At 42.4% G+C, this 133117-nt stretch overlaps 11 protein-coding genes across 21 annotated transcripts; 4 read left to right on the top strand and 7 right to left on the bottom strand.

The window, feature by feature from the left end:
* Positions 1-19527: 19527 nt before the first annotated feature.
* On the bottom strand, positions 19528-25220 carry il2rb (interleukin 2 receptor, beta). 7 transcript variants are annotated; one of them, XM_035770858.2, is made up of 10 exons: positions 25115-25220; positions 23608-23693; positions 23332-23449; positions 23123-23207; positions 22777-22870; positions 22344-22480; positions 21830-22055; positions 21526-21628; positions 21180-21252; positions 19528-20568 (listed from the first exon to the last, which is right to left on the bottom strand). In XM_035770858.2, exons 2-10 carry the CDS (start codon positions 23675-23677, stop codon positions 19864-19866), a joined length of 1611 nt encoding a protein of 536 aa, XP_035626751.1. In that variant the 5' UTR covers positions 23678-23693; positions 25115-25220; the 3' UTR covers positions 19528-19863. The 7 variants fall into 7 exon arrangements, with proteins under 7 accessions (XP_035626751.1, XP_035626755.1, XP_035626750.1 ...); XM_035770862.2 differs by having other exon boundaries at positions 23360-23449; positions 25115-25194; XM_035770857.2 differs by lacking the exon at positions 25115-25220 and adding an exon at positions 24706-25108.
* An 8726-nt stretch (positions 25221-33946) lies between these two features.
* On the bottom strand, positions 33947-36502 carry LOC118384754 (testis-expressed protein 33). 2 transcript variants are annotated; one of them, XM_035771493.2, is made up of 5 exons: positions 36143-36260; positions 35579-35634; positions 35308-35440; positions 35027-35137; positions 33947-34748 (listed from the first exon to the last, which is right to left on the bottom strand). In XM_035771493.2, exons 2-5 carry the CDS (start codon positions 35624-35626, stop codon positions 34669-34671), a joined length of 372 nt encoding a protein of 123 aa, XP_035627386.1. In that variant the 5' UTR covers positions 35627-35634; positions 36143-36260; the 3' UTR covers positions 33947-34668. The 2 variants fall into 2 exon arrangements, with proteins under 2 accessions (XP_035627386.1, XP_035627385.1); XM_035771492.2 differs by lacking the exon at positions 36143-36260 and adding an exon at positions 36367-36502 and having other exon boundaries at positions 33961-34748.
* Positions 36503-36756: 254 nt separating this feature from the next.
* On the bottom strand, positions 36757-41925 carry LOC118384377 (SUMO-conjugating enzyme UBC9-like). The gene is made up of 7 exons (XM_035770856.2): positions 41769-41925; positions 39670-39755; positions 39486-39569; positions 39178-39250; positions 38101-38210; positions 37749-37828; positions 36757-37553 (listed from the first exon to the last, which is right to left on the bottom strand). The coding sequence occupies exons 2-7, from the start codon at positions 39733-39735 to the stop codon at positions 37490-37492; spliced, it is 477 nt and encodes a 158-aa protein (XP_035626749.1). The 5' UTR covers positions 39736-39755; positions 41769-41925; the 3' UTR covers positions 36757-37489.
* Positions 41926-46041: 4116 nt separating this feature from the next.
* LOC127929983 (3-mercaptopyruvate sulfurtransferase-like) lies at positions 46042-48146 on the bottom strand. Its single transcript, XM_052518574.1, has 2 exons — positions 47184-48146; positions 46042-46973 (listed from the first exon to the last, which is right to left on the bottom strand). The coding sequence occupies exons 1-2, from the start codon at positions 47770-47772 to the stop codon at positions 46672-46674; spliced, it is 891 nt and encodes a 296-aa protein (XP_052374534.1). The 5' UTR covers positions 47773-48146; the 3' UTR covers positions 46042-46671.
* Positions 48147-59208: 11062 nt separating this feature from the next.
* Positions 59209-75738, bottom strand: LOC118384375 (uncharacterized). Its single transcript, XM_035770854.2, has 5 exons — positions 75535-75738; positions 73517-73986; positions 72975-73373; positions 68025-72669; positions 59209-59378 (listed from the first exon to the last, which is right to left on the bottom strand). The coding sequence occupies exons 2-4, from the start codon at positions 73961-73963 to the stop codon at positions 68731-68733; spliced, it is 4785 nt and encodes a 1594-aa protein (XP_035626747.1). The 5' UTR covers positions 73964-73986; positions 75535-75738; the 3' UTR covers positions 59209-59378; positions 68025-68730.
* On the bottom strand, positions 62300-64056 carry LOC118384376 (3-mercaptopyruvate sulfurtransferase-like). The gene is made up of 2 exons (XM_035770855.2): positions 63433-64056; positions 62300-63225 (listed from the first exon to the last, which is right to left on the bottom strand). Exons 1-2 carry the CDS (start codon positions 64019-64021, stop codon positions 62924-62926), a joined length of 891 nt encoding a protein of 296 aa, XP_035626748.2. The 5' UTR covers positions 64022-64056; the 3' UTR covers positions 62300-62923.
* Positions 75739-79867: 4129 nt separating the features above from the next.
* Positions 79868-80458, top strand: LOC127929982 (MIEF1 upstream open reading frame protein-like). 2 transcript variants are annotated; one of them, XM_052518573.1, is made up of 2 exons: positions 79868-80080; positions 80320-80458. In XM_052518573.1, exon 1 carries the CDS (start codon positions 79868-79870, stop codon positions 80078-80080), a length of 213 nt encoding a protein of 70 aa, XP_052374533.1. In that variant the 3' UTR covers positions 80320-80458. The 2 variants fall into 2 exon arrangements, with proteins under 2 accessions (XP_052374533.1, XP_052374532.1); XM_052518572.1 differs by having other exon boundaries at positions 80316-80458.
* Positions 80321-88931, top strand: LOC118384374 (mitochondrial dynamics protein MID51). Its single transcript, XM_035770853.2, has 4 exons — positions 80321-80467; positions 80705-80885; positions 84109-84371; positions 84543-88931. The coding sequence occupies exons 1-4, from the start codon at positions 80321-80323 to the stop codon at positions 85368-85370; spliced, it is 1419 nt and encodes a 472-aa protein (XP_035626746.1). The 3' UTR covers positions 85371-88931.
* Positions 88932-90473: 1542 nt separating this feature from the next.
* LOC118384373 (cathepsin D-like) lies at positions 90474-98934 on the bottom strand. The gene is made up of 9 exons (XM_035770846.1): positions 98578-98934; positions 97964-98144; positions 97528-97651; positions 93557-93675; positions 93113-93312; positions 92278-92400; positions 91850-91994; positions 91537-91635; positions 90474-91327 (listed from the first exon to the last, which is right to left on the bottom strand). Exons 1-9 carry the CDS (start codon positions 98667-98669, stop codon positions 91166-91168), a joined length of 1245 nt encoding a protein of 414 aa, XP_035626739.1. The 5' UTR covers positions 98670-98934; the 3' UTR covers positions 90474-91165.
* A 15257-nt stretch (positions 98935-114191) lies between these two features.
* LOC118384371 (uncharacterized) lies at positions 114192-122595 on the top strand. 2 transcript variants are annotated; one of them, XM_035770843.2, is made up of 11 exons: positions 114192-114421; positions 115358-115471; positions 116592-116765; positions 116874-117014; positions 117094-117201; positions 117300-117437; positions 118745-118954; positions 119070-119165; positions 119397-119436; positions 121057-121111; positions 121266-122595. In XM_035770843.2, the coding sequence occupies exons 1-11, from the start codon at positions 114413-114415 to the stop codon at positions 122005-122007; spliced, it is 1827 nt and encodes a 608-aa protein (XP_035626736.1). In that variant the 5' UTR covers positions 114192-114412; the 3' UTR covers positions 122008-122595. The 2 variants fall into 2 exon arrangements, with proteins under 2 accessions (XP_035626736.1, XP_035626734.1); XM_035770841.2 differs by having other exon boundaries at positions 114193-114421; positions 119394-119436.
* Positions 122596-123376: 781 nt separating this feature from the next.
* LOC118384372 (cyclic AMP-dependent transcription factor ATF-4-like) lies at positions 123377-126379 on the top strand. 2 transcript variants are annotated; one of them, XM_035770845.2, is made up of 3 exons: positions 123377-123585; positions 124416-124829; positions 125031-126379. In XM_035770845.2, the coding sequence occupies exons 2-3, from the start codon at positions 124526-124528 to the stop codon at positions 125999-126001; spliced, it is 1275 nt and encodes a 424-aa protein (XP_035626738.1). In that variant the 5' UTR covers positions 123377-123585; positions 124416-124525; the 3' UTR covers positions 126002-126379. The 2 variants fall into 2 exon arrangements, with proteins under 2 accessions (XP_035626738.1, XP_035626737.1); XM_035770844.2 differs by having other exon boundaries at positions 123379-123585; positions 125028-126379.
* Positions 126380-133117: the final 6738 nt, after the last annotated feature.

Below are 133117 nucleotides of genomic sequence, written 5' to 3'. Positions count from 1 at the left end.
CAGTTGGAAACCGTAGTCTGGCTTTTTTATGGCGGTTTTAGAGCAGTGGCTTCTTCCTTGCTAAGCGGCCTTTCAGGTTATGTTGATATACTGTTTTACTGTGGATATAGATACTTCTGTACCGGAATCATCCAGCATCATCACAAGGTCCTTTGCTGTTATTCTGGGATTGATTTGCACTTTTCGCACCAAAGTACTTTCACCTCTAGGAGCCAGAAGGCGTCTCCTTCCTGAGTGGTATGATAGCTGCGTGGTCCCATGGTGTTTAGACTTGCGTACTATTGTTTGTACAGATGGTAACTTCAGGCGTTTCGAAATTGCTCCCAAGGATGAACCAGACTTGTGGAGGTCTACGATATTTTTTCTGAGGTATTGGCTAATTTCTTTAGATTTTCCCATGATGTCAAGCAAAGATGCACTGAGTTTTAAGGTCGGCCTTGAAATACATCCACAGGTACACATCCAATTGACTCAAATTATGTTAATTATCAGAAGCTTCTAAAGCTATGAGATCATTTTCTGGAATTGTATTAGCTGTTTAAAGGCACTGTCAACTTAGTGTATGTAAACTTATGACCCATTGGAATTGTGATACAGTGAATTATAAGTGAAATAATCTGTCTGTATGTAATGCCTTGACCATAGAGAGCCTTTTATTCTCTATGTTGGTTAGGTCGGGGTGTGACTAGGATGGGTTATCTAGGTTGTTGTATGACTATGTTGGCCTGGTAAGGTTCCGAATCAGAGGCAGCTGTTTATCGTTGTCTCTGATTGGGGATCATATTTAGGCAGCCATTTCCCCCACTGTGTTTTGTGGGATCTTGTTTTTGTGTAGTTGCCTGGGAGCACTGCATTTGCTACACGTTTCATTTTCTCTTTATTGTTTTGTGAGTTTCCTTTATTAAACATGTGGAACCAAAATCACGCTGCACGTTGGTCTGAGTATATTTCCAGTTCGTACGACGATCTTGACACTGTAAACAATTGTTGGAAAAATCAATTGTGTCATGCACAAAGTAAATGTCCTTACCGACTTGCCAAAACTATAGTTTGTCAACAGGAAATTTGTGGAGTGGTTGACAAATGAGTTTTAATGACTCCAACCTAAGTGTATGTAAACTTCCGACTTCAACTGTAGGTAGTTGGATGGTCTATTTACAGATGGGCTCTGTACAGCTGCAGCGGTCGGTAAGCTGCTTTGACAGCTGATGCTTAATGTTAGTGAGGGAGATATAAGTCTCCAACTTCAGTGATTTTTGCAAATCATTCCAATCATTGGCAGCAGAGAACTGGAAGGAAAGGCCAAAAGAGGTGTTGGCTTTGGGGAGGACCATTGAAAGATACCTGCTGGAGTGCGTGCTATGGGTGGGTGTTACTATGGTGACCAGTGAGCTTAGATAAGGCGGAGCTTTACTAAGCAAAGACTTATAGATGACCTGGAGCCAGTGGGTTTGGTGACGAATATGTAGCGAGGACCAGCCAACGAAAGCATACAGGTCGCAGTTGTGGGTAGTATATAGGGCTTTGGTGAGGCACTGTGAGCAAGTTCATTAGAAAGTGCATTGATGATGTCGTTGCCATAGCAACGATTTAAAACATTCCCAAACCAGAAACCATGGATTGATGGCAGCATTCGTGTGAAACTAATAGTGAAACTAAACCACTGCTTTTAACCAGGGAATGGTGACCGGAAACATGACCGAATACAAACAGTATAGCTATTCCCTCCGCAAGGCAATCAAACAAGCTAAGCGTCAGTATAAAGACAAAGTAGAGTCACAATTCAACGGCTCAGACACAAGAGGTATGTGGCAGGGTCTACAGTCAATCACGGATTACAAGAAGAAAACCAGCCCCGTCACGGACCAGGATGTCTTGCTCCCAGGCAGACTAAATAACTTTTTTGCCCGCTTTGAGGACAATACAGTGCCACTGACACGGCCCGCAACCAAAACCTGTGGACTCTCCTTCACTGCAGCCGACGCGAGGAAAACATTTAACGTGTTAACCCTCGCAAGGCTGCAGGCCCAGACTGCATCCCCTGCCGCGTCCTCAGAGCATGCGCAGACCAGCTGGCTGGTGTGTTTACGGACATATTAAATCAATCCCTATCCCAGTCTGCTGTTCCCACATGCTTCAAGAGGGCCACCATTGTCCCTGTTCCCAAGAAAGCTAAGGTAACTGAGCTAAACGACTACCGCCCAGTAGCACTCACTTCCGTCATCATGAAGTGCTTTGAGAGACTAGTCAAGGACATCACCTCCACCCTACCTGACACCCTAGACCCACTCCAATTTGCTTACCGCCCAAATAGGTCCACAGACGATGCAATCTCAACCACACTGCACACTGCCCTAACCCATCTGGGCAAGAGGAATACCTATGTGATAATGCTGTTCATCGACTACAGCACAGCATTTAACACCACAGTACCCTCCAAACCCTGGGTCTTGACCCCGCCCAGCGCAACTGGGTACTGGACTCCCTGACGGGCCGCCCCCCAGGTGGTGAGGGAAAAGTAACAACATCTCCACCCCGCTGATCCTCAACACTGGAGCCCCACAAGGGTGCGTTCTGAGCCCTCTCCTGTACTCCCTGTTCACCCATGACTGCGTCTATGCCGTTCTGTACCATCACTCATTCATCTATCTTTATGTACATATTCTTTATCCCTTTACACTTGTGTGTATAAGGTAGTAGTTTTTGAATTGTTAGGTTAGATTACTCGTTGGTTATTACTGCATTGTCGGAACTAGAAGCAAAAGCATTTCGCTACACTCGCATTAACATCTGCTAACCATGTGTATGTGACAAATACATTTGATTTGATTTGATTTTAGACTGCATCTAATTTGCTGAGTAGAGTGTTGGAGGCTATTTTGTAAATGACATTTCCGAAGTCAAGGATATGTTTTGCAGCATGAGTGATGGATGCTTTGTTGCAAAATAGGAAGCCAATTCTACATTTCATTTTGGATTGGAGATGCTTAATACAAGTCTGGAAGGAGAGTGTACAGTCTAGCCAGACACCTAGGTATTTAGGTGTCCACATATTCTAAGTCAGAACCTTCCAGTATAGTGATGCTAGTCGGGTGGGCGGATGTGGGCAGCGATCGGTTGAAGAGCATGCGTTTAGTTTTACAAGCATTTAAGAGCAGTTTGAGGTCACAGAAGGAGTGTTGTATGGCATTGAAGCTTGTTTGGAGGTTTGTTAACACAGTGTCCAAATGTAACGGATGTGAAATGACTAGCTAGTTAGCAGTGGTGCGCGCTAACAGCGTTTCAATCGGTGACGTCACTTACTCTGAGACCTTTAAGCCGTGGCTTTTGTGGAGCGATGGGTAACGATGCTTCGAGGGTGACTGTTGACATGTGAAGAGCGTCCCTGGTTCGCGCCCGGGTCGGGGCGAGGCGACGGACTAAAGTCTATACTGTTACATTGATGCTGTTGACCTGGATCACTGGTTGCTGCGGAAAAGGAGGAGATCAAAAGGGGGGTGAGTGTAACAGATGTGAAATGGCTAGTTAGTTAGCGGTGGTGTGCGCTAATAGCGTTTCAATCGGTGACGTCACTTTCTCTGAGACCTTGAAGTAGTGGTTCCCCTTGCTCTGCAAGGGCCGAGGCTTTTGTGGAGCGATGGGTAACGATGCTTTGTGGGTGTCAGTTGTTGTTGTGTGCAGAGGGTCCCTGGTTCGAGCCTGGGTATGGGCGAGGGAACGTACTAAAGTTATACTGTTACAAAAAGAAGGACCAGATGTATACAGAATGGTGTCGTCTGCGTAGAGGTGGATCAGAGAATCACCCGCAGCAAGAGCGACATCATTGATACATACAGAGAAAAGAGTCAGCCCGAGAATTGAACCCTGTGGTTCAATTCTGAACTCTATCTGAGAAGTAAACTCTATCTGAAAAGTAGTTAGTTAACCAGGCGAGGCAGTTAGTAGAGAAACCAAGGCTGTTCAGTCTGCCGATAAGAATACGGTGATTGACAGAGTCGAAAGCCTTCGCCAGGTCGATAAAGACAGCTGCACAGTACTGTCTTTTATCAATGGCGGTTATGATATCGTTTAGGACCTTGAGCGTGGTTGAGGTGCACCCGTGACCAGCTCGGAAACCGGAAAAGGTACATAGCGGAGAAGGTACGGTGGGATTCGAAATGGTCGGTAATCTGTTTGTTAACTTGGCTTTCGAAGACTTTAGAAAGGCAGGGCAGGATGGATATAGGTCTGTAATAGTTTGGGTCTAGAGTGTCTCACCCTTCGAAGAGGTGGATGACCGCAGCCACTTTCCAATCTTTAGGAATCTCAGACGATACGAAAGAGAGGTTGAACAGACTAGTAATAGGGGTTGCAACAATGGCTGCTGGTAATTTTACGAAGAGAGGGTCCAGACTGTCTAGCCCAGCTGATTTGCAGTGATCAAGATTTTGCAGCTCTTACAGATCATCAGCTGTCTGGATTTGGGTGAAAAAGAAGCAGGTGGGACTTGGGCCAGTTGTTGCGGGGGGTGTAGAGCTGTTGGCCTGGGTTGGGGTAGCCAGGTTGAAAGCATTGCCAGCCATAGAGAAATTCTTCTTGAAATTCTCGATTATCGTGGATTTATCGGTGACCGTGTTGCCTAGCCTTAGTGCAGTGGGCAGCTGGGAAGAGGTGCTCTCAGGCCAGGTCGGTTAGAAAGTCCTGCTCGCAGAAGTGTTTTAGGGAGAGCTTGACAGTGATGAGTTGTGGTTGTTTGACCGCAGACCCATAACGGACACAGGCAATGAGGCAGTGATCGCTGAGATCCTGGTTGAAAACAGCAGAGGTGTATTTAGAGGGCAAGTTGGTCAGGATAATATCTATGAGAGTGCCCATGTTTACGGATATAGGGTTGTACCTGGTAGGTTCCTTTATAATTTGTGTAAGATTGTGGGCATCTAGTTTAGATTGTAGGGCGGCCGGGGTGTTAAGCATATCCCAGTTTAGGTCACCTAACAGTACGAACTCTCATTTTAATACATTTTTTATTTATTTCACCTTTATTTAACCAGGTAGACCAGTTGAGAACAAGTTCTCATTTACAACTGTGACCATCATTCACCGACTATCTAAAGTATTTTATGCGGGAGGTTCACTAATTAGCGGAGGAGGTGGGACCACCGCCTCGGATAGCTTGCACATTATTGGAAACATTTAGAGGAAAAAATGTCCTTTTTCTTTTTTTCAAAGTTTGGGTTTAGAATTTGTTGGAAGCAGCAAAGACAATTTTTATCTATTAATAGCCGCTAATGAACCATCAGTACTGTATCAGTATTGTGGGACTTGGACGTGAATGAATTTTGCAAAAGCAAATTGATTAATCAATGATAATATTTAATCATACCTGGATAATCTGGGAATTAAAATGTATAATAGTTAAAAGTTCCTTCCAAGTTGCCATAATCAGCTTGTGCTGTATTCTGGCTGGTCTAGTCGATATTCACCAATCCAGCGTGGTGATCGTCACCTCCACGTTGAAATTCACCCTTCTAAACGTTAGGACAGCTGTCCTCACATTTCTGGAACTAAATGTTAATGATCGTTATGGGTGCTTTTGTACTGGGGAGGAGAAGGGGTGGAGAAGGGGTGTGTTTCATCCATCTAACCGATGTCTGTGCTCCCATGGGTGGGGTTAATGATTGAGCAATTCTCTCATTTAGAAGCTAAAATCACATTTTATATTCTCACAAATAGTTTCATGTTTAATCACATACATTTTGTAACATTTTGATGTAAATCTGATAACTTTAATGCGTAGACTTTCAAAGATGGGGGGTGTTTTGACCCTCACCCAACAGGGCAAAGTCATGACACTGGTTATCCATATTGCCTCAAATAGAAGTGCTTCCATATGTTTCCTCCCTCTCATTTAGGCTAGTTTGTATCTTGGTTACGATTACAGTGTCGTCGACCCTTTCCTCCGGGCTCTGGTTCTAATCCACACAAATAAAGAGGACAGACACACTCGACTTGGCCCCACATCCTCTGAATCCAGGGTGGACCTGTTCCAAGACAAGCTCAGCATTTGTAGAATTACTGTATGCTGGTTAAGTTTTTTCATTTCCCTCTCTCTCCCTCGGTCTCTCTCTCTTTCTCATTGTAGCTTCATCAACCATTTGGGTGGGCGGGCGGGCGGGCGGGCGGGCAGGCGGGCAGGCGGGCAGGCGGGCAGGCGGGCAGGCGGGCAGGCAGGCAGGGAGGCAGGGAGGCAGGCAGGCAGGCGATCCTCAAACAGACAGAGACTCAAACGAGACAAAACCACCCAGGTACCAGAGTCTTATACAAGTGCAATGTTGGGACTTTGTCTGAGGACAATATGTGAATATTAATGGAGAATTCAATGGAGAATTCTTCCTGAATTCATACGGTATACATGGAAAATGCCACCAATTCTACAGAAAAAAAAGGTCGTAAGACAACTTGTATGGTGGCCAAGTTCAAAGTGACCTGCTTTCGAGATTGATGTGGGAGTCTTATTTCGTTAGACATTCAGTAGTCTTGTATCTCTAATCATTTGATAACCTGATACAACCTCTTGTCTTATCATTCTTCTTAGTTATAGAGAAGTCGTAGCATAATACACGGGAGTATGAAAACTTTTCGTGAGCAGCTGAAAAGATCAGGGAATCCATTGTAGATTTACCAGCAGTGTGTACTCTTCGAAGATGTCATACCATTTAGGCTCTGTGAAGTTGGCTTGTCATAACAGCCTTACTGTTATGGTTACAAAACTATAGGGCTCCTCCCATTCTAGTCTTTGGAGTTTAAAGGGGCACTATGTGGTTCAAACAATAACAAAACGGTTCACCCTGACACTGTTTATGTACAGTTGAAGTCAGAAGTTTACATACACCTTAGCCAAATATATTTAAACTCAGTTTTTCACAATTTTTGACATTTAATCCAAGTAAAAATTCCCTGTCTTAGGTCAGTTAAGATCACCACATTATTTTAAGAATGTGAAATGTCAGAATAATAGCAGAGAGAATCATTTATTTCAGCTTTTATTTCTTTCATCACATTCACTGTGGGTCTGAAGTTTTACATACACTCAATTAGTACTTGGTAGCATTACCTTTAAATTGTTTAAATTGGGTTAAACATTTTGGGTAGCCTTCCACAAGCTTCCCACAATAAGTTGGGTGAATTTTGTCCCATTCCTCCTGACAGGGCTGGTGTAACTGAGTCAAGTTTGTAGGCCTCCTTGCTCGCACACACTTTTTCAGTTCTTTTTCAGTTCAGTTCATTTTCTATAGGATTGAGATCAGGGCTTTGTGATGGCCACTCCAATACCTTGACTTCGTTGTTCTTAAGCCATTTTTCCACAACTTTGGAAGTATGCTTGGGGTCATTGTCCATTTGGAAGACCCATTTGCGACCAAGCTTTAACTTCCTGACTGATGTCTTGACATGTTGCTTCAATATAACCTAAGTGTATGTAAACTTCCGACTTCAACTGTAAATCGCTGAGGGATGGGGCTGGAGAAATGTAACCACTATAAAATTCATAGACAAAGCTATGGATGCAAGGACTGACAATCCATGAGATCAAAATTATGGTTTTAACCATATTCAGTGTTTCTTTACAATTACGTTTTTTACAAACATTGGAGAAGAACAAGCATATATTTGGGGTTTTGGTGGGGTAAGACACAGTTGAGCTACGCTCATACGATATTTATAAGTTATATTCTTCAAGAAGCAATGGGTATATATCATTAATCTAAAGGTCAAAAAATCTATGTAACAACTGCAGAATGCCCTTTTAAGGTAAGCCAATCATTGTTTTAGGTCTGTTATTGTTTCCTTGGCTGTACATTACAAGGCAGAGGATTTATTCTATTGCCACCTGGTGGTAAAAAGCTGACCCCACACTAAAACGGTTTAAAATTCCGTTTTTCCTGTGTTTCGTATCACAATTAACACTGTAAAAGTGTGAAAAATGTATTGGTGTTATTTCCTGATATTTACTGGTTGAAAAAACAATTTGCGCAGAACCTCTACTCGGAGCCAGGTTTTCCTGTGTCTAGCCTTCTCAATGTCAAGCCTGTACTTTGTTTTTGTAACCACGGTTAAATAACATTTGATTTGGATTTGATTTGAATAGTTTGTCATGGTATACTGTCGATTTAGGGCCAGATAGCATTACATTTTGCTTTGTGCTTCTGTTTGCGTTTCACCATAGGTAATGTAGTTTATTTTTGTCTGTGTTGTAATTTGGTTTATTCTGATTGATTTGATGTTTGGGTCCTGAGGCTTCAGTGTGTTTGTAGAAAAGGTTTGTGAACTCAGCCCCAGGACCAGCTAGACGAGGGGACTTTTCTTTGCTTCGTAATGATATGAGAGGGGGTCACTGTATTTTAGATGTTTCAAAAACTGAATTGCTCTTTTTTTACTTTTTATTATTAGTGGATATTGGCCTAATTCTGCCCTGCATGCATTGTTTGTAGTTTTCTTCTGGGCATGTACGAGAATCTTACAGAACTCTGTAAGGTTTCAATGGGGGTGTTTATCCCATTGGTCGAAATCTTGTTTTGCAAGTGGACCCAACACCTCGCTGCCATAAAGTTCAATTGGTTCAATGACATATTCAATTAGCTTTAGACACATTTTAATAGGTATTTTAATAGGTATTTAAAATGTGGGATTAGGTATTTCAATTTGAATTCATTTTTTAATGGTGTAGAATGCCCTGCATGCTTTTCTCTCAGTTCATTCACTGACCCCCCACCCCAAGCTCAAATGCATTTTTCTTGTCATCATAGCAGGTAAAAACAGCACCAGAGCAGAAGACAAAACGTTTTACGTGCCCCCAACCGATTGTTTTTTTGTTGTTTATCTGCGTTGTTTGTAACTTATTTTATTACTATTTTTGTACATAATGTTGCCGCTACCGTCTCTTATGACCAAAAATAACTTCTAGACATCAGGACTGCGATTATTCACCACAGACTAGCAGCATCGTTTTTCTTCTTTCACGACTCTGACGAGCCCGAGGCGCAGGATATATGGCTCCCTCGGGAACAGGCCCTGACCCCAGTGATCTGTGGGAAGAGGAGGCGGAGAAAGAGAGGCCGGAGGGCGGGCTGCCTTCTGAGGAGAGGAGGCGATTGAATGAACCCCCACTATCCTCAATTCTGCTAGCAAACATGCAATCTTTGGACAATAGAATGGACGAGTTATTGGGAAGACGAAACTCGCAACAGGACATTAGAAACTGAAACATCTGAAACATGCTTCTGAAACGTGCCAAACTGAGCCGTGGCTGAACGACGACAATATCAACACACAGCTGGCTGGTTATATGATGTACAGGCAGGATAGAACAGCGGCATCTGGTAAGACAAGGGGCGGCGGTTTATGTGTTTTTGTAAACAACAGCTGGTGCGCGATATCTAAGGAAGTCTCAAGCTTTGCACGTGTCAGAGTCGTGTGTGTGTATAGGTGGCAGGGAAGTCAGGCGCAGGAGAGTCAAACGGAGTGTAAATTGAGTCTTTTAATATAAGTCCACTTAACATGCTCCAAACACTAAATGCGTACATACATAAACGGACATGGGTACGAGGACCCGTCGCGCACCTATACAACATAAAACAACACTTGACATAAAACAATCTCTGACAAAGACATGAGGGGAAACAGAGGGTTAAATACACAACAGGTAATGAATGGGATTGAAAACAGGTGTGTGGGAAGGCAAGACAAAACCAATGGAAAATGAAAAATGGATCAATGATGGCTAGAAGGCCGGTGACGTCGACCGCCGAGCACCGCCTGAACAAGGAGAGGCAACGACTTCGGAAGAAGTCGTGACAGCACGGCTCAGGTAGAGTTTCTCACGATAAGCTGCAGACCACATTACCTACCGAGAGAGTTTTCATCTATATTCTTTGCAGCTGTTCATATACCACCACAGTCAGAGGCTGGCACTAAGATAGCATTGAATGAGCTGTATTCCTCCATAAGAAAACGCACTCCCAGAGGCGGTGCTCCTAGTAGCCAGGGACTTTAATGCAGGGAAACTTGAATCAGTTTTACCTAATTTCTATCAACATGTTAAATGTGCAAACAGAGGGAAAATAACTCTGAACCACCTATACTCCACACACAGAGATGCATACAAAGATCTCCTGATTCCAGATTCCAAGCAAAAATTAAAGCAGGAAGCACCAGTGACTAGATCAATAAAAAAGTGTTCAGATAAAGCAGATGCTAAGCTACAGGACTGTTTTGCTAGCAAAGACTGGAATATGTTCCAGGATTCCTCCAAAGGCATGGGGGAGCAAACCACATCTGTCATTCGCTTCATCAACAAGTGCATTGATGACATCATCCCCACAGTGACTGTACGTACATACATACCCAAACCAGAAACCATGGATACAGGCAGCATCCGCACTGAGCTAAAGGCTAGAGCTGCGGCTTTCAAGGTTGCGGGACTCTATCCCGGAAGCTTATAGGAAATCCTGTTTTGCCCTCCGACGAACCACCAAACAGGCAAAGCATCAATACAAGACTAAGATTGAGTCTTACTACACCGGCTCTGATGCTAGTCAGATGTGGCAGGGCCTACAAACCATTACAGACTACAAAGAGAAGCACAGCTGAGATTTGCCCAGTGACACGAGCCTACCGGACTACCTAAACTACTTCTACGCTTGCTTCGAGGCAAATAACACTGAAACATGCATGAGAGCACCAGCTGTACCGGAAGACTGTACAATCACGCTCTCCGCAGTCGATGTGATTAAGACCTTTAGACAGGTCAACATTCACAAGATTACCAGGACGTGTACTGCGGGTACTGCGGGCATGCGCTGAACATTTACATTTACATTTAAGTCATTTAGCAGACGCTCTTATCCAGAGTGACTTACAAATTGGTGCATTCACCTTATGACATCCAGTGGAACAGCCACTTTACAATAGTGCATCTAAATATTTTAAGGGGGGTGAGAAGGATTACTTTATCCTATCCTAGGTATTCCTTAAAGAGGTGGGGTTTCAGGTGTCTCCGGAAGGTGGTGATTGACTCCGCTGTCCTGGCGTCGTGAGGGAGTTTGTTCCACCATTGGGGAGCCAGAGCAGCGAACAGTTTTGACTGGGCTGAGCGGGAACTGTACTTCCTCAGTGGTAGGGAGGCGAGCAGGCCAGAGGTGGATGAACGCAGTGCCCTTGTTTGGGTGTAGGGCCTGATCAGAGCCTGGAGGTACTGAGGTACCGTTCCCCTCACAGCTCCGTAGGCAAGCACCATGGTCTTGTAGCGGATGCGAGCTTCAACTGGAAGCCAGTGGAGAGAGCAACTAGCAAGTGTCTTCATTGACATTTTCAACCTCTCTCTGTCTGAGTCTGTAATACCAACATGTTTTAAGCAGACCACCATCGTGCTTGTGCCCAAGAACACTACGGTAACCTGCCTAAATGACTACCGACCCATAGCACTCACGTCTGTAGCCATGAAGTGCTTTGAAAGGCTGGTCATGGCTCACAACACCATCAACCCTAAAAACCCAAGACCCACTCCAATATGCATACCGCCCCAACAGATCCACAGATGATGCATTCTCTATTGCACTCCACACTGCCCTTTCCCACCTGGACAAAAGGAACACCTATGTGAGAATGCTATTCATTGACTACAGCTCAGCGTTCAACACCATAGTGCCATCAAAGCTCGTCAATAAGCTAAGGACCCTTGGACTAAACACCTCCCTTTGCAACTGGATCCTGGACTTCCTGACGGGCCGCCCCCAGGTAGTAAGGGTAGGTAACAACACATCCGCCACACTGATCCTCAACACAGGGGCCCCTCAGGGGTGCGTGCTCACCCCCCCTCAGTGTACGTTTATCACAGTTGTGTGTGTCTAATGGCAGGGTATTTAAGAAGCATTTTGGAGAGACTGTTTGAAGAGAGACTGAATGGGTTTTTAGATATAACCACTAAGGTCATTTAAAACTAATGATTTGGGATTTCCATGTTCCCAGAGACAAGACATCTTAAAGGGGTACACTCACATATGGACTATTAGGAGTTGTATTTTCTGAGTTTTAATTAAGCAAGTGATTTTTATTTTATTTTATTTTTTGAAGACAAAGGGTTCTTTAATATGTCTAATATGGTATGACTTATGACCTCCATTGTAACTTTCCTTTGTGGTCTGATCAGCCTCATTGGAAAGCCATTTGGATGGAGAATCTAGGGTCATTTGTAATACTGGTATTAAGGTAATTTAATACAAAAAGGCAGTGACATTTACATTATAGTGTCAATATATTTTCTCTGATGAATGTGGTGTGAAAATTAGCTAGGATAAGTTTTAATGATGGTAGACTCATGTTCAGTATTTGGGACATATTTTGAGCCAACAGGGCAGGGAAGAAATTGAGATATTTGTGTTTGGTTTTAACACCTGTGTACAGGAGTGCCAGTGTACCTGTATAATGGAGGATGGTGTCCGTATGGGAGATTACATGATAACCAATTTGGGACAGTTCTGGGATTGGAGAAGAGGGTATCCTTATAGCATAGGGGATCCCACAAAAGTGGATAGGTTTTCCATGATATGGGGGAAACCTGGGAGCACTGTTGAACTGTTTTCTATTAAGGTGCTGCCAAAACCCCAGAGGTCCCATACGAACCAGAGCCAGACACACTCCTCTACCACCCCTGGACCGAACCTGCCACCCACCACCACTGTGTCAAATCTCATTCAGGTAATTAACGTTAGAGACTATTCAGCTATTGATCAATTAGGCACTGAGACTGGTTTTGATGGTAGTGACCATTTGTGGCTGTCCTATATGAGGTATACGGATAAGAACCTGAAAAGAAAGGACTGCATTATACGTGGTCATGCTAGACCTGTTCTGGCTACATCCCCATTTGCTATAGGAGAAGGAGAGGGATGGTTGTGTATTCTGAGAGGTTTTTACCAGGTTCAGCCCAATTGAACTCTCTGTTCCTCTTTGAGCCTTGTGTTTCCTACAGTATCTCCTCATCGGGCCCCTAAGTGTATGGGGGCAACTACAGTTGCATCACGGGTACATGTAATGGCATAGACTATGGGAGGTTGCCTGAAGCTGATTGCAGTAGTAACATAACCATTAATGCTACTTTTGGCCAGTTGCAGACCTAAACCAAACTAGTGGTCTGGCTGATGTGTGGTGGATCTGTGGACCCAAAAGAGTACTGATACCCATTCTTAGAGGAGACTGGCAAGGTACGTGTACTCTGACCAGTTTGATAATTCCACTGACCATTGTTAATGTTACTGCTGAACAGCTGTTGGGTTCTGTATCCAGGGGACCTGAAAACATTCCATCCCATGGGAGACATAGACGTAGTGCTCCATGGACGGAGGATGTAGTTGACATACACACTAATCTGTTGGGGGTGCCTGTTGGGGTTCCTCATGAATTTCAGGCATTGGATAGGAACGATGGACTCTGGCACTTACCTTACTTACCTATTATGGGTCCAGCCATAGTGGATGCAAGACAGACTGCATGGATTAATTATATCTACTATAATCAACAGCGTTTTATGAATTACTCCCGTGATGCACTCACTGGTATGTCTGAACAGCTTGAGGCCACATCTAGGGTTGCCAGACAGAATAGACTTGCTTTAGATATGCTTCCTGCCAGTCAGGGGGGTGTCTGCAAGATGTTCGGTGAACAATGTTGCACATATATTCCTAATAACACCAGTCCAGATGGTAGTATATCTAAGGCCCTTAGTGGGCTTGATGCACTATCTTCTGAGATGAGGACCATGGCGGGGGTGGAAGAGTCTGGACTGTTCTCTTGGTTGGGAGCCTGGTTTGGTAAGTACACTGGTATGGTGGTTACTGGATTTCTGACCCTAATTCTTGTATTTTTATTATTGATGAGTTGTGCTGCTTGCATCATACCATGTTTTAAGAAGTCTGTTACAGATGTGGTGAAGGCTTCAGGCATGATTCCTTTGCTTGATGCTCCAGTTGGAGATGCTCATACTGAATCAAGCTTTCAGGGGATGATGGGACTGACTGAGGATGACCCATGGTATGCTGTGGGTGAGGTAATAATAATATATATGCCATTTAGCAGACGCTTTTATCCAAAGCGACTTACAGTCATGTGTGCATACATTCTACGTATGGGTGGTCCCGGGGATCGAACCCACTACCCTGGTGTTACAAGCGCCATGCTCTACCAACTGAGCTACAGAAGGACCATAATAAATATTACACCACCACAGTTCCTTCTTTTACATTTTTGTTTTATGATACATTTTCTTTCCAGTATGTTTGTTCTCCCTGTTGTGAAGGTTTGGAGTCCCTGGGTGGCTTGTTGCCCACCTGGTGCAGGATAGGAGTAGCTGAGAGGACCAGATGGTTTATAATAATGCTTTGCTCTGCTTTACTCTGTTTTCCATGACCAAAGTTTTATCCTACATCTTACATGTCAATAAACAGTAAAGTCTTATCCTGTTTTTGTCAAAAGGGGGAGACAAAAGCATCACTTGTTGATTTTTATTTTTTCTTGGATGATTTTTGTTTTCTGTTTTTCTGTTAAAAAAATATATAATAATAATAATATTTATGTTTTATTAATAATAAACTTTTTATTATTTTCATGAAATGCTATTAACATATTACTAAAGGATAAATAAAGGAAAACGTCCCTAGTGGACGGAACAGATATGACAGCTGGTTACACAAAGGAAAGTGGGTTGGGTTTGAGTGAAAGAGCGTGAAGACTTGAGGAACAAAGGGAGAAGCCATGCTATCGTAAATACAGTATCTTATGCATTCTAAATTACCACCCATTTGGAAAAGGAAAATGCAATAAATATTTACTCTGAGCTGCGCTTCAATATGGTGGTGGTAGATGGAAGGCCGTGTTGCCCAACAGAGTCCTTTGTCCTTTGAAGAGTGTCTCTGTTGGTGAACGGGGTACATTGTAGTGTCGTCGTTGTATGGTAGATGGGATACTCTGTCCGTCCTTTCCTAGCCCATGTTTACAGCTGCTGTTGCTCACTTAACGGCTAGGATGTCTCATTTCTTTAGTGAATAAGAGTTCAAAGTTCATACTATTCACAACCAAAGCTCACGCTGAGGTTGGCTTAGTTCTGTAGTTGACATGTTAGTCCTTTTCAACGTATGGACCGTCGTCCTATCGTCCTCGGAACAGGAGGTTACATTTTAATCAAGGGCTTATATAGTGGAGGGAGAGAAGGGTGTGTTTCATAGTTTATAACCCATGTCTCTTCACAGGGGCAGGCCACTGATTGAGCAGAGCCCTAACCTTATGAAAACTCAAATCTCTCATTTGGAAGCTAAAATTACATTACTTTTCACAAATAATTGTATATTTACCATTTGAATTGCACAACAATTCCATGTGAATATGATAACTATAATGTGTAGACTTTCCCAGATACAGTTTAGGTCGAATGGAACCGAATGGACATCATATTCATTAAGTACCAACGCATATTTTCAACTGGTTCTATTACCGAAATATGGTTCCGTTCCCTCCACTTGTTTGATGTTCCCAGACTCTCTATGTTTAACAAAAGCTATTCAAGAGTCCCTCTGTAGAGTCAAGAGAGAGAGAAGAGAGAAAGGTATTTATGGGGGGTTCATAAACCTTACTCACAGGCCAACATCATGACACCAGCCATCCTGGTCATAGACTGTTCTCTTTGCTACCACACGGCACCAGAGCGCCAAGTCTAGGTCCAAGACGCTTCTAAACAGGTTCTACTCCCAAGCCATAAGACTCCTGAACATCTGGTCAAATGGCTACCCAGACTATTCGCATTGCCCTCTTCTCCTCTCCACACCACTGCCACTCTCTGTTGTCATCTATAAAAAGTCACTTTAATTAACTCTACCTACATGTACATACTATACTACCTCCACTAACCGGTGCCCCCGCACATTGACTCTGTACCTTTAATTACTTGTTACTTTTATCTCTTATGCTTATCCATATTTTTTGAAACTACACTGTCTGTTACGGGCTCGTAAGTAAGTGTTTCACTGTAAGGTCTACAACACCTGTTGTATTCGGCGCATGTAACTAATCAAATTTGATTTGATAATGACTTGTAACAAGTAAAACAACTTTTTCAAGAGAGGGAAAGTCAGCGGTGGGGAACGTGGTGTCACAGATAAATGTCCGACCACATACTAATACACAAACTCACAACACACCTGACAGGACATGTTTACACACACAAATGCACAAACGGATCTAATTTCACACCCCAGCATTCATAAGCCACAACCACCCTCAAATCTGTTACACAAATACACTTTGAAATCAGAACACCTCCCCCACACAACTCACAGGCCCACGCACACAAAAACATGCACACATACACACACAAACATATACAGTTGAAGTCGAAAGTTTTACATACACTTAGGTTCGAGTTGTTAAAACTCGTTTTTCAACCACTCCACCAATTTCTTTTTAACAAAATATCGTTTTGGCAAGTCGGTTTAGGACATCTACATGGTGCATGACACAAGTCATTTTTCCAACAAATGTTTACAGACAGATTATTTCACTGTATCACAATTCCAGTTGGTCAGAAGTTTACATACACTAAGTTGACAGTGCCTTTAAACAGCTTGGAAAATTCCAGAAAATGATCTCATGGCTTTAGAAGCTTCTGGTAGGCTAATTGACATCATTAGAGTCAATTGGAGGTGTACCTGTGGATGTATTTCAAGGCCTACCTTCAAACTCAGTGCCTCAAAATAAATCAGCCAAGACCTCATATAAATAATTGTAGACCTCCACAAGTCTGGTTCATCCTTGTGAGCAATTTCTAAACGCCTGAAGGAACCACGTTCATCTGTACAAACAATAAGTATAAGTATAAATAAGTATAAATAAAGCAAATATAAACATCTTGGGACCAGGCAGCGTCATACCGCTCAGGAAGGAGACGCGTTATGTCTCCTAGAGATGGACGTAATTTGGTGCGAAAAGTGCAAATCAATCCCAGAACAACAGCAAAGAACCTTGTGAAGATGTTGGAGGAAACAGGTACAACATTATCTATATCCACAGTAAAACAAGTCCTATATCGACATAACCTGAAAGGCAGCTCAGCAAGGAAGAAGCTACTGCTCCAAAACCGCCATAAAAAAGTCAGACTACGGTTTGCAACTGCACATGGGGACATAGGTCATACTTTCTGGAGAAATATCCTCTAGTCTGATGATACAAAAATAGAACTGTTTGTCCATAATGAGCATTGTTATGTTTGGAGGAAAAAGGGGGGGCTTGCAAGCTGAAGAACACCATCCCAACCGTGAAGCATGGGAGTGGCAGCATCATGTTGTGGGGGTGCTTTGCTGCAGGAGGGATTCATGCACTTCACAAAATAGATGGAGTCTTGAGGAAGGAAAATTATGTGAATATATTGAAGCAAGACATCAGTCAGGAAGTTAAAGCTTGGTCGCAAATGGGTCTTCCAAATGTGGAAAAATGGCTTAAGGACAACAAAGTCAAGAGTGGCCATCACAAAGAGCTGACCTCAATCCTATAGAACATTTGTGGGCAGAACTGAAAAAGTGTGTGCGAGCAAGGAGGCCTACAAACCTGACTCAGTTACACCAGCTCTGTCAGGAGGAATGGGCCGAAATGCTCGCAACTTACTGTGGGAAGCTTGTGGACGGCTACCCGAAACGTTTGACCCAAGTTAAACAATTTAAATGCTACCAAATACTAATTGAGTGTATGTAAACTGCTGACCCACTGGGAATGTGATGAAAGAAATAAAAGCTGAAATAAATCATTCTCTCAACAATTATTCTGACATTTCACATTCTTAAAATAAAGTGGTGATCCTAACTGACCTAAGACAGTGCATTTTTTGCTAGGATTAAATATCAGTAATTGTGAAAAACTGAGTTTAAATTAATTTGGTTAAGGTGTATGTAAACTGAGTTTAACTGTACATCCACACCAGTGGAGGCTCCTCAGAAGAGGAAGGGGTGGACCATCCATTAAATGATAAAACAGTTCAAAAGCTTATTTTTTTAAATAAAACTATACTAAATATATTCACGTCACCAAATAATTCATTCAAACCCACTGTTGCAATGAAGGTCTACAATAGCCTCAACAGCACCCTGTAGGGTAGCACCATGGTGTAGACGGAGGACCACTAGATTCCATCCTCCTCTGGGTAATGATAGCTAACACAGTTCCATACAGGTTTTGCATCCCACAACTTTCAAACGAGGCTACGATAAAAACTAATGGGACTGTAGCAACTGTGTTGGCATCAAAATCTGGGGTGTAAACTACTTTTCTATTCCAGCTTTAATTGACATGGTAATAGAGCAAATGTATTTGAGAAAAGTTGAAAAAACTGACCCTTCCTTCCAAAATGGAGGAGAAAGTGTGTTTTTCCAGTTTCACTTACTTAGCTAGCAAATGCAGCTAGCTAGTTTAGCACTCAAACAAGATGCAAGCTCTGACTATTCAACACAATATTGGAACACTTCCAATTCAAGGTAAGCTTTTAGTTTTACAAATGTATTGCCACCGGGGCACGTTCTAAACTGCTTACGAACTGAACACTAACTTTACTGCATGACTGTAGCAGGTTTACTAACACATTGGTCCTTCTGTAGCTCAGTTGGTAGAGCATGGCTTGTAACGCCAGGGTAGTGGGTTCGATTCCCGGGACCACCCATACGTAGAATGTATGCACACATGACTGTAAGTCGCTTTGGATAAAAGCGTCCACTAAATGGCATATATTATTTATTATATATTACATTAGAAGGTTCTATTAGCTATGTTGACTGACTTTACTTTAGCTAATATGGTGACAATGATGTAGGCTGTGTGTAGCGGGTATGATATTGTCCATCTTGGAAAGGTTTTTTCACATGGTCACATGCAGCTGATGTGTTGTACATTGAAGTCCAAAAGCGAGGGGAAAAGGTGAGAGTAGGAGAGTGCATATTGACAATAAGGAATACAACGTGGCTGCTATGAAAGTGAACTGCGTTTACACGTGATCAAGGGTGTATTCATTCCACCGTTTCTGTTTTTAAAAAATGATTGAACGGAAAAGAGATTAAAAAAAATACCCAAATTTGTACATTAGAAACTCTCAATGACTACACCCTATATCCGCTAGATGCAGGGAAGTGTGCAAGACGGTATTGAATGTGTCGCTGTCTTCTCTTTCATTTTTCTCTCAACCTGTGTGCACCTACATTGGCTGTAACAACCTCATGATGGGTATAGAGAAATGTTGAGTATCACGTAGTAGCATAAACCTATCGATGTTACATTGAACTGGGTGAAATGTATATGAATGACAGTCATCCAATATGCTGTAATAGAAATATGGACATGCTCATAATTTTTTTTTTTTTTTTTTTTAAATGGTCTTCCCTCATCTGAAACGGAACCGACCGCCACTGATGCACACACACACAGCAGGACCACTTTTCCAATATCTAAGGCCACAAACACAGGAAGTTTAAGGCTGACCCACTTCTCTTCTGTCAGAGGTTTTATTCAGGTCTTCATACAAACAAGCTGTCAGTGAACACATTTAAAGACAAAAACAACTAGCAGCACTAACTATCTGAGATAAAGTAACAATGCATTGGCAAACCAGCTGCCTCAATAGTAGTACAAGTAATATACAAAATGTATATAAAATACAAATAAGCTACATATTTAGAACTCTACAATACTTTCCATGTAAAAAAAATATTGGTTTGTACCTGCATTATCAGCCTTGTCATAGTTTGCACAAAGAATCAGTTCAACAGCTATACTAAAATGCAAATTGAGTGAAAAATGGATTGTTCAAATAGACTTGTTGCTGTAGGTATTCTGCAGCTCTTTAATGGTCAAATAGCCAATACAACTGGGTTCCACTGTCATTGAGGAGGATCTGCCTAGAGCAGCCTCTACTGGCCAGGCATTGTAACTGCCGCTAGACGCCATGGCAGAGTTTGACTCAGGATTATGAATGGGGATTTGGGGGAGACTCAGGGGATGGTGAGGGCCTGGGGGGATCCGAGCAGGCAGGGAGACTGGTAAGACAAGAGGGGCAACTGGAACCACATTCCTCTCCTTATCCTTCTTTCCTTCCTCTTCCACCTGGTCCTCCCCCTCTACGCTCTCCATGCCGAAACCAGAGTCTGGGCTCAGGGGCTGGCTCTGCAGCCGACCGAGACGCTCCAGGCGCTCATAGGAGGAGGATGTGGTGGAGAGAGAGCTGTGGTCCCCCTGGTAGGTGAAGTAGACGGGGCAAGACTCGATGAAGAGGCTGCTGGGGTATTTGGTGTAGAAGTAGCCGATGTTGGAGAAGCAGGAGGACTGGCCGCTGCTGTTCCAGCCATCAGAGGGAGTGTTGGGGTCAGAGTGTAGGAGAAAGGCCGCAGTGGTGGAGCTGGTGGAATCGGTGACGTCCCAGACTTCTGTTCCAGAAACCTCCGCAGGGGAGATGTCCTCGCAGGGCTGGGCAGTGATGAAGGACTCTGGAGCAAACAAGGGGCTCAGCCATTTCTGCATGGGGAGGGCCAGAGACACACGTCAGTATCCGCCTCTCTGTACAGTGTCACAGATATTGGTGAAATTGAAAGTTATGCTTATACTTAGGCAAAATGACAAAGGATAAATATGTTACTGCATCTACACTGGCAAGTATCAAGTTTTGAAAGTTGCTGCAAGATCAGTGTGTGGTTGTTCGTACGTCTAAAATGAGGGCATGTGTGAGTTTATTGGTGTGTTATTGTGTGCATGTGGTAGAGAGAGTGTGTATGTCTGCATCTAACTTAATGCAAGGAATTCAAAGCAACAGAAACCACACCAAGGGGCCTGTGCTCATGACTAATGTTTCCCTTTGGTTTTTACTGTGGCTGGGCACTATCCTTTTACCGGCAACTAAAGAGGCTGTTCCAAACTGTAAGCATTAAATGTAAGTAGTAAGTCAAGTTAAATAAGGACATAAATGCGGATATATCCACTCAACCAGGTTCCAGAATATTATAGTCGGCCGTCCACTAGGTTTTCATATCAAGAAAACATTCACGCCAGTGAATAACGCCACATACACAGAATTTTATGGGTTCAAGAGGTTTCAAGTTTAGCAGGAAGTTGGAGTATTTTCCAGGTACCTGAAAGTTTCCACCGTGGACAGAGTTAAGTGGCTGGAAGTACTTGGCGGGATCAGGCACATACTGGTGTTTCCTATAGTGCACCAAAACAACATGGATTTTAATAAGCCATTTTGAGTCTGTCCCAGAATTAACTTGACACTACATACCCAAACAGACCTAAGGTCCTGAACGCAAAATCTGCTTCGTATTGGATTATGTAACCAATGATAAAAATCAAGCCCCCGTCATCAACACGGCACAAGACCAAATTAACTCACTGAGCCAAAGGTTGTAGGTCTCACTCCTGATCTGACCCAACAATACATACATGTACGCATATAATCCACCTTAACACATTACTCACCTATTGTTTGTATGAGTTTTGTAGAAGACCAGCAACATGACAACGATGAGCGTGAAAAACGCACCACTCAACACCAGCCACAAAGTTAGGTCCAGGGACTCCACTGAAACACCAGAGAACAGGAGCACGGTTGGAATGTAGGTCTCAGAAATGCATCTGGATTCATTTAATGAAATTAACATGGGTCATTAACAGAATTTTTGAGACCAGCAAATTAGTTTTATTCCTATATGGGCCGCATGAGCTTCACCATGCACCGACTGTCAGTTTCTCTGGATAGGATAGAGTCTTCTGCATGACTGACCATATAGTAGATGTAAGGTTTTAGTTCGTGGCATGGCATCAAATGTACCAAAGGTTGGCGAGACCTCGTCCTCTGATGTCCAGGAGGCAGTGGTGCTCCACTCACTCCAGTGGCTAGAGGGGGGTTGGGTCGGCTTGACTCTCAACCTGATGTGATGAATCCCACTCTCCTCCACATCCAGCTCTATCCACTGTTCATGCTTTAGTCTGGTCAAACTCTGGGCCTCCTGACAGAGAGACCGGTAAACAAAAATAAACATAATCACTACAAATCTACAAGACTCTCAAACTATTTAGGCTGAAATCCAGATTTGAGATGAGTGTGTAACTCAAATGTACATGCTTTGATGTCTATGGAAGCGAAGATTCCGCCAACAATCACAGCTAAATACTCAGGCGCCGGTATTAGGCATGACTACCCACTAATTAGATTCACTATAACTCATTCATCAGGAATACTGCGTGTTCAGCCAATACCACACACTTTCACACCAAATAGTTTGTCTCTCACTCACCCCCCATAGCTGGTCTTCCCTCTTCACCTTGACCTGGAACTCATATTCATGGATCTTCATAGATAGCGGACTACCAGCACTCCAGGTGACATTCGTCCCATTGACGATGACCGGACTACCAGGAGGATGCATCTTAACTGTGAGGAAACAGAGGGAGATGTCACAGTCATCTAATACCATGAAGTGGAAATATAGAGGCGGTTTGGTGAACTACAGTCAGGTGATGGGTGATCTTGTCTGAGACCTGTCATTTAGCAGATGCTTTCCAAAGCAACGTTTACATTGATAGTGGCACATAGATTCAGTATTGAATATGTACCCATGCAAGAATCTAACTCCCAAATGAACCAGTGAAGAAGAACGGCTATTTAGTGAGAGGCTACTCTCGCAGGTACACTAGACAAAAGAGAACACTGAAAAAGTGGACACTCACTGTGGTGGATAGGTTTGTATCTTATGAGCTTTGCCGCCTCAGACCCGTCACACTCCACCTTAATGCTGGGGAGGTGCTCGGCTGAACTGAAATACTGTAGAGAAACACAGTCAGAAAGCAGATGGCATGTTTATTAAAGTAACAACTCCTTGCATCTGTTCTACATGTGTGAAAATTCTCATTTTCACAAGCAGTTATTAAAAATATACTTCACATTATATATTTAGTTAATTTTGAAAAATAAAATAGGAATCGACAGTGATAGAAAACAATGAAATTGATATGTACAATAACGATTATGGAGAATTACATACTGTATATCATTCTGATATCAGGAAAAACTTACATGGCCCTCAAAGACAATACTGCAGCCTCTGAGAGAATGACCTTGCACCGGCCTATCCAAGGGTTTGAGATCGCAACTACTATTGCTATACAAAACAAAATAAATGAAAAGTAAAATATTACACAGGGATGCATTTATACCTCAAAACACAATGCCGTCATTTCCTGTATTGCAGTAATAATAAAGACAGACAAAAAAATATTCCTTACAAAAGATTGTTAAAGTTCTCTTTTGTACCGAGGAGCTGGCAGGCCACGTCTGGATCTACTGCCGAGCTGTTCCACACACATGTGATGTTGTTGATGTAGTCATTCACACAAAACAGTCCTTGGAGGGAAAGACAGCAAAGGCAAACCAAAAATATTATTGCTGTGCGTTCTATTCAATCAATAAATTGTGTTTCTCCACATGGTGCAAGTACTGTTTGTTTTTCACAGATCTTATCTGAATGGGTAGGCTGAGATTAACATGTAGTCACTAGTTACCTTGGAGGTTGTGAGTGAAGCCTGGTGGGACAGAGAGCAGGAACAGCAGGTGAAGCATGGACCACATCATTACCGCCAGTGTCTAACTGGAAAACAAAAGACGGCATAGATTAAGAAACTGTCACTTACAGAGTGTTGGCCATTACCACCACTGCTTAAATGTAAAACAAAGATGAAGAGGCTGTTATAACAGAGCATTGGAACACTAGAAACATTTAGACAGTACAAATCTTAACAGTTGCATAGAACAGCAGCAAATACATGACACTGGTAAGGGAAGTCCTGACTTGATTGTATTCAACATTAAAATCTTTCCGTCACAGGCCCAATACCATTATTACCCACTGTCATCCCCTTTGACAGCAGTACATGAAGAGTTTAAGTAGGCACTTAAAGGCAGCAGTGGAAAACTCCTCTTGAATCCATATCTGTACAGAATACACATTCATCCAGAGACTGCTGAATACTGCATGACCTAATGTTAAACTCTCAATGAGAAAACCTTTTGTACCCTTGTCTCCCCTGAATAGGCTGATGTTCAAGTTTGTTTGCACCAATAGACTGCTAAAAAAAACTAGGCAGTCTAAACACTATCCTCTTGAGTGCTTGTTAGATTCACCAGGTTGGCCTAGATGTAAAGAACGTGTGTTATATATATATATATATACACACACACACACGTTTTGATGTACACACACGTTTTGATGTATACACACAATTGATGTATTGTCACACGCCAGAAATGTGCAGTGAAATGTGTTGTTTTACAGGGTCAGCCATAGTAATACCAAGCAAATTAGGGTTAAGTGCCTTGCTCAATGACACATCAACAGATTTTTCACCTTGTTGGCTTGGGTATTCAAACTAGCGACCTTCATGGTGGTTCAACACTCTAACCGCTAGGCTACCTACCGCCCTAAGGATTCGTTTTAAATTACAATGATGCGGCTGACACCTATATGATAACAAGAATGATACAGGGATACTCAATGTTTTTTTTGTTTTTTAAAAATAAAATTTAAATCTAAGTTGAATCTTACAAAAAGTAAGTGCTCATGCACATGCAAACAAATTGGTATTCTACCTCGTCAGACTTACCCTCTTAGTCAGGGTCGAAGTGTCAGCACAGTCCTCATTCTGTTCTCCTACTTTCTTTGCTCTGTTTTTACTATTTGACTTTTGCAGATGCTCTCTCTGTGTCCTTAGTCTCAGATAGGTCTGTCTGTCTGTCCCTTTGTGACCGTCTCGCTCTGTGCCTCTAGCGCTCTCTCACTCTGTCTGTCTCTCTCTCTCTCTGTCTCTCTCACTCTGTCTGTCTGTCTGTCTGTCTGTCTCTCTCTCTCTCGTTCGTTCTTTCTTTCCCTCTCGATTGAAGTGCCCAATGACATTTCATGGTGACACACGTAACCACAACCTCTCGCTAAGGCTGACATTTGCCTGTGTCTTGCAGGAAGCCACACAAAACCCTGAAGATTAAAAAAAAAAAAAAAAAAAAACATATAATTACCATTCTCTACAACAGTGTTTATCAACCCTGGTCCTGGGGACCCAAAGGGGTGTCCATTTTAGTTGTAGCCCTAGCCCCCACACACCTGATTCAAATTAAAGGCTTGATGATGAGTTGATTAGTTCAATTAAGTGCATTAGTGCCTGGTCCAAAACAAAAATGTGGTAGCCCTTCCTAGGACCAGGATTGAGAAACACTTCTCTACCACTCATACTCTACAAGCAAAGCCATTAGGCCCCTGAGACCCTTTATGTGTTAAGGTAAAAATAGTGAATACACCGCATCCTGTTTCAGTCGAGCACCAGTAAAGTAGGCTAGAACAGAGACGCACGTTCACACTGAAATGTCAGGTGGTTTCACAAATAGCAGCACCAGATTGGCAGAGTAACGCCTAGATCACACCTACAGCATCATTGCATTTTGGTACAACAGAAGTCCATTCATTTCCAATGGAACGCTACATTTGCCTTGTAACATTGTGAACTTTTGTTGCACACATATCCAGATGATGCTGTGTCCCAATTTGCGCACTGACTCTGTCGGTGTGATCAAGGCGTAAGGTGAATACAATACAATTAGACGTGTGTTAAAATATACAAAGGTTTTCCAATATACTGTAGATCCCTCATGAAAGCAAGTCAGGTCACGAAAAGGTTTCAAGCCAGTAGTAAATGGATAGTGGAGTCAAAAGATCCTTGTGAAAGTCAATCAAATGCAGAAGTAGAAATGGCAATAGAAAGATGAACTGAGTTAGATTGACAATGCAAAGGTCATCGGACATCTCATTTTGTAGCCATAGACAGACCCGCTTTTTCCTCATAGATGGGAGTCTTTTTTTGTCTGTGGTGTCATGCAGCACGATACCCATTTCCTCCATTGTTGGATTTCTATCACATACTTACATATTATGTGACATACAAAACAACATAAGCAAAAGGTACATAGCTATTTTATGTCACACGGTTACATTAAATGCTTTGTATCAATCAATGTAGTGGAATGAATTTGTTTTGAAAATGAAAATGATCTATGATCATAGAAACCGATGGAAACCTACTTGTTACAACATTACAAAATGCATGCTGTAGTAGATGCTTAGCACACTGAGATGAGCAGGTCCTGTGAAGTGTATCTGCATATCTTAACTCATGCTTTATCTTTTGGTACAAGAGGGCATTGTAGAAACACTCTTTATGTGAACGGTGAGAAACAAAGTATTCAACAAACAAAGTGAAGTTCAGGCTTATGTCGCAACAACAGCCTGTTTGTTCACAGAACGCGAGTGAATGCGTTGGTTTGGCCATGATGGCACTTTTGACACCCCCAGATATATGGGTTCTGGCTGAGTACTTTTCACTCTGCAGCATAGGTAAAGAGAGGCTTGCAGAAGAGAGGCGGGGGTGGTGTAGGTGACACACACAACGCTTGTTGAAAGGTCAGAGTCCGCTTTGTGGCAGGAAGTTGGCGCTAGGCCTCAATGTTATGTGTAATTTGTGTACAGAGGCAATAAGAAAAACAATCTCCATCTGTAGACCACAGGGGGGGGACTGTGGTGTACGATGGGAGGAGGTGAGAACAACGTTTTGTAAAGAGAAGGTGTGCTAATCATATCACAACACCTCTGAAGTTTGCTAACTATAGGCCTTTTTGAGGTCTTGCTCGAAAAGTCGGGTGTTAAGGTGCAACATGTTATTTTTCAGACTGTTGTCCACCAGATACAATGAAGCACCACATGCAAACTATTATTACCTCATGAACACGATAGTGTTCTCCGTTTTGCTCTAGGGTGCCCACAAGACTCGTCAGAAGATAGCCCGATACCAGTTTAAAAAAAGCACCCCCCCAAAAAAGGTTAAATATGGGCAAAAAAGATATGTAATAATTTCCTGATCTTTCTTAGATCTCTCAGATATAGGACAAACACACTTACTTTTGATGTATTTTTCAACTATGTATTTGTCCATGTGCTATGTTGTCCATTTGTCCATCTGTTAATTGCATTATCAATGGGATATTAGCAGTAAGGACAAATTCAATGTTTCGTCAAATAATAAGAAATTCAATAAAAAGATACCCAAAGGGCCATAACATTCTAAATCAAATAGCTAAATGACCATTGGTATGACCATCTTAAAACAATTCCATATGTTAGCTTAGTAGAAAGTGTTTGGTAATTACTATAAGTGGGGCCCAGATTCTATCATTCTAATCAGATTGAAATCATATCCTAAACTCCACAATAAGTCTCATTTGGTGTTCAAACATTTAATTTTAGAAATATTATATAATTGGTAGCCTAATTGGTTTTCTATTTTTAGAATAGAGTGAAAAGTTACGGCTGGGCTAAGACTTTTAATTCAAAGCCACATAATGAAAGTGCTTGTGACACCCACACTTATTGAAAATAAGATACTTTTGTATATATAGTGTATGTGGACACCCCTTCAAATGAGTGGATTCGGCTATTTCAGCCACACCCATTGCTGACAGCTGTATAAAATCAAGCACACAGCTATGCAATCTCCATCTTCAAAGGGGGAGACACTCTAGACCCAAACTATTGCAGATATACACTGCTCAAAAAAATAAAGGGAACACTTAAACATCACAATGTAACTCCAAGTCAATGACACTTCTGTGAAATCAAACTGTCCACTTAGGAAGCAACACTGATTGACAAATTTCACATGCTGTTGTGCAAATGGAATAGACAACAGGTGGAAATTATAGGCAATTAGCAAGACACCCCCAATAAAGGAGTGGTTCTGCAGGTGGTGACCACAGACCACTTCTCAGTTCCTATGCTTCCCGGCTGATGTTTTGGTCACTTTTGAATGCTGGCGGTGCTTTCACTCTAGTAGTAGCATGAGACGGAGTCTACAACCCACACAAGTGGCTCAGGTAGTGCAGCTCATCCAGGATGGCACATCAATGCGAGCTGTGGCAAGAAGGTTTGCTGTGTCTGTCAGCGTAGTGTCCAGAGCATGGAGGCGCTACCAGGAGACAGGCCAGTACATCAGGCGACGTGGAGGAGGCCGTAGGAAGGCAACAACCCAGCAGCAGGACAGCTACCTCTGTCTTTGTGCAAGGAGGAGCGTTGCCAGAGCCCTGCAAAATGCCCTCCAGCAGGTCCCAAATGTGCATGTGTCTGCTCAAACGGTCAGAAACAGACTCCATGAGGGTGGTATGAGGGCCCGACATCGACAGGTGGGGGTTGTGCTTACAGCCCAACACCGTGCAGGACGTTTGGCATTTGCCAGAGAACACCAAGATTGGCAAATTCGCCACTGGCGCCCTGTGCTCTTCACAGATGAAAGCAGGTTCACACTGAGCACATGTGACAGACGTGACAGAGTCTGGAGACGCCGTGGAGAACGTTCTGCTGCCTGCAACATCCTCCAGCATGACCGGTTTGGCAGTGGGTCAGTCATGGTGTGGGGTGGCATTTCTTTGGGGGGCCGCACAGCCCTTCATGTGCTCGCCAGAGGTAGCCTGACTGCCATTAGGTACCGAGATGAGACCATTTGCTGGTGCGGTTGGCCCTGGGTTCCTCCTAATGCAAGACAATACTAGACCTCATGTGGCTGGAGTGTGTCAGCAGTTCCTGCAAGAGGAAGGCATTGATGCTATGGACTGGCCTGCCCGTTCCCCAGACCTGAATCATGTCTCGCTCCATCCACCAATGCCACGTTGCACCTCAGACTGTCCAGGAGTTGGCGGATGCTTTAGTCCAGGTCTGGGAGGAGATCCCTCAGGAGACCATCCGCCACCTCATCAGGAGCATGCCCAGGCGTTGTAGGGAGGTCATACAGGCACGTGGAGGCCACACACACTACTGAGCCTAATTTTGACTTGTTTTAAGGACATTACATCAAAGTTGGATCAGCCTGTAGTGTGGTTTTACACTTTAATTTTGAGTGACTCCAAATCCAGACCTCCATGGGTTGATAAATTTGATTTCCATTGATAATTTTTGTGTGATTTTGTTGTCAGCACATTCAACTATGTAAAGAAAAAAGTATTTAATAAGAATATTTCATTCATTCAGATCGAGGATGCGTTATTTTAGTGTTCCCTTTATTTTTTGAGCAGTGTATATCTATCCTACCCTGCCTTTCTAAAGTCTTCGAAAGCCAAGTTAACAAACAGATCACCAACCATTTTGAATCCCACCGTACCTTCTCCGCTATGCAATCTGATTTCCAAGCTGGTCATGGGTGCACCTCAGCCAAGCTTAAGGTCCTAAACGATATCATAACCGCCATCGATAAAAGACAATACTGTGCAGCAGTCTTCATCGACCTGGCCAAGGCTTTCGACTGTCAATCACCACATTCTTATCGGCAGACTCAACAGCCTTGGTTTCTCAGATAGTGTTCAGTGTGTCAAATCGGAGGGCCTGTTGTCCAGATCTCTGGCAGTCTCTATGGGGGTACCACAGGGTTCAATTCTCGGGCCGACTATTTTCTCTGTATATATACAGTGCCTTGCGAAAGTATTCGGCCCCCTTGAACTTTGCGACCTATTGCCACATTTCAGGCTTCAAACATAAAGATATAAAACTGTATTTTTTTGTGAAGAATCAACAACAAGTGGGACACAATCATGAAGTGGAACGACATTTATTGGATATTTCAAACTTTTTTAACAAATCAAAAACTGAAAAATTGGGCGTGCAAAATTATTCAGCCCCCTTAAGTTAATACTTTGTAGCGCCACCTTTTGCTGCGATTACAGCTGTAAGTCGCTTGGGGTATGTCTCTATCAGTTTTGCACATCGAGAGACTGAATTTTTTTCCCATTCCTCCTTGCAAAACAGCTCGAGCTCAGTGAGGTTGGATGGAGAGCATTTGTGAACAGCAGTTTTCAGTTCTTTCCACAGATTCTCGATTGGATTCAGGTCTGGACTTTGACTTGGCCATTCTAACACCTGGATATGTTTATTTTTGAACCATTCCATTGTAGATTTTGCTTTATGTTTTGGATCATTGTCTTGTTGGAAGACAAATCTCCATCCCAGTCTCAGGTCTTTTGCAGACTCCATCAGGTTTTCTTCCAGAATGGTCCTGTATTTGGCTCCATCTATCTTCCCATCAATTTTAACCATCTTCCCTGTCCCTTCTGAAGAAAAGCAGGCCCGAACCATGATGCTGCCACCACCATGTGTGACAGTGGGGGTGGTGTGTTCAGGGTGATGAGCTGTGTTGCTTTTACGCCAAACATAACGTTTTGCATTGTTGCCAAAAAGTTCAATTTTGGTTTCATCTGACCAAAGCACATTCTTCCACATGTTTGGTGTGTCTCCCAGGTGGCTTGTGGCAAACTTTAAACAACACTTTTTATGGGTATCTTTAAGAAATGGCTTTCTTCTTGCCACTCTTCCATAAAGGCCAGATTTGTGCAATATACAACTGATTGTTGTCCTATGGACAGAGTCTCCCACCTCAGCTGTAGATCTCTGCAGTTCATCCAGAGTGATCATGGGCCTCTTGGCTGCATCTCTGATCAGTCTTCTCCTTGTATGAGCTGAAAGTTTAGAGGGACGGCCAGATCTTGGTAGATTTGCAGTGGTCTGATACTCCTTCCATTTCAATATTATCGCTTGCACAGTGCTCCTTGGGATGTTTAAAGCTTGGGAAATATTTTTGTATCCAAATCTGGCTTTAAACTTCTTCACAACAGTATCTCGGACCTGCCTGGTGTGTTCCTTGTTCTTCATGATGCCCTCTGCGCTTTTAACGGACCTCTGAGACTATCACAGTGCAGGTGTATTTATACGGAGACTTGATTGCACGCCCAATTTTTCAGTTTTTGATTTGTTAAAAAAGTTTGAAATATCCAATAAATGTCGTTCCACTTCATGATTGTGTCCCACTTGTTGTTGATTCTTCACAAAAAAATACAGTTTTATATCTTTATGTTTGAAGCCTGAAATGTGGAAAAAGGTCGCAAAGTTCAAGGGGGCCGAATACTTTCACAAGGCACTGTATATCAATGATGTCGCTCTTGCTGCTGGTGATTCTCTGATCCACCTCTACGCAGACGACACCATTCTGTATACCTCTGGCCCTTCTTTGGACAATGTGTTAACAAACCTCCAGACGAGCTTCAATGCCATACAACACGCCTTCTGTGGCCTGCAACTACTCTTAAACGCAAGTAAAACTAAATGCATCCTCTTCAACCGATCGCTGCCCGCACCCATCTAGCATCAGTACTCTGGACGGTTCTGACTTAGAATATGTGGACAACTATAAATACCTAGGCGTCTGGTTAAACTGTAAACTCTCCTTCCAGACTCGCATTAAGCCTCTCCAATCCAAAATTAAATCTAAAATCGGAGCATCCTTCACTCATGCTGCCAAACACACCCTCGTAATACTGACTATCCTACCGATCCTTGGCTTCGGTGATGTCATTTACAAAATAGCCTTCAACACTCTACTCAGCAAATTGGATGCAGTCTATCACAGTGCCATCCGTTTTGTCACCAAAGCCTGATATACTACCCACCACTGCGACCTGTATGCTCTTGTTGGCTGGCCCACGCTTCATATTCGTCGCCAAACCCACTGGCTCCAGGTCAACTATAAGTCTTTGCAAGGTAAAGCCCCACCACATCTCAGCTCACTGATCACCATAGCAGCACCCTCCCCTAGCACGTGCTCCAGCAGGTATATTTCACTGGTCATTCCCAAAGCCAACTCCTCATTTGGACACCCTTCCTTCCAGTTCTCTGCTGCCAATGACTGAAACTAATTTCAAAAATCACTGAAGCTGGAGTATATCTCCCTCACTAACTTTAAGCATCAGCTGTCAGGGCAGCTTACTGATTGCACCTGTACACAGCCCATCTGTAAATAGCCCACCCAACTACCTCATCCCCATATTGTTATTTTTTGCTCATTTGCACCCCAGTATCTCTACTTGCACGTTCATCTTCTGCACATCTATCACTCCAGTGTTAACGTTAAATTGTAATTATTTTGTCACTATGGTGTATTTATTGCCTTACCTCCATAATCTTACTACATTTGCACACACTGTATATAGATTTTTGTATTGTGTTATTGACTGTACGTTTCTATATCACATGTAACTTTGTTCTTTGTGTCGCACTGCTTTGCTTTATCTTGGCCAGGTCGCAGTTGCACCATAGTACCCTCAAAGCTCATCACTAAGCTAAGGATCCTGGGACTAAACACCTCCCTCTGAAACTGGATCCTGCACTTCCTGACGGGCCACCCCCAGGTGGTGAGGGTAGGTAGCAACACATCTGCCACGCTGATCCTCACGACTGGAGCTCCCCAGGGGTGCGTGCTCAGTTCCCTCCTGTACTCCCTGTTCACCCACGACTGCAAGGCCAGGCACGACTCCAACACCATCATTAAGTTTGCAGACGACACAACAGTGGTAGGACTGATCACCAACAACAATGAGACAGCCTATAGGGAGGAGGTCAGAGACCTGGCCGGGTGGTGCCAGAATAACAACCTCAACGTAACCAAGACTAAGGAGATGATTGTGGATTACAGGAAAAGGAGGACAGAGCACACCCCTATTCTCATCGACGGGGCTGTAGTGGAGCAGGTTGAGAGCTTCAAGTTCCTTGGTGTCCGCATCACCAACAAACTAGAATGGTCCAAACACACCAAGACCGTTGTGAAGAGGACACGACAAAGCCTATTCCCCCTCAGGAAACTAAAAAGATTTGGCATGGGTACTGAGATCCTCAAAAGGTTCTACAGCTGCAACATCGAGAGCATTCTGACTGGTTGCATCACTGCCTGGTACGGCAATTGCTCGGTCCCCGACCGCAAGGCACTACAGAGGGTAGTGTGTACAGCACAGTACATCACTGGAGCAAAGCTGCCTGCCATCCAGGACCTCTACACGAGGCAGAGTCAGAGGAAGGCCCTAAAAATTGTCAAAGACCCCAGCCACACCAGTCATAGACTGTTCTCTCTACCACTGCATGGTAAGCGGTCACTGCATGGTAAGCGGTACCGGAGTGCCAAGTCTAGGACAAAAAGGCTTCTCAACAGTTTTTACCCCCAAGCCATAAGACTGCTGAACAGGTAATCAAATGGCTACCCGGAATATCTGCATCTGTTAATCATATATGCATAGTCACTTTAACCATATCTACATGTACATACTTTCTCAATCAGCCTGACTAACCGGTATTTGTGTGTAGCCTCGCTACTGATTTTCACTGTCTTTTTACTGTTGTTTTTATTTCTTTACTTACCTATTGTTTACCTAATACCTTTTTTGCACTATTGATTAGAGCCTGTAAGTAAGCATTTCACTGTAAGGTCTACACACCTGTTGTATTCGGCGCACGTGACAAATAAACTAAATAAATAATGAATTTGGAATTTCCCTAATATGACACCACAGTCAAGAAATATGTAAGAGTAACATGACGCACAAAACCCCCCACTAAATGTCAGCAGGAGAAAGGGGAACATGATCTTTTGAGATGAATTATTAACAACATCTCAGTATTCCTTCCACTCGGCTCAGTATGACAGTTTATGTCTTATTGTTGGGTGAGTAAAGTGAATCAGTATAACTTCAAAAAACACCTTTTATCCTCTAAAGCCCCAGTATGGATAGTCTCTATAGCCTCTAGACTGAACACGACAACAAAGATAGAGATGAGGTTCTGACAAAAAGACAGTTTCTGTGGTTTTTCGTTGAAACCACGTCAGTGATGCTGCCATTTTGAATTAGTCTGCTACTTCTTCATGGTAAAAAGACATCCGAGACAAAAATCCCCTCCAACCGTTGTCATCCTTTGAGCATTTTCATTCTTTTCTGTTTCATTCATTCCATCAGTTCATATTCTTGTCATTTCAGCAACTTAATTGATAATAAGGTCAAGGGTTTACAGCTACTTACATGTACATTTGAGACTTGTGCACAGATTAAGTAAACATTTTCTTCAATATTACTTCAAAAAGTACTTGAAAAATACTTCAAAACAGCTACTACAACTTTCCAACCTAAAAATAACATTGGTTGATGTGGTAACCACCTAATTGTGGTTTATGTCATCTTCTTCTGTTGGTAAAACTGAATTGACATTTTACCGTTTCATCTGAATATCGATAGAAACTGGATTAGATTACTGGTTTAACCATATAATCACTTTCAGTGGGTTTCAGTACTATGAGTAGATTTTTTGATGACAGCTATGAATACATCCCCTCAGAAGTAAATGAGCCCTACAATACACAGAACATCAGGTGAAGGTGAAGGATGCTGTTCTGCTTTTATTGCGGCAAAAGAGAGATCATGAACTTGTGTCTACATACAAATGGTTGTTTTAGCATGGGTTGTTTTTTTTAACGTTTTGAGAGTTTGTGGCAATGGTTGTGTGTGTGTGTACGTGTATGTGCAAGTGTGTGCATGCGTACGTGACCTAGTGTACCAGAAAGGGTTTGTAAGGGCTTGCATGTAGATATGTGTAAAAAGAGGTGTAAATTATGTGGAAGGTGCATGGGTGCTGCGGTGAGAGGGTGTGAAATGGCCACTGCATCATGGCCTCATTTAGACCCTTTGTTCTCCATTGCCTTTAGCGTCTTGTTCAACTTCTGATTCACAATGTTTCTTTCCGTCCATTTCACTATGAAAGAACCAATACAAGGAAGGAGAATAAAAAGGGAGTTTTGGTATAAGTGGATGTAGCAAAGATAGGTCGTCATATCATTGGTAGTAGTAATCAAATAAGTGGTGTTTATTTTTAACGTATTAGCTTTTTATCTAGCTATTATCTAACTTATTATCAAAGCATTTTATGAATAATGTAGCACTATTTGTATTCATAGTACTAATAGGAGCGGTAGTAGTAGTGGTAGTAATAGTTTATATAGCAATAAGTGGTATTAGCAGCAGGTCACCCACCCATGTCATCAGTCCTGCGGCCGTACCAACACTGGGGGTCTGTAGGAGGGGCAGGCAAGGGGTGAACAATGTATGAGTCTATTACCAGGGACTTCCACACCAGAGGAGCTCCTGGGAAGAATAGAATAGAAACATGGACAGGAAAAGAAAAGAACATGAGCATTAGATAGAGGAACAGTAATCCTTGACTGTATATGTCACAGATAATTCTGTCACAGATAATTCACTTTGGTATCATACTGAATCAGGGATGCCCAACAGTGACCTGGTGCAACACTGACCTGGAAATATGTTGGTGCGCAGACAGTGTCCCAGGCTGTGGTAGGAGCAGTGGGGAGGGACGAAGGCTGACTCTGTGTCAGTATAGTGAGGCAGAAAGAGAGAAGGAACCTCGGGGCATGCTAAAACTCTCACCTTCAACACACAAACACATGCAGACACACACAGTTGCAAAAACATAGCTGAGAGCTCTGTAGTGTACATAGGTTGTTGTGGAATACCAAGTTTTGGTATTTAAACTGAATTATTCCATCCCTCTCCTACGCTACTGACCTGCGGCATGTCTCCAACTGTTGTCTCCGACTGGCCGGTGGAGGTCATTGCCTTGACTAACAAACAAGAGGCGAAGAGGATTCTAGGTCATGTAAGCAGAGAACTGAACTAAAGAATGCACTGCCTGACCACAAATGTTCTTGTTGTTGGTACAGTCCTGTAGGTTTCCCATGTCAACATGCACTGTCCAGTGTTCCATCAAAAGATGCAGCATTATAAGATCCTTTATAATAAATCTGATGCACAAACATTTGGGAAACCATGAGTCATAAATCAACATCTGCTAATAGAGATTCAAAATAAACTTTTCTCGATTTATAGTAACTGTTTGACAGAGTATTGGCTTTCAAAAGGACTATATGCCACTGAAAAGGTTAATTTAAACCCAACAGAGAATTATATTGTGCTGCCCTCCCGCGGATAAGATTACTTCTGCACAGTTGACAGGTGCGTCTACTTTCAAAAAAGATAATGTATACAATACAGTAACGCTGAAGGACTAGGCCTTATGTTACAGTGTGTCCGCATTAGCGGTCAAATGAAATAGTATTAATACAATCTTACCCTCATTAGGACATAGCCTAAACCAAAGCTCAAACTGAACCAAACCGGAAAAATGTGACAACCTTATTTTCCTGACATGACATACATTGTAGCTTGGACAGGTGGGCTACGAAAACAATCGTTGGCGCGTTTAATTATCACGTGCCAGGTGCATGGAATATAATTCCCGAAAGTGAAAATTACATTTTACATTATTTTATTAAAGTTAGCCTAAATATACTTACATCTGTGCTACGATTCAGAGCCTCAGTCACGGTGTATTTTTGCGATCCTGCAGCTAACTTTACCTCAATAAATTAGAGTTCTGAACACCACTCATCGTCCAATCAGCGTGAAGAGTAACACGTTATCTGGATAACGATGTCACAATTATACTAAAAGAAGCGTAAGACGCTCCGATACAGTAGAACGCATTACGTGAATTTGAACTCCATATTCAGAGCTAAAGGTCATTCAGTTATTCAATATACCACCACAGGGAAATAAAGTGTATACCTTAATCCCTCATAACAGTTCAAATAAAGTCTACCTACTAAATATTAATATTCTGTACATTTACCACACACAGACAAAAAAATTCAACTATCAAAGAAAAAAGGAGAAAGGACAAACAGTTTTGTATTTCCCATTCAATTAACTTTATTTCACAATTCTTACATTTAAAATGTGTTCATTACTTTTTAATACCACACACAAATATCAACTTGCTAAAACAATAGAAAAAAACATAAGATCCATATGGACCTACATATTTATATTATGTACATACACTCAAGTCTTTGGAGGTAAACCTCTTCAGCTCTCTATGCAGCACACTCTCAGCTCTGACATCCATCTTATTAAAGAGACATCCCAATAAAAATCTACAATTAAATTCAATGTGATCAGACATTTCAAAAAATAAGGCTCACTTATGTTTGGGTGATTTTCTGTCTGCATTTTGGGGGGTAATTTATTTAAGTACAGATTGTTTCAAAATGATGCATCAGACACTACAATTCAAAATGATTTGTTATTAAATAAGTGATATTTGATAAGACTAAATATCAGGCAAAGTTGCTTCCTGATTTACAGATCACAAATGCAAATGGCGTCTTATTAAATAAAATGAAAGTGTTTTAGGCATGTGATTTAAGCATGCTTTAGAAGTGAACTTGGCAAAAAGAAATTTGGACAAAAATAATCATTTTTTTGTTTTGTTTTAAAATGGCTCTCATGTAGGCTACATTACATTTTTCTCATGTGAAGAAGAACATATCAAATTGTAGATTGATCATTGGATTGGTCCTCTAAGTGCTGCTTGCTGTTCAGTACCCAGGTGTTGTATCAGGCTTCTCAGGCTGAGCTTTATGTGGGGGCAAACTTCTTGGCCTGCGCCCTCACCCTCTTCTCATAGTCCATTCTGTTCTGACTAAAAGAGGAAACAAAGGGGGATTAGTCCATTATAAAATTGAGTATCACTCAACAAGGCTATACTTTTCAGTTTAGCGAAGTGGGATTGTGTATGTTTGCAAGTGTCTTATGAAGCACACTAAGAGCCCCTTTGCCTGAATCAATTATATAGTACAACGTTCAAAAAGAGAAAAGGATCTCAACCAAAACTCACCAGTAAATTGTGTAGGCTTCTGCTTGTGCTGGGTCTTGGATGTTGGGTTCATTGAGTAGCTCTTGGATACCCAACAGGATCTGTGAATACAAAGCAGATTAAGTCAGCTTTTAGAATGGATTGAAATACAAAACAATGTAGATGAGAAGACAATCACTCGACCAGGGAATACCATGCATTTATCCACATAAAATATACAGTAATTTGATGCCTGTTTAGCCAATGTAGTACATTCCTCCAAACCGGTGAAATCACTGATGCCTCTCCCATTCTTTATGTATTTTGTGTGTGTGTGTGTGTGTGTGTGTGTGTGTGTGTGTGTGTGTGTGTGTGTGTGTGTGTGTGTATGTGCCTGTTTGATGGTGATGGCTGGCCTCCAGTCCTTCTCCTCCTCCAGGATGGAAAGACACACCGTGCCAGATGGGTAGACATTGGGGTGGAAAATGGGCGGCTCAAACTTGCCTGAGAGGATATAGAATAGATGATTTCTATTAAAAAGTATTTATGTTGACTTCCTTATCATCGATATCAAAAATGACTAGGGCCTCTGTCATTGCCAACAAAGGGTATTTAACAAAGTATTGACGAAACTTTTGTTATTGACCAAATACTTATTTTCCACCATAATTTGCAAATAAATTAATTAAAAATCCTACAATGTGATTTTCTGGATTTTTTTTCTCATTTTGTCTGTCATAGTTGAAGTGTACCTATGATGAAAATTACAGGCCTCTCATCTTTAAGTGGGAGAACTTGCACAATTGGTGGCTGACTAAATACTTTTTTGCCCCACTGTATATACAGTATGAGAGTAGCAGCTCAAGCAGGCAGCTGCGAGGGGACCTGCGGTGTGAGTCTGAGTGACGAGGGGAACAGGGAGGGGAGAGAGTTGACCAGCGCGAGTCGACTTGGTTGCTAACTTATTGCTAGTTATTTATCACCTCATCTGATTACATAGTACCTGTCTTGACTGCATCAAAATTAGAGAAACATGTTAAGTAAGCTAGATAACATTAGCTTGGCTACTTGAGACTACATAACTGTGCTTTCTCCCCTTACAACTATTCAGATTATTAAGTACCAGCCTACCTGTTGGCTCTTGGTGTTGTAGCCGGTACTTCTCATTTAACCTTTAGTTCTGTAATTTTAATTCCATCTCCCACTGATTAGCCTAAATATCTCCTAATAACTTGCCACACGGAGGCTCTAGATGTATTGGTCAACAACAACAAGCTACACGCGTCACTCTCCTGAAAGCAAGAGCAGCATGATGGCTGTTTAAATGTTAAGAATATTTTTTCCCCCATTTGTCACTTTCCTGCTGCACTTCCCTATGTAATAATCTTATCTATCAACCAACAAATGGAAATATATCAGACAGTGACATCAACACCTTCCTATTGAGGTAATCATGTGCAGGATTACTCACATTTTGGCGGCGAGGAAGGATAGTCATCTTTGAACAGCATTCTGAGTTTGTATTGGCCTCCCTCCCACAGTGTCTAGAGAATTGAAGAATATAGTCATTACATCCATTAATTGTTCCAGCTCACGAGGGAGTGCCTACACACTATAAAAAACACCTTTAACTGAGAACACATCAGTTTACATTTGTGTTGGCCATTTTTTGATGTACGATAAGAAAGACTATGATATCCGTTTACTCATTCTGACAGACTGCTAGTGATTGTTGGATCTTGTTAGAATAAAAACTACAGAATGTGAAAGTTGACATACCCCCTTCTTCCCTGGAATGGCGCATTCCCAGTTCATAAGGTTCATAGTGCCATCAGGATTTTTGGTAGGCACAGCAACAAAACCCTGAGAGAGAGAGGGGGGAAATAAGTTTTGAGGAACAAGCTTGCCTTCTGCAAATCATCATAACAAGTTCATTTTCATTGTTTGTATGGTAGCTCCTCACAAATGGGTGGTCTTTCCTCCATGCTTTGCGCTCCTGTGACAGTCTACTAAGAGCGATACCAGACATTTCTACTCATTAACACAGTCCTGTGGGGAGACATAAAAACACTCAATTAACATGGCTAGATAGCTACACATCCTTGTTCTCTAGTGGTTTTGCTAACTAACATTTTTATTAGAAATGTCCAGATATACTATAGTTGGGTTAAGGGTTGGGGAGTAATTGATAACATGTAATCAGTTACATGTAAAACTATTACAAAAAACTTCACTGGTTACAATCAGTTACAATACAAGCAAAAAATATAGTAATCGGATTACAGATACATTTGAAAAACTAGATGAAAAACTATATTATAACTCATTGGTTTTCTCAATGACATTCAATTCAGTTTTAGTTTGTTCCACCTGAAGGTGTCTGACCACAAGTCAGAGACCACTATGACACACCAAATGTGTTTGATGGATTATTTATGTCTTCTTCTAATGTCTCCTAAGGCGAACGTAATCCAAAAGAAACTGAAAGTAATCAGATTACATTACTGCGTCTGGGTAATCCAAACGTTACTTTACTGATCACAATTTTGGACAGGAAACTAGTAACACACAGATTACATTTAGAATGTGCCCGGCAGGTAGCCTTGTGGTTAAAAGCCTTGGAACAGTAACCAAAAGGTTGCTGGTTCAAATCCCTGAGCAGACTAAAAACTGTCAATGTGCCCTTGGGCAAGACACTTAACACCAATTTCTTGTGTAGATCGCTCTGGATAAGAGCATCTGAAAATGGCTAAAATGTAAGTGTAAAATGCTGACTTGCCATTACTCATGAAAACTCATGATTCTTATGACATGAAGTTAACTTGAAAGCTAATCTTCACTAGCTATACAAAATGTCCCTTATTAATTTAAAATTAAGTGGATGCTGCACCACAAAACCCAGAGGTGCCTTATTGCTATTATAAACTGGTTACAAACTTAGTTGGACCACTAAATAGTAATTTGTCATACCTATGTTACAGTCTGATATATCACGCCTTTCAGCCAATCAACATTCAGGGCTCGAACCAACCACTTTATAACTAAACGTCTACAACGAATACTCGTTTCTGATTGGCTTGAAGGGTATTCTAGAGCGTGTAATATTTCCCTAAATTGCATGGTATAATTAAACGGCTATTTCAATCTTACATGTTCTATTTTAGAGCTGCATTTGAAAGCAAAAGTCGAATTTCCAGATTAGCAAGCTAGGACTAATGGTTAACTAGCAAATATGTTTGTTTGGTTACCAAAGCAAGTAAACTTGCTAACGAATTCCGTGGTGTCGAACACATTTCTACCTGCGAATGTGTCCATTTATAGCCATGGTATTAAAAGGGATAAATCAACTAGGAGCTCTATGCGTTCTCTGGAAAATAATGCAACTCCGTGGAAGGTTACTTCCACTCCGCGCAACACACATTCCCACTTTGACTCTGTACCGGTACCCTCTGTATGTACCCTCGCTGTTGTTATTTTACTGCTGCATTTTAATTATGTTACTTTTATTTTCTATGTTTTACTTAACTTCTTAAAGTATTGTTGGTTAATGGCGTGTAACTAAGCATTTCACTGTAAGGTCTACTACACCTGTTGTATTCGGCGCATGTGACAAATACAATTTGATTTGTTCATTATTTTCCATCGGACGCATAGCCCCTAGTTGATTATTCCTTTCATATGGCTCTGGTTATTGATATTGTCAGTAGCTAGCTACCCTGCTAGCAGTCTAATTAGCAACAAATCATCAAACTAGCCAACCAACTTACATCCACCCACCTGTAAGCCTAGTTTGCTAATAAAATGAAGTTCGTTTACAGGTAAATTGTTAGTTACCTTACAATTCAAGTGATACTGTCTAGATGGCGTTCGCTTGTTGGTGCTTGCTAACGTTAGCTAGCTAAAATTAGCTAGGGGGTGGCTAAAAACAATGAGCTGCGTCGCCTATTTTTTTTTACTATCAAAACTAGCTAAAGCTGCTTACTAATGACGATACTTTCGTGCTAATAATTTGACCAAGTTATTTCCCCTGACATAAATCGATAGATTGAGAGATTTCCTTACCTGTTACCGCATATGTGAATACCTGAACGATAGCATTCAGCTAGTTAGCTCGCTAAAGATAAGAGGACCTCAATTTGTTTATTTCGCCATAACCCACAGGCACTTCGCAGGGCACCTTTCATGGACTTTCTTTTCGGCCATCTTTGGTGTGGCTTCATCTGGTGTTGTACAATTTTTTGTTGTTATATTATATATCGAAGCTTTTTATCAGTGGTCACCAACCTTTTGAAAGCCGCGATCTACAGCTCAGATTTTTTTAAATAAAACATTATTTAAACGTTTGCCAATGCAACATTAACCAGTTAAAAACAGTTATTTAGCAATGAGGTTTGTGCAGTAGGTTATATGCCTTATTCATTGTCCCTGCATATTGGCTATGCTTGAATTGCCCTGCCAATGTTGTTCTTTTCAGAACATTTAAGTGAGCATAACAATTGGCTTTTTTTCCCTTCTGGACTGATGGTCTGCATCTTATGGTCAGTCTGGGGAGAAGGAGGAAGCAACGGTGAGGCTGCTTCACACCCGATTCAACATCCCTCCACCTTCCTTCCCTTCGTTGATCATGCAATATGGCACCGACAGAGATGGTCGCCTCGCTTCGAGTCCTTAGGAAACCATGCAATATTGTTTTTTTATGTATTATTTCTTACATGGTTATTCCAGAAAATATTAAGTGTTATTACATATGGCCAGGAAGAACTATCGGATATAAGAGTGGCATCAACTTACCAACAATACGACCAGGAATACAACTTGCCCGAAGCGGATCCTTTGTTTGGACCATCACCCAGGACATTTGATCAAATCCCAGAGGCTGATCCAAAACAACGTGGAAGTGGAAGACAGAGCGGCCTCCTGGTCAGACTTCGAAGACGTGCACACCACCCACCGCTTCCGAGTATATTACTCACCAATGTCCAGTCTCTAGACAAAAAGGTGAAAGAAATTAGGGAAAGCGTTGCCCTCCAGAGAGACATCAGAGATTATAACAGAACAGGGCCTCCCACTCCTCTTTCTATTCTGGTGAGAGCCAGTCTGCGCTGCTCTGTGAAGGGAGTAGTACACAGCGTTGTACGAGATCTTCAGTGTCTTGGCAATTTCTCGCAAGGAATAGCCTTCAATTGTCTGAACAAGAATAGACTGACGAGTTTCAGAAGAAAGTCTTTGTTTCTGGCCATTTTGAGCCTATAATCGAACCCACAAATGCTAATACTCAACTAGTCTAAAGAATGCCAATTTTATTGCTTCTTTCATTCGAACAACAGTTTTCAGCTGTGCTATCATAATTGCAAAATGGTTTTCTAATGATCAATTAGCCTTTTAAAATTATAAACACAACATGCCATTGGAACACACAAGTGATTGTTTCTGATAATGTGCCTCTGTACGCCTATGTAAACTCAGCAAAAAAAGAACCGTCCCTTTTCAGGACCCTGTCTTTCATAGATAATTCGTAATAATCCAAATAACATCACAGATCTTCATTGTAAAGGGTTTAAACACTGTTTCCCATGCCTGTTCAATGAACCATAAACAATTAATGAACATGCACCTGTGGAACGGTCGTTAAGACACTAACAGCATACAGACGAAAGGCAATTAAGGTCACAGTAATGAAAACAAATGACACTAAAGAGGCCTTTCTACTGACTGAAAAACACCCAAAGAAAGATGCCCAGGGTCCCTGCTCATCTGGGTGAACGTGCATTAGGCATGCTGCAAGGAGGCATGAGGACTGCAGATGTGGCCAGGGCAATAAATTGTACTGTCCGTACTGTGAGACGCCTAAGACAGCGCTACAGGAATACAGAACGGACAGCTGATCGTCCTCGCAGTGGCAGACCACGAGTAACAACACCTGCACACGTTCGGTACATCAGAACATCACACCTGCTGGACAGGTACAGGATGGAAACAACCACTGCCCGAGTTACACCAGGAACGCACAATCCCTCCATCAGTGCTCAGACTGTCCTCAATAGGCTGAAAGAGGCTGGACTGAGGGCTTGTAGGCCTGTTGTAAGGCAGGTCCTCACCAGACATCACTGACAACAATGTCGCCTATGGGCACAAACCCACCATCGCTGGACCAGACAGGACTGGCAAAAAGTGTTCTTCACTGACGAGTTACGGTTTTGTCTCACCAGGGGTGATGGTCGGATTCGCGTTTATCGTCGAAGGAATGAGCGTTACACCGAGGCCTGTACTCTGGAGCGGGATCGATTTGGAGGGTCCTTCATGGTCTGGGGCAGTGTGTAACAGGATCATCGGACTGAGCTTGTTGTCATTGCAGGCAATCTCAACGCTGTGGGAAGACATCCTCCTCCCTCATGTGGTACCCTTCCTGCAGGCTCATCCTGACATGACCCTCAAGCATGACAATGCCACCAGCCCTTCTGCTCGTTCTGTGCGTGTTTTCCTGCAAGACATGAATGTCAGTGTTCTGCCATGGCAAGTGAAGAGCCCGGATCTCAAACCCATTGAGCACGTCTGGGATCTGTTGGATTGGAGGGTGAGTTTAAATATTCCATTAAAAATCAGCCGTGTCCAACTACAATTGTAATTTACAACATTAATGTCTACACTGTACTTCTGATCAATTTGATGTCATTTTATGGAACGGTCTGCCTACCCATGTCAGAGAAGCAAACTCGGTCTCAACCTTTAAGTCTTTACTGAAGACTCATCTCTTCAGTGGGTCATATGATTGAGTGTAGTCTGGCCCAGGAGTGGGAGGGTGAACGGAAAGGCTCTGGAGCAACGCACCGCCTTGCTGCCTCTGCCTGGCCGGTTCCCCTCTTTCCACTGGGATTCTCTGCCTCTAACCCTATTACAGGGGCTGAGTCACTGGCTTACTGGGGCTCTCTCATGCCGTCCCTGCAGGGGGTGCGTCACCTGAGTGGGTTGATTCACTGTTGTGGTCATCCTGTCTGGGTTGGCGCCCCCCCCTCCCCACTTGGGCTGTGCCGTGGCGGAGATCTTTGTGGGCTATACTCAGCCTTGTCTCAGGATGGTAAGTTGGTGGTTGAAGATATCCCTCTAGTGGTGTGGGGGCTGTGCTTTGGCAAAGTGGGTGGGGTTATATCCTTCCTGTTTGGCCCTGTCCGGGGGTGTCCTCGGAGTCCACCTGGCCATGCTGCTGCTCCAGTTTCAACTGTTCTGCCTTACTATTATTCGACCATGCTGGTCATTTATGAACATTTGAACATCTTGGCCATGTTCTGTTATAATCTCCACCCGGCACAGCCAGAAGAGGACGGGCCACCCCACATATGCTCTCTCTAATTCTCTCTTTCTTTCTTTCTCTCTCTCGGAGGACCTGAGCCCTAGGACCGTGCCCCAGGACTACCTGACATGATGACTCCTTGCTGTCCCCGGTCCACTTGACTGTGCTGCTGCTCCAGTTTCAACTGTTCTGCCTTGTTATTATTCGACCATGCTGGTCATTTATGAACATTTGAACATCTTGGCCATGTTCTGTTATAATCTCCACCCGGCACAGCCTGAAGAGGACTGGCCACCCCACATAGCCTGGTTGCTCTCTAGGTTTCTTCCTAGGTTTTGGCCTTTCTAGGGAGTTTTTCCTAGCCACCGTGCTTCTACACCTGCATTGCTTGCTGTTTGGGGTTTTAGGCTGGGTTTCTGTACAGCACTTTGAGATATCAGCTGATGTACGAAGGGCTATATAAATAAATGTGATTTGATTTGATTTTAATGGACCAACAAAAATGTGCTTTTTAAAAAACAAAGACATTTTTAAGTGACCCCAAACTTTTGAACAGTAGTGTGTGTACCCTATATTTAAGTTTTGATTCACTTAATTTTTAACAGTGCAGCAACTGTATTTTGAAATAATTTGGCAGTTGTCTGTTTTTTCTTCTGATGTGAGGGTTTAGTGATGTCACATTCACATAAGGACACAAAGTGTTCAAAGATCCAGCCCAAACTGTGAGGACAATAAGAATTAGAAATCACAACATGCCCCTGACAATTACACATGAATTCTCACATCAAATGCCTAACCAAAATAAGTTAAAGAATAGAAAAATGTGGTATAACCTGAAACGCTGTTACCATAAAAAAATATAGACCTACACATACTAGATTGATGACCATCTATGTAAAAAGTAGACACGTTGGACATTGAAGTCTTCACATTTCCTTCGTCTAACCAAAGTTAAAAATTGACCCTGAATAAGTAAAAGTTGTACAAAGGACTACTGTATATATGGTAAAAATGGTTATAATTTGAAAAAAATACAATACAGAGAACTTTGTACAGTAGATGCCATATTTTTATTGTACAAATTAAACAAAGTGACATCCTGCAATCAAACTGACAGAAACTTCTGTTAATACTAAAACCGAACTGCACTTAGAAAAACCCCTTGACATTTCGTGGGTCTACATCTCATAACAAGGTCACACCAAGGCAACTACAACTCCATGAAAATTATATTTTCCTTACATTTTCATGGTGCATTAGGAGCAAGTTTCATTATTTTAAAAGTCCCTTACAAAATGTCTGTCAGTGGCAACATCTACAAGACAATGTTGCCAGGCTGCAATCCCCTAAGTAGGAGCATACAACTCAACCATAGTCCAATTCTAACCCGAATACCTCAAACATTCCATCCTTCTAATCTTTATTAATAGATTAAAATAGCATAGTTTGTAACACCTTTATTGGACATCTTGAATATAAACATAGGCATACTGTATTCATGGACTCTTGAACGGTGAACTCTTTCACATTGACACATTCATCCAACTCAGTAAAACCCTCCATATTTTGTGCAATCTGTAGCTTCTGTTGTGATTCATAGTGTCCCCTCCCTGCTTTTAATCAGCAACTCATTCAACAGTATTTTCCTTAATGCTCATCTCTACTCGTCTCTCCACATCACACTTGCTTCCCCTTGCCCTCAGAGATGACATGCTCTGGGGCAGCCCTTTTGAACCATTCAGACCATGACCCGTCATACACAGACACTGACCCTGAATGTCCCAGCAGGTGAGCAGCCAGAACCACGTGGCATGCAGTGACCCCTGACCCACAGGTTACCCAGAAAGGTTTCTCCAAGTCCACCCCTGCCTCCTGGAACATTTTCGTCAGCACTTCAAGCTCCAACTCCTTGCCTGAGGCATCCATGAACTTGGCAAAAGGCATGTTGATAGTACCAGGAATGTGGCCAGGTTCAATGTCTGTGTGTGAGAGGAAAAATAATTATAAGGAGAGCAATAAAGAGAGGGGGATAGAGAAAGAGGGAAGGTGAGATTTTATTAAAAACAAATATTTGGGCAAAATATGGTGTCCTAACATTTTAAAAATCATATTAGCAAAAATGTATAATAACATCAAATGTAATCAATTCTAGGAGGCCAAACTAAATCTTTGCATATGCTCCCACTGACCATCTCTTGGTTCTGGTTCGGTTCCCCGGAACCTGCCTGCGGATCTTGCGTCAATCACTTGCACCTGTTTCGTCTCGATGTTTTTCAGCACATCTTCATACGACTTGACCCAAGAATGATTGGCGGTCGCCTCGAAGTCCGCACGTTCTGGCTTGGTGTATTCTGCAGTGACCGGATGCCCTTCGGCCAGCCAATTCTTCATACCCCCGTCCAGGACTGATACAGAATTGTGCCCAAATAATCGGAACATCCACCACACTCGGGGTGCGCTGTATGACCCAAAATCGCTGGTATCGTACACTACTACATGTGTATCGTTTCCTATACCTAAACCCCCCACATATTCTGCAAAGTAGTTTGCAGTTGGGAGCATATGGTCCATCGAGGAAGTTTTGTCAGAGCATTTGTCAATATCAAAGAACGAAGTTCCAGGTATGTGCTGTTGGTTAAATTCAGCATTTGCATCGCGTTTTAATTTAGCTAGATACCAGGACGTATCCAGAATTCGAAGATTCGGTCCAATAAGGTTGCTTTTTATCGCATCTGCAAGCCATTTGGCTGAAACAAGCGCCCGGGTTTGCGCCGCCATTATTATCCTTAACTTGGACTCTGAATCAGGGTTGCCAGGTCCTCATCAAAATCTGTATAATGACTACTGAAAACCTGCTCATAAGGCCTGAAAAGTAGTCCCAGGAAGAAGGGAGTTGCCACATTTAGCCAATAAACTCATTTCCCCCACAACGTTATTGAGCGAAGAAGGAATATCGATTTAACTTCTAAAAACTTCAGAAGCAAAATTCGGTTTTCCATCAAAATAATAATACTTGCAAAATAATGTGACTAATAAAGAATTGGAATATGTCGCAAGATAAAATATAATTCGCCTTTTTACACTTTTATGACAATTGTGCCATTATTACAGTACCAGTAAAAAGTTTTGCTATCAATGATACCTTTGTATATTTTCATATACATTACCACTGTAAAGTTTGGACACACCTACTCATCCAAGGGTTTTTCTAGATTTTACTATTTTCTAGGTTGTAGAGTAATAGTGAAGACGGTCAAAACTATAAAATAACACATATGGAATCATGGAGTAACCAAAAAAGTGTGAAACAAATCAAAGTATATTTTATATTGAGATTCTTCAAAGTAGCCACCCTTTGCCTTTGACAGCTTTGCACATGTCTTCACTAATTATTCTACAATGTAGAAAATATTTTTTTTAAATAAGGAAAACCCAGTGGTGGGCCATCGGGGCCAGCAAGGCCTTCTCTGCTGGCCTAAACATCATCAGAATATATATATATTTTAAATATATTTTCCCACAAATATGTATTAAATTATTCCCCAGAGTACGAGTTATACTCTTCATTTCATAGCTTTCCTCTTGGTTGCACTGCTTCCAGCCCCAGGTTGAGATTTGGAGGGCTGGTCTTTATATTAGATATTTTATCCAATCATATTCAGCCATCATGTGTTGCCAGGGGTCTAAAATATGCCCTCAGGCCTTCAGAATCAACAGTGTGGGTGCTTGTAGCTTAAAGTGAATGGAAATGAAAATTTAGTGTCAACCAATCAGCTTTAGAGTTGGCTATTGTACGCCTGCTGGCTGGCTCCAGTATTACACAGGAGCCAGCTAGCAGGCGTAGTGCGTGCACGTCTTTTGATTGGATGACCAATATTGAGAGGCAGGTCCTATTTGGGCAGGTCTAAGCAGAACCTCAGAACTAGGAAACTGAATTTGATAAACAAATTAATTTGCGTACTACTAAGCTGTTTTTTCAACCCACAATGGCGGAAGGAGGAGAAGATATCGATTTGGTCGAGGATATAATTATAACGCCATTCTCAAGACATTTACATTTAAGTCATTTAGCAGACGCTCTTATCCAGAGCGACTTACAAATTGGTGCATTCACCTTATGACATCCAGTGGAACAGCCACTTTACAATAGTGCATCTAAATCTTTAAGGGGGGTGAGAAGGATTACTTTATCCTATCCTAGGTATTCCTATTCCTATAAGACAAACTTTTCAAGAAAGGTTAGACATTGTCAGGAGAGGTCGCCCGACGCCGACGCTACAAAGCCAGTCACAGGCGGGAAAGGGGTTCGTTCGCCACTTTCAAAGTTCCAACTATGGGTGCTATCAATGGCTCACAGGCTCCGAGAAGCACTGCGAACTGTACTGCTGGGAATGCCTATTATTTGCAAGTGATCGATTTGGTGTTTGGAGCCACACTGGCTTTGCAAACTTGAGTTGTCTAACCAAGGCAGCACCGAGACACCAAAGTACAGCTGGGCACTTACAAGCAATGGTGCTTTTGAAAACTTTTGGGGACACCCGAGTGGATCTACAGCTCAACGAACAAGCGCGCAGGGCAACGGGAGCTGCACAATGAAAAGGTATTGTACTCTTCCCCTGCAATTCTATGAATAAAAATGTCAATTTCAAGGTGACGCAACGCCTGGTTATACTGCGTTTCTGTCTAAATGTATAGTGTCTAGAGCCATGGCATCATCATGATGGTAATAAGAGGTGGATTAATTCGGGTGGGACTGTGTAGGACCTCACTGAAGGCCCAGGCCCACAGCACACCACTCAGAAAATCCCTGGAATGAGTAAGTGTGTCCAAAGTTTTGACTGCTGTATGTGCCAGATATAAAATGAAAGAGGCAAGATGTAAAATGAACAATTTAGCAGCTTGCTTAATTCAAGTTGACAGTAATTTACTCAACATGAATAGTGAGGTGATTTCAAGGTGAGAAATGCTTCTGTTGCCCAATTATAGGCTACTGAGGATGGGATCGTAATTTCAATAACTGAATCAAATATTAATAATATGGATATGAACTGAATAGGCCAATGCTTGTCAACAACAGCCATTTAAAACAAAAAAAAATATTTGTTTAATCTGTAGCCTAATCTAATACATTCTAACAGCTGATCGGCAATTGCGGTAGAAATGTGACCATGATCACAATTGATAACTTCCAATTTCATGAAGGAAACATGGACATTAATAATTAAACATTTTATTTTTGTATTTCACCATTATTTAACCAGGTAGGCCAGTTGAGAACAAGTTCTCATTTACAACTGCGACCTGGCCAAGATAAAGCAAAGCAGTGCAACAAAAACAACAACACAGAGTTACACATAAACAAACATACAATCAATAACACAATAGAAAAATCTATGTACAGTGTGTGCAAATGTAGAAGATTAGGGAGGCAAGGCAATAAATAGGCCGTAGAGGCGAAATAATTACAATTTAGCATTAACACTTTTGTGATAGATGTGCAGATGATGACGCACAAGTAGAGATACTGGGGTGCAAAAGAGCAAGATGATCAATAACAATATGGGGATGAGGTGTGCTATTTACAGATTGGCTGTGTACAGGTACAGTGATCGGTAAGCTGCTCTGATAGCTGATGCTTAAAGTTTGTGAGGGAGATATAATACACCAGCTTCAGTGATAAAAAAATGCAGTTCTTTCCAGTCATTAGCAGCAGAGAACTGGAAGGAAAGGCGGCCCATGGAAGTGTTTGCTTTGGGGATGACCAGTGAAATATACCTGCTGGAGCATGTGCTACGGGTGGGTGTTGCTAAGGTGACCAGTGAGCTGAGATAAGGCTGTGCTTTACCTAGCAAAGACTTATAGATGACCTGGAGCCAGTGGGTTTGGCGACATATAAGTAGTGACGGCCAGCCAAAGAGAGCATACAGGTCGCAGTGGTCACAGCACTGTGATAGACTACATCCAGTTTATTGAGAAGAGTGTTGGAGGCTAATTTATAAATGACATCGCCGAAGTCAAGGATCAGTAGGATAGTTCGTTTTACGAGGGTATGTTTGGCAGCATGAGTGAAGGATGCTTTGTTGCAAAATAGGAAGCTGATTCTAGATTTAATTTTGTATTGGAGATGCTTAATGTGAGTCTGGAAAGAGAGTTTACAGTCTAACCAGACACCTAGGTATTTGTAGTTGTCCACATATACTAAGTGGATGTCATAAGGTGTATGCACCAATTTGTAAGTCGCTCTGGATAAGAGCGTCTGCTAAATGACTTAAATGTAAATGTAAGTCAGAACCGTCCAGAGTAGTGGTGCTAGTCGGACGGGTGGGTGTGGGCAGCAATCGGTTGAAGAGCATACATTTAGTTTTGCTTGCATTTAAGAGCAGTTGGAGGCCACGGAAGGAGTGTTGAATGCCATTGAAGCTTGTCTGGAGGTTTGTTAACAGTGTCCAAAGAAGTGCCAGATGTATACAGAATGGTGTCGTCTGCGTAGAGGTGGATCAGAGAATCCCCAGCATCAAGAGCGACATTGATATATATATATATATATATATATATATACAGAGAAAAGAGTCGGCCCCGGAATTGAACCCTGTGGCACCCCCATAGAGACTGCCAGAGGTCCGGACAACAGGCCCTCCAATTTGACACAATGAACTCTGTCTGAGAAGTAGTTGGTAAACCAGGTGAGGCAGTCATTTGAGAAACCAAGGCTGTTGAGTCTGCCGATAAGAATGCAGTGATTGACAGAGTTGAAAGCCTTGGCCAGGTCGATGAAGAAGGCTTCACCGTACTGTCTTATATCGATGGTGGTTATGATAGGACCTTGAGCGTGGCTGAGGTGCACCTATGACCTATGACTAGCTCGGAAACCAGATTGCATAGTGGAGAAGGTACGGTGGGATTCGAAATGGTCGGCGATCTGTTTGGTAACTTGGCTTTCAAAGATTTTAGAAGGCAAGGCAGGATGGATATAGGTCTATAACAGTTTGGGTCTAGAGTGTCTCCCCCTTTTGAAAAGGGGGATGACCACGGCAGCTTTCCAATCTTTGGGGATCTCGGACGATATGAGAGGTGGAACAGGCTAGTAATAGGGGTTGCAACAGTTTTGGCGGATAATTTTAGGAAGAGAGGGTCCAGATTATCTAGCCCAGCTGATTTTTAGGGATCCAGATATTTCAGCCCTTTTATAACATCAGCTGTCTGGATTTGGGTGAAGGAGAAGCGGGACGGGGGCTTTGGCAAGTTTCTGCAGGGGGTGCTGAGCTGTTGGCCGTTGTAGGGGTAGCCAGGTGGAAAGCAAGGCCAGCCCGTAGAAAAATGCTTATTGATATTATTGATTATCGTAGATTTATCCGTGGTGACAGTATTTCCTAGCCTCAATGCAGTCGGCAGCTGGGAGAAGGTTCTCTTGTTCTACATGGACATTAGTGTCCCAAAACTATTTGGAATTAGTGCCACAGGATGCAAATTTCTGTTTGAAAAAGCTAGCCTTAGCTTTCCTAACTGACTGAGTATATGGTTCCTGACTTCCCTGAAAAGTTGCATATCGCGGGGGCTATTCCATGCTAATGCAGAACGCCACAGGATGTTTTTGTGCTGGTTTAGGGCAGTCGAGTCTTCGGTGAACCAAAGGCTATATCTCTTCTTAGTTCTACATTTTTTGAATAGGGCATGCTTATTTAAGATGGCGAGGAAAGCACTTTTAAAGAGCAACCAGGCATCCTTTACTGATGAGGTAAATATCCTTCCAGGAAACCCGGACCAGGTCGATTAGAAAGGCCTGCTAGCTGAAGTGTTTTAGGGAGCGTTTGACAATGATGTGGGGTGGTCGTTTGACCGCGGACCCATTCCGCACGCAGGCAATGAGGCAGGGATGGCTATATCCTGGTTGAAGACAGCAGAGGTGTATTTAATATATGCCATTTAGCAGGTGTATTTAGAGGGCAAGTTGGTCAGGATGATATCTAAGAGGGTGTCCATGGCTACGGATTTAGGGTTGTACCTGGTAGGTTCCTTAATAATTTGTGTGAGATTGAGAGCATCTATTTTAGATTGTAGGACGGCCGGGGTGTTAAGCATATCCCAATTTAGGTCACCTAACAGTAGGAACTGTGAAGATAGTTGGGGGGACAATCAATTCACATATGGTGTCCAGGGCACGGCTGGAGGCTGAAGGCGTTCTATAACAAGCGGCAATTATGAGAGACTTGCTTCTGGAAAGGTGGATTTTTAAAAGTAGAAGCTCAAATTGTTTGGGCACCGACCTGGATAGTATGACAGAACTCTGCAGGCTATCTCTGCAGTAGACTACAACTCCGCCCCATTTGGCAGTTCTATCTTGTCGGAAGATGTTATAGTTAGGGATGGAAATGTCAGGATTTTTGGTGGCCTTCCTAAGCCATGATTCAGACATGGCTAGGACATCAGGGTTGGAGTGTCCTAAAGCAGTGAATAAAATAAACTTAGGGAGGAGGCTTCTAATGTTAACATGCATGAAACCAAGGCTTTTACTGTTACAGAAGTCAACAAATGAGAGTGCCTGGGGAATGGGTGTGGTACTGGGGTCTGTAGGGCCTGGGTTAACCTCTACATCACCAGAGGAACAGAGGAGGAGTAGGATAAAGGTACGGCTAAATGCTATAAGAACTGGTCGTCTAGTGCATTTGGAACAGAGAGTAAAAGGAGCAGATTACTGGCCACAGAAGAATAGATTCAAGGCATAATGCACACATAAGGGTATGGTAGGATGTGAGTACAGTGGAGGTAAACCTAGGCGTTGAGTGATGATGAGAGAGGTTTTGTCTCTAGAGGCACCAGTTAAGCCAGGTGAGTTCACCGCATGTGTAGGGGGTGGAACGCAAGAGCTATCTAAGGCATATTAGGCAGGGCTAGGGGCTCTACAGTGAAATAAGACAATAATCACTAACCAAAACAGCAATATACAAGGCATATTAACATTCGGGAGAGGCATGTGTAGCCAAGTGATCATAGGGTCCAATGAGTAGCACAAGATCAGTCAGGGAGACAATTTCATAGTCGCTGCTATGCTAGGCGAGCTGGAGACACAGCGATTCAGACAACTAGCAGGCCGGGGCTAGCAGATGGGCACCCGGCGACGTTGCAACAGAAGAGCCTGTTGAGACCACTTCGGACAGTTACGTGGGCAGACCAGTCGTAATGGATTGGCGGGGCTCTGTGTCGGCAGGAAAGGGTCCAGGCCAATTGGCAAAAGTGGTATTGTAGCCAAGTAATTGTCTGGTGGACATCTTTGGCTAGCTGGGAGACGGGCCTAGGTCGAGGCTAGCTCCAGGCTAACTGGTGCTTGCTTTGGGACAGAGACGTTAGCCAGGAGTAGCCACTCGGATAGCAGCTAGCTAGCTGCGATGATCTGGTGTAAAGGTTCAGAGCTTGTGGTAGGAATCTGGAGTTGTGGTGGAGAAAAAGCAGTCCGATATGCTCTGGGTTGATATCGCGCTGTCCGGTTCCGGTAAAGTATAAAAATAGCAGATCCTTACCTCATTGGGTGAGACTGGTTGCAGGAGAGTATATTCAGTCGGTAGATGGAAAGTGAGATTAAAATATATACTTAGAAAACGATATATACACGGAACGGGACAAGACAAAACACACGTCCTATGCCATCTTGGAACAAGATCTAATAACACAAGTCTACAACAACAATAAACTGAAGATATAGGCTACATTTGCAGTGATTCCAGTGATATTGTAATTATATTTATATTTTATATTTATATTTAACATATTTATGTATAAAATGGTAGGCTACAGTAGCATACATAGGCATGTAAATGAATAGAATAATTGATGACTAATAGATGCAGTGTGTCATTGTCACTTTCATTGTGGACTTTTCCCAGTTCCATAACTTCCATTTCAAATGTCCACTTAGCGCTCGAGACCCAAGAGCTGAGCTGGCATAAAATCCTTCACTTGACATGGTTCTCAATAAGCAACGTCGAAATAAGAATGCAGTTTAAACCACCCCCGAGTGAATTTATCTAATGTGCTCTAGAGCACCTAAAGTAGTTTTCCTGTGCTTTGTCATCATTATTTGTTGATGCACATCAGTTTTAGCACGTTAATGTTTTATGGAAAAGAGGTTGGAAATAGGTGTCTCCATCATAGGTGTCTCCATGCTGCTCTTTCCCCATCACTCTCACTCACTCAGAAATAGGCTCTCTCACTGCCTGATCGTCAGCAGCAGCAGGTCACAGTAAAATGTATATTTTTAATAAATTGCCATGGTGGTCAAAACCCAGCAACTAGTGACCAATACATTTTCACCAGAGGCATCCTTTTCAAAGTTGCCTAATTTTACAGGAAAACTAAGAACATGGCAACCCTTCTCTGAACTATTATGCAATTTGATGCACTGATTCCAGTATGAGCCTTCATTGGCTGTAGGTCATTTGTGGAACTGTAAACGTTTACCATTTTGATTTTCAAGTCTGTTGTTCCACTTTTTCCACACAATTATGAGACGGGGGTCATGATTTCCAAGTATTTATCAAAATCTGCACATTTCTTGGAAAAATAACATTATGCAATATTGCATGTTTAGTGTTATTTCTGACCCATTTTACGCAGGCAACTTCACTTCCACCCCTGCATCTCCAACAAATCACCCGTAGAGGGAGTCCCTATGTATATTATCACTTTTCTGTTATTGTTATACATACAATTAGTTGTTTATTAGGATCCCCATTAGCCGCTGAAAAAGCATCAGCTACTCTTCCTGGGGCCCACATGAAACATGGCATACTACCAAGTACAGAAAATGTTTAGTCAAGGACTGAAATAGGCTATGGCCTGCATATCAGTACATACACACACTATGTAGGTCTAATTCATAGTACAGTGCAAATTACAATACAATATATATATAAAAAGACTGTCTCTTCACAGTCCCCTTTGTGCAGGAAGGTGTTCTTTTTATCATTTTTTTTCAACTGGTTCTATTGTTAGCTTGAGTTACCTAGGGTGGCAGAGAGTTCCATGTCGTCAGGTCTCTATTTAATACTGTGTCTCTCAGCCTCTGTTCTGGACCTGGGGACTTTGAGGAGACCTCTGGTTGCATGTTTTGTGTTGTACCGATGACTACTAGAACTGTGTGCCAACTGCTTGAACAGACAGTTCGGTACCTTCAACACATCAATACCTCGCACAAAGACTAAAAGTGATGCGATCAATATCTCCTCAACTTAGAGCCAGGAGAGACTGAAATCATGTTACTGACACTTTCCCTCCGTGTACATCTCAGTGTGATATGTGCTGCATTGTTCAGGACCAACTGCAATTTACCTACAGTTCATTCTGAAAGTATTCAGACCGGTTGGCTTTTTCCACATTTTGTTACGTCACAGCCTTATTCTAAAATTGTTTAAATTGTTTTGCCCCCACCCCCCATCAATTTACACACAGTACCCCATAATGACAAAGCAAAAAAACATTTTATTTTAGCACATTTATAAAAATGGAAAAATCACATTCAGACCCTTTACTCTGAACTTTGTTGAAGCACCTTTGGCAGCGATTACAGCCTCAAGTCTTTTTGGGTATGACTGTACAAGCTTGGCACACCTGTATTTTGGGAGTTTCTCCCATTCTTCTCTGCAGAACCTCTCAAGCTCTGTCAGGTTGGATGGGGAGTGTTGCAGCACAGCTATTATCAGGTCTTTCAAGAGATGTTCGATTGGGTTCAAGTCTGGGCTCTGGCTGGGCCTCTCAAGGACATTCAGAGACTTATCCCGAAGCCACTCTTGCATTGTCTTGGCTGTGTGCTTAGGGTTGTTTTCCTGTTAGAAGGTGAACCTTTGCCCCAGTCTTAGGTCCTGAGCGCTCTGGAGAAAATTTGCATCAAGGATCTCTCTGTATTTTGTTCCGTTCATCTTTCCCTCGATCCTGACTAGTCTCCCATTCCCTGCCGCTGAAAAACATCCCACGGCATGATGCTGCCATCACCATGCTTCACCGTAGGAATGATACCAGGTTTCCTCAAGATGTGACGCTTGGCATTCAGGCCAAAGAGTTAAATCTTAGTTTCATAAGACCAGAGCATCTTGCGTCTCATGGTCTGAGTCCTTTTAGGTGCCTTGTTTGCAAACTCCAAGCGGGCTATCATGTTCCTTTTACTGAGGAGTGCCTTCTACTTGGCCACTCTACCATAAAGGTTCTCCCATCTTCACAGAGCAACTCTAGAACTCTATCAGAGTATCCATTGTGTTCTCGGTCATCTCTCCGACGAAGGCCCTTCTCCCCCGATTGCTGGGCGGCCAGCTCTAGGAAGAGTCTTGGTAGTTCCAAACTTCTTCCATTTAAGAATGATGTTGGCCACTGTGACCTTCAATGCTGCAGACATTTATTTGGTACCCTTCCTTTCAGCATTTGTAGTTTGCATATCATACCTAAGTTTGCTAATCTTGTCAACAAAAAAGTTATTGAAGTGGTTGGCAATATCAAATTGTTTTGTTATGAACAAGCCATCTGCCTCAATGACGGATGGAGCAAAGTTTGCTTTTTGTCTATAATTTAATTTGACGTACTCCAGAGGTTTTTACTATCATTCTATTATATATCATTAATCTTTCTTCCATAGTCTAGTTTATTTTTGTTTAGTTATGTGATTTCTCAATTTACTGTATGTTTGCCCGTCTGCTGCCTTGTCAGACTTATTTGCTATTTGTAACGGGATTCGTCCTCCTCTGACGACGAGTATAAGAGATCCGACCTATATGTAGCGTGGTACGTGTTCATCATGTTTTAATGAACAAAATCACTGAACACGAAAATATAAAATAACAAATAGAATCGAAAACCGAAACGGTTCCTTGTGGAACACACAGGCACAGAAAACAGAAAATAAACACCCACGGAACACAATAGAAAACAGGCTACCTAAATATGGTTCTCAATCAGGGTCAACGATTGACAGCTGCCTCTGATTGAGAACCATACCAGGCCAAACACAGAAATAGCAAATCCTAGACAACCCACCCAACTCACGCCCTGACCATACTAAAATAAAGACATAAAAGAACTAAGGTCAGAACGTGACACTATTCCCTTTGCCTCATCCCTCTCACCCATACAGTTTTTCAATTTGTCATCTATCCATGGGGATTTGGCAGCTCTAACAGTCCATTTCTTGCATTTTGTTTCTTGATGGGGTGCATGGCTATCAGTAACTGGAAGAAGCCGTTTCATAAATGCTTCAAGTGCAGCGTCCGGGTGTTCCTCATTACACACATCAGACCAATAAATATTATTCACATCTTTGACATAGGAATCATTGCAAAATCTCTCTAGTGTAAATCTATCAGTGGGGAGTACAGTAACAAGTAGTCAAACTCCAAAAGGGTGTTTGTATAAATCAGTTTGCTCTTATTGATACCACATTACAACTATGGTTCAACTGTACAGTATGTAGTTAGACCTGGAATGTGTTGCGCAATGGATATGTGCCATGGAGAAGGATCATGCCATCACCCGATGTGACCTTGTGAGAGATGGATAACACTGTACCCAGTTCTCTCTGTGTGTTTCCGTGTGCCCATCTGAATCCTGCCTGGGTCAAACCCTGCAGAGAGGCGATGTTGTGCTGCCTGCCCTGTGGGAGATGGCCTCAGCTGTGGGAATGTGTGCTTTGTCATGGGGCTCTGATTACATGCTCAATGCTTGGCTTGTGCGTAGCTCATCGTCTGGGCAATTGAGATTAATGACAAACCTGATCCCTGGCCTGCCTCTATTTGTTAAATTCTAGGCTATTTGATAAACTTCTGTTAATTTGACAACTTGAGGAATTTAGTGATTTGCTGAATTTCGAGGCCTTTACCTCGACTGACCCTTTGATTATCAATTAACTTAAATGTTATCTCAGTGTTTAGGTTCATAAAGTCCACAAACCTGCACACAGTCTTTCAAAAGTGCAAGACTACTCTCTGTGTTTCTCAGGTATTTTTTCAGGAAAAAAATATTTTCCATCAGAGAGACTCTTGGTGATGGAAGAGATTTAGGAGATAATTTTTGGGGGAGTTCCTGTTCTTACAAACCATTCCTGCTACTGTTTTTCTATTTAGGCCCTACTCAAAGCATTCTAGAAGTAAGAATAAGGCAACAATATGACACGGCAACAATTTTAATTTTAATGGTAATAATACTACAAAGTACAAGAGATTTACGTGGTTTGATGGCTGACGAAGACTGCATTTATTAATGCCTTGGTAATAGAGGAAACAATTAAAATGATCATACATATAAAAAAACACAATAGTATTTGAAGATTCACACAAGTATGGTATTCTCAAGTGTTTTTATAGTCATACGCAAAACATCCATTTTCTTAAATAGGCCAGAGAAGTGTTCACCTTTGACCAATGTGTTATGTTAGCAAATATGTTCTCTCACTTGTTTAGACAGTTGAGATGCCTGTGAACAGTAATTATTTTGTGTGAAATGGCCTTTCCCAGAGTGACTCTTGGGAGAGGGGTTCCTCCCTCCAACTTCTCCAGTAAGTCCTGGACATGTGAAAGGGTCCCAGCGGAGTCAAGGATGATGTTGGAGGAGGGCCAGGAAAAAACAGCGACTGGGAAAAATAGGAGCTAGGATAAACGCTGGTTGACTTGGCAAAACAAGACGAACTGGCACAGAGAGACAGGAAACACAGGGTTAAATACCTCTGGGACTAATGGGGAAAACAGGCGATACCTGGAGGTAGGTGGAGGGAATCACAAAGACCGGTGAAACAGATCAGGGCGTTACAGTAGCCTCCCCCCATATCTCTAGCAGGAACCCAGCACCTCTCCTCCATAACCATAACCCTCCCAGTCAACCAGGTACTGGAAACGCCTGCCCCGTGGTCAAACACCCAGGAAGCGTTTCACCTTGTATGCCGGATGGCCATCGATGACACAGGGGGGAAGGATGGGCCTGGAGACAGAAGACAAAGGGCTGTGAGACACGCGTTTAATCCTGGACACATGGAAAGTAGGGTGAATGCCGAGGGTATGGGGTAACACAAGATAGACAGCAGTGGAACTAAGGAATCTAGAGATGGAAAAAGAACCAATGAAACAGGGAGACAGGTCCCGAGTGGAAAGCCATACCCTCTGACCAATGCAGTAGCGGGGAGCTGGAGTCCAGCTGCGGTCCGCTTGTCGACGATACCTGGAGTTAGTCTTGAGAAGTGCCGCCCGAGGACTTCTCCAGGTATGTTTACAGCAGCAGACAAACATCTGGACCGAGGGTACGTTGACCTCCTGCTCTTGTTCTGGAAAGAGTGGAGGCTGATACCCCCATAGAGCACTCAAAAGGGGAGAGTCCCAGGTAAGGGTGTTACGGGCATACTCCACCCAGACCAGTTGTCTGCTCCATGTAGTGAGGTTGGTTGAGACTGGTTTCTAACAAACTTTCATTAAATCACACATGCAAGATAGCAAATTAAAGCTACACTTGTTGTGAATACAGCCAACATGTCAGATATCAAAAAGGCTTTTCGGCGAAAGCAAACGATGCTATTATCTGAGGATCGCACCATAGTAAACAAAGAGAGAAACCATATTTCAACCCTGCAGGTGCAACACAAAACGCAGAAATAAAAATATAATTCATGCCTTTGACGAGCTTCTTTTGTTGGCACTCCAATATGTCCCATAAACATCACAAATGGTCCTTTTGTTCGATTAATTCCGTTGATATATATATCCAAAATGTCAATTTATTTGGAGCGTTTGATCCAGAAAAACACCGGTTCCAACTTGCTCAACGTGACTACAAAATATGTCAAAAGTTACCTGTAAACTTTGCCAAAACATCAGCTATTTTTTTATGTAAATAATCCTTAAAATTGAAGACGGGATGATCTGTGTTCAATACAGAAAGAAAACAACCTGAAGCATGCTTTCTGGTCATACATCTCTATCTAACAGTACACTTCAAGTGACCCTCGTTCAAGATGGCCGTACTTCTTCATTACACAAAGGAATAACCTCAACCAATTTCTAAAGACTGTTGACATCCAGTGGAAGCGATAGGAACTGCAAGAAGGTCCCTTAGAAATCTGGATTCCCAATGAAATCCCATTGAAAAGATAGGCTGGAAGCAACAAAATGGAGTCATGGTCAGCTTTTCCGAAAGGAAGGCGGGAGAGGGCCTTATAGGCATCGCGGAAGTTAGAAGAACAATGATCCAGGGTTTTACCAGCCCTGGTAGCACAATCAATATGCTGATAGAATTTAGGGAGTCTAGTTTTCAGATTAGCCTTGTTAAAATCCCCAGCTACAATGAATGCAGCCTCAGGATATGTGGTTTCCAGTTTACATAGTCAAATAAAGTTCGTTCAGGGCCATCGATGTGTCTGCTTGGGGGGGAATACATGCGGCTGTGATTATTATCGAAGAGAATTCTCTTGGTAGATAATGCAGACGACATTTGATTGTGAGGAACTCTAAGTCAGGTGAACAGAAGGACTTGAGTACCTGTATGTTGTTATGATCACACCACGTCTCGTTAATCATAAGTCATACCCCCCCGCCCCTCTTCTTACCAGTAAGATGCTTGTTTCTGTCGGCGCGATGCGTGAAGAAACCAGCTGGCTGACTCCGATAGCATGTCTCGTGTAAGCCATGTTTCCGTGAAGCAAAGAACGATACAGTCTCTGATGCCTCTCTGGAATGCTACCATTGCTCGCATTTCATCAACCTTGTTGTCAAGAGACTGGACATTGGCGAGTAGTATTCTCGGGAGCGGTGCGCGATGTGCCCATCCCCGGAGCCTGACCAGAATACTGCTTCGTCTGCCCCTTTTACAGCGTCGTTGTTTTGGTTCGCCGGCTGGGATTCAATCCATTGTCCTGGGTGGTGGGCAAAACACAGGATCCGCTTCGGGAAAGTCGTATTCCTGGTCGAAATGATGGTGAATTGACGTGGCTCTTATATCCAGTAGTTCCTCCCGACTGTATGTAATAAAACCTAAGATTACCTGGCGTACCAATGTAAGAAATAACACGTAAAAAAAATATATATATTGCATAGTTTCCTAGGAACGCGAAGCGAGGCAGAAAAATGTGGTATCACCTAAAAGGCTGTTACCATAAAAAATATAGACCTACACATACTAGATTGATGACCATCTATGTAAAATGTAGACGTGTTGGACATTGAAGTCTTCACGTTTACTTCTTGTCTAACCAAAGTAAAAAATGTACCATGAATAAGTAAAAGTTGTACAAATGACTACTGTATATGGTAAAAGTTGTTATACTTTGAAACAAATACAATACAGAGAACTTTGTACAGTAGATGCCATATTTTTATTGTACAAATTAAACAGTGACATCCTGCAATCGAACTGACAAACTTCTGTTAATACTTAAAACCGAACTGCACTTAGAAAAAACCCTTGACATTCGTGAGCCTACATCTCATAACAAGGTCACACCAAGGCAACTACAACTCCATGAAAACAACGTTTTCCTTACATTTTCATGGTGCATTAAGAGCAAGTTTCATTATTTTAAAAGTCCCTTACAAAATGTCTGTCAGTGGCAACATCTACAAGACAATGTTGCCAGGCTGCAATCCCCTAAGTAGGAGCATACAACTCAACCATAGTCCAATTCTAACCCGAATACCTCAAACATTCCATCCTTCTAATCTTTATTAATAGATTAAAATAGCATAGTTTGTAACACCTTTATTGGACATCTTGAATATAAACATAGGCATACTGTATTCATGGACTCTTGAACGGTGACCTCTTTCACATTGACACATTCATCCAACTCAGTAAAACCCTCCATGTTTTGTGCAATCTGTAGCTTCCTTTGTGATTCATAGTGTCTCCTCCCTGCTTTTAATCAGCAACTCATTCAACAGTATTTTCCTTAATGCTCATCTCTACTCATCTCTCCTCATCACACTTGCTTCCCCTTGCCCTCAGAGATGACATGCTCTGGGGCAGCCCTTTTGAACCATTCATACCATGACCCGTCATACACAGACACTGACCCTGAATGTCCCAGCAGGTGAGCAGCCAGAACCACGTGGCATGCAGTGACCCCTGACCCACAGGTTACCCAGAAAGGTTTCTCCAAGTCCACCCCTGCCTCTCGGAACATTTTTGCCAGCACTTCAAGCTCCAACTCCTTGCCTGAGGCATCTATGAACTTGGTAAAAGGCATGTTGATAGTACCAGGAATGTGGCCAGGCTCAATATCTGTGTGTGAGAGAACGAAAGAAAATGATAAGGAGAGCGGTAAAAGAGAGGGGATAGAGAAAGAGGGAAGGTGAGATTTTATTTAAAACAATTGGGACAAAATATATCTTGACATTTAAAAAATCATATTAGCAAATATGTATAATACCATCAAATGTAATCAATTCTAGGAGGACAAAATAAATCTTTGCTTATTCTCCCACTGACCATCTCTTAGTTCTGGTTCAGTTCCCTGGAACATGCCGGCGGGTCTTGTGTCAATAACTTGCACCTGTTTGGTCTCAATGTTTTTCAGCACATCATCATATGACTTGACCCATGATTGATTGGCGGTCGCCTTGAAGTCTGCACGTCCTGGCTTGGTGTATTCTGCAGTGACAGGATGCCCCTCGGCCAGCCAATTCTTCATACCCCCGTCCAGGACCGATACAGAATTGTGCCCAAATAATCGGAACATCCACCACACTCGGGGTGCGCTGAATGACCCAAAATCGCTGGTATCGTACACTACTACATGTGTATCGTTTCCTATACCTAAACCCCCCACATATTCTGCAAAGTAGTTTGCAGTTGGGAGCATATGGTCCATCGAGGAAGTTTTGTCAGAGCATTTGTCAATATCAAAGAACGAAGTTCCAGGTATGTGCTGTTGGTTAAATTCCGCATTTGCATCGCGTTTTAATATCGGTACATGCCAGGATGTATCCAGAATTCGAAGATTCGGTCCAATAAGGTTGCTCTTTATCGCATCTGCAAGCCATTTGGCTGAAACAAGCTCCTGAGTTTGCACCGCCATAATTGTCCTTGTCTTGAACTTTGAATCAAGGTTGCCATGTCTTCAACAAAATTCCAAAACCCACTCAAAAATCCTGAAAAGTAGTCCCTTTTTCTTTTGCACAGGAAGAGGGGAGTTGCAACATTTAGCCAATAAACCCCTTTTTTCCACAACGTTACTGAGTGAATTAACAAGGAATCTTGACTTAACGTCTAACAACTTTAGAAGCAAAATTCGGTTTTCCATCAAAATAATAATTATTGCAAGCTAGTGTGACTAATAAAGGAGATGGAATATGTCACAAGAGAAAATATAATTCGCCCTTTTTACACTTCTGACTGTTACTACAGTACCAGTCAAAGATTTGGGCACACCTACTCATTCCAGGGTTTTTTCTTCATTTTTACTATTTTCTACATTGTAAAATAATAGTGAAGACATCAAAACTATGATGTAACACATATGGAATCATGTCGTAACCAAAAAAAGTGTGAAACAAATCTAAATATATTTTCTATTGAGATTCTTCAAAGTCGCCACCCTTTGCCTTGATGACAGCTTTGCACACGTCGTCACTATTATTCTACAATGTAGAAAATAGTCAAGCTAAAGAAAAACCCTGGAATGAGTAGGTGTGCAATTTAGAAATAGTCCAAAAACCAGCAACAAGCAACCACATACATTTTCACCAGTGACATCATTTTCAAAGTTGCCTAATTGCAACCCTTCTGAACTATTACGCAATTTGATGCATGGATGTGATACTGGTAGGACGCCTTCATTAGCTTTCACTGGCCCTTCATTCTGTAGGTCATTTGTAGAACTGTAAACGTGTACCATTTTGATTTCAAGTCTAATATTGTTCCACCTTTTCCACACAGTTATGAGACCGAATAGGTCATGATTTCCAGCTATTTATCAAAATCTGCAAATTTCTTGGAAAAATAACATAATGCAATATTGCATGTTTAGTGTTATTTCTGACCAACGCATGTCCAACCCTCCTGTACAGGGAGTCCATAGCGAGTGCTGGTCAACAACTGCCAGGTTTTTTTTTATTTTTAATCTGTAACCTAATCTAGTTGACTGTTACCTTCAATCTAATGCATTCTAACAAAACAGCTGATCAGCAATTGCGATAGACCTGTGACCATGATCACAATTGAGTACTTCCAATTTCATGAACTAAAAATGGACATGAATAATTACATAATAACACAAGTCTACAACAACAATCAACTGAAGTTATAGGCAATTGATTAAATCAGTTTGCCAGCTCAAGGTCGGCTACACAAGTGGAACAAATTGATTTGCAATGATTCCAGTGATATCTTAATTTCAACATATTTATTGTATAATATAGTAGGCTACAGTAGTCTACATAGGCATGTCAATTAATTCGCTTTTTGATGACCAATAGATGCAAGCAAGTGTGTCATTGTCAGTTTCGCTGTGGACTTTTCCCCGTTCCATAACTTCCATTTCAAATGTCCACTTCGCTTGATATGGTTTTCTGTAAACAAAATCGACATTAGAATGCAGTTTAAACCACCTCCGAGCGAATTTATCTAATGTGCTCTAAAGTAGTTTTCCTGTGCTTTGTCATCGTTATTTGGTGATGCGCATCAGTTTTAGCGCGTTAAAAATGTTTTATGGAAAAGAGTTTGGAAATGGGTGTCCCCATAATAATAATCTATATAGCCTACATACAACTGGTTAAAAGTTAAAACTCTTGCTGCTCTTTCTCCACCACTCTCTCTGTCACTCAGAAATAGGCTGCCTCACTGCCTGATAGTCAGCAGCAGGTCACAGTGAAATATATATTTTTTATGAATTGCCATGGCGGCCAAAAACTAGCGCCGAATACATGATCAAAGTCGCCTAAATGCAGGAAAACTAAGATCATGGCAACCCTTCTCTGAACTATTACGCAATTTGATGCATGCACGTGATTCCAGTATGAACCTTCATGAGCTTTCACTGGTCCTTCATTCTGTAGGTCATTTGTGGAACTGTAAACGTGTACCATTTTGATTTCAAGTCTGTTGTTCCACTTTTTCCACACAATTATGAGACAGGGGTCATGATTTCCAGGTATTTATCAAAATCTGCAAATTTCTTAATAACATAATGCAATATTGCATGTTTAGTGTTATTTCTGACCCATTTTATGCAGGCAACTTCACTTCCACCCCTGCATGTCCAACAAATCACCTGTAGAGGGAGTCCCTGTTTATAATGTCACTAATCTTGATGATCCCCATTAGCCGCTGCAAAAGCGTCAGCTGCTCTTCCTGGGGTCCACATGAAACATGGCATACTACAATGTACAGAACATTATTAGTCAAGGACTGAAATACATACATTTAAAACGTCACACATAGCCAACATATAAGTACATACACACAGTGTGTAGGTCTAATTCACAGTACAGTGCAAATTACCATACAAGATATATATATATAAAAAGAGTGTCTCTTCACAGTCCCCTTTGTGCAGTAAGATCTTCATTTATCAGTTTTTTTAAACTGGTTTTATTGTTAGCTTGAGTTACCTAGGGTGGCAAAGAGTTCCGTCTTCCAAAGTATAGTTTATTATTCTTTTTTGTTTAGTTATGGTATTTCTCAATTGACTGTATGTTTGCCAGTCTGCTGCCTTGTCAGACTTATTTGCTATTCCATTTGCCTCATCCCTCTCACCCATACAGTTTTCAATTTGTCATCTATCCATGGGGATTTGGCAGCTCTAACAGTCCATTTCTTGCATTTTGTTTCTTGATGGGTGCATGGCTATCAGTAACTGGAAGAAGCCGTTTCATAAATGCTTCAAGTGCAGCGTCCGGGTGTTCCTCATTACACACATCAGACCAATAAATATTATTCACATCTTTGACATAGGAATCATTGCAAAATCTCTCTAGTGTAAATCTATCAGTGGGGAGTACAGTAACAAGTAGTCAAACTCCAAAAGGGTGTTTGTATAAATCAGTTTGCTCTTATTGATACCACATTACAACTATGGTTCAACTGTACAGTATGTAGTTAGACCTGGAATGTGCAATGGATATGTGCCATGGAGAAGGATCATGCCATCACCCGATGTGACCTTGAGAGAGATGGATAACACTGTACCCAGTTCTCTCTGTGTGTTTCCGTGTGCCCATCTGAATCCTGCCTGGGTCAAACCCTGCAGAGAGGCGATGTTGTGCTGCCTGCCCTGTGGGAGATGGCCTCAGCTGTGGGAATGTGTGGTTTGTCATGGGGATCTGATTACATGCTCAATGCTTGGCTTGTGCGTAGCTCATCGTCTGGGCAATTGAAAGAAATGACAAACCTGATTCCTGGCCTGCCTCTATTTGTTCAATTCTAGGCTATTTGATAAACTTCTGCTTATTTGACAACTTGAGGAATTTAGTGATTTGCTGAATTCTGAGGAGTTTACCTCGACTGACCCTTTGATTATCAATGAACTTAAATGTTATCTCAGTGTTTAGGTTCATAAAGTCCACAAATCTGCGCAGTCTTTCAAAAGTGCAAGACTACTCTCTCTGTGTTTCTCGGGTGTCACGAAGTGTTGTGTTGTTGTGAAGTTGTTGCTTCGATTTGGGATCTTGTGCATTTTCAGGCAAAAATATTTTCCCTCAAGAAAGACTCTTGGTGATGGAAGAGATTTAGGAGGTTATTGTTTTGGGAGTTCTGCTTGTTACAAACCATGTCTACTACTGTTTTTCTATTTAGGCCCTACTCAAAGCATTCTAGAAGTAAGAATAAGGCAACAATATGACACAGCAAAAATTTAATTTTAATAGTAATAATACCAAAGTACAAGAGATTTACATGGTTTGATGGCTGATGAAGACAGCATTTATTAATGCCTTGGTAATAGAGGAAACAATTAAAATAATCATACATATGAAACAAACCACAATAGTATTTGAAGATTCACACAAGTATGGTATTCTCAAGTGTTTTTATAGTCATACGCAAAACATCCATTTTCTTAAGTAGGCCAGAGAAGTGTTCACCTTTGACCAATGTGTTATGTTAGCAAATATGTTCTCTCACTTGTTTAGACAGTTGAGATGCCTGTGCACAGTAATTATTTTGTGTGAAATGTTAAGAACTATTGTGTGAATTGTACCAAGTTATTCCTCATGTAAACCAAATATTTTGTATCAAGGATAGAGAATGATTAAAAGTTTTACATAGAAGGATTTACTGACAGATACTTTTAAGAATTACAGACAGAACGATGGTTCTACATGTAACAAAATCTTGCTTTGGGGGGATAAATGGTACAATTGGCTTGTCTACAATTATCTTGTCACAACACAACTGGTTGGGTCAGACATATTAAGAAGAAAAGAAATTCCACAAATGTACTTTTAACAAGGCACACCTGTTAATTGAAATTCATTCCAGGTGACTACCTCATGAAGCTTGTTGAGAGAATGCCAAAAATGTGCAAAGCTGTCATCAAGGCAAAGGGTGGCTACTTTGAAGAATTTCAAATATAAAATATATTTTGATTTGTTTAACACTTTTTGGGTTACTACATTATTCTATACGTGTTATTTTGTAATGTTGTAATGTCTTCACTATTACTTTTGAAATGTAGAAAATAGTCTAAATAAAAAATACATCTTGAATCCCTTAGGACGTTCAATGAAAGAGCTGACAGTTAGGCAACTTTTTCATCCGTCTTTGGGTAACTAATGGGTTAATGATATTTCAAGGCATGTATTTCCTGGCCTTCATACGAGGTATAATATGTATGTCTCTGATGTCATTATGCTGAAGCAGCCAACACAAGTAGCGTTCGGTGCCCATACCCCACCCGCTGGTGAGAAGAGGAATGACCTGCCGCATGTTGATGTACCACTTGTAGGATTCCTCTGGGACTGCATGATGTCTGAGGGCTTCTTGCACCATCTCGGGGCTGGAGTGACGCTCCCCAAGACCCAGAGTCTCCCCCAATCCCAAGAGGAGGTCCGATGCTTTTGCCTTGCGTCTGCCCGAGCCCTCCACATATGCTTGGTAGAAAGCCACTCCCAGGTGGTCCATCTCTGTCAGCCAAACAGCGCCTCCGTACTTCTCAATCAAAACCCGTTCTCCTTTGCGGGTTAACTTCCTGCCAAACTGGGGCTGGCCGTCCTGTACCCACTCCAAGCAGTCTGGCGAGGGCATCATAGGGATGGCCTTGTCCAGAGTGACTCTTGGGAGAGGGGTTCCTCCCTCCAACTTCTCCAGTAAGTCCTTGACATGTGAAAGGGTCCCAGCGGAGTTCAGTATGATGTTGGAGTGTTTCTTCAGCATTGCATTGGTGAGATGAGCCACGTATCCCTCGGCTATGTGCATGGCAGTATCCATGTCGCCCAGGAGCTCACACTCAACATGGTAGAACTGGTTAAGATGAGTGGCATCTGGATCTTCTCCCCGGAAACTTTGCGATATGTAGTATGTCCCTGGCAAGTTCTCTTGGAATCGCAAGAAATACTCCAGCACAAATTGCATGGAGTCAGCCAAGTACACATCCTGCCCCAGCAAGTTGACGTAAACGGGCTCGGAGTCTGATCCCAGGCCCATCGGAGAGGAGATTGTGTCAGTGGTGAGAGGAGTCAGGGCGTACGCGTACTGACAGGTGTTGTTGAAGTACTCCACTGTGTTGTGGAAGAGGGTATTTTGAATTTGAAAGAGATTGCGGTACCACTGGCTCTTGATGGCTAACATGGAGTGGCTCTGTGGATCCTCCCAGGAACGAGGAGGCCTGCAAAGTGTGATTTTGGTGTGGATTTCCTTTAGAGTTTCAGGGCTGGCGGGAGGGCCATCGACAGATGAGACGTAGCCGGGGTAGCTTTGGAAGTACTCTGGGAACACCTCAGCAGGCTTGTCACCACGTGGAGGAACCAGAGGGATCAGCTTGACATGGGCATAATCAATCTCAAAGCCCTCAAAGATGAGTGCAACACCTCGAGCATGCATTCCTTCCTCCAGCAGTCCAGCTACCTTACGAGTGGCCAGGATCAGTGATGTGTAATCAGTCTCTTCCAGACGGAAAATGTTGCTGGACAGTGGTTTACGTGGCACTAGAACTGTGAGTCCAGGTGTATTAGGGTAGGGAGTGAGGAAAGCCACATGATCACTGTCTTCCCACACCCGCCACTGTTGCTCTTCCCCACGCACAATACGGCAGAACAGTCCATTGTGGGAAGGATCTCCTAAGAAGTCATAGCACGATGGTGCGTTAGGCGTTGGCAGCTTGTTCCGAATCTTGGCCTGAACCTGGTCCAGATCTGCATCTTCCCAGCGCGGGCCACTCTTTGAGGTGCAGTAACCTGGGTCATAGGGCTGAAAGTCCTCCTCCCCAGAAGGTTGGGAGCGCCAGTTTGATTCCAAACCATGAAGTGGTAGCACTCGGATATGGGCCGGCTGCTCGGGATGTGGGTTAAATACTAGGGCGCAACGCTGTACCCCCAGTCGTTCGCATAGCAGGTTTGAAACAGCCCGTGCACCTTGCAACAGTGCTAAGAAATCTGGTTCAACCAGCTGAAAGATGCTGCTTGGCCCACTCGGAGTCTTTTGGGTAAGGATGGTGGCACCTGGTGTCCAAGGGTTGGAGTGTAGGTGAGCAACTAGTTCATCAGTCTCCCAGATTACATTGAAATAACTCTTCATGGGTCTCAGGACTTTGACACGTGCAATGCCACCAACCATGGAAGCTACAAACAACACCCCAACATTGGTTTCAACAACAGCATCCCCTTTTGCGTCTACAGCAATGATTCCAGCACAGCTGCCCTTCAAGTTCTCAGACATGACTTCTCGACATGCCGCCCTAAGGCTGTAGCCTTTATGATGGTAGAGACTGGCCACTTTTTGTGCAACTGTGTGTCTTAGAAACACATCTCCATCACCAGAGCAGGTTACTGCAAGCTTGTCATCAGCAAATATACCTGCTCCCACTACTGCTGTGTCTCCAACTTGACCCTTCCATTTTCCCACCAACCCACCTGTGGACGTTGCAGCAGCTAATCTACACCATCGATCCAAAGCAACAGCTCCCACTGTCTGTGGATGGTTGTTCTTGGAGGCGTTGCCAGTACTGAGTTTTGCTGTCAGCTCTCTGCGACGGACATCAGTTTGGAAGTACTCCGCCCTCATAGGCTTCTCACTCTCTTCTAAGCCTTGCAAAAACTCTTCTGCACCTTCCCCTACTAAGAGTGAGTGTACGCTCTTCTCCATGACCTGTCTTGCTGCTTTCACAGGGTTCTTCACACTCTGCACACAAGCCACCGATCCAGAGTTCATCCCATTTCCATCTACTATGGTCGCCTCCATCTCATTTTTCCCATCTTTGTTGAAAACAGATCCCTTCCCGGCATTGAACAGAAAGCAGTCTTCAAGAGCTTGCACACTCCGCTGCACTGCGTCAAGACTACTGCCTCCCTGTTGTAGCACTTGTGATCCGAGGGTCAGAGCTGTCTGGAGAGCAAATTCAATGATGCCTACCACCTTTGTATTCAGCATCATCTCCTCCCCAGCTCCACCATGGATCACCAGAGTGAAGTCTGGACTCATGCTGGAGGCAGAGTTAGAGGGAAGTGTTGACTTGGACATTGTCGTGCCTTGTTTTTGGCCTGCTGGACTGAAACATTTGTGAATTTCCCCATGGGAGGATCCATTCCTTCTTCCTGCTTGTTCTTCTTGCAGCAGACACTCCATGGCTCCCATTTGTCCGGCGATGGAATATCTGACAGCGAGAAGCATCACCAGCTTCAGATTTACTTTCAGGCTATCTTGAAGCTTCTCCAACACTGTAGAAAAGGTGCCTTTACCATTGAGCACTATACGGACCCGGTCTCTCCTCCCCAGGTAGGTTACAGCAAGTTGGTCTTTAGCATACACATTCCCTACAGCAAGCTCCACTCCCTCCATCAAATCCTTGCCAGTAAGGTAAACAGAGGGGCACCCAAAGGGGTCAAGAAACTTCTTGAGAGGGTTGTCCGGAGACATGGACCAGCGTAGGGCTGCTAGGTGAGGGCCCACACCATGTCCACTTTTAGTGGCTTTAATCAGGTTTTTGTGCTCCAGGAAAGCCACATGGAACAGACGGAGCAGTTCGTTCGTGTATCGAGGGTTGTTGTCTGGTCCGATGCAGGATTCCAAAGCACCGATGAGCTGGTAGGATTGCATGGTGAGGGAGTATGTCGGATCGCAGCGGCCATGCTTGTAGTGACGCATATGGGTAGGGGTTACAAGAATGTGGCTGGCAGCAGATTCCCCAAGAGTCTGCCTCAGGGAGAGCTGCAAGGAAAAGTTGATCCAGGCATCGTACAGGCCCCTGTGACCCCGGAGGGTAGCAAAGACATCTGGGTAAGAGAGAACCTCAAACGTGATGATGGGATGAATTGCTTTAGGGGAGGACTTTGGGGGGTCTGTTTTAGTTATACCCTGTAGTGGGAATGCTAGGGGCCTTGGGGAGGAGGAATCAGCCTTGTTAAGATAGGCTGACCCATTGCTTCCTGTGTTGGCCTGGACTAGGTCTACATTAAGCGACTCAGAGAGATACCACACAGTCTCAGCCACTAACCCAGCCACCATTCCATCCAGTGCACTGTGCTCAAACACCATCCCTGCTGTGCTGTCTTTGAATACCACCAGGTTCACCACCTGTAGAAAAAGAGGAAGAGGAACCTATGTTTTCAAGTCTTGTGTCAGTGAGTTAATAAACTGAATTGTGTTTGGTGCAATTACGTATGTCTGATGTGCAGTAAAGATCCACTTACAATTTGATTCAATATTAAAAAATTGATTTCACTCCATTGTCTAGTGTATATTTTTGTCAGCACCAAAAATCAAGTCCATATCCTCATCCGGTAACCTGATGAATCCAGTTGATTCACTACGGCATCACTGTACTGTATTATAGTAGTTGTCATCCACAATTACATTACCACAAACATCCCATACTGTACCTTGTCATAGTATCTCAGACAGGGCCCATCTCCTCCTCCCAGTCTGACAGCATTAAGGGTGTCTGCCAGATCAGCTGGTGCATTGCAGTCTTCCAGGGAGAGAGCCACCACAGCACTCTCCATCAACCCCAGTGAGGCGGCCGCTGCCCCACCTGCTCTCAGGATCTCCTCCCTCACAGCACTCCAGGCTTGCCGCTGCAGGGCAGAGAGGCCGCAGATGGCAGAGGGCTTGTTGTTCTTGGCAGCTCTATGTTGGCTCATCACATGAACCACTTGGCTGTAGATGTCAGGGAACGGTAGAGGGGACATAGGCCCGCCTGGAGTGGGATGCTGCAGTATGTTGACTGAAAATACCCCTCTAGCACAGATTACGATGGCATGGAGGCAGTCTTGGTATACCTGTAATACAAATAGCATGTTAAGAAGTAGGAGATAATCACATTATATGACAATAAGATAAGGGAGTATGATGAATTGTTATCAGTATCATCAGAGATGGTGTATGAAAACACAAAAAAACACGGAGTACTCCCAAAGCTTACTTTAATCTCATCTTGGGTCTTCCCAGGAATGCGGCTGGCAGCAAACACCTCTGATTGCTGTGTGCGCTCAGTTTGCCCCTCACCCTCTACCAGCGAAGGCTCACTATACATCTTTGCCACAGCCCAGAGCAGAGCAGCAGCCCTCTCCAGTTGGGCACACTCCTTCCTGGCTCTGGAGGGGGGCAAGACAGCGGGGATGGCTGTCGAGGTGGGAAGGGGGTCGGTACATGAAAGCAGCCGGCTCTTGAATTGCTCTGTCACCCAGTTCTCTCGGCCAGAGGCGGCAGCCGCCAAGCACTTTTGGGCCTCCTGCAGGACCTCCCTCTGTTGGCTAAGGGTATTTTTGAATTGAGGGTAGAGCTCGGGGCTCAGGGTGAGCTGGAGCACACGGCCTGCCTCTTGTAAGGTGACATCTAGCTCTGGAATAGGGTAATCGAGAAGTGCCATCCTGTCCTGTCGATAGGGGGAACCTAATGCAATGAGAGAGCGAGGACGCACAATCAATTGAGTTAAGGTAAAGACACTCAGGTAATTTGCCCTGATATTCTCTTTCAACCATAGTTACTGTAATACATACTGTAACCTGTATGATTACAAAGGCTGTCATTCAATTAGGCTAATCATATTTTCTAGGAGAAGAGCTCATGAGACACACAGAGGACTCTTTATGGATTCATTTGGCTGATGTGAATGGACAGTAAGTACCCTTAGTTTGTATGCCAGATCATCTGTAATACAATACCTCCTGTAAGGTCAACGTATTCTATTTGAGATAGATTGTGACTTCTCCTTTATCACACAGTGTGTGAGAGTGGCTGCTCTACATTACCCTCATCCCTTAATGATAAGAATTAGCATGGTGTTTGTATTGCCAGTTGTCATGGGAATACGTCTCATTCTGCATGACCCTGTTGGGGTAATTCGATTTGTGCTGATAAGCCTCGTCCGTCTCTCTTTACAACGCTGCCTGTTTTTCATTCTTCTAAGACCAGATTCGAGTTCAGCTACGCCTATGACCTTGTGATTACCAGGTAGTTAATAATTATTCTAACTAAATTAAGTTACAATTGATAGGTTTTATGTAATACCACCTCTATAAACCACATAGGTAATATATAAGTTCAGAAATACATTCAAATGTAGAATTTAAGTACCACATTGTAATATTTACCATAAAAATAAACTAATAACACAGCTGTGTCACTTTTGTCAGAACCAGTTATCAGCAATCTAAACCAGTTTATAAGATGTCAAAATCATGTCACAGAATACATTTTTTTTTTGAGAAAAAGTGGTTATTTTGAATTTTCTCTCTTGTATTATGGAAATTAAATGTTTGCCATTAACTTTTGAATGTGATAGCAGCTCTCTTTAGGAGATCTGTTCACAATCTCAGGGCATCACAACCAAAATATAGGATGCGTAAGGGTGACAATGTGTAAATTCCTCAAATGTGATTTTGACAACTCCACCGACAACCAATGCTATTAACCAACTATTTTGCATGCCTAAAATACATGTAAAATAACAACACAGCTATTATATTAAAAACATTTTCCCCCTGCCTGAGGCAACTTCTTGTCATCAAAGTTGCTAAGTTCAATTGCAATGATTTAGACAATAGTAGAGTAAATCATTTAAGTTTACATACATTGTCAGTGGTATGTCCTGAAGTCCCTACACCCCTCAACAGTATTAGCAAGGAGGCTGCCCTCCACTAAATAATATGTCATACCGCTATGACTCATTCAAGCGTGACTACCTTTAAAACATCCATTTCAAGAAAGACCGATATACACATCTGGCTCAGCTTCGTGGGTGAAAACAAATTGAACATTTTAGGTACATAAAATACCACTATGATCAACAACACAAGCACTCACATATACGTTGCTCTGGACATTACACTCTGTAATTAGGCTACACATAAGTAGATAAAGTTGTGTTATTCCTACAGCCATTGTTGGTACGCGTATAAGCTCATAAAATGTCATTTATAAAAGTAGAAACTAGTTTACCTCAATACCGAAAACACTCCCAAGATATGCACGCTCCGTAAGATGCAGTGATAGTCAGTGAACAGCAAGTTTTGTTGTTCTACACAAACAAGGGTTGGCAATAATATGTACCTAGTGATTCCAATTAAGCAATTACATTTCCTGTCTCAATAGATGCTGGGTGAATCTGAGGCAGCCTCTCACTGCAAATACTCTCCCTAATGGAATGGTCAATGTTCAAGAAATGTTGGTACTCTTTTTAAAGGTTTTTCAGGTGCACCATTAGTTTGATGCTCTATGCTCTATTTCACCCAAACAGTCATTGGCAGACAGTTTTCCACATGACCATTTAACCCTTGTGACTGAACATTAAATGCACTTTAACTGGTTTCGAAAATGTCTCCTGGTCTCTATAATTAGATTTGTAGCAACAGTAGAATAAGAGGCATGAGGCTAAATTAGTAATGGCTGTCTCTCGCAATGTCTTATGCCGTCCCAATTTACCTCTTACTTTACCTTTATTTTACTAGGCAAGTCAGTTAAGAACAAATTCTTATTTTCAATGACAGCCTAGGAACAGTGGATTAACTGCCTGTTCAGGGGCAGAACGACAGATTCGGGGATTCAAACTTGCAACCTTTCGGTTACTAGTCCAACACTCTAACCACTAGGCCACCTGCCGCCCCAACGATTTAACACAATTTAAACCATATTCAAAAACACTTTTACAGATATCACTGCTGCCAGTAACTTGGTTACCTGTGAAGTTCTGTTAGGTAGACTAACATTATCTGACTCACAAACAACATCATTATGGCCATAGGGCTAAATGTAATGTGAGATTTCTGTGGTTGATTTACTAATACAGACCACCATACATTCAATCATGTGACGTAACTATACAAGTATTTCCTTGGTATTCTTGATTATGACCAATAGTATCCAATTGTGAAATATTGGAATAGCTCAGGGAATATTTGTATTATCTTATCCCTAGGGCTCCCGAGTGGCGCAGCGGTCTAAGGTACTGCATCTCAGTGCTAGAGGCGTCACTACAGACCCTGTTTCGATTCCAGGCTTTATCACAACCGGCCGTGATTGGGAGTCCCACGGGGTGGCGCACAATTGGCCCAGCGTCGTCAGGGATTGGCCGGGGTAGGCAGTCATTGTAATTAAGAATTTGTTCTTAAATGACTTGCCTAGTTAATTAAACATTCCTATTTCAGTAAATTAGCAAAATTGCCAAAAAATGTCCATACTTTACCTCCAGTCAAGGTGTCAAAGATGTGTGATGAGCCTCCTGAGGTTTCACACCTATATTTATACTCTGATGCATGTTTTTTTTTCTTATTGTATACATAGTAAAACCCATTACTTATTTTTCCCCCTTAGTGGGAACTGTTCTTAACATATGTAGTTTCACTTTCATCAAAACTAGTGCTGCTCCTGAAACTCACTGACCACAACTACCCGAAGCCCCCTGAACTCAGTTGCCTGAAACCCCTCTGACCTGAGATGCCCGAAGCCCCCCTGACCTCAGCTGCCCGAGACTCCCTAACCAAAGTAGGCCTCACCAGCCTTAGATAGACACACCTTAGACATAACTGTGCTGTACATTTTTCTTATGAATCAGATACGATTTGTTGGCATTTTAACATTTTATTTTACTTTAGACATAAGTATTCAACATTTCTCCTTTTGTCAGTCTTTCTATTTTATTTTACCTTTATTTTACTAGGCAAGTCAGTTAAGAACAAATTCTTATTCTCAATGACGGCCTAGGAACAGTGGGTTAACTGCCTGTTCAGGGGCAGAACGACAGATTTTGTACCTTGTCAGCTCGGGGATTTGAACTTGCAACCTTTCGGTTACGAGTTCAATGCTCTAACCACTAGGCTACCTTGGAGTTGTGTTTATGAAAAGGTATCTCGCTGAAATGTGGGGCATTGGCTATGTTTCTGTTTGTTTAAGATTATTATTTTTTGAAAGAATATAATTAATTGTAAGCCTTTGCATAGGATTAATGACAACGCAGATTAATGGGACTTCTTATTTTCACTAAAGGTAATTTAGCAGACAAAATACTCTGACATTCCTAATGGAGACAAACATTTTGTGATTGTATGCAAGCTGCTTAGGTAGCTAGTTGTGAGATTTCACCACTTAATGGCATTTGGTTCCCCAATTTCAGAAAGCACTTTGCTTAATTAAGTGTAATTCCTAAGTAACTGTTTCTTCAATTACCTAACAATGTAGATATTTATGATAACAATAAAAACTACTTTTTATATTTTGTTATTAGTTATATTATTTTATTTTGAACTGTTGGGTAGGGCTTGCAAGTTAAGCATTTCAGTTTACTTGTGCATGTGACAAATTAAACTTGAAACCACCAGCAACATGGTGCCCAGCCCGTATGGGCTTATAAGACACGACATCAAGTGTCAAGTAGGTGTGCAAAAAACAAAATTGTTACATTAAACAAATTAAATGCATTTAACACTTAGCTATTACAATTTTCACCTTGTCTCTCTACACAAACAATACACTTCTCCACCCCAGGAAAATAATTTGTGCAATGTAAAGAAAAACTCACATTGTGAAAAAGAACTTCAACCTGTGTTCATCCTGTAATCAAACACTTCATGCGTGAGCACCAACAATTTTACCAAACAGAACATGTCTCAGGTCATCATACAGAGGGCAATAAAACACTAAATGAGCTTCACTTTCTATTAACCCAAGATTACACAAGGAATTGTGTCGAATCTTAGCTGCTCACAAACTTAACCAATATAGTACATATTAATATGAGCTTGTTTTATTATATGTGTTTCATTTATCCTTGTCTTGTCCTGGTAATCAGTGATGATGCTATAGGTGATAAAACAATTTCCTAAATTCGGATTAATAAAGTAATACTCTACTCTCCTTTAACCTACTCTACTCTACTTATATAGTCTTATTACATTGGTTTATGATCTTATTCACATATGTTTCCTTATTAGACTTCTATATAAAAATGTATTCCATCATAGAAAGGTGTATAGGTTTGTAGGCTAAATAAGACTGAGTGCTGTAATGTCACATTTCTCAACCATAAAAATGGTTCAAACCGGATGTAGTAATTCCAGTGCAAAAATAAGTAGCCAATAGCTTCCGGTTTGTCATTCTGACCCCGAAGCGAGGGGGAACTGTGTCTGTTGTACTTATAAGGAGAAACCTTTGAAATCGTTTCTCAAACGTAAGTTCAGCGTTCTCCCTTGACGATGTAAAATGTTGTTCTGTCAATATCGTATATTTGTATTCAATTGATTGTGAGTATCAGCTCCTCAATGTGCAAGGTCAGCATCGTTCAGAAGCTAACGTTACTGTAAAAAGCTAATTAACGTTAGCTCACTAGCTAGGCTAGAATTAAGTGATAAAAAAAAATAATATTAGCCAATCAAAGGGAACAATACGATTGGTACTAGTTTTGCTATTCTAGTATAGCTAATTGTTAGCTCACTTATCGTATAGTCTACACGGGAAACAGCAGCTAACGTTTGGTAGCTAAATTGCTAAGGGGTGTTCTGCTGGACGAGTGCTAATGTCAGATGAAAGTGGTTAGTTAACTATTTCAGTATCTTTGGTGTATCTTATGTGTTGCTCTGGTCTGACACGGCTAGGCTGCATGCAGACTAGACCTGCGTACCATAGCTAATGTTAGATAGTTAGCAAATTAACTTGATTTGCTGCTGGGTGGGTGTCATTTGTGGAAGGTTCTAACATGAACCTGTTCCAGAAACCTCGTAAAGTACAAGGATGCCAACAAACAACGCATACAAAGTAGCATGATCAATTCACCAAGCTAACTAACTCACCACGTAGCTTATTCTTAATGTTTGTTCATAGGCTACCAGAGCGAGGATAGACGTTTTTTTAATTTTTTTATAAACGTGAGTGAAAAACGTAACTAAAATTGCCCACGCCCTATCCGGTATCTTATTCTGCCGCTGTACAACTTTGTATGCGTTGTTTGTTGGCAACCTTGTTATTTTTGGAACAGATTCCTGTTGGGACGTTACACAAATTACATCTGCAACAAATGACCAGTCTCATCTCTCGTCATCCACAAAGGTCATCGAGCTACATATGCCCAATCGTATCAAGTAGTTTAGTTACTGTTCAGGATTAGTATAGCCTAACTTGATCCATGTTGTCCTTCCACTTCACCAGTTGCAGATGCCTAGGTGACAGTGTTTGAAAATCTACGCTAATTCTACCCTTTGTTTAATGATTACCTATTCTATTGAAATAAATACATGTCCTATCTCTCCTCACAGGAGTCCTCCCATCTCCATGTGCATCCCTAATGGGCGGCTGGTCTCGTAGTGCGGTGCTGGAGCTGTACCGAGCACTGCTCCGTGCAGGGTGCCACCTTCAGTACACAGACCGCAACTACTACCGGCGCGCCGTGGCCGGCGAGTTCCGCCGCTGCCAGGCTCTGACCGTGCCGAGTGACAAGGAGGCCGCACTGAAGAGGGGCCAGTTCTTCCTCAGCAGTAGACTGGGGGGGCTGATGTAGGTGAGACTCAACCATCCAACACCACCTGCTTGTGGCAGATCACTAACAGGTAAACTATTCAGCTATTTAACTGACCATCTATCCTTTTGCTCTCATAAATTAATAATACATATTTTAATAATAAAAGGTACACAGTCCTTGAGTTATGGTAATAGGAACCCAGGACTCTTTACGTCTGAATCAGTACTTTGTTCTTTTCTCATCATTTTCCCTTTCTAACGCTACATTCACAAAGACAGAATGGCGGGAGTGAACGGTGACCGTAAAGGAAAGAAGGATGACAACGGCATGGGCACGGCCGTTGACTTTTTGCTCTCTAATGCCAAGCTTGTGCTTGGGGTCGGAGGAGCTGCCATGCTTGGCATTGCAACACTAGCAGTCAAAAGAGTAAGTGGGACATTCTTTAAGTTAGATCATTGCAATTCTATTCTTGTAAATGTTATTATGTACATTCTTTGTCCGTTGTGCCAGTTCAGTTGTAGGCTAAATGTGATCACCTCTCACTGTTTGGCATCTGATCTCTACATCAGTAATTTTACTGTTTTTAACCACGAGTGGAAGACCTGTCCATTTCATGAAACACTCTAATGGACAAATATGCTTTTCAATTCCATCTCCTTTCAGATGTATGACCGTGCCATAAGTGCTCCGACCAGCCCTACTAAGATGGAACCATCAGGGAAAAGGAGTTGGGAAGAACCAAGCTGGATGGGCTCGTCACCACGGGTACTTAACCACGACATGAGGTCAACAGTGAGCAGGTCACTGCAGACTCTACCCACCTCCTCCAACTCCTTTGAACCAGGTATGGTACACTAATATATTTAGGGTGTCACACACAATGTTTCGCATTACAACTATCAACATTGCTCATTTAGCAGAGTTACAATCGTGCCGTTAGCTCACCCTACAGCGTGACGGCACTGCCAAATTGGTACTTTTTCGATGGTGCGACTGGTTGTCAAGCAGGACGATTACATGTGTTGGCAGGGCAGAGGATGCGAGATCAAGTACCGGTAAGGACTGGTGAGCATGGAAGCTATAGGGACGCCTGTTACACTCTCACTTGCTCACACTCACACGCATTGCCTCAGAGCGAGGCCTGAACAGTAACACTTGGGATTGATGTAGCAGGTGGTCACAGTGGGGTAGTAGTGTGTTTCAGATGGTTTGACCTCATCTCTGTGCAGTGTTTTCTAATCCTTGGTTGTGTCTATTGACGACAGGATGGCTGATGTCAGGATGGCTGTACTTCCTGTATTGTGGGTGATGCTACTGACTCTGTGCTTGTTGTAGGAAGCTATAGGGTCGTTCCATTTGATATCAACCAGATTTTGACCGCACATCTTTTGATTTAAACTAAACTTTCCATACATATTTGCCCATGGTTTAAGTGATCAGAAAACTACTTTTTGGACCTGAATGCCAACACAATCAGGAGATGGAGGGGCTCAAAGTTGACCAATTTTTGCATATCCCAGCATACCATGAGATGTCCATGTATTCATCACTTGAAAAGATGAACGGTTAAGTTTGATATAGTTTAAAAGCTTGAAACCAGGGTTGCCAAACTATTATAAATTGTAGGAAAAGTATGTATAATGTTCAATTTCAATTATCTAAAAACATGTAAACTCAGGCAAAAATTTAACTAAATCTATGTTGACGCTTAGACCCTAATGAATATCATCTGAGGTGTATGTGTTGCGCCTGCCATCGGTTGAGACACAGTATACTCTTGAATACCAGGTGGGTGTCATTTTAATCATAGAAGTATAATTCATAGAATGGACCTATCCCTTTAGACAGCTGCAATTTAGCTTTTACACCATTGAAAGTAATTGAATTGACATCTTACATTCCAATTACTACCATGAAGATGGCCGCCGGTCTACCCACCATCAAATGTCATTTTAAATGGAAATGTTTTGTCCACATCAACAAACTATCATGGTCTAAACATACTAAGACAGTCATGAAGAGGGCACGACAAAACCTATTCCCCCTCGGGAGACTGAAAAGATTAGGCTTTGGGTCCTCAGATCCTCAAAATGTTCTACAGCTGCACCATTGAGTATCCTGACTGGTTGCAGCACTGCCTGGTATGGCAACTGCACGGCCTCTACAAGGCACTACAGAGGGTAGTGTGTATGGCCCAGTACATCACTGGGGCCTAGCTTCCTGCCATCCAGGACCTCTATACAAGGCGGTGTCAGAGGAAGGCCCTAAACTGTCAGACTCCAGCCACCCTAGTCATAGACTGCTACCGCACAGCAAGTGGTACCGGAGCGCCAAGTCTAGGTCCAGAAGGCTTCTTAACAGCTTCTATCACCAAGCCATACGACTCCTGAACAGCTAATCAAAGGGCTACCCAGACCCATCTTACTGCTGCTACTGTTTATTATCTATGCATAGTCACCTTAACTCTACTTACATGTACATATTACCTCGACTACCCTGTGCCCCCCGCACATTGACTCTACCGGTACCCCCTGTATATAGCCTCGCTATATTTATTTTACTGCTGCTGTTGAATTATTTGTTACTTTTATTTTACATCTTTTACGTAACACGTTTTTTTCTTAAAGTATTGTTGGTTTAAAGGCTTGTAAGTAAGCATTTCACTGTAAGGTCTGTTGTACACCTGTTGTATTCGTCCGCACGTGACAAACAACATTAGATTTGATTCTATCTATATTTATGATTTTAATAGAATTCGTATGGAAGATTGACATTTGTCATTTAAAACAACTGATATTCCCCATTCAAGTCAATATTTTCTGTGTGGACCTCCAACCAATTGGAAAGTAGAAATGTCAATGTTATTCCCATTTTTAGTTACACCTAGTCTCTATTATGTGGGGCGGCAGCGTAGCCTAGTGGTTAGAGCGTTGGACTAGTAACCGGAAGGTTGCGAGTTCAAACCCCCGAGCTGACAAGGTACAAATCTGTCGTTCTGCCCCTGAACAGGCAGTTAACCCACTGTTCCCAGGCCGTCATTGAAAATAAGAATATGTTCTTAACTGACTTGCCTGGTTAAATAAAGGTAAAATAAAAATAAAAATTAAAGTGCATGCTGTGTCTCAAATGATGGCGGTCTCAACATAAACCATTCTTTTTTTTGTTTTAAAGGAATGACCAAATAGTTTGACAATCCTGTTAGTAAGCCTTTAAATTATATCAAACTGAGCCATTTGATCTTTTCAAGAGAGCGAGACATTCAGTGTCTGTCTCATGGTATGCGTCATAGATCACAATTTGGCCACCTCTATCTCCTGAATGTTTTGGCAAGTTATTTTCTGCCCACTTCTACCATGGGCATACATGTATGGAAAGTTTTGTTCAAATCACAAGGGTGCGGTCAAAGCTATTGAAATTGAATGGAACGACCCTATAGTTTTGTTAGTAGAAACCCCACTAAATAGACTCAAATGGCTAGTTTCTATTGAGCTCCATTAGATATGTGTTATAAAGTTAAAAAATACCTCGACGTCTGTGGTATTTTGGGTGGTTCTCTTATGCCGGGTGTACACTACACAACTTTCAAAATTGTAACTTTGCTGAGGCTCTCTCATTTAACGACCGCCTTTCGTGTCGTTTCTTTGTCTTCCCAACGTGTATTAGTGCTCAAGCTAAACGATGTGGCACAAACCGGGAGGCTGGGGGTCACACACTACAAGGTTCTTCACTTGGTCGTGAGGATTCTCCATACCACGCTGTCTCGCGAAAAACAAAAACGAAACGTGTCTGATCTCAACAACTAAAAATAAATTGTGTGGTGTACTTCTGGCTTTAGTAGTAGGTTACTCTCTGTAGGAGAGGATAGTCTGTAAAGCAGCCCCTCTCGTGGTACGTGTTCCCATTAGTTGGGTTGGATTTCCTGTCGTCACCCAATAGTCTTACTTTTGTTCTTATTTAACTCCCATGCCCTTTCAACATATTTGATTTACTTCATTATTAAGGTTATATGCGATAACCCATACCTGCACATTCCTAACCTCTGCCTGTCGTGGCTGTATCCAACTCAGACTGCATGCGGAGGGCGGCGGGGCGGGGACGTAGCGCTGCAGGTGAGACCGACCTCTTCCGGGCCAGGATGCGCCTCTCCCTGCAGGAGAAACTGTGGGAGTTCTACCAGGAGCGTGTGGCCATCCCCGCTGAGGAGCAGGCCACAGCCCGCCGGGCTGCCCTGGACATCTGCGCAGAGCTGAGGATCTTCCTGCACGCCAAGCTGCCCGACATGCCTCTCCGAGAGATGTACCTCAGCGGCAGCCTCTACGACGACCTGCAGGTAATATGAGGGTAGAAAGGGTAAAGATATCACTTCACAAGCCATTTGCTTAGGAGTGTTGTGACCACATACAATGCTTTTTACCTCGGTGCCTGTCTCTGGGTTTGAAAATGTTATGGTTTTACAAGAGTAACACCATGTGCTCTCTGACTCTCTCCCACTCTTTCTCAGGTGGTGACAGCGGATCACGCTCAGCTCATGGTCCCTCTGACCTTGGAGAAGAACCTGTGGTCGTCAGTCCCCGGGGAGGACACCATCATGAACGTTCCGGGCTTCTGGCTGATTCGCAGGGAGAACCTGGAATACTTCCCCCGAGGCAGCAGCTACTGGGACCGCTGCATGGTAGGTGGCTACCTCTCCCCCAAGTCTGTCCTGGAGGTGTTCGAGAAGCTGGTGGCGGGCTCCATCAACTGGCCGGCCATCGGCAGTGTTCTGGACTACGTGATCCGGCCGGTGGTTCCTTCTGAGACGCTCACCCTGGAGGTCCAGTACGAGACAGACCGCCTTCTTTTCGTGGACTTCCTGCCTCTGCTGGTGATGGACGACGGTGCCTCGCTCATCGCCAAGCCACACAGGCTGGCTGCGGAGCGCCATGAAAACCTGTGGCGGCAGAGCTTCCGTGTGGCGGAGACTGCGCGCCTGCGGGCTCTGGACCAAGAGGACGGGGGCTGCCGCTGTGCCTGCCTCAAGGTGACTAAAGCCGTGTGCAAGCTCAACCCGGCCCTAGCGCGCCTGTCGGCCAGTCAGCTGACCAACACCATACTGCTATTGAGCGAGAAGGAGGGCGACTGGACCCAGGAGGCGCTGGCTGACCGCTTCCTGCAGTTGCTCCGCTCTCTAGTGGGACACCTAGAGGCTGGGAGGCTCCCCTGCGCCCTGGTCCCCAAAGTCAACCTGTTCTGTGAGCTGACGCCAGTGGAGGTGGATGAGCTAGGATATACCCTCTACTGTTCCCTCTCTGACCCAGAGGCACTCCTAAGGACTCCTCAGTCTGACTAAGTCTGGTCATGGGTTCGAGGGTTTAGGACAGATGGTATATAATTCTAAGATTCCATACTGCAGAAGAGGATAGGATATGTAATTCATATGCGCTTCAGATATGGACCATGTCCCCTGTGATCATGTCGCTGTGTGATTGATTCAACATCGCGTCTCTGGAGTCCCGGTTTCATCAATCGATATGTTTCTCTTGTACTTTTTATTTGTGTAATTGTGTTTGATAAAGTAGAAATGCAAAATCAACCACTTTAGTATGGGGGTTTAACAATGAATACAGGATCATCCAAATACCAGTTAAACCTCAGATGATGAAACCAGTCTCTTCATATGGTCCCTATGCTGCACGTAAGCCGTTTATAAGTAGTACTGTTCAGAGGGGTATACTTTAAAGCATGATCAAGGAGTTGGCCAACTAACTTGCCTAGATATCCTGAAATAACTTCAAATGGGCTTGGTCTAATTGACTTAACAAGTTATTTCTGTTTGTTTATCAAAGTTGAAACTGTTTTGTAGTATACCCCTTGGGTTAGGACTCTGTTTGTTGAATTGGGGATTGTTTCATTGGCTAATATTATGTAGCCAGTTTGGATTGAATTGTGTCGGGGGGGGGGGATATATATTCATTCTAATTTGTGGGAATGGAAATTGGGGTTTATTTGAAAGCTATTTTGGTGGCTCCATCCTCAGATTGCAGGTCTTTCAAACACATATTATGATGGGTAACATTAGTTTAATGCTAGTTAATATCATGTCTGAACAGAGGCATGAGAAAGATCTCTCAGAACAAGCCTCCATAATCGGCATTATTGTTCTCGACATTTCTAGCTTACTATTAAGCTGAGACTTGGAGGCAGGTTGCTTCTTACACTCTGCCATGAGATGCCAGTTCAGATGGATGGATAGTTTGGTGACAGCGTCAACACTGTCGCCCCTAACAAGGTAAATGGTCTTAAGCACTGTTGTGGTCCACTAGGAAATAAGACCAGTGAAACATGACAGGGGTTTGTTCTTCTACTGCAGGGTACTTATAGTACTGTAGCCTGGTATCGTACAGTTTGTGCTGTAGCCAACTCTTCTCGGTGTCGTGTTTGACACGGCAAGGTTAGAAGAGTTAGAAATGTAAAGAGTTGCTTACAGTGCATACAGTATGGGACCAGGCTACACTTAGCCTACTCTACCGCTCTAACTGTGTAAATGGATAGAATGTAATGGTTACCATGTGAGCCGCCGCGAAAGCAAATAAATTATTGTGGTACGACTGAAATCTTGACATTCTTGAGTTTAAAAAAAAAAAAAAAACTATTTTTCTAGATTTCTTGAAGTGAGTTTTTGAATTTGGTTCAAGTTATAGTTCTGAAATTGTAGCAAACTTTGCAAGGGTGGAGGCTGCTGAGGGGAGGACGCCTCATACTAATGACCGGGGTGGAGTGGTGTCAAACACATTCATGTGTTTGAATCCATTAACTGCATTCCAGCCAATATACTCCGTTCCAGATGTTATTATGAGGCATCCTCCCATCAGCAGCCTCCAGTGGTGGAAACGCCCACTATAAAGCCTAATGTATAAATCATATAGGTTTCCTATCTTCATGGGATTTTAAGTTGCGGATGATTTGTGTTTTCTAAGACTCCTCCCACAAAGTTGTTGAATGAAAGAACGTTGCGAAATAAGAATATATATAGTTTTATGTTAGGAATGTGTGCCGTTTGCATGAATAAGAAGAATACCAATGTAGAAAGTTAATCATACGTTGGGTTATTGTTATACACCTCTGTACTGTCTGTTTATGACGTCAAGTATGTCTTGTGACGTTAAGATAAAATACTTGACCTATATGTTCATTCATAGGTCTTTGTTGGTTAAAACTGGTTGTTGCATACATTTGTATGAAACAAATCTGGCATGACTTCCTCCCACTCATAACACAAAATGGTTGGTGTGCTTTTTTTTCAAATGAAATTTTGCGATAGTTGGGATGTTAAGCTGAGAGCAAATTTATCAAAGACAGAGCACCTCTGTCAGTTGCTGTGGAAAAAATGTTTCCAGTTGTAAATACAGTATTTGTCAGTTTCGTCTTTCAGGTTTGGTCTTGCTTCAGTGGCCCCTACTGGTATAAGGTAACTGTTGCTCAGTCATGATATATTGTCTTCAGAAAACATTCATACTCATTTGTTACAGCCTCAATTTAGAATCTATGAAATATATATATTTTTCTCACCCATCTACAGATAATACCCCAAAGTGAAAACATGTTTAAGAAAATATATTTTATTTAACTAGGCAAGTCAGTTAAGGACAAGTTCTTATTTACAATGACAGCCTACCGGGGAGCAGTAGGCTAACTTCCTTGTTCAGGGGCAGAATGACAGATTTTTACCTTGTCAGCTTGGAGATTTGATCCAGCAATCTTTCGGTTACTGGCTCACCGCTCTAACCACTAGGCTACCTGCCTCCAAGCTGACATATGACAGAAATATGTCATTGACATAAGTCTTCACACCCCTTGGTCAATATATGTTAATCACTTTTGGCAGCGATTACAGCGTTTGTCATTCTAGTTAAGTCTCTTAAGAGCTTTGCACACCAGGATTGCACATTATCTGCACATAATTTTTTAAAATTCTTCAAGCTCTGTCAAGTTGGTTGTTAATCATTGCTAGACAGCCATTTTCAAGTCTTGCCATAGATTTTCCAAGACAGTTTTAAGTCTACTGTGTCTAGGCCACTCAGGAACATTCAATGTTGTCTTGGTAAGCACCACCAGTATACATTTCGCCTTGTTTTTTTAGGTTATTGTTCTGCTGAATTTGACTGTCTTATGGAAAGCAGACTGAACCAGGATTTCCTCTAGGAGTTTGCCTGTGCTTAGCTCTATTCTGTTTCTTTTTTATCCTAAAAAAAAACTCCCTAGTTCTTGCCGATGACAAGCAGACCCATAACATGATGCAGCCACCACTATGCTTGAAGATATGAAGAGTGGTACTTGGCAACGGGTTGTTGGATTTGCCCCAAATATTACACTGTGGATTCAGGACATAAAGTTGAATTCTTTGCCAAATTTTTTGCAGTTTTGCTTTGGTGCATTATTGCAAACAGGATGCATGTTTTGGAATGTTTGTGTTCTGTACAAGCTTTCTTTTCCTTCTGTCAGTAAGGTTAGTATTGTGGAGTACCTACAGTGTTGTTGATCCATCCTCAGTTTTCTCCTATCGTAGCCTCTTAACCGTTTTAAATACACTTTGGATGGTGTATCAATGGTGTAAATAATAACTTCACCATGCTCAAAGGGATTTTCAATGTCTGCTTTTTTTTAATTTTTTTTTTTTATGTACCCATCTACCAATAGGTGCCTTTCTTTGCGGGGCATTGGAAAACCTCCCTGGTCTTTGGTTGAATCTGTATTTGAAATTCCCTGTTCGACTGAGGAACCTTACAGATAAATGTGTGTGGATTACAGAGAAGAGGTAGTCGTTCAAAAAGCATGTTAAACACTTATTGTGCACAGTGAGTCCATGCAACTTATGTGACTTGTAAAATAAAACATTTTACTCATGAAATTATTTAGGCTTGTTGACACGACATTTCAGCTTTTCATTTTTACAAAATGTGAAAAAAAGACTAGGGGTGTATATTGTCTTCTGTGGTATGTTAGTGTGGATATTGGAGCAAAGGTATGTTCAGTTTAGAGACATTTCCTTTATTTATGGTAGTTCCATTAACTTTACACTTAGACACGGGTGGGTAGGTATTCATTTTGGTGCTCACTGTGTGCATTTAAGGGGGCTGGTCAATCCCATTGACATATAAGATCAACCCACATTGAAAGACAGCCAGGGTTAATCTGGTGTTGACATCCAGCAGACAGACTGGGATTTAAACCAGGTCAGGTAGCAGCTATAACCATCCCATGCCCAGATGTCCAATCACAAGCCTTCTTCGAGAGTGGGCTCCCGAGTGGTGCAAGGCACCACGACAGACACCCTGGTTCAATTCCAGGCTGTATCACAACCAACCGTGATTGGGAGTCCCATAGGGCAGTGCACAATTGGCCCAGCGTAGGTTGTCACTGTAAATAAGATTCTTTACTGACTCGCCTAGTTAAATATAAAATAAATCAGCAATTTGCTCATCTGTGATTGAAAGATATGTAGTGTCTATCCTGGTAGGAGTGGAAGGTGTGCGTGGTACAGTAGAGCATTTTTCAAGAACATCTTCGACATGTTATGGAGATAGTTTAGGATTATATGTTTAATCAAAAAAGCAGAGTATATTTGCAATGCTACCACAACACGTAGTGTTCTGAAGTGCTTAATTCTGGGTGTACTGATATTAACGGCTCAATCTGTGATGGGACGAATTATAAAGTATGTTTTTGTGCGCTCTCTGTAGACCTGACTTAAACTACAAACATTTCCGTGCTGTTGGGGTCATTTTGCCACAAAGTTTGCTACAACTGTTACGAACCACAAAGTAGACATCTACCTTGTGGATTTCAGCCTAGCGACGATATGCTTGCATGTAATGTATGTTTAGTTTTTTTGTTGACGGTTTGATTTAATTTTAGCTATGGAACTGAATGGTACACCGCACTTTGTATACGCCGAAAAATAAATGTTGCGGCAGATGTTTGGTTGTTTTTGTGTAAATAAATATTGGTAATTTCAAAACTTGAGGCTTGCAGGGAAAATCATATATGGGTAGGATACAACAGCAACACATAGCTGGCAGCCGGAAGAGATGGAAATTAAACTAGACGGAGGCTAGTACTTTTCAGTCCTAGCTAGTAGAAAAAGTGGTCAACTAGTCAGTTGTAAATATCTTGTCTAGTCAAAGTCAAATATCACATGGCATAGATTTTAAAACTGGATAGTCTACTAGCCCAGTCACCCAGTGCATAAAATCATGAAGTTCAATTCCTAAATCTGTAGGAGTTAAACAGGAAACGGGTGGGGTTGAGAAGTTTGGTTAGGTCAATTTCCTTCCCTGTACTGAACACACTTGTATAGCTCCTTTGAGGGAACTTACTCTTAAAGGATGTCTGCTGAAGCACAACTACCACCATAAGCTTTTGAAAAGGAACAAAATGCCAGTTCAACCTGGAAAAGAATGACTAGATTTTTATTTAATATACTTTTTTCAGTGTCACATCCTTTTGATACATTTTAGGATCATCAGATGCTGTAGTGCATGACCATTTTATTTAGGCTATAACGGAAGCGTCATGTTCTTGGGGTCAACATACAAAAAGAGTTTCAAGTGTACAAGACATTGTTTTACAAAAAAAGTTTGATACAACTTGTGTACCCTGGTCAAATTCCCTGGACATCTACATTCTGGTTGATTTAACAAAAACCGAGTTTAATCTACAACGATATGAATTCAGTCTTCTGCTTTCCAAAAACAATTGGTTGCATTGTCAGTGGTACTTTTGTATCTCCTTTGTTTTCATACAAAACACCAAGCTGAACTGCATACAGCAGCGCATCAGTTTTGATATGCAATATTTATTCATCATTCACCAAACTCACATGGTGACACTTAGTCTTTAAAAAAATGTTTAAAAAAAAAGCCAGCCCCCTCTCCCCCCCCAAAAAGAAGCAAAATAGGCAAAGACAAGTTTCTTTTTGAGAGTTTTGTTCATTTGTGGTGTGCTTTTCCTCCTATAATTCAGAATGATCTGTGGGGATTTGATAGGTACTAGCTGCACCTTGGTTTGGTAGGATATATTGCTTGTACCCATCAAATCCTTTCAGATCTCCACAAGTGGCTAGGGGTTGTTTGTGGTTTCTCCCCTCTACTTGGCAGGGGCGAACCCCACGCGGTCTGCATCTCTATCAAACACGCTGTAGTAGCGTCCAATGAACACATCTCCCAGGATCCACAACGGTCCAGCCGGAGGGGGGATGTTCATGGCCATGAAGCCTGACAGACAGATTTTCTGACCCATCTGGGACCCCTGCAGCACATAGGGGAGAGAACCGTTGAATGATTCTCAATAGCAGGTATGTCCACAGAATTAAATAATACATTTCAAGATACATTAAAATGCCTATATGCATGCGAACTGTGATTAACCGTTTAAGTGATGACTGAAGTTGTCAAATTTCACAGACTTTCTACTGGCAGGCAGGCCACATTGAACACTGGTCATGAGGTGCAATTTACCATTATAATATAGTCGTCTCCAGTCAAGTTAAACATCTTCCCTCCCAGGTTGAATGTGATGACGGGGAGAGAGGAAACCTTCTTGCAGTCAATCCAATACTGAGAGGAAGCACAAAATAGAGTGCAAGTAAGTTAAAAATAACTGCATGTACTTCACAAATCAAAACGTAACTTCTGTCACTACAATACATGCGTGCATGATTGAAATCTTTTGTTGGCCATTCAGGAGAACTAAAACAGGAGGTTGGAACTGATAGAATGTACTTATATGCTACAACAGGTAGACATTTAGTCTACAGACTCCTGTACCTACCTCTCCCATCAGTAGAGGCAAGGCTCCGATGGCTTTTTGCAGCGCCCGGACCTCCTCCGCAGGCCCGGTGATGAGGGACGTTCCCGTATCAACAATCGCCTGGCAACCGGCCTTGCACAACGTCAGCTGGTTTCCCACTTCCACACTGCAGAGCACCAATTAGCTGTGATCACTCGAGACAATTATCCTTATAACATCTGTGTGCGATTTCTTAATAAATTGGTTCAAGGACATGCATCTGGTGTAATAAAGCAATTATTGGTACAATGATTGTCTTTATTTACACAGAGAAAGTTATTTTTCCATTGACTATAAATGGAGCATCCTACTTTCTTTGAACTTCGTGGCTTCAATGAGGGGGCAGTTGTTCTCCTCTGGTATAGATATTATAAAAGAGCCTCTGTGTAGATGAGAACCAAGTTGCTTACCTGCTCATCTCAATCTGCCAATAGGCCTTGCGTGTGACATTGACATAGTGCAGGTCTCCAGTGTAGTACAGTGGGTCCGTGCCTCCCAGCATCAGCTCTCCTCCTACAGCAGCAAATGGCTCCCTGAGGAACAGGATATCAGAAGGGGTTACAAGTTCAGTTCAATTTACTATCAGATATGTAAATGTATTGCCTTAACCCCATTGAAGCTAGTGACAACAAGAATATAAGGTTGTACAAGTTATGAAAATGAATTAACCTGTGGTTTAAGTTCATAGACTACCCACAAAAATAAATACATTTTAAAAGCTGCAATATGTAACTTTTTGGGTGACCCAACCAAATTCACATAGAAATGTGTGTTATAGATCTGTCACTCATTGAATGCAAGTCTAAGCAGAATATGTTCTACTTCTATGCTTCCCATTCTTAAGTTTTGTTTTTGCTGTTTTACTTTCAGTTTTGTACACCAGCTTCAAACAGCTCTCAATACAATATTTTTGATAAAATGGAAAATATATTTCAGTGGTGTAGATGGTACAATGATTCTCTACACTATAACGTGCTTGTTGTCACAAACTGAAATTAGGTGAACTATTTCACTTATTTCCGAGGAAATATGACAGCAAGTGTGGTTAAAGAATTTCAGGATAACAGGAGCTAAAAATATCCCAGTTCAAATGAAAATAAACTCCTTTCAGTTGACCTCCAACGGTGAACACAGCTTTTAAGAAATGGTTTAAAAACAAAATCACAAGTCAAACCACACATTGACCTACGGTCCTCAGTAGGAATGTATTAAGAAGGAGAGAGAAAGAAAATCCCTAAAACCAACCTGCTAATATAGAAGGAAAATATGTTCTGAGGCAACAGCTTGGCAGCCATGGCGGTGTCAAACACAGGGGTTATCTTGTCGACAGATATGGTAGGGTAGCCCATGCCCAGCACCCCGTCAAAGCGTGCCACTGCAAACGTGATGCCAGGTTGCTTCACGGCCTCACCAAACTGTTGACCAGTGACCTGCATGCCAGCCAACTGAGAGAGGCATGGAGTGAAGAACAGGAACTGATGTACAAAGCAGATTGTTCGGGAACACAAACCGTGAGGTTTACAGACAATACACAGTAAGAAATGGTATGCAGACTATGCTCCACATTCCATCACTTAAAATGGACAATGGTAAAAATCTGTGGATTCGTCCACTTAAATGAGAGGAATGCAGATGAACAAAATGTGTGCGCACACACACACACACACACACACACAACAGTCCACTTACAGAGACAGTGTCCCCACTGATGAACCCAGACAAGCTGCCTCTGCCATACTGGATGGAGAATTTGGTGCCATTCTGAACGTACGTGCTCGACTTCTTGGAGTTATAACGATGGTGGAGCCCTAAGCAGAGGTGTACATAAAGTTGACAACTGTCTCAGGTTGGATAAATGGCACTCATTTTCATACAAAAACAAACATGTCCCTCATGCCGCCTTAAAACGATGAATATGACTTCCAGTACAGCATGCGAAAGCATGGATGAGCAAAAAATATAAAACATTTATGCAACTTTAGCACCCATCTCATGACTGTATGATAAAGGGAGATACCTAGTCAGTTGTACAACTAAAATGTGTCCTCCGCATTTAACCCAACCCCTCTGAATCAGAGTGGTGTGTGTGGGGGGCTTAAAAATCGACATCCATAGAAGATTCAGCAGATAGTATAACCATATGTTATGAGTGAAGTGCATCGCCACGGGAAGTAATTTGGGGCAGGGGGTGCTACGCCGACGGGGGGTGCAAAACAATGCCTGCGCTGAATACCTATATTGTCCGCTAATACAGGAAGTGAAGACCCAGTGCACTACTGTAAAACAAATTAATTGTATTTCAGTGTTTACTAGCATTTGTCAAGTCTGATAATTCTCTACATTTGATATAGGTTTTCCAGTTTCTTGAAATAGTTTGCAAATGCAACTTGTTTCTGTGGAAACTGAAATGATCTATTCATTCCATTTGATGTCTCAATGTACTCAAATACCGTATTGTGCATTTGTGATGGAAAGTCAGGTACAAACCTAGATGACCAGCCAATGTACAATACAGTAATGTTCATTTACATTAAGTTTGTAAGGATGGTAATTAATATTGCACAAAAAGTGGTTGTTTTCCATGTTATTTGATCAATATATATTTTTTTTTAATTGATGGATGTTTTGAGTCTTTGCCAATAACTTTGTACCTTTTGATGTAAAATGTTTAAGGAGAGTGTTTTGTTTTTTTCTGGATTCTGAATGATCGCAGAGAAAGGGACAGGGCAACAACTCATACAATTCCAACTATTGAACACCACACGATACTGTTCTTAATTATACAACTACCTTTTTGACCAAGCTGAGATGCTGAAGAAAATGTTTTGCCCGCGCTACAGATGTCTAGATTGGTCCACTAATACAGGACTACTAATGGACCCAGTGCACTACTTGTGAAAAATATCTAAAATGTCCAAAATAAACAGTACCAGTCAAAAGCTTGGACACACCTAATCATTCAAGGGTTCTTTATTTTTACTATGTTTAGTGAAGACATTTAAAAACTAATGAAATAACACATATGGAATCATGTAACCCCAAAATATTTTTGATTCCTTAAAGTAGCTACCCTATGGCTTAATGACAGCTTTGCACACTCTTGGAATTCTCTCAACCAGCTTCACCTGGAATGCTTTTCCAACATTCTTGAAGGAGTTCCCACATATGCTGAGCACTTGTTGGTTGCTTTTCCTTCACTCTGCGGTCCAACTCATCCCAAACCATCTCAATTGGGTTGAGGTCAGGTGATTGTGGAGGCCAGGTCATCTGATGAACTCCATCACTCTCTTTGGTCAAATAGCCCTGACACAGCCTGGGAAGTGTCAGAGATATGTTTACCTACTCTGCATCTCACAAAGACACGGCGGTTAGAACCTAAAATCTCAAATTTGGACTCAGACCAAAAGGACAGATTTCCCCCGGACTAATGTCCATTGCTCGTGTTTCTTGGCCCAAGCAAGTCTCTCCTTATTATTGGGGTCCTTAAGTGGTTTCTTTGCAGGAATTCTACCATGAAGGCCTGATTCACACAGTCTCCTCTGAACAGTTGATGTCGAGATGTGTCTGTTACTTTAACTCTTAAGCATTTATTTGGGCTGCAATCTGAGGTGCAGTTAACTCTAATGAACTTATCCTCTGCAGCAGAGGTCACACTGGGTCTTCCTTTCCTGTGCCAGTCCTCATGAGCCAGTTTCATCATAGCACTCAAAAGGTTTTTGCGACTACATTTTTTTAAACGGACTGACCGACCTTCATGTCTTAAAGTAATGATGGACTGTCATTTCTCTTTGCTTATTTTAGCTGTTCTTGCCATAATATGGACTTGATATTTTACCAAATAGGGCTATATTCTGTATACCACCCCTACCATGTCACAACACAACTGATTGACTCAAATGCATGAAGGAAAGAAATTCCACAAATGTACTTTTAACAAGGCACACCTGTTAATTGAAATGCATTTTAGGCGACTACCTCATTAAGCTGGTTGAGAGAATGCCAAGACTGCGCAAAGCTGTCATCAAATATAAGATATTTTTTTTATGTTTAACACTTTTGGCTACTACATGATTCCATCTGTTATTTCATAGTTGATGTCTTCTACAATGTAGAAAATAATACAAAATAAAACATCCTGGAATGAGTTTGTGTCCAAACTGATGACTTGTACTGTATATATACTAAACAAATATATAAATGAAACATGTAAAGTGTTGGTCCCATGTTTTATGACCTGAAATAAAAAGATCCCATACGCTCAAAAAGTGTGATTTTGGGCACAAATTTGTTTCCATCCCTGTTAGTGAGCATTTCTCCAAGATAATCCATCTGCCTGACAAGTGTGGCATATAAAGAAGCGTTGTGTGCTGGGGACAATAAATGCCACTAAAATCTGCAGTTGTGTCAAGTTAAGGGAGCGTGCAAATTGGCACACTGACTGCAGGAATTAATGTTAATTTCTCTACCATAAGCCGCCTCCAACATCCTTTTAGAGAATTTGGCAGTACGTCCAGTCGGCTTAACACATACCACGTGTAAGCATTCCAGCCCAGGACCTCCACATCCAGTTCCTGCGGGACCGTCTGAGACCAGCCACCCGGACAACTGATGAAACGGAATTTTCACAAAGAATTTGAGCACAAATTGTCAGAAAGTCTCTGGGAAGAGCTGTGTGCTCGCCGTCCTCACAAGGGTCTTGACCTGACTGCAGTTCGGCGTCATAACCGACTTCAGTGGGCAAATGTTCACCTTCGATGGCCACTGGCATGCTGGAGAAGTGTGCTCTTCACAGACGAATGCCAGTTTCAACTGTACCGGGCAGATGGCAGATAGTGTGTTCGGCATTGTGTGGGTGAGTGGTTTGCGGGTGTCAACGTTGTGAACAGAGTGCCCCATGGTGGCAGTGAGGTTATGGTCTGGGCAGGCATAAGCTACAGACAACAAACACAATTGCATTTTATCGAAGGCAGTTTGAATGCACAGTATACTGTGACGAGATCCTGAAGCCCATTGCCGTGCCATTCATCCACCGCCATCACTTCATGTTTCCGCATGATCATGCACGGCCCCATGTCACAAGGATCTGTTCACAATTCCTGGAAGTTGACAATATCCCAGTTCTTCCATGGCCTGCATACTCAGACATGTCACCCATTTGAGCATGTTTGGGATGTTCTGGATCGACATGCATGACACACCCATTGAAGAGTGGGACAAACGTGCCAAAATCAATAGCCTGATCAACTCGATGCGAAGGAGATGTTGACATGAGGCAAACAAGGTATCGGTGTCCAACAGATGCATATCTATATCTATCCAAGTGATGTGAAATCCATAGATTTGAGCCAAATTATTTAATTTCAATTGACTTCTTTCCTTATATGAACTGTAACTAAAATCATAGAAATTGTTTCATCTTCTTTTTTTTTTTTTTGCACCCCCTGCACCCCTACTTCCCGTGGCTATTGTGAAGTGCAGCAAAGGCAATAATATATATATATATGCCATTTAGCTGACGCTTTTATCCAAAGCGACTTACAGTTATGTGTGCATACATTCTACGTATGGGTGGTCCCGGGAATCGAACCCACTACCCTGGCGTTACAAGCGCCATGCTCTACCAACTGAGCCACAGAAGGACCACTAATAGACTGACTCACAGCATGCAACATCCAAGAAGGAGCAGTGAATGGAGGGCACCCACAGGTTGGAGGAGCCGGTGTCAAACAGCACAGTAAAGTCCTGGGGTGGTGTGCCTATGCTGATCACCCCATAGTACTGAGCCTGTAGAGAGATTTGACATAAACACCACATTCATACGATAAATAGGCATAAGTCTATACTCCAGTTCTCTTTTCCTAACTCTTGGGGAGATACTGAATGTGCAAGCTTTATTAAACCAAATAAATAAAGTACACACACATCTCATAACCTTCAATCTGGGCCATGATTAGCAGATTGGGCATGTTACGAAGGGCACGGGTTGGAACAAAAGCCTGCACACCCAACTCCTGGAGAACCCTGGCTTTACTTGTTGTTTCAGTCAACCTAGAACAAGCTAGAGTTCAACGAGGCATTGTGACAATATCCACTTACATCCATGAAGTTAGTGAGTCTCTCAACTGGCACTTTCGGGCTCTGAGTGGTTGCTGGTAAGGGTGTTGGTGTGTCAGCTCCTGCACCACCAACGGTCTTGGCCATGTCCTGGAGTTGTTCAAAACTCATCCCATTGTCGTTCATTAGGCGGCGCATACTGCGCGTCTTGTGGAGGGGAATTCTAAGGGATCATTGGTATGATAACGAAGAGAGATACATTAGTTTCGGTCGTAATTTGTTTAATTAACAAATCATTCAGAACTCGTGCGCTCTAACGTACTTCCTGTTTTATACTGATGTTCCCATACATTTACGAGCAGTTTGGTTCTATTTTACAACTTAATTGCTTCGTTATTATGTACAATCTATGTTAACTTCAATTCAAACTTTAAGAGATAGGTGTCATGAACATGCCAGCGTTATGGAAACGCTCTGCGGGTGTACCAAAATTCGAACGACATGTGCCTAAACATTCATGCATGTAAAATTGGCAATAATAATTGCCTACCGTCAGGAAATTAAACTACCCCAGAGATAGCCTATTCTATACGCATCACGGGATCGCGAAAGAATAATTACTTGCGTTAACCAAGCGACTGACGAAAATATGTTACCTTATAATAGCAGCGCTGTGCGCTATCAACAGCGCGACGGTTATAGACAATATTTTAAGACACTTCATATTCTGTCTTTGATAACTCATCATCCAGTTGTTTTTTCTTTCACTTTAGACAATCTTGGCTGGCCAAACCGTCAGTCCACAGAAGACCGAGCACTATCAAATCTACGCACTAAACCCAGTTATATCAGTATGCCTTTCGGTCGTTTCCGTACACACTCGCTTTTCTTCACTCGGTCCAATCCTGATTGGAGAGAGCACATACATTAGACGGTCTTATTGGCTTGAATAATGTCCGTCGTTTTAAATTGGTCACTGCAAGCAGGTATAATTTGGACGTCTAGAATGCACCTTTTTTTCTTTCTCTAACACTACACAGTTGATTGAAATGATAAAAGATTAGTGATTATTTAAATCAGGTGTGTAGTTCTAGGGCAAAAAACAAAACGTGCACCACGTTGGGTACCGATTGTGGGGAATCGCGGATAGCACGGGTCATTTTAAATCAGACACCCTATTGCGCACTTGACAAGTCGCTGTCGCAGGATCCTGAGAGATGGAGAATGATCTGATTGCGGCCCGCTATTCGGGGCGTTACTGCATCTGCAGGAACCCCTCTTAAAGAGCTTAAAGAGCGAATGCCTTTAAAAAGCAACGAATCTCTTTGAAAAAACCTTATGGGCATCGATATGAGTCGTAACAAGTTATTATAGTGTCAACATGTACTAGAAAGTATAAATAGGATCATTTTGGTCATAAAATCAGTCTCTAAAACTGAGGTTGGATCATCCGTGTGTCACAACTGGTAAATTAAGGTTGGGTTTTGAAGATGTCCATTTTCCCACTAACATAATAACAATATATATTTTTTTAATTTGTAAAGAATAAATTAAATACATATTTTTTAATCCAAAACACAGAACACAAACAACAATCAAAGCTATAGGTGTCGCCAGATCCAGAGAACAGAATTAGCAGAGGTCCTTGAAAGCTTTTCTGAACAGCACGGTCTTGAGCTGTGCCTTAAAGGAGGAGAGAGATTCTGCAGCCCTAATAGTGTCTGGAAGTGCGTTCCACAGCTGTCGAGTAGCTCAACTGAAAACCGTCACCCATAGTTTTTAGCCTACTGCAGGGAGACGAACCTGGAGGAGCGAAGGGTGTGTGTGGGGCAGGAGGGTAGAATGAGGTCAGACAGGTACTTTGGTCCAGAGTTGTGGATAGCTTGGTAGGTGTGAACCAGGATTTTGTAGTCGATTTGTGAGCATATGGGGAGTCAGTGGAGGTTGAACAGCACTGAAGTAATGTGCTTGCGGTGTGGGTGAGTACATGTGCATCACAGTTCTGGACATGTTGTAGCCTTTTTAGGCACTTGGCAGATGTGCCAACAAAAAGGGCATTACAATAGTCCAGACGGGATGAAATAAAGGCGTGGATGAGTTGCTCAAGCTTCCACGTCTACAGTGTCTCATGAGGGACAAATATCATTAACCAAACATGAAATGATCAGGAGACCCAGTTCGTGTGCTTATGGATAATTCCTATTTCCTTTCATCTCAGCAATGCCAAAACGAGGAAATTAATAATTTTGTAATTTTTCTAGCTGAAAACCAAAACGAAAATCAGGTATCAACTTATTTGATCTTTTATGGTATCCAAATTGGGCATTGGGCATTAAGAAACATTAAACATTTATCAAGGGAAGACAGGGAAGACATCCTCCTCCCTCATGTGGTACCGTTCCTGCAGGCTCATCCTGACATGACCCTCCAACATGACAATGCCACCAGCCATACTGCTCGTTCTGTGTGTGGTTTCCTGCAAGACAGGAATGTCAGTGTTCTGCTTTGGCCAGCGAAGAGCCCGGATCTCAATCCCATTGAGCACATCTGGGACCTGTTGGATTGGAAGGTGAGGGCTAGAGCCATTTCTCCCAGAAATGTCCGGGAACCTGCAGGTGCCTTGGTGGAAGAGTGGGGTAACATCTCACAGCAAGAACTGGCAAATCTGGTGCAGTCCATGAGGAGGAGATGCACTGCAGTACTTAATGCAGCTGGTGGCCACACCAGATACTGACTGTTACTTGGATTTTGACCCCCTTTTGTTCAGGGGCACATTATTCAATTTCTCTTAGTCACATGTCTGTGGAACTTGTTCAGTTTATGAGGCCAAGTAATTTGGCCAAGTGCATCTGTGTTCTCTGTTCAGTGTGCTCTCTGCTTAGCAGTGGTCTCTGCTCAGTTTGGCAGCTTCGTGAGTGGGAGAGGGAGATGCTCGTGTGCTTCGCGGTTCACCAGATCTTTTTTCTCCAGTTTTCTTGAAGATCACTCCACAACACATGATGCAGCGCAGTTGTTCAGCAGCAGATGATGCCCTGTCAGCCACTGACTTGTCATTCCCACTCTCCATCACTCACCGCTATCATCAAATGTACTCATGCTAGCCACAAGTTATGTCTGAGCTGAATTCTCATGAAACACAAATACAGGGATGAGTTTCTCTTTCATGCAAACTCTGAGAAATAACGAGGAGAGTCCACAATGTGTTTTGTGCGGGGAAGTGCTTAAAGTTAGTAATGAGTCTCTCAAAACCAACAAATTAGTCAAACGACACGTCCTGACCAAACAGACAGCATGATGGTAAACCCAGGGAGTTTTTTCATAACAGGGCAGAATGCTTTAGGAAACAGTGCTTCGACAGTAGAAAAGTAAGTCAGCTAGCAAGGCATTGTTGTACTTTTATAACAGGCGATGGATGATAAGCAGAAATAAGGGAGTACTAACTCTCATAGTAGTAGATGTGAGTTTCGCTTTCAAACAATCCTGTGGCCTTGTAAGTTACACAGCCTCCTGAATGGAAGGTTTTATTTAGTAGCGGCATACTGATGGTGCAACCCTTAGTAACAGTACAGATGAAGATGAAAGATTATCAGGCCTACTGTACATCTTACTGTTGAAATTATTGTTGAAAACTAGTCTACGTTGGAACTGTTGCTGTTAAAATACAAGTAATAATTTGTTTTCTTAACTGGAATAAACTGATTGATGCAAGATGCTTTTTGAGGCAAACACTCACACAGTTCTGGGTTGTTCATCGACAGCAGGAAGTAGTCTCCCGCCTGACTGGGAAACAGTAGATGTTCTGATCCAGTTTGATACCACATACCTATGCGAGTCAGGGTTCTCAACTCTGACATACTTAAAGAACAAGTGCAGAAATGACCTCATTGCTGAGTATGACCTCAATGTTGCACTGTCAAAAACTGAGCCCAGAATAGACAAGCTCGTTAAAAACTTCAACCAGCCACACACCTCTCATTAGGACTGTGTGTGTGTATTACCTGGTCTACATCTGTCTGATGTGTTCAATCAGTTTATTCTAGTTCAGAATAAAAAATATGTATTGTATTTTACACAGCATCAGTTCCAACCTAGATTTTCTTTTAACAATCATTTCTACAGTAAGAAGTACAGTAGGCCTAATCATTTTTCATCTGTACTGTTACTTAGGGTCGCACTATCAAAAAGCCTGTGTGTGCGTTCTGTTACTAATCTGTGTGATGTGATCAATCAGTTTGTTCCAGTTCAGAATTAAAATTATTTATTGTATTTAACAGCAACAGTTCCAACCTAGACAGATATGTAAGAGTGTTTTTAATGGTGGAAAATAAACATGAATATATATTTAATTGAATATTTAATTTAATTGTTATTTGTTTTTGTCTATTTTGCATTTGCTTTCGGCATAAGAGCAATGAAATGTACCGATATTTACATATAGTTGCATATTTTCCTAAGCTTGGGTCCCAGGAAAACACAACATTTCTAACTTCGGTCCCAGGCGAAAAAGTTTAAGAACCCCTGCATTTAGAAGCTAAGATAACAAACAGAGACAAGCCATTCTCCTTTGTTTACAGCGGAAATCCCGCGCTTTGGGTGACGGAAGTACAGCCTTTGCTGGAATCCAATGTGATTTCAGTTTTCAGGGGTAAATCACCTCGTGATAGAATCTACACTTTTTTCTCACATCTGTAACAACTGGTTACACTTTATAATATCCAAACAATCTTAACTGATTAGGTGTCCTTGTCTCATTTGATTTAACAAGGAAGTTACATTTCCAAACAAACATTTTTACCAGGTTGATCTTTCAGATAAGGACCTCAGCAGCGATGCAAACCCAAACTATGCCATAAGCGAAAAAACGGCAGAAATTGAGATAAACATCCTCCAAAATAAACCATCAGGCCTTGTAAAGGTTCTCTCCAGTTTAGCCCTGAAGTATGGGCACCAGCAGAGATTGACATTGGTCCAGTACCACAGGTGAGACCCCAAAAAAAGGATACTGCTATAGCCGAGGAACTGCGCTTGAGAACAGAACAATTCAAAGAAATGGCAAACACGTATGATGACGAACGAGCACAAACTCTTGAACAAAATCGTCTTCTACAGGAACTACTCAATTTAGCCAAAAAATAAATAGTATGAAATCCACACCAAACTAGATACATCTGCAGACCAAAGGCGATCAGTTAATGAACACAATAACCAAGTTGGATGACAAAACTCCTGTGCAGCAAAATACCACCCTTAGATACAACCTGGAGGAACTCCAGAACAGTCATGCGCTACAGCGTGACTAACCAACAAAGCAACCAAGCTCGCAACCGGAGCTCGGTACACAAACGAGTGAAGACGACAGAAGGTTTCAGACCTTACCTCTCTCAGGTGTCCCTCAGTCTTTTCCTCTTGGCCATCCGGCACAGAGTAATATGGCCAAAGCTGGGCTTCTCCTCTTGGCCTTTCGGCCCAAAATTTCCCACAGGATGAAGTCAACCCTCTCCACGCACTTGACATGGAACGCCTTGACAAAATCGGCAAAAACTTCCGCACCTTTGACCCCGTTACAGGGAAGCCAAACGACACAGATGTTCTTAGCAGACATAGAGGACGCCTTGGATGGCTACCCTAACGCTACGGGTACTGACAGGCTTTACCTGTTGAAGCAAATGTCGAATAGACATGTGACAAGGTTAATCTGTCTACAACAGCAACACGTGCAAAACGACTCTGTGACACTTGCCACGGCTTTGAAGATAGAATTCAGTGGTTCTGCGACTCGCAAACACGACAGCTCGCTGACTAACACTGTCAAACAAGCTCGGATTGAACACCCAACAAGCATACTATCATGGGCTTTGTTCAGCTTACTTTGGCCTACTCACTGAAATAGGAATGGAAGAGCTATTACCATTCAAACAACATTTTTCTGTCGATCTTGTATCCCAACTTCATTAACTACTTGTGCCTTACAGTCCACATTGGTTTTGCCAATCTCAGAACTCAAGAGAGTTTGCAAGCAAAGCTTTTGAGACATAAAAAGTGAGCCGCCGTAAGAGCCCTGACATCTCGGTTTTCAATATTGAACAGGAGCACTAACTCCAGTTTGAAGGTGCTTTATCAGGGATATGAGTGTTGAGAGATGACTGCACAACAACAGTATCTACCACAAAACCAATAACCACCGCGGTCCAAATAACTATAAAGAACGTCGCCAGCGAAACGACTACCGCTACAATCAACCTGAACGCTACGTTCCTGCACCCAACCCCCCACACAAAGTGTCAGGGCACAAGGGTAACAAAGGGTTCAATGATGATCAAAAACTTGGACCTATACTCTATAGAATATCTGTTAAGAGAAGTACAAAAGCTTCAAGAATTTGAGAAAGAGGAAAAAATTAAGTCACCATGAGAACAGGTCTGACGAAATTAACACCATTAACACCATTAGCGAGGACGTAAACTATCAAATTACCCCTGCTCTCACTCAAAACCCTATCCAGGGCCCACTCGATCAAGAAACAATCCCATGGGCTTTGACTACAGACTCAGATACAAAATATTGTGACGCACAAGGTAAACAACATCGCAATAGCCAATTCCAATCAAACTCCGATGAGTCAATCTGTTTTCACCATGAACACAAATGACACATCACGCCGTTGCCAACAATCAATCCACTTCGTGGGGAATGTGACCACGGAGTGCAACTCCGAGGGTCGCTGCCTGGAAACAGTCCTGGAGGACTGCTTAAGCTGTGATGTGCTAATTGATTCGGGCTCGGCAATATCGCTCATCTCTCAAACATTGTTCCATGATCTCGAAAGGGCTTTGAACCCAGCCAAATGTTTGGTTAAAAATGGAACGATGCGACACTAAACTTCGAGGTTTCACTCAGACATCCTCGCCTCTCACAATGGGACTCATGCTGAAACTACACTTCCAAGACGTATAGCTTGTTCACCCTGTGTATGTTACCAGCCTCGACACTGAACACCTGCTACTCAGAGCAGACTTGATGGATCGTTTGATCCCACTAATGGATTGGGAAAACAACCAAGTATTGTCACAAGTAACTGTGCCCTCTCCATTTATCACACTGTCTTCTCCTACCGCTGGCTGTAACACAGTCACCCACAAGGAGTATCTGTCGACAGGACCCCTTGGGGAAAAGACGTTTCGACACCTCTTGGTGCAGAATTTGACTCGAGCAGATATTACAAAATCTCGTCACGTTCAAATCAGCAAACCTAATAGACTCTTATTTTCATGATTTCGAACCAGCAGTCTCTGTGAGTGAGCCACTTCCCTCCTCCTTGGAGTCATGCGATGCTGTGGCTAAGATGAACTTCTCTTGTCCTTCAGGTCACAGCCAATCTACTAACTACGCGGCTACTGACAACTCGTACAAAGGACACAAACTTCTCGTTAGGGGGGGCTACATGCAACACCGTATGAGGCCGTCTGATCAGGAAACAAGTTGTAAACTTCCCCACGAAAACAGAGAGGAGCGGACAAGCCCTTCAACGAGGTTAACCTTAGAATACATCTGAATTACCACAGTGGTCGTAAAATAAGTTTTCACCCCCCCCCCCCAAAAATGGCAACAATAATCACTTCTTGCCATGTGCAGTCTCAACTACAATGCAACTAGTAAAATGCTCTAATCATGTGTTCCGGTACGATAACATTTTGGGATAAATTGGTAGGGGAGCTGGCCCCCTTTGGTACCAGTAACAATGCCAGCAACAGTCAGTCCAGCCACAGTCCAGAAGAAGGTTAGAGACCTAGGAATTTGAATTGCCCTTGATAACAGCGACCGATGAGGTAGTAGTCGCTCAGATTGCAACACGGTGAAGAGAATTTCCAAAACAGTCTTCTGTTGGTTAAATAAAACCTTCCATTCAGGAGGAAAGTTATTAGAAGTCATGAACCATGATCAAACCGCGTACGACTGGCTCAGTGCTTATAGAGTACTTCCGACGTGAGGTTAGCTCCTCCGTGGATAACATAGCTATGAAATAGACTCCTTCATACCTATCGCCACTACAATGGTGTAAGACACATCGACTTGTAGTAAAACCACTACAGGTCCCCTTGGCATATGGCTTGAGGTCGGCACCGATTCTTACTGACACATGGTCATTGACATGGAAATGAAATAATGACATCAGACTCACTCTACCCAGGTTGCAGCCTACCAGGATACTTGGTTTTCTTGCCCTTGGCATGTGTACTTGTGCAAGCAGAAACACATATGCACAACAAAACATTTAATCAGGATTTATACTCGGATCACTTAAGGGTCTGAGCAAAATACCAGTCTTGGTAAAGTTGAAAATAGACCCTGAAGCCCTTTTGACTCTACAGCTACATTAATCACCAGTTTCTCTCCAGAGGTTCATAGATCATCCCTATAAACTGTCCGAAGCTAGTGCCTTATAGCTGTAGACTTATCATGTAGTACTTCAACTTAGGATAGTGCCCAAAGCAACACACCACTAAGTAGGATCGCCCTAGATATGACATTAGACTAAATGCCATGATAGAGTCATTTAGTCAAGACCGTGGACCTATATAGAATAGAGTCCAATTAGATTATTAAGGTGTGGTAACTTATATTTTGTATATCATTTTGTTCGTGTTTTTCTTCTTTTTTTTCTTTTTTTTTTGACACATAGGAAGTGATACTGTCACAAATAAGTTCCCCAAACGACCACCAGTTAGTGCCACAACACCGCTCATTTGGGGAAGAAATGTAATGAGTGTTATTTTGGGTAATTCGCTTAACATGTCAAATATACACAATAATACGGTAAGATGCTTTTCAAATAATAGCATACAAACATAAAGAAATAAAACATTGTACTAAATATAACCCATCCAATTAGTGAATATCATAGATAAGTTAAAACTGTTTAATATGAACAGCGTGAAATAATGCAGAAAATGCTAAATAATCTATTCCACTCAGTAGTGGCTACTATATTATTCCTTATTACGTTATACAGTTTATTCCCCAATTGGTTTTGGGACATTGTGGGGAACAAAGCCCCATGCTCTAAAAACAATTACAATAATCACCAAACTGTTTTTTAACGAGATTGTGAAATCCCTAAAACACATTTCCTACACATTTTTAATATTCAAACAAAACCCTTTGTAACATACCCTTTGTATAACATTTGCGTATCATACTAAATACTAAAGGTAGAGTGGAATTCCACTCTGCATAAAATGTATGAGAAGTTTATTAATTCAGGAGTTAAATTCACACTCTGCTATAAAATATGTAGCAAAACATTCTAGCACTCAAAACCACACCCCCATCATTATCATATTTCTAGGCATGCTTTATTGCAGGTAGATTTTTTAGAATTGTTCGTTTCAATGTGTGTTTTTTCATGCACATTGATTGATTAATCTAATTCTGATAAATACACTATATACAAAAGTATGTGGACAGCCCTTCAAATTAGTGGATTTGTCTATTTAGGGTGTATTAATTCGAGCACACAGCCATGCAGTCTCCGTAGACAAATATTGGCAGTGGAATGACCTTACTGAAGATCTTAGTGACTTTCAACGTGGCACAGTCATAGGATGCCACCTTTCCAATAAGTCAGTTCATCAAATGTCTGCCCTGCTGGAGGAGTTGGAGTGGTGTAAAGCTTGCTGCCACTGGACTCTGGAGCAGTGGAAACATGGTTTCTGGAGTGATGAATCACGCTTCACTGTCTGGCATTCCAACAGACGAATCTGGGTTTAGCGGATGCCAGGAGAATGCTACCTGCCCAAATGCATAGTGTAAAGTTTGGTGGATGAGGAATAATGGTCTGGGACTGTTTCTCATGGATCGGGCTAGGCTCCTTATTTCCAGTGAAGGGAAATCCTAAATTTACAGCATACAATAACATTCTAGACGTTTCTGTGCTTCCAACTTTGTGGCAACAGTTTGGGGAAGACCCTTTACTGTTTCAGCACGACAATGACCCCGAGCACAAAGCGAGGTCCATACAGAAATGGTTTGTCGAGGTCGGTGTGGAAGAACTTGACTGGTCTGTACAGAGCCCTGACCTCATCCCCATCGAACACCTTTGGGATGAATTGGAACGCCGACTGCAAGACAGTTTTAAATCGCTCAACATCAGCGCCCGACCTCACTAATACTCTTGTGGCTGAATGGAAGCAAGTCCCTGCAGCAATGTTCCAACATCTAGTGGAAAGCCTTCCCAGAAGAGTGGAGGCTGTTATAGCAGCAAATGGGGGACCAAATCCTTATTACTGACCATGATTTTACAATGAGATGTTCGACGAGCAGGTTTCCACATACTCTTGGTTATGTAGTGTAGATAAATAACATAAAGAATACGTAATCTCAGCAGAACTTTTAGCAGCTTTGCTTTTAACTTCAACCTCTGACACCCTCTGATGGCATTTTCTAAATGAGGTATTATATTGTATACTACCCTCTAAGCAACATTTTCACGAAAATAAGAAAAGCAATCAAATTAAATAATTTACCTTTGAAGAACTTCGGATGTTTTCACTCAGGAGACTCCCAGTTAGATAGCAAATGTTCCTTTTTTCCAAAAATATTATTTTTGTCGGCGAAATAGCTCCCGTTTGTTCATCATGCTTGGCTGAGAAATCGACCGGAAAATGCTATCACTACAACGCCAAACTTTTTTCCAAATTAGCTACATGATATCGACAGAAACATGGCAAACACTGTTTAGAATCAATCCTCAGGTGTTTTTAACATATATATTCAATAATATATCCTTGGAGGCAATTGGTTTCTCATAAGAAGCGATTGGAAAAATGGATACCTCAGTATTTTATGCAAGATTTTCTGCGGGAGACATCATGTGACCACTTGCTAAATGTGGTCCCTTACGGCTATTCTTCAACAGAAATGTGTAAAAAGACGTCACAATGCTGTAGACACCTTGGGGAATACGTAGAAAACGTAAGCTCATTCGTAGCTCATTCACAGCCATATAAGGAGTTATTGGCATAAGGCGGTTTTTAAAAATGTGGCACTTCCTGATTGGATTTTTATCTGGGTTTCGCCTGTAACATCAGTTCTGTTGCACTCACAGACAATATCTTTGCCGTTTTGGAAACGTCAGAGTGTTTTCTACCCAAAGCTGTCAATTATATGCATAGTCGAGCATCTTTTCGTGACAAAATATCTTGTTTAAAACGGGAACAATTTTCATCTAAAAATTAAAATATCGCCCCCTAGTCATAAAAGGTTTGAGATTCTGCAAAGTAGCCACCCTTTGCCTTGATGACAGCTTTGCACACTCTTGGCATTCTTTCAACCAGCTTCATGAGGTACTCAATTGTGGAATTTCTTTCCTTTATGTGTTTGAATCAATCAGTTGTGTTGTGACAAGGTAGGGGTGGAATACAGAAGATAGCCCCATTTGGCAAAAGGCTTTTAGAACATTTCCCACATTTATTTCAAATAAAAACCTGAAATACGACATTTACATAAGTATTCAGACCCTTTACTCAGTACTTTGTTGAAGCACCTTTGGCAGCGATTACAGCCTCGAGTCTACAAGCTTGGCACACCTGTATTTGGGGATTTTTTCCCATTCTTCTCTGCAGATTCTCTCAAGCTCTGTCAGGTTGGAGGGGGAGAGTCGCTGCACAGCTATTTTCAGGTCTCTCTAGAGATGTTAGATCAGTTTCAAATCCGGGCTCTGGCTGGGCCTCTCAAGGACATTCAGAGACTAGCCCCGAAGCCACTCCTGTGGGCTTTGGTTCGTTGTCCTGTTGGAAGGTGAACCTTCACCCCAGTCTGAGGTCCTGAGCACTCTGGAGTAGATTTTCATCACGGATCTCTCTGTACTTTGCTCCGTTCATTTTTCCCTCGATCCTGACCGGAAAACATCCCCACAGCATGATGCTGCCACCACCATGCTTCACCATAGGAATGGTGCCAGGTTTCCTCCAGACATGACACTTGGCATTCAGGCCAAAAAGTTCAATCTTGGTTTCGTCAGACCAGAAAATCTTGTGTCTCATGGTCAGAGTCTTTTATGTGCCTTTTGGCAAACTCCAAGCAGGCTGTCATGTGCCTTTTACTGAGGAGTGGCTTCCGTCTGGCCACTCTGCCATAAAGGCCTAATTGGTGGAGTGCTGTAGAGATGGTTGTCCTTCTGAAAGGTTTTCCCATCTCCACAGAGGAACTCTAGATCTGTGTCAGAGTGGCCATCGGGTTCCTGGTCCCCTCCCTGACCAAGGCCTTTCTCCCCCGATTGCTCAGTTTGGCCGGATGGCCAGCTCTAGGTAGAGTCTTGGTGGTTCCAAACTTCTTCCATTTAAGAATGATGGAGGCCACTGTGCTCTTGGGGACCTTCAATGCTTTTGTTGGTACACTTCCCCAGATTTGTGCCTTGACACAATCCTGTCTAAGATATCTACGGACAATTCCTTAGACCTCATGGCTTGGTTTTTGCCCTGACATGCACTGCCAACTGTGGGACCTTGTATTGACAGGTGTGTGCCTTTCCAAATCATGTCTAATCAATTGAATTTACAACAGGTGGACTCCAATCAAGTTGTAGAAACATCTCAAGGATGATCAATGGCAACAGGATGCACCTGAGCTCAATAATTTCGAGTCTCATAGCAAAGAGTCTGAATACTTATGTAAAAAAAAAATTTGGTTTTGAATTTTTAATACATTTGCAAAAATGTATAAAAACCTGTTTTCACTTTGTCATTATGGGCTATTGTGTGTAGATTGATGAGACATTTAAAACATATATATTTTAGAATCAGGCTGTAACGTAACATACTGTGCAAAAAGTAAATGCGTCTGAATACTTTCCGAATGCACTGTATCCATTGATGCAAATACATCCGCTGTCTGATTTTCAGTTTGTTCACTATATAGCAGTAAGATATCACATGATGTCTCTTGGGAAGTTCTTACTTGCAGGTGTCTGAGAGGATAGAACGAAGTCAGGTCAGTCAGCGTTGATAAACTGGGAAAAGGCTGCAGAATGTGTGGAATAGAAGAGGAAAAGTGTGGAATGGAAGAGGAAAAGGTGTTGAAGAGGTTGAGTTTGAACTTGATGAAGATGGGGAGAAAAAGAGAGATGGGAAGAAGACGAAGAAGACTGGTGGAAAGTATAGAGTAAGAAGTACCCCAAACCTAGTCCTGGAAATGAATGAGGGTGATTTAATGCAGATGGAAAGTGTGGCGAAGAGCTCTGAGTCCGAGCCTTGCATTGATGGACATGATAAAGATGAATCTGGTCCAATAGGAGTCACATTTTCTTTTTTTATGGATTCTTGCCTTTTGGCAGATCCATTTATGGTTTCAGAATGGGTGGGTAAGGAGTTGGGTGCAGCTGAATCAGTGAGGGTAACTCATAGTGGACTTGTGATATTTGTTTGTGTTTCTTCTGCCTATAAGGAGCTGGCGCTCCGTGTCACCTAACTTGGGTCAAGATCTGTTTCTTGCTTTGCTTTTAGGACACAGCGCAAGTGAAAAGAGTGATCCATAGGGTAGCTTTAAGTGAAGAGGCGGAGCAATTGAAGTTGAAGTTTCCCTGTGTGTGTGTGACGCCCACCATCTGGTGTGACGCAGACTTGGTGGTGACCGTAGTGAAACAGAGGAGTCACTGTCAGGCCTTTTGAGTTTTGAGTCAGTCTTTACCCGACAAAGTCATGATAGGATATATCAGTTATCCTGTTAGAGCTTTTGTGTCAAACCCACTGCAGTGTTTCAGGTGCCATGTTTATGGGCATGTTGCAGTAGTGTGTAGGAGGGAGATTCCAATATGTGGGAAGTGTGCAGGAGGGCATGGGACAGAGGAGTGTGTAGTGTAGTGGTGGCAGTAGCAGAGAAGTGCTTGGGTGTACATGAGAAGAGTTACAGGGTGTGTTGAGTGGTGGTGTTCTGTTCTCCCAGGCCGTAGGGTTAGATCGTGGAATGGGGTAGTGGGTTTTAAATTAGTGTATGGTTAGTCCCTTTTTCACATTTTGTATCACAAAGTATGATGGATATATACTCCAGTCAAGTTGGTGGGGGTAATGCAACATATATTGGATGCCAACACCCATTAAACCTCACCGAAGAAGACGTCTCTTGGCCACTTGAAATCAGTTGTGTCTGGTTTGGATAGTGAGTCACAACGGATTTTCAAGCCTGTCATCTTAAAATGACCTTAGCAATCAAGTTATTGAGTGTAAAAAAAGACACAGACAGGTAAGGGCACTTTAAACAAACATATTATTAGCACGCAACGAACTGAACCTGAACTCTCCATCTTTATCAATCTAACTTCATATTCATACTGTTTATTTAACCTGGCGGTATCTGTTTTTTGTGTTTATCTGTTATGTGTTTCAGACACAAAGAGAGGGCAGCCACAGGCTATTTGGGTGCATTCAAAGAGAAGGATTGTCTGCAGCCACATTGTTTGTGAGGCCCTGCTGATACGGTTGAATTTCAAGGTCAAGCACACTTTCTGCGGATCATTGTGATGCGTTTCTAGGAGGATGGCTAAAAACAGAGGTTTGGCTAAAAACAGAGGAACCCAGAGGAACCCCGTTATGCTAGCGGAACCCCTCGCCTACAGCCAAGGAAATTGCAGGGCGCCAAATACAAATCAACAGAAATCTCATAAATCAAATTTCTCAAACATACAAGTATTAGGCAAAGATAAAAGTATTATTAATCCAGCCACAGTGTCTGATTTCAAAAATGCTTTACAGCGAAAGCTCCACAAACGATTATGTTAGGTCACCACCAACTCACAGAAAAACCCAGCCATTTTTCCAGCCAAAGAGAGGAGTCACAAAAAGCACAAATAGAGATAAAATGAATCACTAACCTTTGATGATCTTCATCAGATGACACTCATAGGACTTCATGTTACACAATACATGTATGTTTGGTTCGGTAAAGTTCATATTTATATCCCAAAATCTTATTTTACATTGGCATGTTATGTTCAGTAGTTTCAAAACATGCAGTGATATTGCAGAGAGCCACATGAAGCCACAGGAATTCACAGAAATACTATAATACTAGAAATACTATATTATAAATGTTGATGAAAATTCAAGTGTTATGCATGGAACTTTAGATACACTTCTCTTTTAATGCAACCGCTGTGTCAGATTTCAAAAAAACTTTACGGAAAAAGCATAATCTGAGATCATCGCTCAGAGCCCAAACCAGCCAAAAGAAATATCCGCCATGTTGAGCAGTCAACATTAGTCATAAATAGCATTATAAATATTCACTTACCTTTGATGATCTTCATCAGAATGCACTCCCAGGAATTGCAGTTCCACAATAAATGTTTCTTTGGTCGATAATGTCCATCATTTATGTCCATTTATGTCCAAATAGCTTATTTTGTTAGGGCGTTTGGTAAACAAATCCAAAAGCGTGTTCAGGTCCAGTCGGACGAAAAGTTCAAAAAGTTATATTACAAGTCGAAGAAACTTATCAAACTAAGTATAGAATCAATCTTTAGGATGTTTTTATCATAAATGTTCAGTAGTAGAAAATCAATGGAACGAGAGATACCTCTCATGTGAAATGCGCGTGACTGAGAACGAGGCTGCTGTCAGACCCCTTAGTCAAACAGCTCTCATCCGGCCCCCCTTCACAGGAGAAGCCTGAAACAATGTTCTAAAGACGTTTTACATCCAGTGGAAGCCTTAGGAAGTGCAACATAACCCATATCCCACTGTGAATTTGATAAACCTCAGATTTCCCACTTCCTGTTTGGATTTTTTTCTCAGGTTTTTGCCTGCCAAATTAGTTATGTTATACTCACAGACATCATTCAAACAGTTAACAGTTTTAGGAACTTCAGAGTGTTTTCTATCCAATAATAATAATAATATGCATATATTAGCATATGGGACTGAGTAGGAGGCAGTTTACTCTGGGCACGCTATTCATCCAAATGGGAAAATGCTGCCCCCTATCCCAAAGAAGTTAACAAAGGTGCACATGGGTAACAGTGAGTAAGGTCATATAAGGGCAAATGGCATGCCATTCCCTACATAGTGCAGTACTTTTGACCAGAGCCCAAGACACAGAGTCATAAGAGGGGGAATTCACAGGGGAAGGGCTAAAGAGGAAGGAGGAAATTGTTATCTGAGGAGAAACAGGGTGCATCCCAAATGGCACACTATTCCCTCAAAGGTTGCACTACTTTTGACCAAAGTAGTGCACCAAATAGAGAATAGGGTGCCATTTGTGTCAAAGGAAAGTCTATCTGAGAGCAGTGGTGCAAAGAGATCCATGTATTTTCTGTTCCCAAGCAGCAGTGAGAGCACACCTATTTGACATCACAAAGGCATAGGTGACAAAGAGAGAGGCACAGACATCATTATCATCCATTCCACAACAGGTGTAAGAGCATAAACATGCATGAGAGAGAAGTGTAAGGGGAGAGACTCAAAGAGAGGGAAAGACTGAAGGTGAGACGAGGCTGAAAGCATGACAACGGTAAGGTCCTACATTGACTTTGGGGAAAACATTCTGTTTTGATGGGGCAACATACAAATTGTCATTAAGGATACATCTAATCCATAACCTAAACCTAACCAGAGTGACCGTTTACTCTGGCCTTACAAATAGCAGTGGCTTTTAGAGGATCATATGAAATTCAAGTCTAATGAAACAATAAAAGGATTGTAAAATCATGTAAAATGGTTTAGATTATGAAGACGTAAGACACTACAATATGCCAACCTCATGTACAGCCAAAACCTGCACTGCCAAAATACCTATGACGTACAGAGTTGCATAATCAAAATTCCATAGACACAAAAGAAGAGGATAGTCACGTAAAGGCGAAAGAAAGAAACCGGTCAAACCAGTGATATATTCATTATCTGAACTTAGCACAAATTTGACAATTTGCACTTTAAAAGCAGGCTTTTCAACATAATATGCAGTCAGAGAGACAGTAGTAGTTAGTTATAGATAACAAACAATCTTTCTATCTAAAAGACCAGTCAGTAACATAAATGTTTAGCAAGATTTGTTTTGAGTGTCATGTTACTGATAATCTGACAGTGGTGATGGCCAGTCAAGTGCTTTTGAGCGACAAGAACTCTCAGGGACGGTTTGTTGGTGAAAATGATATGGTCGGATATCCTATACATTGGTTGGCTGTTGTGTCATCATTAAAACAGCGCCAACTTTCAGTGTGAAACTAAAGCCTTAATCCAACACCATGGCTAAAAGTATTTGTCATTGCTCATAGTTCGATGTATCTTGTATTTATGAGTCTTGGATGTTCCTCACACAGTAGACTTGATATCAGGGGGAAAGTGCAACATTTCAAAACAAAGCTCTCAGTGAAGATTTGTCATGTGAAAAGACAAGCGAGAGTTTGCAGTGATTTGATGTTGTGGTTTCCCGTCATTCTGCCCCCAGCCTCCTATACCCCCCAGGAAGTCATTCTTGGTGAAGTCGTCTACGGTCACCGGGTCCTATGACCTACCATCCTTACAGGACGATTCAGACAACCAAGAGGAAAACGCATCAACGGTAAGGATGATGCCAGAAGGAAAGTTTTTCAAATGCTTCTTTGACAGTGTTACATTTTTTAAAATTGCGTTTGATAGAATGATAGGGACAATGGAAGCCTATGGAATAGCCAGACACCAGGGGCTGCAATGTCAAAAAGCCAGTCTCCCATTCGGCCAAACTTTGTGACGGCTAGTGACCGGAGGCCTCAGATGTCAGAGCCCCAGGTGAGCAGTAGCCAAGTGAGATCAAACACAGGACAGCACTAAACTTTTCCCTAGGCTCAATTGCTATGACAGCATTAACAAGGTATGATTCAAAGACATGAAGAAATGCACCTTATATACTGTCGTATGCAGGAGACCTGGGTTTCAAAACTCTGGTTGGTCACAATAGCTACATTATAATTTCATTAATCCTAATTGGCTGTAACAGTAAAGTACATATTCATATAATAATAATACTTTTGGGGGGTGCTTATATTTGTCCTGTTACACAAAAGTTTGTAATGGAAATGTTTTACATTTTTTGGTGCATATCCTAACTTCCTCTGAGACACCCGAAGAGAGTAGGGTCACCATTGTACAAAGCCCCTGCAGCAAATAGAGTTAAGAGCATTGCTCAAGGGCAGTACGACTGATTTTTTACATTTTGTTTTACCTTTAGGTATTCAAACCAGCAACCTTTCAGTTACTGGGCCAATGCTCTATGACACAACAGTCTATATACTGTTTAACTGCACATAATTGTGACTTTGTGATTTGTATCTCAGCCAAGTCTAACAGAAAGAAGCCAATCTGTGTACAAAATCAAGACTGGCATTACCCCGGTGTATGCCCCACTCAGAGCCCCTGGACAAGAGACAGAACCCAGGGCTCTCCCCCAGCTATGGCAATGTGATGGATACCCAGCTGAGTCAACAACACTCTCCCTTCTCTTGTGTTTTATTATATCTAGGTTCTTCTAATCCGTTTTCCTGTCAGAACCAGCATAGGAGATGCACGCACTGCTGTGCAGAGGCCGGGGCCTCTTCCTATTCCCCCCCCCCCCTCTCATTCTACCCTTTCTAGTCTGGCTCACTGTGTTTTGCAGTTAATGTTCCAATTATTGTTGCTAAGTGATTTATGAACTGTTTTGACAGACCTCCAATCAGACTGGCTCCCTAACGGACTATCAGAGCCCCCGTTTGAGCCCCCGTCCTGTTCGCCGCCCTCCAGTTCCTCCCAAGACCCATGGCACTCTTCTAAGCCCCTCTCCAACTGCAAGCGGGGACTATAACAATGTTGATCGATCTAAACATGGAATGACTGAGAAGGTAAACCAAGTGGACCACTGAATATACACTACTGTATATAGTGTATAGAGTAAGATAGGTTGAATAAAAAACAAATCAACCCACTATTCTTCTCTTGGTTTAACACAGGCCTTAGATGTGTATGGCAAAAATAAGCCCTCCCCTCCTCCTCTCCCAAGGCCTGTGAGACCCCCTCGGTCCCCCATGATGTCCCGCTCCTCTTCAGAGTATGAGAGGACTCTACCTGAAATGCACCTATTACAACCTCAGGTGAGAGAGAGTACTTCATAGTCATTGCAAAGAAGAAAACTGTCAATAAGATATCTTTGCTTTCTATGTATTGGTATAGGATTCCATAGAACGAAAGCACAGTCAATCCCCTCGCCCTGCTCGACCCAAATCTGAAACCCAGTCCTTGTATGGGGGCTATGACGTCAATAGATCCCAGAGTCCGAGGGTAAGCACCACTCATTATTAGCATCACTCAAGTAACTTTTTAGGCCCTTATATCAATTCGCAACTAACATCGCCTTTGGGGTTTTTCATGTTCAATAGCCCTCAAACACAGACAATAAGAGGTCGCCTCACCCTTCACGTCCCCCACCACGGCCAGGAGGGCCCCCCTCCCACACCCTGTCCCGTTCCCCCTCAGGGGTCGAAACAACGACCACACAACTCCAACCCCTGCTGCAGGTGAGAGCAGTACATGCCCCTTGTCTCCAACTGGTGCTGACAGAAGCACAAACACATACGCACGTGGTGCAGTTCAAAGGATATAGTACAACATGTATTTACTGTGATATGCTGCCATTGCTTTCATCTGAGGTGAAACAGATACAGTATCTGTGTGACAGAAACTCAAAAAGTCCCCCCTCATGGTTATGAAATGTACTTGTGTCTTGTTGATTTGTTGTTGTTGTTCACATGTGAAAACTCTCATTTCATAAGTGAAATCATATGCAAGTGAAATTTCAACTGTGAAATCATTTGCAAGCGTGTTTTTGGAACAATTCCCGAGGCCACATTTACACATGTTGTCACGTGTTTAGTTTCATGTTATTACATGTTACTTTACTTGCTGTCACATTAACTTAACTTAAACACTTGATCATGTGAAATTCAGGTCGTTTTTCCGTAAGGGTAAGGACCATGATAGGATGTTTGTAAGATGTTCTCAAGACATTTGTTTTATCAGTCGTCAGGATGTCACGATGGTCCCAGATGGCCCCAAACCATTATAATAAAGTAATGATATGGTGGTTTTATTAGTAAGTGGTAACACTGTTGAGCTGAAACATGACCCCACCTGGGATTTGAACTCACAAACTCTGGGTTTGAGGTGCGCTGATCTTTCTGCGGCACCATAATGTCTGTAGCATTGCCCTTCACATTAATGACTTATAATAAGTCTCTGCACTTAGCAAAAGAGTGCCATTTGACCTGCTATTTTACTGAATCTGACTATTGTCTCATCATTGATTTAATTTATTTATCTCAACAATTTGAGGTTTTACTGTTGTCTAATCTTCATGGGGCATATTATTGTGTTAAATGTTACTCCGGAATCACTATGCTAAATATAATAGTTTATATTGAGTGTATTGAGTGAAATCCAAAATGTAGTAATGCAGGTGAAATCATTATTGACACAGATGTGGTGGAGTAGCATAAAGATCATAATGCCGTGAACCAAGAGGTTGTGAGTTCAAATCCCAGATGAGGACACTGAATAATAATTACAGAAAAATACAAAAATGGATGCATAAAAGTGACTGCTGAATGACTAAAATATAAATCAACATACACAATGTGTGTAAAAGAAGTACGTTGAAAATCACTGGGTGTGTATCATAATGACTAATTTGGGTTTTCACAAAAAGGAGATCTTCCACATGTGAAACCATGTGTTTTTTTCCGTAAGGAAAGGCTATGATACTATGATGAAGTTGCAGCAATAGAGTTGCTTGTGTCTGTGAAACAAAACTAAATTCATTCCATAGCCCACCAACGCAAAAAGAGGATCTCCGCCTGCTCGTCCTCAACTCCCGCCCCCACCCTCGTTCACCCCCCCACCACCACCTGTAAATAAACCACCACTGTCGTATCGACCTACCACCAAATTCCACTCGGAGTCAGTCTACAGCGAGATCAGCGAGGTTCAGGACCAATTATCTTATCTAGAAGTACTGCCTGATGAGAACACATTCCAGGTGAGAGACACACACACACACATACACACGTGCCACATCGTACCTGACAATAAGTGGATATAATCCTACCTACATTGTATTCAATAAAAATACATTTGTATCTCTATTATTTCAGTTCAACCCATCTAGCAGCGTCGACAAAACACAGGCAGCACCACAGTTCCAACCTGGTCAATGTTATCAGAACTATCAATTCAATAAGGAAGCAGAGGTACAGAGTGAAGTCTGAAATGATTGATTTGCATTGTAATGATTGGGAGGGATTTTCTAACCTTCTTTTGTACCAATGTATGTAGCACGTCCTATTCTCAGTGTCGAAGCCAGAGCCAGGCTTCACATGAGGTTTTCCCTATTTCTGTTGCTGTTCACCTGCATTATTAGATTATCCATCAATTCAATTTGACCTAAAAACCTATTTCTACCTATTTTTGTTTTTCAGCAGGAATTTGAAAATCTAATGAGGTGGATGAAGACAGTTGGATGTGAGTTAAACATTATTACGACAGATGTACAGTACCAGTCGAAAGTTAGGAGACACCTACTCATTCCAGGGCTTTTCTTTATTTGTGCTATTTTGGTATACAGAAGATGGCCCTATTTGGTAAAAAACCAAGTCCATATTATGGCAAGAACAGCTCAAATAAGCAAAGAAAATGGAAGTCCATCATTACTTTAAGACATGAAGGTCAGTCAATTGGGAAAATGTCAAGAACTTTAAAAGTTTCTTCAAGTGCAGTCACAAAAACCATCAGACGCTATGATGAAACTGGCTCTCATGAGGACCGCCACAGGAAAGGAAGACTCAGAGTTACCGCTGCTGCAGAGGATAAGTTCATTACAGTTACCAGCCTCAGAAATTGCAGCCCAAATAAATGCTTCACAGAGTTCGAGTAACAAACACATCTCAACATCAACTGTTCAGAGGAGACTCTGGGAATCAGGCCTTCATGGTCAAATTTCTGCTTTGAAAGCACTACTAAAGGACGTCAATATGAAGAAGAGAATTGCTTGGGCCAAGAAACACGAGCCATGGCCATTAGACTTGTGGAAATCTGTCCTTTTGTCTGCTGAGTCCCAATTTGATATTTTTGGTTCCAACCGCCTTGTCTTTTGTGAGAGAGAGTATGTGAACAGATGATCACTGCATGTGCGGTTTCCACCATGGAGGAGGAGGTGTGACGGTGTAGGGGTTCTTGCTAGTGACACTGTAACTGTAAGTGATTTATTTAGAATTCAAGGCACACTTAGCCAGCATGGCTACCACAGCATTCTGCAGCGATACACCATATAATCTGGTTTGCACTTAGTGGGATTATCATTTGTTTTTCGACAGGACAATGACCCAACATACCTCCAGCTGTAAGGGCAATTTGAGCAAGAAGGAGAGTGATGGAGTGCTGTATCAGATAAACTGGCCTCCACAATCACCCTGACCTCAACCCAATTGAGATAGTTTGGGATGAGTTGGACCGCAGAGTGAAGGAAAAGCAGCCAACAAGTGCTCAGCATATATGGGAACTCCTTCAATGAATCTAATTAATTTATAAAGCCCTTTTTACATCAGCAGATGTCAAAGTGCTATACAGAAACCCAGCCTAAAACCCAAAACAGAAAGCAATGCAAATGTAGAAGCACAGTGGCTAGGAAAATACTGTTGGAAAAGCATTCCAGGTGAAGCTGGTTGAGAGAATACCAAGAGTGTGCAAAGCTGTCATCAAAGCAAAGGGTGGCTACTTAAAAGAATCTAAAATCTAAAATATATTTTGATTTGTTTAACACTTTTTTTGTTACTACAGTATTCCATATGTGTTATTTCATAGTTTTGATGTCTTCACTATTATTTTACAATGACGAAAATAGTACAAATAAAGAAAATCCCTGGAATGAGTAGGTGTGTCCTAACATTTGACTGGTACTGTATTTCGTATTATTTTACAATACATTACATTGTATTTAATTCATTTTTAAGGATGAAAGAACATCAAACTGTTCTTCTATAATTGTTGTACTGTTCTCAGCTGTCTATGATTCAATAGATGACCATATATTTTACTGAGGGATAATACATTTGGTTTGTAATTGTGCATGTGTTTCTCTTTCAGGCTGGGAAAACATGCCTCCTTCATTTCATGGCCTCAGTCTAGAGGATGAAACCAGGTGAGACCAGACTAAACTCTTACTGTACACATGTGGTTAACACACCATTTCAAGGATAGAGCTTTGATCTTACATCTAATACACGCAGGCATACCATTTAATCAGCACGTATTTTATTAAATCTGTTTTTTTTTAAATAAATCCATCCCACCAGGGAGTTCAGCCAGAGGTGCCTCTATGTGAAAAATGGCCTCCGTCTGTTCAACTGCCTCCTAATGAAGCGTAGCGATACCCTGCGAGGCCACATCACAGAGCTCAACGACCTTGCCGAGAAGCTGGACAAAGTACATAAGAAAACCAAAACCATGAGCATCGCAGGAGGCACCACGGGCGTAATGGGAGGGGTGGTGGCCGTTGTGGGCATTGTCCTCGCCCCCATAACCATGGGTGCCTCCCTCATAGGGACGGCAGTTGGGGCGGGCATGGTGGCTTCGGGTACTGGGATGGGCATCAAAGCGAACATGGACAACAACAAAATCAACTCTGTGGACAGAAAGAGGCTGGAGGAGGTGGTACAGAAGTACACAGCTGAGATAGCAGATGTGGAGTTGTGTCTTTGCTTCATCCACAGTGGGATGGCTGAGCTGAGGCGGTATAACTTCCACAGGCTCCAGCATGCTGATCCTGAGGCCCTGCGGATAGCCAGGGTGGTGGAGGCAGTGCATCCTGGGTTTAATAAGTCCCAACAGTTGGGCATGAAGTCTAAGAGGATCCTGCAAGGATTTGCCAGAGACATGGACCTGTATTATACTGACAAGGACGGCCAGAGGCTGAAAAAGGGCTCCGAGACTAAGTTTGCCACCAGGATCCGTGGTGTGACCCAAGAGCTACAGGAGGAGCTCAATGAACTGCACCAAGTGTGGCAGACTTTCTTTCTAGCAGCCAGTAGATTTTGAGGTGTGTGTCTGCCACGGTTATTGCAGTAAAGGTATGGCAATATTTTGGACACATGCAAGATATTGTTTTTTTTGGGGGGGGGGGCGTAGGGAGGTGCTCATTTTTGAAGTGGGTTGCCCTAATGAAGCCTGCATGAAGCCAGCCTTTGCTGACAAGTTGCTGAAATTTTAGCCCCTGTGAACAGCCTTGGTTATCAGTGCAAACTTGCAGTGCTAATATTTGGGAGTCTCAGCCATGTACATAGGCTGACAGTAAGTGGCTTTCAGATTGCAGGCCTGCATAGGACAAAGGCAAAGCAGCGGTACTGCTCGGTGTCGGCTGTTTTGGGCAGCTGTGCTGCATGGAGAAGGTGCTTTCTGTATCCATAAGTCTCCATATATCCATGAACTTTGAAATGTTTTAATCCTCTCGACTGTCATGCGATTTGTGGTTTCAAATAAAGTATTTAAAATGTAAGAGTATGAATGTGAAATGTTTTATTATGCAGTGTGTACTGCTGAGAATATCAATGGGACATTTTATCTATATACTATTTGTGAATTATCTGAATACTAAAAAGGACATGCAATAAACTTTATTGAAAAGTTGTTGGCTCACATAAATGTGATTAGTATAAGACATCACAGGATGATTTATAAAACTGGCCCCTGTTAACCCCCAATGTGCGGAATGATATGGTTCCCACTAGCTTCTATAGCCACAAAGTCTGATTCCACAGCCACCAAGTCAAAATTGACAAACAAAAATAGATTTTGGTCTTAATTCAAATTGAGGGGTTAGGCATAAGGTTAGCAGTGTGGATAGGGTAGGTTTAATATCACATTTTAAGAAGATAATTTGTAAAATAAGTGGGGTTTATGACTGTGGTTATAGAAGCTAGCGAGTGCCTGTGGAAGGATATCCTAGGTCTACATCAACAATGTATATAAACCCTGGAAAGCTTATGCTATGTAGTGGCCATTTAGAGGCTTTGAAGCCAACGGTCGGCCATATTGGTACTCACCAGTAGGCTCAGTCCGCCATAAGACTGAATGGAATTCTATTTCAATTAAATGTTTCAAGGACAAAATTACATATATTGAAGTATTCTTTGCTGTAGTTGAGGACAGTAACATTAGTAACCTCTAAAAATGTGACTAGGGAAAATGTTATGTATTTTTTCACTTTTTATTTGTATATTTATCTCACATAATATAATTTAAAAGTATGCATTATGGTCTCTGTAATAGAATAAACGCGACAAAAATGAATGTAGACATTAATAAATGCTTTTCTATAAGTTCCAAAATATGTTTTTCAATGACGGGGGTACCACGATGGGAGGCACGGAGGCTTCAACACAGCGACTCCTATCAGTATTCTAGTATTCTAAATCATTGGTCTTTTGGGAGTTGTATATTTCGCGGCGCTCTCAAAATGCGCCATTTTCCACCAGCGCCCAACAATATCAACATTCAAGTGACACCGCTCTCTTGAGCGAAATGGCAGTTTAACAGCTTGCGGCGGTCCTAGCAGCAGCAAATCCAACAGTGCATCAACCCAGTGCACTGCTTCAACTTCATATTTGTCATAATGACGTAAGTATATATTTAAGGATTTTATTTGTAAGCAATTTGCTAGCTAACGTGAATCTGACAGCCCAATGACGTCAATGAGCTCAACTCAATTTGTGAAGCTATTAGCCTGCTTATGTTGTCTAGCGAAGTATTTTCTAAATACATATAGTATAACTTGCCGTAAATTCGCCATTCGCAATTTAAATCCTTGGAATGACATTTGATACCAACGTCACGAGTTAGATCAGAGAATGTTACATTATATTTCGTTCGGGCAAAATAGTCAGTGAGTAGTTTCATAATTACAGCTTTAGACATTGTCACCAATTGTTTAAAAAAAAAATAGGTGATACGATTTTATGGAATTTTCCAGGAATGCCAACGTGGCAAACAAAATGGTTCGTGATATTTTTTTGTTATTGAACAAAATGGCGATATAATCAGTGTTTAACGCGGGAGGGTGAACACAAGTGTGGCTGTTGGTTAGGGAGGCGGAAGCCGCCATCTCATTCGCTCGACACACTTCCATTCTGACGATGGTTGCTGTGGAAACTGACCTCATTTGGCGCGTTTGCGAGTCACAAGACAAAGGCAGGGAGGGTATTCAGTGCCAGCGTTGTAAAATGGTAGGGGCAGTGTTGTGCACAAAACACATTAAATATATAAACATAAGCTCAGACTTAATGTTTTTCCTACCCAATCAAAAATGTGCTTCCAAATATTACACAACATAACACTGCTGACCATGACATAAAAATCAACAAAGGAGAAAAAGCTAATTTGCCTACATTATGAGATACTGTTTACATTATTACATGAACTCACCATGTCTAATCCTGTCTCTTTCCCAGGTCCTGTGTGGAAACCCTCAGCACTGCTGTAGTTGACAGCATAAAAGAATCGCTCAAACTCTTACTGCCGTACCTACCGTCTCAGATCCTAGTGACTGAACAACAGAGCTATGACCATGATGAGCTCACAGTTTGGCCTGGACGATATGGAGGCCCTACTCTGGGGGCCTTCCTCTCTCATGGCTGACCCCATGGGGTCGCTGCGCCACCAAGATGAAGTTGCCTCGATAGAGGGGGGGGCTTCACCCCTCTCGTCATCTTCCTCTTCTCCACTTCTCCTACTATCCCCCCCTCCCACTCCGCCGTCACTGCTCCTCCAGGAAGAGAAGGCTGGGGCAGACTTGCTGTCCTTCCCTTGGCTATCTGCTGACCAGCTAGGCCACACCCATCACATTGGTGCAGATGATGGGAAAGGTGAGGACCATAACATCCTTAGTCCTTCCCACGTATGTTCATACTGGTCGACAGTGTGTAGAAATCCATAGCGATTTATATTTGATTCCCATCTGTTTTTTGCCGTATAGAAAAGGTAAGGACTTACCACAAGTTGTAATTCCAGTGTATTACTTTAGCTATTGAGCAGCTGATTAACCCTCTCTTTGTCCTCCACAGAAGATGCCTTTTCTGGCATGGACTGGATGGCCGAGAGGGTAGACCTGAGTGAGTTTGATTTAGACTCCCTTATTGGTTCCTGCAGCCCAGACGGTTCTTCCAGCTCCCCTGAAGACCTCATCACTTCCTTTGAGTGTCCCATGGAGCTGGACTTACTCCCCCTCCCCACTCTCCCTACTCCCACGGACCTCCCCACCACCACTGATCCACTTCTCCCCCCGACCATGTCACAGCCCCAGGAAGACCCTCAGGAGGGGTTTCATTCACCTCCCCCCTGCGTCCCTGATGCCCAGGAGGAGCTGGAGATCAAGTCGGAGCCCCAGTCCCCAGCTCCCTCTCCTCCTCCATCTCCCACCTTCACCTTAGAGCTGGGCAGTGAGGTGTATGTCTCAGCGAGCGTCAGCGAGAAGCCGCTTCACCCGGAGGTTCCCCAGCCGGTCCCCAGCATTGTGCTGTCTCTCTCGCCGACCCGCATCGTCGTCCTCCTGGCTCCTAAACGGGAGGTCGGTGTGACAACCACTATCACCATCCCAGAGATCCTCTCTGACAGTGACAGCAGCTTCAGCTCCTCTGGTCAGCTCAACCGGCCCTCCATCGCCACAACTCAGTCAAGGTTCCAAAACGAGAGCAAACCGTACCCAACAACCCCCAAGTCTAGGCCACAACACCCAGACCAGCCATCCACCACCACATTGAGTGGGAAAATGAAGTCCTCCTCTGGAGGACCCCCAAAGGAGAAGAAGCTCAAGAAGATGGCGCAGAACAAGACGGCGGCCACGCGCTACCGCCAGAAAAAGAAGACTGAGCAGGAGGCCTTGAGCGCGGAGTGCGACGACCTCGAGCAAAGGAACCACAAGCTTGCGGAGAAAGCAGACTCCATCGCCAATGAGATCCAGTATCTCAAGGACCTCATGGAGGAGGTGCGCCAAGCGAAGCGCAAGAAGGGCCTCGTGACCTCTAACTGTACTGTGTAACCCACCAAGTATCCCACTATCTAAAATCTATGCTTTTTAAATGCATGTATTGTATTGAGACTCCCAACACCCAAGTTCTATTGACCTTCCTGCCTGTCTCTTCCTTTAAGAGTTTGAGACTATTGTTCTTGTAGCTTGAGTTTGATGTAGTCCCTTATCTCTTGTATGAAAACCTTTAAGTATTTTCCAGACAAACAATATTGACTTGTGTAATTAGTCTGATCTTTTGTCATCGTTTATCAATAGACGTGTCTATATTGTTGTAGATGCATGTCTTAAAATAGGCTTTGAAGCCTCTTATTCAAATGTACTTTTACTGTAGTCGGAATCATATCTAATTGTATTCCTTTTTTTTTATCTATTAAAAAGTCAAATCCGTTTGGTTTTGTGCTATTCATTTAAGCAAACAAACTGGGAATGGGAGTATACAGTGTTCATGATAAAGTATATTATTGGGACCAATTTTGTCATTTCAAAATAGGGCCCTTGGCCTTACCTTGTCATTTGTCTAATACAGGTGTGAATGTTTGTAAGTGTGGAGGCAAGTTGTTTAAATATTGCCCAGATCTGCATGTGAAAACCTGTTCTGTGGAGGAACATGATCAGTGTGGTCTGGCCCAACATAAAACCCTTTACCCAGATAAGGGTCAGGTTAAACAACCATTGTGTGCACTCCAACTGTGTCAGGTCTACAGTCCCATGAGACATTATAATAAGCATGTGGTGCTTCTTTCTAGAAAAAACAAGGACTGAGTTCTAAATTGCACCATATCACCTATACAGTTAATATAGTTAATTGTGGGATACTACAGGAGCCAGGGTACATCCAAATTCCAACTCTTTAATTTGTATTTTCTGATCATCCTGTGTTGGACACAGTTTACAGCACTGACCTGCTCTGAACGGTGCTGTTTGTGTGCGGACTTAAGCACTGCTTAAATAATGGAGGTTGACCACAGTGACACTGCCCTGTATTCAACCTAAAACTGCCACTAGGGTTCTGAAACTGTTTTTGTTCTAGGCCTTTTGTCCAGATAGCTTGGGAGAAATTCCATTTGGGCTTGTACTGAACATTTAGTGCTGAGGCACAATGTATGTCTCTGAAAACACAAGCTCCCCAAAGAAGCTGTGGGCAGTAAGAAACACAACAAGTTCCATAGGACAATTAAACCCAATTTACCACAACTTCTAACTCTTGATGTTACAACTGGTCTGAAAGCAACCTTTTCATTCCAACCATTTTGTTGCACAATTTAATAATGGATAATAACCCCTTCTGCAAAGCAGGAAGTATCCTGGCTCCAGGAGTGTCATGCGATTCAATCTTTCTTGGGAATCTCATGTGAGATCCATAATGGACATGTGACTGACCAAAACCTGGCCTATCCGTTCATGGCCCGTGACTGAGAACGTAGGCTTTCACAAGTTGTGGGTTCTGTTGATTCATCAGTTGCAGTTGGTGTCAGCAACACAGTTGAAGTTTTGTATGTTCAGTTCACAGACATCTTTTAAATATGGGAAGACATGCAATAGACCTACATTGGACATATAGACCTACAAATTATCTCGAGATGGTATTGCAAAAAAAATGTTAATCACAGTTCAGTGGGATACGCTTCAAAAAGTAAATTATTTCCTTGATTCATTCCTAATAACTTGGTAATTATTCGTTTGACCAGACCTCCAGGACCAAGTCCTCCTCAAAAACAAAGCAGGATCCACAGAGACGGTCCCCATCAGAGGTCTAGCAGCTACAGGCCCCATGAATATCATCAACACCTCCACACTCTGGTGCCTCCCCAGAGAGACAGAATCATCTCCAAAATGTAAATCTTGTTTCTCATGATCTGATGATCTCTAGATGCCTTTTAGCAAATTCCAAATGGGCTGTCATGTGCATTTTCCTGAGGAGTGGCTTCCATCTGGCTACTCTACCATAAAGGCCTAATTGGTGGAGTTCTGCAGAGATGGTTGTCCTTCTGGAAATTTCTCCCATCTCCACAGAGGAACTTTAGAGTTCTGTCAGAGTGACCAATGGGTTCTTGGTCAACTCCCTGACCAAGGCCCTTCTCCCCCAATTGCTCAGTTTTGCCAGGTTGCCTGCTCTAGGAAGAGACTCAGTGGTTCTAAACTTCTTCAATTTAAGAATGATGGAGGCCAATGTGTTCTTGGGGACCTTCAATGCTGCAGAAATGTTTTGGTACCCTACCCCAGATCTCTGCCTTGACTCAATCCTGTCGCAAAGATCTACGGACAGTTCCTTCGAACTCATGGCTTGATTTTTGCTCTGCATTTTTAAATTTTTTAAATTTGACCTTTATTTAACCAGGCAAGTCAGTTAAGAACAAATTCTTATTTTCAATGACGGCCTAGGAACAGTGGGTGAACTGCCTGTTCAGGGGCAGAACAACAGATTAGTACCTTGTCAGCTCGGGGGGTTGAACTTACAACCTTCCGGTTCCTAGTCCAACTCTCTAACCACTAGGCTACCCTGCATGCACTGTCAACTTATATAGACAGCTGTGTGACTTTCCAAATCATGTCCAATCAATTGAATTTACCACAGATGGACTCCAATCAAGTTGTAGAAACATCTCAAGGATGATCAAAGGAAGCAGGCTGCACAAGATTCTTCAAAGTAGCCACCCTTTGCTTTAATGACAACTTTGCACACTCTTGGCATTCTCTCAACCAACTGGAATGCTTTTCCAACAGTCTTGAAGGAGTTCCCACATATGCTGAGCACTTGTTGGCTGCTTTTCCTTCACTCTTCAGTCGAACTCATCCCAAGCCATCTCAGTTGGGTTGAGGTCAGGGTATTGTGGAGGCCAGGTCATCTGATGCAGCACTCCATCACTCTGCTTCTTGCTCAAATAGCCCTTACAGAACCTGGATGTGTGTTGAGTCATTGTTCTGTTGAAAAACAAATGATAGTCCCACTAAGCGCAAACCAGACGTGATGGCGTATCACTGCAGAATGCTGTGGTAGCCAGGCTGGTTAAGTGTGCCTTGAATTCTAAATCAATCACTTACAGTGTCACTAGCAAGAACCCCTACACCGTCACACCTCCTCCATGGTGGAAACCGCACATGCAGAGATCATCCGTTCACCTATGTCTCACAAAAGACAAGGCGGTAGGAACCAAAAATCTCAAATTGGGACTCATCAGACAAAGGACAGATTTCCACCGGTCTAATGTCCATTGCTCGTGTTTTTTGGCCCAAGCAATTTTCTTCTTCATATTGGCGTCCTTTAGTAGTGGTTTCAAAGCAGAAATTTGACCATGAAGGCCTGATTCACGGAGTCTCCTCTGAACATTTGATGTTGAGATGTGTCTGTTACTTGAACTCTGTGAAGCATTTATTTGGGCTGCAATTTCTGAGGCTGGTAACTGTAATGAACTTATCCTCTGCAGCAGCGGTAACTCTGAGTCTTCCTTTCCTGTGGCGGTCCTCATGAGAGCCAGTTTCATCATAGTGCTTGATGGTTTTTGTGACTGCACTTAAAGAAACTTTAAAAGTTCTTGACATTTTCTGAATTGACTGACCTTCATGTCTTAAAGTAATGATGGACTTTCATTTTCTTTGCTTATTTGAGCTGTTCTTGCTATAATATGGACTTGGTCTTTTACCAAATAGGGCCATCTTCTGTATACTACTCCACACTGAGTCTCTCAAATTCATTAAGGAAAGAAATTCCACAAATTAACAATGAACACCTGTTAATTGAAATGCATTCAAGGTGACTACCTCATGAAGCTGGCTGAGAGAATACCAAGAGTGTGCAAAGCTGTCATCAAGGCAAATGGTGGCTACTTTGAAGAATCTCACATTTATTTTGATTTGTTTAACACTTTTTTGGTTACTACATATGTGTTATTTCATAGTTCTGATGTCATCACTGTCATTCTACAATGTAGAAAACAGTTTTTTTTTAAAAAGAAACCCTTGAACAAGTAGGTGTGTCCAAAGTTGACTGGGACTCATATTTATAGGACAAACACTTCAAAACATTCCTTTTTCCTGTCTTTTTTTGCCATTTATGAATGTGTTATTCAATGCGTTTCTCTTTATAAACCAAAAAAAGTACATATTTTTTTTATATCTGAAAGGGTCTTAAAATTCTAAATGAAATAGCGAAATAATCCATAGTGTGACCATCTTAAAACAATTCCATATGTCAGAACTGTCTCTCTCTCCGGCTGCAGTAGGATTCAACAACACACGGATGTTTTGTCGATGTGCCTTTGATCAAAGCACCTAACCCTCATATGCTCCAGGAGTTCTGTTCTACGATGGCTGACCCTGTAAAACAACACATTTCACTTCACCCATCTGGTGTGTGACAATAAAACATACTTTATCATCAATGTATTTATTAAAAATAAAAAAAAGTCTCGTAAAATGATTGCAAAACCAATCTACAAATGAAACAACTACAGCCAGTTGCATTGCAGCAGTGTTGGTCCACAAAGCCAGTGCAGTCGTCCTCCGTTAAACACAAAAGAATCCTATCAGGCAGAGCATACTGATGACCTCATGTGAATGTTAGGGTGGTGGTGGGGGAGGTTGAGGCATAGAGACCACATCAACACAAAGACAGAAAGGGTAAGGTATAGTGGGTGTTTAAAACCAAATTTCAACCACAAATGCTGGCAAAAAAACATTGGATCAGAACAATGATGTTATCAGTTCAATAGTGCTGAGCCATAGACAAAGGAGAGCAATCCTCTACTCACCATAATCTCTGTGTACGAGCAAGAAGGCCTCATCAACATTCAGTCTGAATTTCCTCTATTTTGTCGTCAAGCAGATCCAAACTGTGGAGCTCAAGTGTGTTTTCCATACCGCTACCCAGTTCAGGTCTCTGACCCTGCCCTATCCTAGAACCTGTGGTGGTTATATGGCGGTTGGGCTGGAGGAAGTCGGCCCCTTGCTTCATTGTGCTCCTCACAGAAAACCAGTCCCAGTTGGGGATGTCTACTATGTTGACCTTGCGTCCGACCACATCAGCCTGCCTCCTCAGGCTCTGCTCCATCTCTGTCCCCGACTAAAAAGGCCCTCTGACCGAAGATGGTGTTCCCGACAACTTTTTTCCACTCGTTTCCAGCCCGGCAAAACGCAAAGATCATCCGGACCCTCTGCACCTTCTGCACCTCATCCGCCCTCCTTGCCTGCTCCTACTCCAGCTGCAAAATACCAGCCATGGTTGTCTTTAACCAGCTCCTCTTCCTTCTCCAGAAGCTCCTGAACCTGTGTCTTCACCATATTGTCATCCTCACTCTGCTGTTTGTTACTATCCAGGCCATGGTATCTATTACCACACCTCTCCACCAGCCACTGAAGGGGCTCCCCAGCTGTGATGAACTCATCCACAAATGTTCCTTCAGGTAGCGTGTCCACCCCCAGTGAAGAGCACCTCCAGGCCCTTCCTCCTAGATGACCCATCTGCTTCTCTGCAGCCTTCCCGTGGCCCTCTGAAGGGCTGTGACATGTGACATGGGGACCCCCAGCAGAAATGTGTGGGGCCCTGGGGGGGGGGCAACCGGAGCCTACGGTCTAGGAGATGACAGATGGGTTCTCTTGTCGGAAACGACAACAACAACCACTGATGGCTGTTTTGACTCTTAATTTGTGCTCTCCACAGCAGGAAGGTAGTCAGGCAAAAGGGACAGTTCGTTTCCGGCCTCATCACCATTCAGTCTGAGTTTCCTCTATAAAGTTGACAGCAGATGTTGGGATTGTGCAAGAAGGAGTGCGGATGGATACCTGACATTCAGAAACTAAACTCAATTACGGGGTACCAGATTCAGAGCCAGAGAAGACTGTAGCCATTCTAGCCTCTTGTTTTCTTTCTTTCTCACTCCCCACCTCCCTTCTCCCTCCAGTTCTTTAGGGGATAGTCTGTCTGTTAGACTGTGTAAACAGAGAGAGAGCTCCACAGGATGCTGGCAGTCTTCTTCTTGGCTCTCACATTCTATCCCATCTCTCTCAGACTCCTCTCACTCTCCCTTCCTCTTTCTTCCTCCCTCTCTAATGGTCTTTCCTTCACATTCCCAGAACTCATCTTGTATCTCTTGTCATATTCAGCCTTAACGAGAACAGATTGTACACAATGCAGACGGGAAGTCAACACAGTGCAGCTCTTCTCTGGAAAGTGACTTGTTATTCAGATGACCCATATTAGGGAGCTGCCCCCACACAGAAAACAACATTTCGCTGAGGACGAGGGCTGGCTGGAGCAGGACTGGACTGAAGTTACAATGGTTTTCTGTTAGTCCTGGTTTTCTGTTAGTCCTGGTATATTTGTCGTCCCAAGTACTAGGCTTAATCTGTGTCCGGGAAACCAGCCCCTAAATGTTTTAAGACTACACACTCATTACACACATTACATTAATTACTCATCACTACACAAGGGATGTTATGATACCAGCTAGCTACCCTACTGATATTGTTGCACACGCTATGTCTAGGTGTCCTAGGCCTAGCTACATGGGCTGTAACCTGATTTTAACTGCATTTATGTGAGAAGGTAGAGTATGTCGAACCGTGTTGTATACCTGTGCCCAGGACACAGCAAACTTACCGGGGTCCAGGGCCAGCTCCGTTTTGACCCCTTAGTTGGCCAGCCCAAGCAGATTATCGACTTGTTCAGTTCATGGTGACAAAATAAATAAAAACAAAAAGTACAAAGAGGGCATGACCCAAAACTAAATCTAACACAAAACAAACACTGCCAGGCCGAGAGGTTTGTGGCCATCTTTCTCTGATTGACGATAATCTCAATTGCCCACACCTGTGTGCTTATCAAGGCTTCCTGGCAGAGCACAGGACCTGACTCGGTTGGGGATGGCGCATGGTAGTGGTAGTATGCTGTCCACCTACTATGTCAGGGTTAAGCAACCGTGGTCCTGTTTTTTATTTAACCGACCTAGAGGACCAGGTGTGTTGAATTTAGGCAATCACTAAACTGATCAATTAACTAAGTATCTCTGTGTGGTGCCCAGTTGGGATAGAATCCTGCAGTACCTGAGGCACTCCAGGAACAGGGTGGCCCACCCCATGTACTATGTGCTAACACTGAACAACCACCCCACATCGTAACAATATACAGTA

This window comes from Oncorhynchus keta, chromosome 5, assembly GCF_023373465.1.
Source record: "Oncorhynchus keta strain PuntledgeMale-10-30-2019 chromosome 5, Oket_V2, whole genome shotgun sequence".
NCBI classification, from domain to species: Eukaryota; Metazoa; Chordata; class Actinopteri; order Salmoniformes; family Salmonidae; genus Oncorhynchus; species Oncorhynchus keta.
The sequence above is the reverse complement of the archived record's forward strand: the minus strand, read 5'-3'. Positions and strand labels throughout refer to the sequence as shown.

What these genes read in the sequence shown, in the direction of transcription:
- il2rb (XM_035770858.2), bottom strand. Translation starts at nt 23,677, where the DNA reads ATGATGTGGTCCATGCTTCACCTGCTGTTCCTGCTCTCTGTCCCACCA. An exon ending in GTATTGTCTTTGAGGGCCAT is followed by an intron (nt 22,871 to 23,122) that starts GTAAGTTTTTCC and finishes GTTTCTCTACAG; the next exon opens with TATTTCAGTTCAGCCGAGCA. An exon ending in TCCACGGTGGAAACTTTCAG is followed by an intron (nt 20,569 to 21,179) that starts GTACCTGGAAAA and finishes CTCCCCATGCAG; the next exon opens with AAATGGCTGAGCCCCTTGTT.
- LOC118384754 (XM_035771492.2), bottom strand. Translation starts at nt 35,626, where the DNA reads ATGACCTCCACCGGCCAGTCGGAGACAACAGTTGGAGACATGCCGCAG. An exon ending in CAGTTGGAGACATGCCGCAG is followed by an intron (nt 35,441 to 35,578) that starts GTCAGTAGCGTA and finishes TGTGTGTTGAAG; the next exon opens with GTGAGAGTTTTAGCATGCCC. An exon ending in CCGCAGGACTGATGACATGG is followed by an intron (nt 34,749 to 35,026) that starts GTGGGTGACCTG and finishes GTTCTTTCATAG; the next exon opens with TGAAATGGACGGAAAGAAAC.
- LOC118384377 (XM_035770856.2), bottom strand. Translation starts at nt 39,735, where the DNA reads ATGTCTGGTATCGCTCTTAGTAGACTGTCACAGGAGCGCAAAGCATGG. An exon ending in CCATTCCAGGGAAGAAGGGG is followed by an intron (nt 39,251 to 39,485) that starts GTATGTCAACTT and finishes TCAATTCTCTAG; the next exon opens with ACACTGTGGGAGGGAGGCCA. An exon ending in CAGCCATCACCATCAAACAG is followed by an intron (nt 37,829 to 38,100) that starts GCACATACACAC and finishes TTGTATTCACAG; the next exon opens with ATCCTGTTGGGTATCCAAGA.
- LOC127929983 (XM_052518574.1), bottom strand. Translation starts at nt 47,772, where the DNA reads ATGGCGGCGCAAACCCGGGCGCTTGTTTCAGCCAAATGGCTTGCAGAT. An exon ending in CGAACCAGAACCAAGAGATG is followed by an intron (nt 46,974 to 47,183) that starts GTCAGTGGGAGC and finishes TCTCACACACAG; the next exon opens with ACATTGAACCTGGCCACATT.
- LOC118384376 (XM_035770855.2), bottom strand. Translation starts at nt 64,021, where the DNA reads ATGGCGGTGCAAACTCAGGAGCTTGTTTCAGCCAAATGGCTTGCAGAT. An exon ending in TGAACCAGAACTAAGAGATG is followed by an intron (nt 63,226 to 63,432) that starts GTCAGTGGGAGA and finishes TCTCACACACAG; the next exon opens with ATATTGAGCCTGGCCACATT.
- LOC118384375 (XM_035770854.2), bottom strand. Translation starts at nt 73,963, where the DNA reads ATGGCACTTCTCGATTACCCTATTCCAGAGCTAGATGTCACCTTACAA. An exon ending in AGACCCAAGATGAGATTAAA is followed by an intron (nt 73,374 to 73,516) that starts GTAAGCTTTGGG and finishes TTTGTATTACAG; the next exon opens with GTATACCAAGACTGCCTCCA. An exon ending in GTCTGAGATACTATGACAAG is followed by an intron (nt 72,670 to 72,974) that starts GTACAGTATGGG and finishes CTTTTTCTACAG; the next exon opens with GTGGTGAACCTGGTGGTATT.
- LOC127929982 (XM_052518573.1), top strand. Translation starts at nt 79,868, where the DNA reads ATGGGCGGCTGGTCTCGTAGTGCGGTGCTGGAGCTGTACCGAGCACTG.
- LOC118384374 (XM_035770853.2), top strand. Translation starts at nt 80,321, where the DNA reads ATGGCGGGAGTGAACGGTGACCGTAAAGGAAAGAAGGATGACAACGGC. An exon ending in CTCCAACTCCTTTGAACCAG is followed by an intron (nt 80,886 to 84,108) that starts GTATGGTACACT and finishes TATCCAACTCAG; the next exon opens with ACTGCATGCGGAGGGCGGCG. An exon ending in GCCTCTACGACGACCTGCAG is followed by an intron (nt 84,372 to 84,542) that starts GTAATATGAGGG and finishes ACTCTTTCTCAG; the next exon opens with GTGGTGACAGCGGATCACGC.
- LOC118384373 (XM_035770846.1), bottom strand. Translation starts at nt 98,669, where the DNA reads ATGATGAGTTATCAAAGACAGAATATGAAGTGTCTTAAAATATTGTCT. An exon ending in GACTCACTAACTTCATGGAT is followed by an intron (nt 97,652 to 97,963) that starts GTAAGTGGATAT and finishes ATCTCTCTACAG; the next exon opens with GCTCAGTACTATGGGGTGAT. An exon ending in GAGACGACTATATTATAATG is followed by an intron (nt 91,328 to 91,536) that starts GTAAATTGCACC and finishes TATGTGCTGCAG; the next exon opens with GGGTCCCAGATGGGTCAGAA.
- LOC118384371 (XM_035770841.2), top strand. An exon ending in AACATGGAATGACTGAGAAG is followed by an intron (nt 116,766 to 116,873) that starts GTAAACCAAGTG and finishes GGTTTAACACAG; the next exon opens with GCCTTAGATGTGTATGGCAA. An exon ending in GTGGATGAAGACAGTTGGAT is followed by an intron (nt 119,437 to 121,056) that starts GTGAGTTAAACA and finishes TTTCTCTTTCAG; the next exon opens with GCTGGGAAAACATGCCTCCT.
- LOC118384372 (XM_035770844.2), top strand. Translation starts at nt 124,526, where the DNA reads ATGACCATGATGAGCTCACAGTTTGGCCTGGACGATATGGAGGCCCTA. An exon ending in TGGTGCAGATGATGGGAAAG is followed by an intron (nt 124,830 to 125,027) that starts GTGAGGACCATA and finishes TGTCCTCCACAG; the next exon opens with AAGATGCCTTTTCTGGCATG.